At 38.1% G+C, this 140,691-nt stretch overlaps 4 protein-coding genes across 19 annotated transcripts; 3 read left to right on the top strand and 1 right to left on the bottom strand.

Moving 5' to 3' along the window:
* Positions 1-1,818: 1,818 nt before the first annotated feature.
* LOC120469265 (ankyrin repeat and SOCS box protein 15) lies at positions 1,819-14,745 on the bottom strand. Its single transcript, XM_089127481.1, has 9 exons — positions 14,582-14,745; positions 14,416-14,462; positions 13,727-13,855; positions 6,382-6,540; positions 6,039-6,284; positions 5,785-5,956; positions 3,394-3,958; positions 2,360-2,513; positions 1,819-2,141 (listed from the first exon to the last, which is right to left on the bottom strand). Exons 1-9 carry the CDS (start codon positions 14,650-14,652, stop codon positions 1,951-1,953), a joined length of 1,734 nt encoding a protein of 577 aa, XP_088983607.1. The 5' UTR covers positions 14,653-14,745; the 3' UTR covers positions 1,819-1,950.
* On the top strand, positions 3,595-25,898 carry iqub (IQ motif and ubiquitin domain containing). 3 transcript variants are annotated; one of them, XM_089127476.1, is made up of 13 exons: positions 3,595-3,696; positions 15,714-15,922; positions 18,403-18,537; positions 18,774-18,941; positions 19,022-19,191; positions 20,301-20,456; positions 20,548-20,758; positions 21,769-21,944; positions 22,210-22,380; positions 22,458-22,634; positions 23,004-23,219; positions 23,933-24,118; positions 25,031-25,898. In XM_089127476.1, exons 2-13 carry the CDS (start codon positions 15,730-15,732, stop codon positions 25,118-25,120), a joined length of 2,049 nt encoding a protein of 682 aa, XP_088983602.1. In that variant the 5' UTR covers positions 3,595-3,696; positions 15,714-15,729; the 3' UTR covers positions 25,121-25,898. The 3 variants fall into 3 exon arrangements, with proteins under 3 accessions (XP_088983602.1, XP_039514064.2, XP_039514065.2); XM_039658130.2 differs by having other exon boundaries at positions 3,627-3,696; positions 19,016-19,191; XM_039658131.2 differs by lacking the exon at positions 3,595-3,696 and adding an exon at positions 15,613-15,628 and having other exon boundaries at positions 19,016-19,191.
* Positions 25,899-28,006: 2,108 nt separating this feature from the next.
* Positions 28,007-34,521, top strand: slc13a1 (solute carrier family 13 member 1). Its single transcript, XM_039658132.2, has 15 exons — positions 28,007-28,286; positions 28,561-28,689; positions 28,803-28,939; positions 29,042-29,229; positions 29,334-29,373; positions 29,457-29,517; positions 29,602-29,759; positions 29,880-29,999; positions 30,444-30,539; positions 31,187-31,288; positions 31,420-31,514; positions 31,622-31,716; positions 32,498-32,659; positions 32,752-32,889; positions 33,001-34,521. Exons 1-15 carry the CDS (start codon positions 28,194-28,196, stop codon positions 33,133-33,135), a joined length of 1,749 nt encoding a protein of 582 aa, XP_039514066.2. The 5' UTR covers positions 28,007-28,193; the 3' UTR covers positions 33,136-34,521.
* A 2,457-nt stretch (positions 34,522-36,978) lies between these two features.
* On the top strand, positions 36,979-140,462 carry cadps2 (calcium dependent secretion activator 2). 14 transcript variants are annotated; one of them, XM_039657944.2, is made up of 30 exons: positions 36,979-37,549; positions 56,339-56,452; positions 68,373-68,702; positions 80,772-80,852; positions 81,934-82,164; positions 82,421-82,542; positions 88,144-88,255; positions 88,680-88,819; positions 93,778-93,844; positions 94,310-94,418; positions 95,532-95,738; positions 98,493-98,629; positions 104,313-104,500; positions 112,391-112,492; positions 113,789-113,852; positions 113,962-114,085; positions 114,910-115,010; positions 119,954-120,110; positions 122,777-122,918; positions 124,751-124,870; positions 126,386-126,415; positions 128,390-128,545; positions 128,624-128,771; positions 130,088-130,102; positions 131,786-131,860; positions 132,084-132,167; positions 132,285-132,332; positions 136,772-136,879; positions 139,406-139,510; positions 139,645-140,462. In XM_039657944.2, exons 1-30 carry the CDS (start codon positions 37,244-37,246, stop codon positions 139,813-139,815), a joined length of 3,894 nt encoding a protein of 1,297 aa, XP_039513878.2. In that variant the 5' UTR covers positions 36,979-37,243; the 3' UTR covers positions 139,816-140,462. The 14 variants fall into 14 exon arrangements, with proteins under 14 accessions (XP_039513878.2, XP_039513896.2, XP_039513877.2 ...); XM_039657962.2 differs by having other exon boundaries at positions 114,907-115,010; positions 132,285-132,317; XM_039657943.2 differs by having other exon boundaries at positions 114,907-115,010.
* The last annotated feature ends 229 nt before the right edge of the window (positions 140,463-140,691 follow it).

Raw genomic sequence — 140,691 nt, 5'->3', positions numbered from 1 at the left:
CTTTCCAGGCCCAAAACAGCAGCAGACATGCATCTAAATTTGGCGTTCACCTGCTCTTGTCTTTGCCGTGCACACAGTGAAAGTCAAATGACAAATAACCACATGGTCACTTGATTTTTTTTCATATATGTGCATTAAAATATTTTTTAAAACAGGTGCAAATAAGAACTGTAATTTGATTTTATGGCTGAAATGACTAATTTATGAATTACCTTTTTTTATTTTAATACACCTACTACTTGACCCATACAGAGTGCGGCTACTGATATATTGTATACAGTGCAGGTATAACTTTGCAGCTGGGGAAATCCCAGAGTCACTGCATTGTAAGCCACCATGTGTTTAATAAATAACTAGAGGAATCTTGGAAAGTCTTGTACAGTGCCTCGAAGAAACCTTGAAAAACAAAAATGCTTCAAATTGTCTTAATGTTTAATCTTTTACAGGCCTTGGGCAATGTGTTAGTTTTCGATGTACATGCTCAAAAGGAATGAATAAAGGACTTTGAGGTTGTATTATGAAAGAATAACTACGAATGTGAACATAAATATAAATGAGAGTTTACAAATTAACAGCATAAAGGTGTTTATAAACAGTGTTGTGCAAGTTACTTCCAAACTGTAATACATTAGGTATTACTTGTTACTGTTATTTAAAAGTAATTCATTACCTTACAGTATTACTGTCTCAGAATTGTAATGCGTTACATTACTCATGTATTACTTTTGAGTTACTTTCACCAAAATAACCAAGTAGAACTTAAATTTGGGGCTGTAACGATATGCAATATGAAACCGAAATCGCGATTCGCCACACGACTCAGATCCACGAACCTACAGAATCGCGACACACCTCTTCCAACTCCAGCGTTATTCTCCTTACCGTCCATATCCAATGCTGCCTTATCTTTAAATTATTTGAAGTTAACATTATAAAATACGTAGACCTACACCACAAACTAGTTGAGGATAAATTATTTAAAATTGGGAAAGTCCAGCATTATGGACATGACATTTGCAGTCAAAACTTGAAATAAAAATTCTCAGAAAATACATGTATTGAAACGTATATAGGCTACTTCCTTAAAGGACTCCAGACATTAGACAAATATCAGTCTATGTTTTATTTTTAATATTAGGGAAAAGACACACATTCATGCGTGACAAAAAAATAGGAGGCAAAATATATTTTTTGTTATTCTGTTAATTACACTGCGCAAATCGGATGAGGAAGGGTTGGCTCTCCAGTCTCCATAGACCTTAAAATATTCTTTTTATTTTAGTTTTCGTGTTCGCATTTATGAGGAAAAAACAATGTTACAGACGCCACCGCTCTGAACTAGCACTAAAAGACTGCTTTAAAACTTTCACATAGTCTGTTGCCTTTAAGAAGTAAAAGCAGACAATACACTGTAATACAACTGTAATACAAGCCTCACTGAACATGTAACGAGTAAAATATTACTGAAAATTGATTAGTAATGCCTTACACTACTGCGTTACAGCAAAAAGTAATATGTTACTGTAATGTATTACTTTTGTAATGCGTTACTCCCAACACTGTTTATAAACGCATAGCCTCATGAAATTACAAGCTTGGTGATTATGACTGTATGGTCTCTGAAAAATGGAGGGTTTAAAGAAAAATTTGAGGATAAAAATGGAAAGAGTGGGATGGTGGATAATGAGAATGGATGGAGAACAAAAATAGACTTTTGTTCTGCCTCAAAGGCCTCTGAGATTAGCTGCCAAAAAACAAAGAATAAATGACAGGCAACAGGCTTGATGATAACACACTGACACTGACGTGTGAGTGAAAATACATTTTATTTAACATCAGAGACAGTTGCGAGATCAATCACAAGATATGTAGCATGAATACAATTAACATTATAAAAAACTATTTGTGTTTTAAAGCCTCATCCAAAAATGACTCGATATGGAAAAATGGTTACTCGACTTGATATTCAACTGAATTTTCAGTTAATTTATATAACTCAGTCAGTTCATATTTCTTGTAAAGCAGATAATTTCTAATCGGAGGTGGAAAGGAATCCATTATAATGGTATTGCGGAGTCTTTTAACGGTCAATGTTTTTCTGATTTCCAGACGACAGAGGTGCTTCAGGGATCGTGGGTTGTCTGAAACAAATTCAAAAGCTATTAGTCTGCATTCCCCGAGACTGGAGAACCATTGATCTCTTTCTAGAAAAGTTATAAACCAGGTACTATCGTCTAACATGCATTTATTCATTTTGGGACTATGAGCTGTAAGTTTAAGTTTCTTCACATGACCCACAATGCGACTCCCATGTGTCAAGAAACTAATAAATGATTAAATGCGAACCCAGTGAACTCACTCAAGATGGTCCATATCTCTGCCCACTCCTTCTGTTTCTCCAGGATACACCTAAGATGTGAACAGATGTGGACGTGGTCGACGTAGTCCAGCAGGATCAGTACCACTCGTCCAGACAAATCAACCAGGCAGCACAAACTTATGAAGTCACAGAACTGTGATGTAAAGGCAACATAAACAAGTGAAGTTTTGTCTCCCATGAAGCACTGTAAATGTAATATTAACAATTTAGTATTATAAACAAAATGGTACCAATTTACAATAAGGTTCACTTAGCGAATTGGGCATCATAAACTAAAACTGAACAATTTTACAGCGTTTATTATTCTAGGTTAATGTGTATTTTTAAATATATACCATTGTTGATTTGTTAATTCATGTTTATTAGTTATGCATTAACTAATTATAATTTATACTACTTGTATTTGTTGAAATTCCATAAAACTAATGTCAACTAATGTTAACTAATGTCAACAAATCAAACCTTTTTGTTAAGTATACTTTAAAAAAAAAAGTAAAAAAAATAAATAAATCAATTAATTCATGTTCCAAAACCTAATGGTCTGCAGCCACGAGAAAAAGTAACAGTAAAGTAATGTAATGGATTACTTTCCATAAAAAGTAACCATGTAGCATAATTAGTTACTATATTTCAAGTGAAATCAAGAACGAACTAGTGAAGCATCAAGTAACTGGCGGTTAGATGCCAACTGAAAGTTGTTCATTTTCAATGAGAGGTGGTGTTTGAGGCAACTTGAGTGACAATATGACTGCTAATAGGAGAAAAGAGCTTATTTTGATGTTAGCATGTTGCTAAGATAATACCGTAATGAAAATAAGCACTAATGTAGCATTTAAGATTTCCTTCATGATGCTTTCTTAGGATTTGGGCAAATCAAAGTATCTTAGAAGGTGTCATAATTATGCTGCTATTTGGAATAAGTTGGAAGCGTCTGTGTATTCTTTAGAACTGAACGTTTTGCCAAAATTTTGTTATCGTAAGATTTTTAGTCTATAGTCAGACCCAAAACTCACAGATATTTTGTCTTCTCCATCACATATGACACAACATGCTTTATGTGTGTCCTTCCAAGGAAACTTCATTTTGAAATGGTAATCATGGTGACAATGGAAACATTTGTCTACATTATATCCATTATTTAGAAGTAATCGCATCATCTTCTCATCCTTCAGGCAGTACTGTAGAGATGTGGGAAATACTGTGTCACTGATCGCTGTGAAGTAACAGTTGACATCCGCCTGCTTAGCGAGGAGCATTGTGACGATCTCATACATCCCAGCTCTCACCGCCACTAGGAGGCAGTGCAGGGGATCCAGGTCAGGTTTGGCTCCTTCATTCAATAGCATCTCGATGCAAGTCAAATCTCCATTTGAGACGGCAAAGTAAAGGGCGGTCCTACGCATGTCGTTGTAATTGTCGGAGATGGTTCGGTCGAGTAGAGCGTTCACGTCGAAACCTCTGTTGATCAGGAGCTGTAGGCACTTCACATGACCTCCATCTGCAGCTGAGTGTAGTGGACTCTGGCCAGATTCAATGATAGCTTTCTTGCTTGTCACTGATAGCAGTATTTTTAACACACTGTAAATAGAAATGGTATGATGCAGGTAAGCAAGTTCACATCTGCAAAGTTGTTTTGATCACTTTTACTTTTTTTACAGTTCACTTTTAACACTTCACCCCCATGTCATCCAAGATGTCCATGTCTTTCTTTCTTCAGTCGAAAAAAAAAAGTTTTTTGAGGAAAACATTCCAGGATTTTTCTCCATATAATGGACTTCAATGGGAACCAAACAGTTCAAGGTCCAAAAGGCAGTTTCAGTGCAAACTGCAAACTGTTCAAAGGGCTTTAAACGATTCAAGACGATGAATAAGGGTCTTATCAAGCGAAACGATCGCTCATTTAAAAAATAAATAACAACGTTTAAGCTTTATAAGCTCAAATGCTCGCCTTGCTCTGTTCTATGATGCGCGTTCATGACTCTCCTGTTCGTTCTCGTTCATCAAAATTAACGAGTCTTTTTCCGAGGAAATTCGTTCATTTCGTTCCTTGAATGACTCGAAAAAAGATTCGTTCATTGTGATGAACGAGTTCGAACAGGAGAGTCATGAATGCACATCACAACAGAGCAAGGCAAGCAACTTAAACTTTGTTATTTATTTTTTAAATGACCGATCGTTTTGCATAATCTTCTTACTTAATCTTCTTAATCTTTCGATAAGACCCTTATTCATCGTCTGGAATCTTTTAAGGCCCTTTCAACAGTTTGCAGTTTGCACTGAAACTGTTTTTTGGACCTTGAACCATTTGGTTACAGTAAAGTCCATTATATGGAGAAAAATCCTGGAATGTTTTCATCAAAAACCTTCATTTCTTTTTGATTTAAGAAAGAAAGACATGGACATCTTGGATGACATGGGGGTGAGTAAATTATCAGCAAAAGTGTTTTTTAAAGTGAACTACTCCTTTAATGGGGGTTTCTCCAACGTCAGGAATTTTTTTCATATCCCTAGGGTTGATTTTATTTAAAAAAAAATACATTAGTTTTATGTTGTCTTTAAATGAAGCCCCCCCACCCCCCATGCAATTCAATCTAAAACTTTGAAAATCCATCATTAAAATTGATTATGATAAATCTATATAAATATTTCCAAAGACACAAATGTACTTCTTTTTTTTTCTTCTTTTCTTTTTTTTAACAAATTACACCATTCTTTTCCCTACGGAACCCCTAAAGTGACAGTGATGATACAAAGTAAAAATTCTATTTCAATTCTCTCGCAAAAGTATTGCATTTCCCCGTAAAACTCTTGCGTTCCCAGAGAAACTGTGATCGCTCAAAAACTGTATGGAAATAAAATGAAGTGGGTGGAAAAACAATATTTCAGTTAAAATATAAGTTTACCTCCCAGTTTCCCAGTTTTTCTTGCTCATTTACCAAAGCTGGAAGTGAAATGTGGGAAATGATGAGTAGAAGAAAAATAAAAAGAGAAATAAGGCGAAAAACAAGGTAAATATCACAAAGGAATAGTTTTGTGCGTTATTTCCATTCAAATTGTAATTTTGTACCTTTTCATAGAAAGTGTGAAAATATTATATAATTGTGTGTATTTATAATACATAAAATGCTAGCTGTAAAATTAGCCTCAAGACAAATATATCCAACCCTTTTTTTTTAAATGTGCTAATTAAACAGTACATAATCTGAGATCAGGTGGAAACGACACTCTGAGAATTTTCATTTATTAATAAATATGAATAAAATTTAAAAAAAAATACTTCTCAAGTGATGTTAAATAAACTAGTGTTACAAAGCTGAGTCAAAAAAAGTGTGAATAGTTGAAGAAGGACCCAACTACGTCAATGCATTTTAGTGTTTAACTAATTCAAATTATTGTAGACTTACAGGTAGTGGCCCTCGAAGGCCGCACGGTGTATAGGAAGATGCCTGGTAAAACTGACCCGGTTCGGTGACGCTCCATTTTCAAGCAGAAGGTTCACACAGTAAGGGTTTCCAGAACCAACTGCATCCATCAACACACTTTCACCCTTAAAAGACTGTGCATTCACGTCAGCTCCTTGTCAACATGGTTGGATTAAAATTGATTAACAAATACCATGGTTAATCTTGGTCTCATTTGTGAGATGAAAGGTCCTCACCTAATTCAATGAGCACTTGAAGGACTTCTAGATTGGCGCACTCTGCTGCTACACCCAATGGAGTCACTCCATTAATATCCCTCACTGACACGTGGCCACCTCGTCTCAGCAGCAACATTAAGATGTCAGTGCAGCCCACTCGTGCTGCCTCATGGATTGCCGTCCACCCCTTTGAACAAACCTGATCCACTACAGCTCCATGTGTGATGAGAGCACACACCATTTGATAAGATTGTACTCGTACCGCTAGGACAAAATAAAGAAGATTATTATAGTTGTTGTGGAAAGTACAAGCAGATACCATCAACAGGGCAACTAAATCAACAGAGAAGTTGTGCTTCACCCTGCAGAAGTGGAGACTCCTTTTTGCTGTTGAGATGATGAGGTAGTGCCCCATGTTCAAGAAGGATCCTGACGTTCTCCTCCAGTCCAGATTGAACAGCTAAATTCAAGGCGGTCTCTCCATTCCAACATTTTTCCTCTATCTCAAGCTGGCTGGAGACTGTGGATTGAATGATCATCAAAACCGAATGTAGAGTACCGATTGGAAATTTTCACACAGCAACCAAATATGGTTGTCAGTTTTGTATTTGAGCCCTTAAAGGGATACTCCACTTTTTTGGAAATAGGCTCATTTTACCACTCCCCCACAGTTAAACAGTTGAGTTTTACCGTTTTCAAATTCATTCAGCTGATTTTCTGATATTTAGAAGAATATCAGTTACCAGATAGTTTCTGGTCCCATTGACTTCCATAGTAGGAAAAAAAAAATACTTTGGAAGTCAATGAGACCAGATACTGTCTGGTTACTGATATTCTTCTAAATATCAGAAAATCGGCTGAATGGATTCGAAAACGGTAAAACTCGACTGTTTAACTCTGGGGGAGTTGCAAAATGAGCCTATTTCCAAAAAAAAGTGGAGTATCCCTTTAAAGGAATAGTTCACCCAAAAATGAAAACTAGCCAATAGTTTACTCATCCTCAAACCATCCTAGTGTATATGACATTCTTATTTGAGCCAAACACAAAGTTGTATTAAAAATAAATCCTGAGCATTATAATGAGAGTGAATAGTAACAGATTTTGAAGCCCAAAAAAGCGCATCCATCCATCATAAAAGTAATCCATAATGGCTCCAGGGGGTTTATACTCGCATATGCAGAGGATAGAGCAAAAGTAGAAGTCTAAAATGAGAGTTTTTAAGTGGAAATGTAACAGGAGCTTATGCTACACCTACGTCAATATGCCGGAACTCGACTCTTACATAAACATGTGGACGGCCATTAACAGAAGCTAGTGATTACAGTTATGGATATTCTTTTAACAAAGAAGGCCTTTTTTAACCCCCTGGAACGCTATGGATTACTTTTATAATGGATGGATCTGTTTATTGGGCTTAAAAAATGGTACAATTCACTCCCATTATAAAGCTTGGAAGCTCCAGGATATGTTTTGATATTACTTTGATTTTGTTTGGCTGAAAGAAGAAAGTCAAATACACATAGGATGGCTTGAGATCATTTGAATTTTTGGTTGAACTAACCCTTTAATAAGGTTATGTTCAAACAGAGTTATTTATGGGATTGACAAAGTTCTATAACCGAATTCAGGTCTGTAAATTTACAGAACTCACAAACACATTCTTGGAAAACCGTTTCTTGTGTGAACGGAACTACTGTAGATTCAGTCACTATTCTCCACCGGAGCTACTCCCATCAGTTTTGTGTTCTACGCGCAACTCTCCAAAGCTGTTGTCGGTCAATAAAGATTTGACAAATGAACTTTTGACTCGATTGGACTTTTCACTTTTCTGGACATCACCATCTTTGATATTACTTTGCTCATTTTCGCCATGGTAAGAGAATACAGGCTTGACTCCCGTTGCACGTTCAAACAGATAGCATTCGAGACGCCACTGTAAGTTGCTGTCTGAACGGGATATTTCGAGACTCACACCTGTAAGTAAATGCGGCTGTCAATCCCAAAAACTGAGAGTGTGGACATAGCCTGTATGTTAGACCCAGTCTCGTTCTCTTTCATCATCTCGTGTTCGAGATCCACCTATGGGAAGGGCATCCGTACCTGACCTCTGCAGAAGCATCCAATTGCACCAAGTCTGGCTAGACAGACAGAAGCGCGCGGCCAGTGCCCGATGAGGCCACACCCCTCACCCACGGGCATATAACATCTGGGCGCGCTGCTATTCCTCAGTTGACATTCGCTTCTCGCGACCTCTGTACTCTGCACTGACACAGTTCGGTTGGATTAACGTTACGCTGTCCACTTTCGAGTCTACAGGAGGACATATCGCCAGATCAGCCTCCGCCAGACGTGAGTGACAGTCGTTTTTCTTCAGCCTATCCGCTGTGTTTTTTGCATCCGGAGCCGCCGAGCTCTCGCTGTCCTTCACCTGCTCCTCCTTACATGGCTGCCCGCCACGTATTTTCCGAGTTCTTCACCGCTGGCCCACCCATGGCTATGTGACCGTCTAAACAGCCGCTTCCCCTGGGGAACAGTCCATCACGACGAGCCTGCCCGGCCGCGTGTGGTGCTCTCATCGCCGCTAAGGACCCTCTCGTTCTGCGCGGTCCGCTTGGGCTTAGCACGCTCAAGAAGCTTTGGAGAACCCGGAGAATTGCGGTCATTGTAATTGCTGCCCATGTAGCTTTTTACAAAGCCGGCTTTAGTTGCACTATCCAGCGCACTGTGCTTGGCATTTCTTACTCGGATGGGGGACACGGTGATGATGACGCGCTACCGGGGGACTCCCGGAGCGCCACAAATAAAATATTTGAGCGGTATTCAGCCCAATCCGCATTCCCTGAAGAGGACATCTTCGCGGGAAAACCTCACTCTCGTTGACGAACCGGTACGGTTCCGGCGACGAGGATGACGCGGTCTTTCTAACGTTACCCTAAGCTAGCGCTCACGCGGTTTTGCCTCAGTCGATCCTCCTGGAAGTTTGTGAGCGAGCGGCCGTTCGTCTCAACATTGTGTGGCCAGCTCCATAGAGCGCCACCGACCAGGATAGGAATATTTACGACGGGTAAACGCGGGTACCACCGCCCAGCCTGAGGAAACAACTCTTCAACGTTTTTTCCAGTGTTCGCGAAGCTCTCAAGCGCGCCTAGAGCCTCCCGCTAGACTGTTAACACTGTCTCACGGGCCTTGATGAGTAGGAAGGCGGCCCTGAACGCTAGCAGCCCGCCTGCTGTTCCACCATGAGAGCCTCCAGCCCGCGTTCACGGGCCACGAGCCCTCCGTATTCTCCCGGTCCCGGAACCCTTGTCCGAAAGACACGGGGTCTCCCTCGGACGGTCGGGTAATCCCGTCTCGTGGCTACCAAGCCACAGGGGGGCTGTTGTGAGGGAAAGTACATAAGCAGTGTTACCACACCGCACACACTTGGTTCCCTCACCCAGTTATTAAAGGCTTGCCCCAGTGTTTCCCAACACAAAACACAAACTATTATTAAACGAATCAAATGAATTCGTGCAGATTTTTATATCTGTGTCAACATAGAGAGCAAATCTCTCTGATCCCTTGCATGTCGCCCCGAGTCTACCCTCAAGATGGCGCCATTGCCTCACAAATCAACCAGCTGGGCTCGCACAGCTCAGTTGCGGCTGCAAGCCATGTGTTTCTAGTGCACTTTGTGTGTGTGGAAGGCTTGGTCATTGTGTTTCCCAACACATAACTAAATACACGTTTAAACAAACTATTCTTATATATCCTTAAAAATGGATAGTATTTTCTGCCTGCACTTGAGACTGCCCAGTTCATGTGTTCAGGAGATGTGTGTTTTTCCCCCCAATTTCAAGGGGCTCCTTGTGGGTAAAGTTTAGCACAGTGTACACCACACTATGTTTGCCCAGTTCACGCAGTGTTTGCCCAACACAAAACACACAAACACAAATAATAACGAATCTAACAAATTCGTTTCGGAGGAAAAACCTCTTTCCGCAGAGAGAGGAAACCCCTCCGAACCCCCGCATGTCGCCTCTAGTGTGCCCACGAGATGGCGCCATTGCATCACAAATAATTCTGTTGGTCTCAAGACACAGCTCTGCTCTGTCCCGAGCGGGGACACTCGCGAGTCACGAAGCGGCTTGGCGAACCGTTCGGCTCCCGAGTGGGTTATGCGTACAATAATGCAGGGTTACAGATTGCAACTCGCAGTAAAACCCTCTCATTTCAACGGCATTCTCTTTTCTCACACGGAAGAGAAAGCTTCTCACATTCTGGAAGAGGAAAATTCATCTCTCTTAAACAAGGGAGCGATTCAGGTGGACCCCCCCAATCTGATGAACCAGGGTTTTTATTCCCGGTATTTTCTGGTTCCAAAGAAAGGCGGCTCTCTCCGCCCTATCTTGGACCTTCGAGTGTTGAACAAACATTTGAGGAAATACACCTTCAGAATGCTGACACAGGGCGCTCTCGCCCGTGCCATAAAACAGAACGACTGGTTCACATCAGTCGATCTGAAAGATGCTTTCTTTCACATAAGCATTTATCCTCCGCACAGGAATTTTCTTCGTTTTGCCTACCAGGGCATATGTTGCGAATTCACAGTTCTTCTGTTTGGACTCAGTTTGAGTCCCCGGTCTTTCTGTCTGTGCGCGGAGGCGGGCTTAACGCCTCTGAGAATAACAGGTCTGAGAATCCTGACTTACATAGACGATTGGCTCATCATAGCCGAATCGAAGGAGAAGGTGTTGCAGGACACCGGCCGTGTGCTCGCGCACATCACATCGCTCGGGTTCCAAGTGAACGTGGGCAAGAGCAATCTCACGCCCAGTCAGAATGTCAATTTCCTGGGTTTGGAGTTGAACTCGGTTGCCATGCGAGCGCGTCTCTCTCTAGAGCGCGTTCGCTCTCTATGAGCTGTCTTTCACAGTTCAGAGAAGGGGCGAAAGTGCAATATCGCACATGTCTCAGGATGCAGGGTCTCATGGCTTCATCCACCCAAGTTGTGCCATTAGGACTCCTTAAGATGAGGGCGTTCATGAAATGGGTTTTGTCGCTACATTTCAGCCCGATTCGCGACCTTTGCCGCTCGGTTACAGTGACGCGCGCGCGTGCACTGCAGCCCTGCGCCATTGGAAGAACGCAGACTTTTACGCATGGGGAACCCCTCTCGGGGCGGTTACGATGCGGAAAGTGGTGACGACAGATGCATCCTTAACAGGCTGGGGTGCCACCCAGGAGGGCAAAACTGTGAACGGTCTGTGGCCAAACAGACTACGTTCAGCACATATAAATTATTTAGAGCTTTTTTACCAATTGTAAAGCTCTGAATCATTTTCTGCCTCGCCTGCAGGGACATCATGTGCTGGTACGGTTCGACAAAACCACGGCTGTGGCATATATCAACCGTCAGGACAGCTTGCGCTCGTCGAAACTTCACCTCCTAGCTCACAAGCTCTTGGTGTGGAGCAGACGGGTTTTCTTGTCGCTACGCGCGACTCACGTCCCAGGCATTCTGAACGTCGGCGCATCTGCTGTCAAGGGGAAACCCAATCTACGGGATTGGCGTCTTCATCCGCAGATAGTGGAAATGCTATGGATGAGATTTGGACGGGCGAGCGTAGATCTATTCGCCTCGCGCGGAAACTGCCATTGTCCTATGTTCTTCTCTCTAAGGGACGTGGACGCGCCCCTCGGGGTAGACGCACTGGCCCACCCATGGCCTAGAGTGCTCCTGTATGCTTTTCCTCCCCTGTGCCTGATATTCCCACATTGGCCAGGGTGAGAGAGCAGGGCCTGTCTCATTCTGATAGCACCCAGATGGCCCAAAGCACCGTGGCTGGCGGAGATAATCCCTCTGTTATACGCCGAGCCATTGTGCCTTCCCGTTCGCACGGATCTATTATCCCAAGCCAACGGTGAGATTTACCACCCCCAGCCGGACAGGTTGGCTCTCTGGGCCTGGCCCGTGAGAGGACGAACCTGAACGCACTTGGGCTTTCGCCGCGTGTGGTTACCACTATTCAGAATGCCAGGGCCGTCTCTACACGGCCCTTATATGGCTGTAAGTGGCAAGTGTTCGAGGGGTGGTGCGATGGGCGCAGTTTCACATCTTATCAGTGTTCAGTTCCTGATATTTTGTGTTTCCTTCAAGACCTCATGGATAAAGGCAGGTCCTTTTCCACCATTAAGGTCCACTTGGCTGCTATTTCAGCCTGTCATGTGGGTTTTGAGGGCTCGACCGTCGGTCAGCACCCTCGAATCCGTAGATTTATGAAGGGTGCACGCCGCTCTTTGCCAGTCGTCAGGAGAACTGTCCCGGAGTGGGACCTCTCCATGGTGCTGGAAGCTCTGTCTCAACACCCTTTTGAGCCTTTGGATAGTATATCCCTTAAGCTGCTGTCTCTCAAGACAGCTTTGCTTTTGGCCTTGGCATCTGCTAAACGTGTCAGTTAGCTACATGCACTCTCGGTTCATCCTTCGTGCTCTAGTTCTCTCTTAGTGGAGATAAGGTCTTCCTTAAGCCTAACCCGGCCTTCATGCCGAAGTGCTTCCCTGCGTTCACTTCGGAGGTGTTGGAGCTGTCCGCTTTTCACCCTCCACCTTTTTACCTCTCTAGAGGATCAGAGGCTGAACGCTCTGTGTCCAGTCCGTGCCTTACAGGCATATATGACCAGGACGAATGCTTTCCGGTAGAGCGACCAGCTCTTTGTTTCATGGGCTCCCCCTCACTTAGGGAGTCCAATTTTGAAGCAACGCCTCTCACATTGGGTTGTGGATGCTATTACCATGGCTTACAAAGCAAAGAGAGTGCAACCCCCTAGGGGCATCAGAGCTCATTCCACAAGAGGTTTAGCCACCTCTTGGGCTCTGTTTAGGGGAGTGTCACTGCAGGACATCTGCTCTGCTGCCAGTTGGGCTTCTCCTCATACCTTCGTGCGCTACTACCGGCTGGATGTCACCAGTACCTCGGTAGCACATTCGGTTCTAGGGGTCGGGTCGTCTTAGCCCCTCCCTGCTGTAACCCTGTTGGTATATATATACCATTAAGAGTGAATGGGCTGACTGGCCATGTTCATTCCTGTCACCTATCATTTCTTCCCCTTTCGGGTATAGATTATGTCTTGGTGGGTTGGGGTTACTATCTCGCATGTGTCCCATGCGTATTTCATGTCCTGCTTGTCCACATTAGTTAGGTGTGGTTTCACCATCGCAGGCTCATGATTAAGGGACGTGTCAGGCACCGCCTCCCTGAGGTGACCGTCCTTCTCTGGCTTCAGAACCTCACTGTGAGTGTATTGGGCAATCGGGGAGCTGTCCATGTCTCTCCCATAGGTGGATCTCGAACACGAGATGATGAAAGAGAACAATAGGTTACTGTCGTAACCCCGGTTCTCTGAAACATCGAGTGGAGAGATCCACCAGCTTTGCCCCGCTTGCCGCACGAGAAGCGAATATACTTACTGAGGAATAGCAGCGCGCCCAGATGTTATATGCCCGTGGGTGAGGGGTGTGGCCTCATCGGGCACTGGCCGCGCGCTTCTGTCTGTCTAGCCAGACTTGGTGCAATTGGATGCTTCTGCAGAGGTCAGGTACGGATGCCCTTCCCATAGGTGGATCTCTCCACTCGATGTTTCAGAGAACCGGGGTTACGACAGTAACCTATTGTTTTCCAGCAGCTTTTCTATGTCAGAATTGACCATCCAGGTCCAGGACTCACCCAGAACCGCCTCTAGTACTTTCCCTGATGGTTGCATGGTGGCTCTGTGGAGTGGAAGAAGTCCACTACTGTCCACTTCCCTAAAGGCTGAAGGAAATCGTCTGAGCTCATGGATGACTGCAGTATCACCTTATTGTCAGGATACATGAAGAGATTTTAGACATATCGGCGAAACTCTCTTGAGAACTTCTAGGCACCCTTTCAAAAAGGGCAGTTCTATGAGGAACTTATAAAAACTTGCAAATTCTCTGATAACTCAACAACATCTTATGGGAGAGACTTAAATACACAATAGGACGGGTGAGCATTCCTGCTCCTGGAGGACTGCTGTCCTACAGAGTTTTGCTCCAGGCCTGAACCAAGGTCATCCAGGGCTGCATCCGAATGCTTAGCTGGAGATAATCTCCGCCCAGGGGTGTGTTTCCCAAAAGCATCATTAGTCAACTATGTTTGCAAGTTCCATTTAACTCTATTGTTAATGACAGAACATGGGATCATAGTTGGCTTTGGGAAACACACCCCAGAACCAGGAAATGATACCCCTGGATTAGGATATCTGCACCTTCAGAAGGGTCCAGAGGTCCTCAAGTGGGTTCTGCAAGTGTTGCAATCTGAGGAAACTCAAGTATCTTTTCATTTTTTATGGTGATAGAACAGAAATAAAATATTTCAAGGCATTAATACATTACCTGTTTCGATTGCTGCCAGCAGTTTCAAATTCTCATGACTGGCTGAGCTTTATGAAAACAATAAGCATCTGAGAGAAAGTATTTTGCAATACTTTTTGCTATTTTAACTTTTCAGTTTCCTTCAAAGCATGTTGTACATAAAATATATAGAACATACATAGCCTACCTGTATTCATCTTCATTCATCTTGTCCAACAAAATATATCTAAAAAATGTGTCCCATGGATCAGAGGCCATAACATTAAAGCATCAGTGACTGTTGGAGCTCATCAGAGCCGAATACAACTAAAGTAATATAAAACATGAACCTTTCATTAAACTGCAGGCTTACCTTTGTGACTTTCTTGTTCCTAGTGACATGAGCTTTTATATTCAAGCATGACCTGCTTTTATTGCCAATGAAATGCCATGCTACAAATGCCATGCATTAGGTACAGTACAGTCTGTTTCTATTGTAGTCACTCTAACACATACCTGGATAAAATGTTTTCTAGGAAGTGACACATGAGATGATTACCTTTTATTTTTTCCCCAACAATACTTTTTCAATTAAATCCCCAAATATAACATAATCATAATCTAATCAGCAAGCTGAAACTGTGTTTCATGATTTTAGAGGCATATCACAGGCACGCCAGGGGGCAGGATCATGTCATGTGACATTAAGCTTGATTCATTCGGTAATTCGGTTCAATGAACTGTTTTCAAAAGCATCTTGTTTTTAATGTTTGTAGTAAAGCTGGTACTTTATCACTGTTTTATTAGGTTATATAGCCTGCATGGTGTAAAGTAAATTGTGTTAACATAATAGCTGGCCTAACAAAACAAAAGCACCGTGGTATTTCGGACATGTTAGGCCTACAATGTTTTTGTTTATTGCAACACATTCTGTGAAATATCCTGTAAATGGCATGGTACATACAACAACAAGTACACTGAATATTAATGTATGATGGTATCTGTAGACTAAGGGAAATCCACCATTCTTCCCAGTTTTTGTTAATGTTAATTGTGTGAAATTATTTATAATAATGTTAATACAGCTGTAACGATTTCGCTTCACGCTTAAACATAGTAATTCCGCTGAATTACACATGCTTTGCGAATCGGTTCAACCGACTCGGATTCTGTTCACAAAAGAATCGGTTCAATAGATTGACTCATTTGAGAATCGGACATCACCATAGCAGCGGCCAAACACTGTCCAGACTCGGTAATAAAGACGTTTCCGTCAAATTGCTCTCAAGAATATTATAGGTGAACGTGCTATTATTGAACTTTAAGGTTTGACCGTTTAGGTGTGAGAAATTTGTCATGTCAGATCAGCAGAAGAGTGAAACTGAACCCGCGGAGCAAAGAATGTCACAAGAAGTCATTCAGACAGAAACTGGTCATGAGGAAGATGATGATGCTGAAGACCAAAGACGTCAAAACGATAGAAACCAACAAGGAGGCGAAACCAACCAGATAATTTCCTCCAGTGATGTTGGAAACTCAACAGCAACGGGTGAAATATAACTGTTAATTGGGCACTTTACCACAGAATTATACACTTTCTAATTCTATGGTAGGGGAGAGTGGGGTAAAGTGAGACATTTTTTACATTTGCTCTCCTCTAAGTGAGCTAAAATGATATATTAGTAAGATTTATACATTTCCCATTAATTCAGGATGTTTTCTACCAATGGAAATTATCTGAATGTATTCAGGACGAAGGGCAGTGAAAATATGATTGTTTTTAAAAAAGTGGTCTTGTGTCTCACTTTACCCCAGCCCAGGGGTAAACTGAGACAGACCAGAGAAATCAAGGGGGTAAAGTGAACCAGCTGGGGGTAAACTGATCCACTTACTTTTTATCAGAGCCCTAGCTCCCTGGAAAGTGGACGACTGGTATCAGTCAGGAGTGAGTATGGGTGTGTTTAAAAGGAGAAAAGTGATCTTGACAAATACATCCAGCCTAGGTTGGAGGGCCCTTTACGAGGGCAGGCTCGTCTCATAGTAAAGCCTGGAGAAACGGCTACATATAAACTGTCTAGAGATGAGAGCAGTCGCTCTATCGCTGAAAGCCTTTCTCTCGGACTTGAAAGGCCACCATGTCCTGGTCCGGACAGACAGCATGGCAGTGGTGTCCTATATAAATCACCAGGGCATTCTCAGGTCAAGCAACCTGCACACCATGGCCAAAAAACGAATTTTATGGGCTCAGCACAACCTGTGCTCCCTAAGGGCGGAGCATGTGCCATGCATCCTGAACCAGGGTGCGGATATGTTATCTAGAGACAATGTTCCCCCAGGAGAATGGTCTCTTCACCCAACAGACGTTTTAGCTAATATAGAGCATCTTCGGCGAGGAAGAGGTAGACCTCTTCGCCTCAGAAGAGCAGGGGTGTGCTTGCCCATGATTGGCCGAGCCGTCCACTGAATGCATTCCTTCCAGTCACGATGTTACCACAGGTCATCGAATGGATCAGGGAGAGCAAGTGTGTAGTGCTACTAATAACCCCTCTCTAGAAGACCCAGTTATGGTTCTCCATGCTGGTACAGCTGCGGTGGTGCTGAGGAGAAACCTCCTCATGCAGGCAAACCGATTAATTTGCCATCCCCATGAGGCAAGAGCGCTATCAACTAGATGCCTCTACGCTCAGAAATGGGTGGTAATTTCTGGCTGGTGCGCTGCACGGAGCCTGGACCCCTATTTGTGCGAAGTATCGAGTATACTCGCCTTCTTACAAGGGAGTATGGACGTGGGTCGTACCCCCTCCACATTCAAAATGTATGTGGCTTTGATCAGGGGATCGCTTCAGTCGACTTAACCTGACTACCTTTGGCTGAACTGGCCAATAAAAAGGCTTAGGCCACACCCATTTTGGATGGCTCTGATATGCCAAGGCACGAAGCAGCCTGATTGGTTCTTTCGTCTGAGCCGCCTCTCCACAGGTTCATGCAAGTTGCCACAGCACATCCAATGTCCGCACTAGCCGTTCATCTGTGTCTGCTACAGCTGCTCAGCGTTTGAACGATTTTGGCTTCAATACTCCACATTTTTAAAACAGACCTCCTCTTCTCAATATCTTGTCAGGCTTGTCAATAATTCTGTCCCTTGCAGCTGCTCTTATAGACATATTTCCTTCCTTGACCTCAGCGGCTGCACTCTCCATCTCCTCAAGGGGTGTTTTGCCCCAGGTTGTCTTCCTGGTGTATTATCTTGGCATGATGGCTTTTCTACAATGTCAATGACATTAAAAAATAAAACATATGTAATGTAATATTACATTAAAATATTTTTAAGACTAAACTTAACTTGTGCCTCATGTCTCACTTTACCCCATAGTATTTGTCTCACTTTACCCCACTGCCACATTTTAGCAAAAAACGATCTCTCTTAGTAATTCAGGATACTCTTCAGCTATCATCATCACATGGATTCATATGTTAATAGTTCATCAACATGTATGATATACATTTTTCTACCTGAATCAATTTGCTTTACCACAACAGTTGATTAAGTTGACAGCAAGAAAATTTACTTTTACATGCAAAAAACATATTTTTGTGAAAAAAACATGTTTATAACAGCACCATGAGCTCCTCTCCTTTATGGCCAAGGGGAAATGGAATGGGCTTAAAAACATAATGGTCACACAACCACAAATGTGTTTTGTTGACTAGATACAGGGGGTGTCTCACATTACCCGATGTCTCACATTGCCCCGCTCTCCCCTACTAAGATTTGGGCATAACGTTACGAGTATTTTGGTAATACTGTGATTATTCTTTGACATAGCTATTGCTCCATAAAATGGATGTCAATGTTATATCATTAATTATCAAAATATTTCGTTAATTAATGCAGAAATAAAACATAGCTTATTAAGTAGTGCCTAAACATAGCTTACTTTTGTAGTACCACCACAATTTTTTAATTAATATTCAGCTCATTTCTTGTATATTCTAATGCAATTGTAACGTTATTTCTTCTACTTCCAGTTAAGATCTTGCTGATGCCAGAGAGGCACATGATAACGGTGGCCTTCACAATTGGCCTCTCAATCCTGGATCTGAAAAAACACTTCAGCTTCAAGCTGAGGGTCCCATTAGACATCATACAAATCACTGTAGACGGTAAGACACAAAAGATCGTCCTTCATTTGGAGAAATCGTGGAAATTTCTGACATTTCTGAGTATAAAAGAAAGCATTTACTCCACAACGATGTAAAGGACACATTAAAAGTATCTTGGATCTTTTTAATTTAAATGTATTTATTTATTTTTTTCTGATTTATGGCATATTTATTTATTTATTTATTTTTAAAGATAAACACAGGATCTTTTTAATTTAGTTTTACTTTTTGTCTAGAAAAAAGTGTAGATGATGACCAGACGCTGATGGATATTGGCGTACAGCCACATGGGATGGTCCAATTTGAGATGAGCTCGCTAGACCCGGAGAATTACCCTATGAGACCAGACAAACCACAGCAAGAGTACAACATGCCGGATGTCATCACTGTCAGAGTGCAAACAGGTACAGTCGAACTTATACCTGACTAAGGCATTATGAGGATAGACAAGTTTTTGTGACAAGTTTCTGGCTTTAAGATACAGAGACATATCAGGACGTGGTGGTGGAGATAGAGAGAGCCACTCGCAGGAAGGCATTTCTGGGAGGATTCCGTCATACGGTGACCAAAACCGAGTATCATAATGCTGCTGTACAGACGATGCCTAAGAAGAGGCCTGACAGGGGCATTGAGTGCTTCAGCAGGGATACACAGGTGCACACACACATACACACACCATACAATGGAGTGAAGGACTTCTTGTGCAGTAATAAAACCCATCCACTCATCTCTTTGCCTCATTTTTTTATTTATGGTAAATAAAGGAACTGATCAAAATCATATTTTATAACACATTTAATAAACAGCGTAGGCTATATGTACAAATATTTTGTATTATAATATTATTTTAAAATATAAAAATATAATATAAAACATATTTATTGAAAATTGTTTCTGTAAAAAAATTAACCTTTTTTATTGTTATATGACCTGTATATACTTTTTATATAATGATATAATTATTGATTGTTTATTGAAGACAGACAAACATAGACACACAAGGAGTTAATCTTCAGTAAAGATTTTTTAGAAATGACTTAATTGTTGAGAAAGTTGTTACCCATACATTTGAATGATTTATCACATTGAAATGTAAGACTATTGAATGTTTAGAGAATCTTATTTATATAATATTTTGGCAAAATCACAGTATTATTTACAAATTCAAATTATATATATATATATATATATATATATTTAATTATATTTAATTATTTTAATGATTCAGTCTTTTTTACAAAATAAATAGAACCAATAAAACACTTGTGGTCACGTTATATTAAAATCACGATCCCAATTAACCCCAATTAACTGTGACATTAAACACTACCATTTGTGGTCAGTACTTTTTTCTTTTTTTTGTGTGTGTAGAAATTAACGTTTTCAACCTTGAAACTAATAGGAAATATTTCTTGAGCAGCAAACCATCATATTATGATTTCTGAAGGATCATGTGACACTGAAGACTGGAGTAATGATGATGAAAATTCAGCTTTGAATCAAAAGGAATAAATTACATATACAAAACATATTAAAATACAAAACACTTCTTTTAAATGGTAATAATATTTCACAATATTACTGTTTTTACTGTATTTTTGATCAAATAAATGCAGCCCTGGTGAGTATCAGAGACTTCTTCTAAAAACATTAATGAATCTTACCGACCCCAAACTTTTGAACGGTATGTAGATTCAAATCTTAGACCAATTTGGGTTGCCGTTTGGACTGCACACCCCTAATTTTGTTTTCCATTTAACTAGACGGTGGAGTTGAAACACCAGGATCAGCAGTGCTATAGGAACGCCTCGACTCAGATGACCAAAATCGGCTGTTACGTGTCCAACATGGAGGACAAGCTCATCACCCCAGGGACTTACATCACTGCAGAAGAGTATCACAGCAAGAGATTGAGAGCTGTACGTGTGTTTGAAAGGGTTGAGAGAAAATCGCATTCATTCTGTGCATTCGCTGTTCAGGACAAATGCTTATTTGTATGTTTTTCCTTAGGTCATTACACTACAGTCACATGTCAGGCGCTGGCTAGCCAAGTGTTTCGTGGATAACTTGAGACAGGCAAAAGATCAGCACCTGGCATGGATGGAAAATGAAAAGAGAAGAAAGAAAGAGGAGAAAGAACAGCAGATCAGAGACGAATATCGCCGCAGGATGAACCCGGAGTCGAAGGGAGACTTTAATCTGCTTTATAACGCCTTGAAAAGTGAGTGAGTGTTTGTAGCCCCTCTAGAATCACCAAATGGAAGTGCAAAAATAATGACTTTATTTAGTCAAAAGTCTCTCTGAAAAAACATAATCACACATTTAGTCCACAAAACTCGCCATTGGTTGAAACAGTGTTGCTATGTAATGAATAATAGTCAGGAGGATGCTCCGACAAACACAACCATTTTCAGTGTTTTGCAGCTTTTCAAGAACATCAACCTATAAATTACTTATTTACTCAAAATAACTTTTACAAGCTACTGTGTTTTTTTGTACATTATATTACATCTGCAACTTTTTAGCCAATTGGTGGGTTCAGCAGGTTCATGCAAATTAACTGTTTGCACATTTCCCTGCAAAAAATGCATCACTGATTCACTTCACAGATGTCTTCATTTTTTTAAATACTGTTAACCATCGCTGTTTTTACACTACTGTTCATTCAAAAGATTTTTTTTATAGAAAGACATTACTATTTTTCATTATCAAGAATGCATTCAATTGATAAAAAATGACAGTAAAGATATTTATCATTTTTCGAAGATTTTTATTTCAAATTAATTAATTTACCAACGAACCTTAAAATCTTTCCACACAAAATTTTAAGTAGCACAACATTTTTCAACATTGATTATGATAATAAAAAATGTTTCTTGCGCACAGTAAGAGATTTCTTTCACAAACATAAAACAGTCTCAAACGCCACATTTTTGAGTTAGTATTCTATTGGTTGATTTTTCTTGTTTTTATCTGTTGGATTTAGCACTGTCACTATGATTCAGAGATCATTGTTTTGTGTCAGATTAATAATGCTGTGATGGCAATATCTGCTGATATTTGTTTTAAAAGATTTTAAAAATGCATTTAAATATTTAAAGCTTCATTGAAGTTGACGACATTATAGTTGGTATGATATAAGTGTGGATATGGAGGTATGTGTTGTAATGTGTGCAGTGATTTGGATATAACTCAGTGTGATGGTCCTTATTCTTCATCTCGGTATGTCAGAATGGAGGGAAGAGGAAGTGGAACGCATCAATGTCACCTTATCTGGTGCGGAGAGAAAGGCAGCGCTGTGCGCTCTACTGGAGCAAGAGACCCAGTTCATCTCCTCCATAGAACAGCACAGAATGGCTGCCGGCACGAGGAACCAGGAAAAGGCCATACAAGCCTTCCTCAACAAGGTTATCAACAACTAATCGGCTGTCTCGTCATGAACATACTGTGTTGTTTCAGAGCAAAACCTTTGTTTGGTTACAGTGCAAGAACGATTGAATAGGTCTATTTGAGTTGGAACCAAGTAGAGAACACAATAATTGTTATAATATTACTTTCAGTAAATCTGGGCGGCAGAAGATTCATTTGGTTTAGTATTTTCAACATTGTGTCCATTGACACAAAACACAAATGTCAGAATTTTAAAGACGTTTGTTTTTGACTTCTCTTCAGTCTGCAGAGCCAAAGAGATGGCGTGCATTTGATGGGAAGGTGACACAAATGGACACCCAGTTCACCATCAGAGCCAAGGAGCTGCGAGACCTGTACAGTAGCGTCACACAGGCTCAATTCACAAAGGACGAACGCATGGATGTGCTACTCACTCTCAAACACACTGTGAAGGTCAGTTCCACATCTGTAGTCCTAAATATGGACAAAATATAAACACATATATTTGCTCATCTAATTTTTGTGAACAGGAACATAAATGCAAGCTGACACAGGACATAGTGGACTTGATTGACAGGGAGATGGACCTGATGATGAGGGGTGTGAAAAAGAGCAACCTGGATGGATTGAGAAAGAGGATATCAACCCTCTTCCTCCAATACATCAAAACCCCTCCGTTTAACCCTCAAGTCTCCAAACTTCTACGGGTATGTGGCTAAAACAGTGTTGTCGTTGAGACCAACTCATTCGAGACTGTGTCAAGACCATGTCTATGACAGCATCAAGACATCAAGTGTCAGAGACCATATTTTTATGGTGTGAAGGTTCTCAAGTCCACTCATGGTCCAAATACCATATTTTCAAGGTCACCCTTTTCTAGTCTTGGTCTTAACTTGGATTCAAATAAGCTGGTTTCGACTACAACCCTCGGCTAAAGTTCACCCTGTACTTCAAAAGTTAATATGACATTAGCTGTAACATCACTTCCAGTTCTCAAAATACTGAAATACAACTTGAGTTTTGGTTGGTTTTCTCACTCTTTGAAACAACTCTAATATTTACCTTGCTCTCCACAGGTGCCTCGGGATCCTGCCGACCTGAAAAAGAACATCTATTTGTGTCGTGGCTGTAATGAGTATCAGTCATGCACTGACTTCGCTCTGAATACTAACACATCTGCAGTCGGCCTCTGTCACCGCTGTATGGAGACTCAAAGAGAAGATTTCTCTCTTTACAAGAACATTCCGAGATGCTTGCGTGACACTGAGGCCGAGTGCACTTACCTGCTGCAGGTAAAGTTTACACATGTGTTGGTGATTCATTTTGAGGGCATGGAAAGAGGCGGTTGTTTGCCGTAAAACCTGCACCAGTGAAATCAGTAGTTTTAGTAATTTCATATTTATGTTTTGCACACTGAAATTAGTCTGCGTAAACAATTAATGCAAGACTTGACTCCTACTAGTGTGGATGTGTGACGTTTTTGCTTATTAACTTGTCAAAGACACTGTTGACCACCCTTATGTATATTAAAACTAGAAATCTAACTAAAACTAAAAGCCTGTTCACACCAAGAACGATAACTGTAAAGATAACTATATTGATAATTATATTAGCCTCCACACCAGAGGATGATATTGTCCGGTTTAGTTGACTGTTATAGTTGACTACTGGATGGGTTCTGATTGGCTGTCAATGTTTTTATCATTCATCAGCTGGGTGAAATCGTTCTGAAACTGATTCAGTTTCTTTGTGCAGTTATCGTTATAGTGGTTGTGGATTCTGCTACTCTCTAATGTTGAGAACGATTTTTAGAATATCTTTATAGTTATCGTCCTTGGTGTGAACTGCCATTTAAGTGCATCTCATGTGAGTCTGCATGATTTTTAAAAAAAATCTTTTGGTGGAAAATGTGAGACAATTGCTTAGTCCACCTTTAATAGAATAGATTAAAATGAATGGAGCACCAAGTTAAAGCTGTGCTCAAGACATTTACTGTCCTCATTAGGACCAGGACCTTCGGTACCTGGTGGATGTACTTTGGGGAGCTCAGTCCGCTTTGAGCGGCTGGAAAGACCTTCATGATTTAATGCTGGTGCGCTGGGAGAAGCATTTGGACTGGAGCCCATGGAACTGCATCCTCCTCACGAAGGACGAGGCCGCTGCACATCTGAAACTGGAGAACATCGAGAAGGTACTGTGGCTACAACTGCTTTTGAATGAATTTCACACTTAGAATGTTTAAACATCAAACCGCTGCTCAGTAAATGATATATAGCGTTAGTTCACCAAAAAATGAAAAATCTGTCCTTTACTCACCCTCATGTCGTTCCAAACCCGTAAGCCTTTTGTTCATCTTCGGAACACAAATGAACACACATTTTTTTTATTAAATCGGAGAGCTTTCTGACCCTTCATAGACAGCTACACAGCTGCTAGTTTGGCGCTTCAACAAGTTCATAAAGAGATCATAAAACAAATCCATACACAGCACGTTTGAGCTTTAACAAGAACCAATGAGGTTCATTCTCGTGTTACGGCGTACGTTTGAGCTTCAGCAAGAACCATTGAGGTACATTCTTGTGTTTTACCCAGCACGTTTGAGCTTTCGTAAGAACCTATGAGGTTTGCTCTGGCGCGTCAAGCATGTTTGGTTGAGGTTCTGCTTAAGTTCGCTGATCAATGCTATTCTATGTGAATAAAAGACTACAAATCTGTTCATTATACAAAGCAATCAAGTGTTTTATGAACTTTTTGAAATGGTAGTTGCGTAGTTGTTGTGTGTCAACGGAGGGACAGAAAGCTCCCATCAAAAATATCCTAATTTGTTTGGAAAGACTTGATGGTGGGTAATTAATTAATGAATTTTCATTTTTGGGTGAACTATCCCTTCAAGAACTATTAGACTAATCTAAGTATTGAAACTAAGTGGAGTAAAACATTTTTAGAGGTGAGCAGAGTGAAAACCTAATCTGCCAAAACTCTATAATCATGACTATTCACTGTACACCAGTCACATATACAGAACACATTTGTCTCTCCCACCACTTGAATGCAAAAAACCTATATGTCCCACCATACAAATGCCCACTCTTTTCACTTGCAGGCATACGATGTGGGATTGATCCGTAATGTTAAGCAGAAACACGCACTGTCCAGGAAGTACTTCTCTCAGATACCTGCGATGGCCGAATGATTCAGCCTGATGCCCTCGGCAAACTAACTATCGCTAAGAGGCTACCCACAATCCTGTGAGGTGCTCAGGGACATATGCAGCTTCACCATTTCTCTACTTCAGACAGTTTAAGCGTTATTCCTCAAGATCATTTATCGAATTTGAATATCTTATATGATAATTAAAACCGAGAGTTACTGGGCCTCTCTCCGTTTTATTTTCCATTCTTCGGGATCATTCATTAATGTTTATTAGTTATCATTAGGCAGTAAATGAGCAATGAGTTTTATGTTTTTTGATAACTTCTTTGGTATTTTGTTGGTAAAACAAGCAGCAACACTACAATCCTGTGAAAATTGCAGGATTGGCATGTTTTCCATTGTTAAACTTGAGTACAAAAGCTGCATTTAAAAGGGAGATCAGACAGATAAAAAAATGAAAATCCCTCCATGATTACTCCATAATGCCACCGCCACGTAAGAATGAATTGAAACATTATTTCCCGGAACACTTTGAAAGCCTCAAAAAGCTACAGTTCAAGAGGTTTTAATTAGGCCTTTGCAAATGATATATAGCCTAGCTCTAATCAGGAGGTGAGCAATCTAAGATCTGTAATTATAGGAAAAGGTCAAGGATGTCCTCCTGCGTTTCCTTCTGAACAAATGTGAACGAAACCACCAGCAGCACCACAGGACTAACTGCTAAAAAGAACAACTAGCGATGAAAGGTTTGAGTTTTATTTCTGTCCATCCATGGCGTGAGTTTATTAGAAGAGCTCAATAAAACTGTATTTATTAGACATTTGGCTTATCATGTTCTTTGGCAATTGGCACAAACCCTATCTCTGTTGTTCTGTGATACTTAATCAACTTCAAAAGTAAAACTAGACAGAAGTGATGACAAAAAGCGGTCACGACACACAGGGGACGAAGATCCAATTTGCAGATGTTTATTATAAAGGGCCATCCAAAATCGTAGTCTTCCAGGCAGGGGTCAAAATCCAAATAATCAAACCAAACATGAAAACAAACCACAAACCAACTTGAAAACAGACCAAAGAAGTGGTGACATCTAACGACGAATCCGTACACATACTAACACAGAAAGGGAATAAATACACAGATCGAACAAGACTAACAATGAACAGCTGAGAACAATGATGACGGAAAACAGCTGAGTGCAATGAACTGATGAGTGACAGTGACAGAGAGAATGCTGGGAAATGAAGTCAATTTAAACACGAAGACCTCTAGTGACAAACAAGGGAACACAACCAGACACTGTGACAAAAGCCTGCTAATAGAGTAGTAGATGATAAACGCGAAAAAACAAGTTGGCAAATAGGATTAAAAGATGCATTTGTTGTTGATCTACATTATTGTAGTGATGCACTTGAAAGAGCGTTTTTTTTTTTGTTATTGAGTAAGAGGAATACCAGCATTTTGCACGTTCCTGCATCTTTAAAAACTGTCATGCTTACTGTTATCCTGCTTTAACAAAGAAATCGCTTTTGTTTTCTGAAATGAAGGTATTATGAAAAAACTGGGCAGGCTCTTAGAGCAACGTGAGGTTGTTAGGTTATTGTTTGATCTTTTCGCTTAAGTTGTCTGAGTATGAATAAAGTAAGTCAAAGGTAAGTCAAGATTTTCTACATTATTTTTCACACCAGTATTGTGCAATCTTTTGTAATCTTTGGACAGTGGAAAAGGCTTTTGATCTTTATTATGCTCATGTTATTGATAACTAATTTGTGGAGTTTTATGTAATCTCTGATGGAGCTGTTCTGTTGGTTCCTTGAGAAAGCTTGAGGATTGCGATTAATGTGTAATAGTGCAAGGGAAAAAGAGAGTGTTTTGTAAAACCACTGAGCCCAAGTTATCCAATGATGTTTCAAGGAAACACCATTTTGCATTTCAGATCCTTGGCAATCCTGACTGTAAAATGACAATGAGGTCATGAAGTCATAACTTCAACAAGCATCAACTAACCTCGACGACAGCTTCAGACAATTACAGATAGGTCCTGGTCATAGGCCAGCTCCTTGTGACTTTTTCCACTGGATTTTCAAGTTTTCCATTGGCACATTTTACATTATATGATTCACAAAGTTATGGAAACCTTTTTCCGCCTCAGTTTAAAATAAAAAGTTATTTAAATCTGTAAGAAATAAAGTTTCAATTTTGAGATGTAAAGTTGCAATTACGAGAAATAAAAAATTGTGTCTCTATAGAACTTTTGCAAAGGTAAAAGTCATGATTATACATAAATAGTCAAAACTGTAAGAAATAAAGTCGGAATTGTTTAGAAGTAAATGAGCGTGAGATTTGAAGTTGTGATTACATGTTAAATTTGTGATTATGAGAAATAATTGCAATTGTAAGAAAGTCACAATTGTGTAAAAAGTGTAAAGTCAAAATTATGAGACATATTTAAATAATATTTTTTATTTATTTAATCATTTTTACTGCAAGTCAGAAATGGGCTCATGCTTTTTCATGAGCATTACAGTAAAAGCTTGAAAAAGATAAGAGTTTACATATCTCTTTTCATTTTAATGTATTTTTCTTTTCTTTTTTTCTTTTATGTTTCCCAGAGATCAACTTCGAATTCTTTGGAAACAAACCCCATTACGGATTATCACCTGCTGTGTGATTTCTGAGAGTTTGTGTTTATGAAGTCTCCCAGGTTGTTGTTTAACAGACCCCAGTACGGAGCCAGATTAGGGCCGAATATGGGAAACGGTGATGACGTTTGCTGTTAGGAGAAAAAGTGCGAATTCCAGGTCACTGTCTGTGTAAGTGGGTTTACTGTATATAATGGTCTTGCTTTTATAATCTCATATTCAAATTTGTTGTTATCTTTGATCATAAAATGTAAATATAAATGGATCAGGTTAGGAGGGACTTACATGAGCTGGCTGGTAGGAGCCTAATCTTAAAGCTTAATCTCCATGGCCATAAGGCTTTATGACATTACCGGAATGGACCAGTAACAGGGGATGCGGATGGCACCAGGGCAAAGATTAATCAGCGGCACATTATTTAAAGGCCAGGATAAGACAAAGTCCCTAAGTTGACTCCGTTTCAGTCACAGAATGAGGCGGATATCTTGGAGCTTCGTGAAACCCCTAATCATCATCAGCACACCATTGGCATTGCTACCGCTGCCACTGGTCATCAAAACAAAGGTTAGACATGCTTGTGCAGAGACTTTCTATATGGTCAGCTCTGAATGAGAATAATGTAATGAAGTAAGAATAATGAAGCTTGTCTCTTCTTATTATATTGTATTGCATGTTTTCTGCACATCCTTTTTGCCTTTGAAATGTCTTTAAAAATTACTTTGTCTTTGTCTCTAACATCACTTTCAAGCAAAAGCTATTTTTTACAAAAAGACATTTTGATAGCCATATGTCTGTTTATCTTCTGAATGGATATAAACACTGATTTCATGTCCGCTAGGAAGCAGAATGTGCGTACGTCCTGATATTAATGGCTGTGTACTGGATGACGGAGGTCTTGCCTCTTTCTGTGACGGCACTTCTCCCCGCGCTGCTTTTCCCTCTTTTTGGGCTCATGAAGTCCTCCCAGGTATACTTTCCTGAGCCATTTGCTTTACTCTTGAAAAACAATCTCATGGAAACCTGACTGCAATGTTTATGGACTGCTAATGTGGATGTCATTGACCGGCCATTATTCTTTAGGTTGCCTCTGCATATTTCAAAGACTTCCACTTGTTGCTTCTTGGGATCATCTGTCTAGCAACAGCCATTGAGAAATGGGGTCTTCATCAGAGAATTGCCCTCAGACTGGTGACTGCGCTTGGAGTCAACCCTGGCATGTAAGACTTTTGTTTTATTTAGATATGTGGTATGTTGTGATGATTTATTGTAGGATCGACAGATGCAAACACTGCTTGTTTACTGTGAAATGTGTTTCACAGGTTGATGCTGGGGTTCATGGTTGGCTGTGCTTTCCTCTCCATGTGGTTGAGCAACACCTCAACTGTGGCGATGGTAATGCCAATTGTGGAGGCAGTGATCCAGAAGGTTTTGAATGCAAATGAAGAGGCTAGCAAAGACCACAAGGGGGCGTTAAGTGGAATCTCCAACCCTGCTCTACAGCTTGAAGGTAAGCTGGTGCAGCTTTCATTTAACTTGAGTAATGCATCATCATTTTAACCTTTAACCTTCTATTTAAAGGGGCAACATTTAACATTAAACATCTGCTTTCAGATATTGAGGCCCAGTGTGACCAGTCTGAGAAGATGAAAAGGTAAACATGTATAAAATTACCAAAAACAACAACAAAACAGAAAATGTATTATATGTATTATTATTATTTTTTTCTTCTTATAGCATTGAAGCGGGTATTACGGAGACAATTCAGACAGCTCCTGAGGAACCAGACACTGTTAAGGTCAGAAATAGTACACATTCTGACATTAAAACACACAATCTTTCTCCTTACCTTAATGTAAAATGTTTTTTCTCAATAATTTAGGCACCAACTCCACCGTATAATGGGAAGTACAGGACCCGTGAAGATCACATGATGTGCAAAGGATTGTCACTTAGCATTGCCTACGCTTCATCAATTGGAGGGCTGACCACATTATCAGGAACATCCACAAACCTTATCTTTGCTGAATACATCTATCAGTGAGTTCAGGACTTACCTTTAAACTGATGTGTGCAACTTTATTAGTATTAATATATTATTGGATTTGGTCAGTCTATCCACTAAACTCACATGCTGTGAACTTTCTTGACCTTCCTCAGGTACTACCCGGAATGCACCATCATTAATTTTGGAAACTGGTTCGTGCTTTGTCTTCCCATCTGCATAATTATGCTGATTTTGTCATGGATATTCCTGCATTGGATGTTCCTTGGTTCCAAGTGAGTGATCGTAATGTCTTCTATTTAATAATTCGTTCCCTGGCCCTCCTCTGTCCCTCATTTTTACTGTTTATCTCAAGATTTCATTTAAATTCATCATTTCAAATCACGCTGCCATTAGCATTTTTCCCACCTCACCACTTCAGCTTCATCTACGTGTCTTCATTCTTCTTCACCCTGCTCCGAGTCTCACTCGCAGCCTCCCGATCTCATCGCTCTAGGATAATCATGTTTCATTGAGCAGACATTTTCATCAACTGCCAAGATTTTCTTCTTAGAATCACTCACAGAACATTGACGCATGGTCGTCACGACAGGATTTTTTGTCATATACAAAGATTTAAGTCAATTCGTCCACTCATCAAAATTAACTGCATGTATGCATTGAAATGGCAGTGAATGAACCAAACAATAAAAGTATATCTGCGTCTCATTCATCCCTAGCTTTCGTGCCAGTCTGTGCTCCAGACAGAAATCCGAAAGGGAAAAAAACACTGCCAAACTGCTTCTGGATCAGTACAACTCACTGGGGCCCATATGGTAGGAACTCTTTTTTCATTTTTTTTAAGGCTCTTAAAACTGTAAAATGGACCTAATTTTCACAAATATATAAAACATAATGTATTGCTCAATGGCAACATAGTTAGTGTGTAATGTTGCTCAAATTTAAGGTCAAATATCCACATTAACAGAATCAAGAACAGACTGCCAGACTAGGGATAGAGGTGTTGTTGTGAGAATGTAAAATGCATGAAAAATAATGTTTTTTGAACAATCAAGCATTAAAACATAGTATACCCCAAAAACAAAATCAAGACTTATTAAAAGGGGATAATAGGACCCCTTTAAAACTGGAATACACCACACAAATTTTAATACACTGGGCATCATGGAGTTGCCACCTTTAAAAATAGTTCATAGAAAAGCTGGTCATTATTTCCTATATGAGTGTGGATTGTTGTGTCTGAACACAACAAAAGTGTGCAGAAACACGAAGCTCGTAGCTAGGAGACGGATGACAAATGAAAACAATACAATCACCTCAAACTATCAAACATTCTCAGAAAATCTGTCAAATCTGACAGACTCCTCCAGAATGCAAATCAGGGCAAATATTGTTGTTTTGGACGATGAAATGCTTGAATTGCTGACCATTTCTCTATATCACTGTTTCTCTTCTGATCCAGCTCCCAGGAGATTATCACCCTGGTCATCTTTATTCTGATGGCGATATTATGGTTTACGAGAAACCCGGGTTTCATGCCAGGCTGGTCATCACTGTTCTCTGAGTGAGTGTATTCATATTTTTCAACGGTTTTTGATTGAGTACAGAAAACTCCTGCACTTCAGAAGTCATCATCCTCTTCAATACTTGTCTTTAGACTTCTTATTTATCCTTTGTATGCTGTTATTTCCTCAGTCAACCAGGTTACGCTACGGATGCCACTGTAGCACTGTTGCTGGGTTTCATGTTCTTCATCATCCCTGCACACAAACTAAAAGTAGATCACTATGGTACGGCTTATTGATGTCCTTTGTGCATTTGTGAAAACCTTCCGAATGATTAGAGGCTCAGTGTTGGCAGTTTTGTTTCTGATTAACGTTGTCGATCCCTGTGACAGAGGCCTTGATTACGTGGAAGGACTTCCAGGCCTGTATGCCATGGGAGATCAGTCTGCTCGTGGGTGGCGGTTTTGCTTTGGCTGAAGGAACAAAGGTGGGATCATGATTTAATGGAAACTCATCTATATTTGTAAGAAAAAAAGAGAAATGAATAAAGAAGTGCAAGACAGCATTAATAGATCAATCAATTACTGGTACTTTTTACAGGCCTGGATTCAATTAAAACAGGCCCGTCTAATTCACTGGTGGCTTTGGACAGACTTGGACAGCTCAATTGCTCCCTTTACTCATCATTTTAAAACATTCATTTCTTTGTAGAAGAAATAAATGAAAAGACAGATCACATCAAAGCCTCGTAACAGCGTGCAGCCCATTAACGTCGCGAGGAGAACAACAATTTTACTGTGTCACTCTTAGTCTGCTTTGACGTTCCATTTAAGCTAATTACATGCCTCCATTATAAGACTGGCACTGAAGCGCGTCGTTTCAGCATAACGGCTTCTTCTTCATGTCAGTCGCAAAAACTGGAAACAAGAGCGTCTACTTCTTAATATTCTCCTGGTGTAGGTGGGCTGGGGTAAGGGTCTTATCATCAAGGCTCCAGCGCTGTTTTGATACAGACACCCAAATGTCACGGCAAGTCCAGTCTTTAAAATGTTCAAAGCAGAAAGGGTGACTACTGTGCTGCATTCTCCATGTCAGGCTGTCTGCATGCCATATCTTGACAAACAGTTAAATTGCAACTCCAGACTCTGTTGACAAGCATACAAAGAGATGTTGGTACATTTATCAAAGTTCACAAATATCTTGGTTGGACACTTTCCCTCACCTTCCAAAGATGATCTGACAATTTTCCTTTATTTTTCACCCGACAGATTTCTGGTTTATCGTCTTGGTTTGCTGAATTGCTGACTCCCTTGGGAAGCCTTCCTCCTTTAGCTACTGTCACCATTGCCTGTCTTATTGTTACCTCTATCACAGAGGTGGCCAGCAATGCTGCCACAACGACAATCTTTTTGCCAATACTGGCCCCCTTGGTACGTGTTATTTCAATACATGTAAAATATAATGAATGTTACTTTCATGTCACTTTTTTTGGGCTATTCTCATCACAAATTATTTTTGTCAGGCTGAGGCAATTGGAGTCAACCCTCTGTTCATGCTGGTTCCCATGGCCCTGTGCGTGTCCTTTTCGTTCCTGCTTCCGGTTTCTAATCCTCCTAATGCCATTGTCTTCACATACGGTCATCTTACAACCTTGGATATGGTGAGTCCCTAGGATTTTGTTCTTGTACTTTGCATTGTAGATTTCATAATGTATCAAAGGTAAATACTTGTATACAGTAACTAACCTTTGAATGGTTCCTTGTCACTATAGGTAAAGGCAGGGCTGGGTTTAAATGTTATAGGCATTCTTACAGTCCTATTAGCCCTTACAACGTGGGCAACACCTCTGCTTCATCTGGACACCTACCCAGACTGGGCACCAGTGGTAAACAACACTGGAGTATGACCATCAATGTGAAAATCATAGAATTGTGGACAGTTTAGTAATAAAGTTACACGGGATCCCTCACAGTTGGCTGATTTGTTGACTGGGCAACTTTCACAATCCAAACGTTTTACTTGTTTGGATCACTTGGGCAACCAGCATGCCTTTAGAAATACAACAGACTGAATGCTCAACATGGCATCATGTCTTTGCGTAAACATACACGGCACTTTCAAGTCAAGTGGCGTGTTATCTATACGCATTTTGAGCTATCCGTGTGTATGTCCACGCCAAAACAAACCGCCATCTTTTGCGTGTATGTCTACGCCGTTAAATGTCCGAGCGAAAAGAAGCAAAATGTAGATCTACATCTGGGGAGCTCTATTTTTTTCCCTAGGATGGTAGGGGAAGACTCATAATGGTATTGACCACAGTGACGGGTACTCTAGGTATAGGGACGGGGTTGGGGTAGGTCATATATTTACTTATATATACAGTAATATAACGTTATGTTAACGGCATTGATAAACACGCTGAAAAGCTATAATCCGTGTTGATAGCACGCCAAGAATGGAAATACGAATTGGCGTGTCATACATACGTAATTTCATGAGATCAGTCTGGAAATACAACAGACTGAATGGTTTGGGTTCTAGGAGATGTTCGGTTTGAACATCATTGTTTATATATTTTTGTATTATAAGCAGTTTTATTAATCTTTGTGATAATTGTGTCAAATTTGTAATTCCTTTTTGCCATTTATTCTTTTGAGGTGTTCAAAGAGACTTGTAAACGCTGTTAAAAACTGGATGCTTCGGTGAACAATGTATGTGCACAATTAAACAGTACAATGTTTATACAAAGTGTATTATATATTTAAAAAAATTCTTAAATTCTAAGAAGAATTTGTGTGACAGGTTTAGGCCCGTCGGTAAACATAGCACTTAATGTTATATATGATTGTATATTTTTGTTATACTCCACATTTTATAAGTATAATTGAGTTGTATAGAAAGTTGAAATTACACTGTGAACAAAGGAAAGAGTAAAGGAGTAAATAACAGACAACATCTCATGTTCAACTTCAGACACCTACTTATTAAAGACTTGCACATAATAGTGGCTAGCAAATAATTAAATAAGTTACTATATGTGCCCATTTTTAGTTTTTTCTCCTGTTGAGTTTTAAGGGCATTAGTGAGAGTATTCAATATTTTTTTTTTTTTTTTTTAGGTCAGATAACATTGTTAAATTTGGAATGTGTTTTTGTTTGTTTCAGTACTATTTTAAAATTCACCTCATAGAATAAATACTGCACTTTGAATGTAAACTCAGAGTTAACATCTATTGTTCATATGTGCTCCTTGTGAGATGTTTCTTGTTACGACTAAAACTGTGAGAAAGTTACTTTTGTCCGTGTGTTCTTTGAAAATTATTTGTCAATATGAGTCCATGTGGACACAACGTAAAGTCAAGTCAGTCTGGAGTGGACATGTGCTTCACTGTTTTTGCAAGATGAACAACAACATTTAAATAAAATACTGGTACAACCATTCATAGTCATCCTGTTCTAGTGGGATTTCATCATAGACATATACACTAGACCTCACCTTGGGGTTCTAAGCATGCGTCAAAACCGCCGCCATCTTGGAACAGGAGTCTTGTCATAGGAAGTAGCTAGGTAAGGCTGCTATCTCTGCCTTTACTTTGAATTCATTGATGGTGGCGAAATTTTGTGCAGCGTATGATGTTCACGGATCTTTCTGGAATCAATGATAACATGTCTGACCGTTGGAACAAACCAAAAAAACAAGAAAAATCGCATTCATGATGATTTATGGTGATTTTATTTCCGTTAGACCTGTGTCTACTACATTGACACTGATGCATTAAAGTGGAGGGGCTCCCCTGTTTCAAGATGGCGGCTCTATTGACGCATTCGTTCCATTGAACTGCCGTAGCCAAGGTGAGGTCTAGTGTATATGTCTATGGGATTTCATACTGATTTAAAAAAAACAATGCTTTGAAAAACTGTTAACTGAACGATTGTCTCGTCTCTAATTACTGAATCCCAAAATTAAATGTTTTGACAAATCTAGTCAGGGTGGCAGCATTATCAAAGAGATTCAAGAGGCAGATTAGCTTTGATGAAATGAGGTTACAGAGAAAAACTGTCATCCGTTTATGTCTGCAGTGGAGGTTGTTTGAACATAATGCAATACACAGAAAACAGCTCTGAAAGTATCGATCTCAATAAAATAATGTCTTCCCATTTTCATTAGGAGGGAAAACTACTACAATAATAAAAACATATAAGACTTCAGAACTAATGTAAAACAAAAGAGGAGGCACTAATGTGCCATCTAAATGGGCTTGGGCTACTATTTGTTCTCAAAGTGAGGCAGTGATGAGAACTAATTCTGTAATCCACCGACATTATCAAAATTTATGCTGGGATCCTCCAGCCATTGTAATTCAAGGTCACTGTTCAGTAATGTCTGATTTAATGACATTCTGTATGAAGGGTCTAATCTGATTATGTAATAATACTTATTTCTTATACTTAATTATGGAGCAAGGACTATTAAGTTGAACCTTTAGGAATAGCTTTTCTCCAAGCACTGAGTCATCATCATCATATCATTTCTCCCTGGGCACACAGGTCAGCAAGCTGAATATGAACTGTGGTTTGCTTTAATTGTTCAGATATTTGTCACATGAAATTTCCATGATTAAATTAGCTTTCCCTTGACACTGGGTGAGGTGCCTTTTCACTGTCTGTGACCAATTTATTCCTGAATCTACCTTTTCACCCTCTCTATTAGAAATGAATGACTTGTGGTTCAGTCTCTGGAAAGCAGTGAAAAGGTTGCTTTAATCAAGGCAGAAGGTGAGTGACCGTTAACCACTGTTTAGGATATTTTGTGCTTGTAATTAATGCGTGCCGCACTTACCTCAAATTATCTGTGACTGAAAGTGGCTGTGAGGGTACATTTTGTAATGATTGTAATATTTTTCACTTTGCTGTCAATTCATGTTGATGGAATATTTCAGAAAATCCCTTCCTCTTGCAGCCACATCTATTTTCGGATGAAGTGTTTACTGGCAAGGGTGAGACAACCTGTCACTCACGAGATCGGAGCAATAGCAAGCGACAACGATTCAGTGATGGACAAAATCAAGTTCTGTCGAACACATTTTTTCTTGTTTGAGAAGCTGTTTAAAAAGGTTAAAAAAAGTTTGTCAAAAGTCCCCAGATTATCTACTATTTCCGGTAGATTTTTTGAAGTGTGGATCCATGCACACTCTAAAGGCTACTATTGCCCACAAAAACAGTAGGCTATGTGACAAAAAGTATGTCTGAATATACAGTAGTCATAATAGACTAGGTAAAAAGTACCTGGATGACCTACAGTACTTCTTCTGGCAGGAGTCTGAGGTGTGTATGATGGACACTTTACTAACCCATGAGGCCACGGAGAGGATTTGTGATGACCCTGAAGCTGGTAGGTCACATGACATGATAATGACAACACATGGCGAATATAGTATAGTAAATCCACTTTCATACTACACATATTCATAGAGCATACTTTTTAGCAGCTTTGAACTAATTACTAAAAAATAAGTTACTAGCAATTTTGGGTGTAGACACACATTGGCATTAAATTTCATAATTTTTTCCTTTTGCACAGCCATGACTTTTTGTGAATTTTACACTTATATGTGCAAATGTGCAAACCAATATATTGTGGTGTAAAATGAAACATGAAAAAGCATAAAGTTGTGTCGGAATCTACAGACTGTACCTTTAAGAAGGGAACCTCCCACGTGTTGCATGTTGTCCATGCCACAGGTTGCCTACCTGTCTCGCTGCATAACTCTGCACTCCACACACTCGCGCTTTTTTCTCAAGAGAGAGAAAAAAAGAATGTGGCTCAATCCCATCGTCATCGAACCGTTCTCGAACTGACTCCGCCCTCAAAAGTCTCGCGACTGACACATTTTGTCATTCTCCCAGAAAAAAAAGAAAAGAACTCAGCTTTTTTGGTCGAGGTTGTCAGAAACCTCTCGGGTTTCGTAGCTTTTCCCACAGCTGTGAGGAGTTGTCGTCTCTTGACTGTCGATAATGCTGGACCCGTCCTCCAGCGATGAATCTGAGGGAGAACTACCACCTGAGGACGAACCGCCCGTTAAACCTGGGAAACCTGTTAAAAAGAGTACCAAACCCGAAAAGACGTCGGACGCCCCGCGTATCCAACCCAAGGAACATGTCCCTTCTCCAGCTGAGGTGGACAAAACCGAGCAGGAGAGAATTAAGAAAGAGGAGACGGAGAGGAAAATTAAACTACAGATTTATGTCTTTGTGTTGAGATGTATCGCATATCCATTTAACGCGAAACAGCCAACAGATATGGCTCGTCGTCAGCAGAAGGTGAGTGACCGTTAAACATTGTTTATGTTTACAATATTTCGCGCTTGAAATAAATGCGCGAGAGCTGCACTTAACCAAGTCAATCTAACGTTACTGATATTGGCGCTTCCAAACTTCTGTCTTTTTACAAAAGGTTTTTTTTTTTTTTTTTACAGCTTTTAGAAAAGATTTGTAAGTCTGACAACTGCAAATTCTTGTGCACCACACTCACATGGGTGACTGAAATATGTTTATTTACTGCCCTTTTACCTGTGTCAGTTAAGAACTATTTAGAGGATCAAGCTAAATCAATTAAGCATTAATAAAATAAAATATAGCTCTGATTAAGATGAAATTGAGCTCTCTAGCTAATTCTGGGACAGTTTTTTTTACTGTCTATTGTCCCTTTTAAATAAAAATATATTAAAAATAAAATAAAATAGGTTAGTATCAGGCTTTAACCCTCTCATTCTAAGTTAGAACATATTTGATAGCTTTTTTTGTGTGCAAAAGCCAGGACTTCCTTTAACAAATCCTGTTTAGGTATGTTGCTTATGTGACAATGCAATGAAATCAATCATGCTTTTATTTATTAAAAAATGTGTAGTGAAATTGAGGGATGTTAAATAATGTTAAACAAGTTTCTTATATTAAAGATTAGTGTGATTTTACACTAACTGCAACATGACAATCTTTATAAAATGTACTATGTTAAACCTTTTACCAGAATTCACCTGAAATGTAAATTCTAAAAAGTTTGTTATAATAATTAAATAATGCATGTATATAAAAAAAACATGACCCCTGATATATGCACAATATTCCTCATTGCATAAATAACATGGCATACCAATGTGTGACTTATTTATGATGTGAGAAAAAAAAGAGTAAAATTGCTTTTCTGAAGACAGTTCTCCAGAGCAAAACTGAGCAACTCTGTGCTCCATGCCAGAAAAGGATCTTAAAATGACCACCAGGATGTACTGTGACCAAGAACAACTTTTTATTGCTTCATGACATCTCTTCATATTTCTGTTGTCAGATTATATGCAGCATTGTGCTTAAAATGTGTACAAATGGATTTGTTACTCTGAGGTAACAGCGTGCAATATCACTGTAAATACAAAAACATAATTTTGATCATTTCAGGGGTTACTCTTGGTCACACTGCGTCATGGTAATAATTTTGATAAAATTTTTGGCATAGTATATTGTGCGGAGACTTAAAATTCCGTCATTCCAAACCAATGCTTTCTTTCATCTTCGGAACACAAATGAGAGAATAATCAAAACATCTTTTTGATCATCATCCACTGAAAGTCAACTAGTTAATCAGCATTTTCAGGCTTAGGTACATCATGAGTCGGAGTGAATGATGACAGAATTTTCATTTTTTGGGTGAAATATCTCCTTAAAGGAGACACATTATGCCGCTTTTTATAAGATCCAATGTAATTGGCTATAATTCTAAGTGTCCCCATATGTCTGTGAAGTTTCATTAACAGAATATTTAGATTGTTGATTATGTAGCTGAGGCACTTTTGTGTTTCCAATAGCGGCTCTAGCAAGGAGATAAACATGACGGACTGTAAAGGGCTTACTCAAGGCAGTATCCAATCTAATATTGGGTTAGATTGGACTCGAGATTCTGTCACCAGTCGTGGTCGGGGCCTGTTCCATTGTGACGTCAAAATGTATTGGAACGCAAACTCATTTTGAGAAACTTTTTATGATTTATGGGAATTATATACAAAAATGAGTGGGTGGATTTTTTTTTAATCATAATGGTGTGGTTGTGTACACATGTCCAACTCACAATTTTGTTCTAACACCGTGTAAAAGGGAATTTTGATTAATAGATAGATCCACTAACTAAATATTTGAACGAGCTTTACTGTATATCATTGAACAGCAGCTTTGTTTTGAAATTGTTTCTCTCCTTTTGGTGTGATGTGGAATCACTTATGAGAGCAAACACAGATGCTATTTTTACCAGCACACACCCACTATCTCTAACATATACAGCTTTTGGACTCATCCTATTGGTGTTTTTAGATTCTGTATAATCCATTCACTTCAAGAAATATAAGCAACTGTTATAAAAAGGACTGATAATAGCCGGTCATCAGCTCTGCACCTGTGGGACCTGTAAGTTACATTTCCTGGTGCTAATCTTAACCTTTCAGAAATATGTCTGAATCTTAATTTTATGCATAAACTACCTTCCCACAAACAACAAGTGGCACATGACTGATGGCACCATAAGTGACTATCCTGAACTAGGACAAGGGCAGCAGACAGGTAAAAATATAAGGAACAATATAATGAAATATTTGCATCAGATATAAATCCAGTTAAAATGGCCATTAATGGAGATTACTTTTTGTTTGTGAAGTCAGACAGTGTAGTTGGTGCATTAATGGGGTCATGCTAGTAAAAACCAACCAAACCATGACACCTTATTGACTATTTAGAAAGGCACTTGCCATGGATCCTGGTATAGTGGCCTACATTAATATAATATTTTTTTTTCTTTTCATTTTTAATTCATAAACCACACTACAACTACACATAAATACCTCCTTGCCAGGAGCTGACCAAAGTGCGCACGTGCTCGGACGTACACAGATCGTCGCATGTTTTCCCGCAACTTCATGAATGAACTCTGTGACCAGTATCAGAATAATTAAAAACTGCGTGTAAATGGTAATGAAGAGGTTTGCTTGTGTCATGTAAACATCTCAATTAACTCCTTACTTTGATTATTGGAAATAATCGCATTGGTGCACATGTAAACATAGTCAGTGTTGTTCACAAATATGAGTCTATGATAAAACGGAAGAAAGCTGAATTATGCATGCCCAATAAAACCCCATGACCTCCAGTAAACTTAGAATTTGATTGTTCAATCAAAATGCTTAAGGGCACAACTCCATAATAGTCAGACGACATAAGGATTGCCCTTATTTATACGTAAATCGAGAAGAAATAACTCTTCCTTTAGTCTGTGTTGAATAAATATTCTCAGTTGGAGGAGATCTTGAGAGAAGCTAGGGGCATATTATTGATTTTTCTGTCATGGCGCATAGAAATAGCTTTGCTGCCTAAATGGGAAGGGAACCTTCCTGGCTTTGCAGATCTGATCAGGTGCTGCTCAAGTGTTCCTTGATTCCTTTATTTTCCTCATGGATATGGTGCAGGTTGGGATTAGGACTCCTTTACTGTGCTGCATGTGATCAGCCATCTTTCACTTTTGATATTCCAATCCACACGAAAGAAAAAAGTCAGTGTAAGTATGCTGCTGGTTCCCCCTTTATAGTCACTTGGGATACATATACACATCTTTTGTCTTTTGAGCAGTCCAGAGTGTCTAGATGACTTTGTTCAAGATCTTGCATATGTTGAATGCATTATTATACATAATATTACTGCGCTTCTTTAATCTCAGTTACACTGTCAAGGTAACACTGCCTTTCAGAATCTGTAAACCTGTTATCGAAGGTATCCTTCAATCTGAATGATGGCCGTTTATTTTTGTTATGACTTCTCTTACAGTGTTTTTCTTTCTTATACACGGAGCACATGCTGATAGACTGAAATTCAGTACAACAATGGATTTGCCCGTTTCAGGGCACGTGTTTGGGATTCTGGCACATTTTTGCCTATGACTGACACCAGGCATAATTCCTTGGATGCTTACTAAAAGTGGCTTCAGCCTGTTCCCTTCATTTGTATGTAATCCAGATCGCACTCGTTATTTGAATGTCATTGTCTTATGTTATTGCCACTGGCTAGTTCTGTAACCTGAAATATGGAAGGTGTAATAAAGGTGCCAAGAGGTGCTTCACCTGTAAATAAAACCGACATCCCCGTAGGGATTATCGCACATTACTGTCTCATGGCAATAATACACCGTCATTAAATCTCAGTTAAAGGTAAATAAAATTCAAATTCAATGAAGAGTGGAAGGTAAACTATTGCTAATCAGATTTTGTGTACCTCGTTCTTAATGGATTACTCACACGATTGAGAGAAAGCTCGTCATGGACCTGTTCAGGGCCTTGTTAGCACATTTCAGGGATCTCCCAAATGCCAGTGTTGGGAATGTTTCATATAAGACAGTTGTGTAATACTTGCCCGAGATGATGAACTGAATTATATTATGTCAGAATTGTAATGCTAGCAAGATGTTCGATTGTAACACCACTTTTTCATGAAGAATACGAAACATCCTTTTTACAGTTTTCCTCATTGTCAATAAATGTTGACAGTTCGAGGTGAATAGGGTGACCAGGTGAATAATACTATAATACGAGAGATCCACTATATGTTGGAGCTTAGTTACAAACTGCAGTCAAATATGTGATATAGGGGTTTCGTACCTATACTACCCAGTTTAAGCTGCACGCATTTCTATGAGGAAAATCTGTGATTTCCCATTCTGTAACACTCCATTTCTTTCATTCATCCATTCCTTTATGGATTTGATTTGTTTTTTTTGTTTTTTGTTTTTAGCCATTATATTTTTGCAAAGTCCATAGAGTTCAGCTTCAGCTTGAAATGCCCTCACTTTCTCCTTCAGTAATGTGAAATTCATGGTTGAATCTTTGATGAAATGCTGACAAAAATAAAATAACATTGAAAAAATGACATTACTGTATGAAATAATCCAACTGCATTGCAGTTGCGCTCACTAGTAAACCAGGGTGTTAGTTAATAATTGGTTGACCATGGTGATGGTTGTTTTTCTTAAAGTTATAGGTATAATGGCTGCCTCATGTTCCACGTGTTTAGTTCAAATGGACCTTATGGATGCTCGTGTTCAATGTTCTTCTAGGCATTGAATATCTTAGGGAGGCTTTAATTGACCCAGAATGTAATTTGATGCCTTTGGAGGTTAGGCAACAATGTTTGGCAAAATTTGAACCTGAAATTAAAGATTTTTGGTGCCAGTCAAAACCAAAGTTCAGACTGGTAGCTAGAGCTCTGCTAGAAAAACTGAATGGCCTCAAAGGAAGGATCTAACCCCGGATGCAATACTATCCCACCTGGTAGCTGAGCTAATGCTGTGCAGGGCGTTCAGACAGTGAGTGAGTAGCAGAAGGAAACAACTTCGCCAACAGAGTACAGGTGACTACAGGCCTAACCCCTTGTTGTCCAGATTCGATCCAGCAGCTAAATGTTCTAGGGAGGAACTGGACACATGGTCTCTAGCAGCCTCAGATTCATTAGTCACTGATGAACAGGACCGTTATACACCCTTGGAGGAGACGACTTCTGGGCATGCTCAGTCTCAGCATCTCATAGTGATGAGGGTTCAAACCTTCAAGGTGCTGGTTCTTCGGTGGCATATTTCTAGCATTGTGATTGCTGCACCTTGTACAATATTTTCTCTGCTAGCGTGTAATATTTCCACACGAACTAACTTTTGGGAAATGACTGCAGTCCAGTTTCTGTGTTTCGGTTCCACGTGATGGCTAGTCGACTGGCCTCCAATTTTATTAAGCATTTTATACCCATTTTTATTCAATATGTATAAATAAGGAATGGCTATACTCGTACAGTATGTTTGCACACTGCTAATATGAGTAGGAGTGTCTGCTGAATAACTAAATCTAAATGTGAATATCTGCCCACTGGGAGACTAATCTCTGTTTATGAGCCAGTGCCAAGATTCCCTGCAGATGAGAGCTTGCTTCTGTCCTCACAAATTGTTTCCTTTCCTTTTGCTTTACACTCTGACTGTCAAGTGGGCTGAGATTTTTTTCTCTCTCTCTTTCTCCATGCATTTATTTCATACCTTTTTCTCTCTGCATCCCTCCTTTCATTTTTCAGCTTTATTTTCTCATCTGTTCATTGTTTCCCATTTTTTTCTGAAGAGAAGCCCCATATGTTTGCGCTCATGTACTTGCTATTATGATAGCTTATCCATTTCTTGATGGCAAACAGCAGCCTGGAAATCACACTGATGGATGTCCCACTCATCCCTCCACATATGCCTAATCCCTTAGCACAGTTTTGTGCATAGTTTTTAGGTCTGTTTTCCTCTTCTGAATAGCTGTATGATTTAGTTTATGCAAGCAGACTTGCCTCTGTTTCTCTACGGGAGATGAGTTCTTGACTCTGGTGGGGGAGATTGGCAGGCGGATGCCTCGCTGGAGGCAACGTCCTGTCTTCTTTGTCACATTTCCCTTCTCTTGTCAGTTTTGCTCTCCATGAGATGCATATCTCCACAGTGTTATGTAAGGCCATCTCCTTGCAGTGCGGCGATAGGAAGTCACGGCAAGGTTCAGTGGGTGCTCACCCTGCTTTGCACTCTGTTCTATAGGGCACATTTGGGGCAAGTTTACTGTATAAAGGAAGTTTCCGAACACTGACAGTCTGTGAGGAACTCACTGTTTGTGAGAAGTCTGCAGGTAGGTTCTGACTAGGGCTGTGTATGGAGTTCGATACTTTTTAGGTACCGACCGAATTGCCTCGATACTACCGAGTATCGAAACAAGTCTTGTTTTTCGGCACTGTTTTTTGGTCAACCAATTATTAACTAACACCCTGGTTTACAAGAACTGGAGCGCGTCACAAATGAAGCGAAACTTGGCGTATAGGATACTTGCCTCACAGACATTACAAATAGGCCTATAGACGGTCAAAATATGTCTACTTTTAAACGAAAAAATTAGAAATAAATAGTTTGATTATGTATACCATGTAGAGGAATGATGCAGAAATGATGAGTCAGCGTCGCCATAGTCATCTTTGCAGTCAACACACTCAGTAGAATCGTGTTTATTAATAAACAATTAAAATATCTCCTTGCTATTTTTTCCTGACACATTTTTTCTTTTGCCAGTGCTTTGCGGCAAGGAATTTATCCCACCCTCCAATCTCCTATATTTAATTCAATTCACATTTATTTGTATAGCATTTGGTGTACATAATCGTTTCAATCTGTTATCAGAGGCAGACGCATTTTAATTAATTTCATTCTGTTTCATTGTTAAACAATGCATTATGTTAAAGAAGAATCAATGCACTCATTGAATTAAAGAATAGGCTACATGTTGTTAAATGATTAGGAAACATATAAAACTTTAACATTGTTGCTTAAAAAAGTCTACAAAACTGAAAAAAAAAAAAGCGGATTTCATAAAATTGGTATCGAAAGAAGTATTGTTCAGGAATCGGTATCGATATATCAGTATAGAAAATTTTGTTATCGAAAACCTTGCAAAAGAATCGACTTTGTGATAATCTGTAGGGAACAGCAGGTGCATTTATGAGGCGTTGTGGAGTGGCGACAACTCTGAAATACAATTGTGCTCACTGAAATCTCCTGCACAGGGTAATTACCCACCTACCCATGTAATCTCTGTCTCCTCCTGAATAAGGTTTAGGCTCTACCAGAAGCCAAGCAGGAACTTTGCAGTGTAGTGAATGTGCCATGGTGCATTATGCAGGGCAAAGACAATCTATCAGCTTTGCTGTCTTATCTGTACTGAGCTTCATGGTCGAAATTAATGATTTGTTTGTCCAGTTTACAATGCTATCCAGATATCTGTATGTCGCCCTCCATCCCCATTAAACCGTGGTCTATTTTTTGAATGGTTTTACACAGTCAGAATCTCTCTATCTAATGATGCCCATAGGGTTTGTAACATGCTAACCAAGTGCTAGGGTGTTGTTTCTTATTTAGTCACAGCCAATGGCAGCTTAATATTTGACAAACTTTGTACTGTGTCAGTGTTAGTGTTTTATTTGGATTTGCACAAATGTGGTTGATCTGAATATCTGTTCAAGCATCACATCTTTTTTATTGAAAAAAAAAAAAATATTACATAGATTAAATAGTGAATAAATCATGGCTAAACACCTGCTGTAAAGAAGCAAATGCTTATTTAATTTGACAAACTGCTCCCAGAACTGCTTGTCTCAAAACTGAAGCTTTTCTACTGGTGGCTCCATGATATGCTGTACAGTACTCTGCAGTCTTGTTGTTTTTGTGCATAGAACAGAACTCAATATGAATGCTGATCCGGAAGTAAGTAATTCTGTATATGGCAATACAGGAACATTAACCTGCTTACCTGGCATGTCCTTTATGTGTGTGTGTGTGTGTGTGTGTGTGTGTTTCCACTACGGATCGAATGAAACGTGCTGGGTTCGGTTGATCCTTTTGTGTGAAATTGGGAATGACACTTTATATAAGCAATCATTCTGACTTTCATGCTTTATCCGTCAGCTTGCACTATTCTCTGATTCAATTGTGTGTTTCTGTTATAGTACTTTTTAAACTGTTCCTTTATGAATGGTTGTGCACATAGGTAGAAGCCAATTCACTTGGTTGAGGGTTAATGTAAATGTATTGTTCTCTTTACTTACTTATTTGACCCAATATTTATCTTAAATGAGGTTATCAGTAATTTTTTCTTTCAACATAAAAGTAGTCCAGATGACGTTGTGTCTAACCCTCCTTATAGCTTTCAAATCTAATTTGTCCTTGCACAAATTCAAAACCTTATCTCAAAATGGTCAAATTTTAGTTGATTTATTTATTTGTCTATCAGCTTTTTCATTTGTTCACTCTGAAATATTACTCTCGGGCTCCTTTTTCTCGCTATTTGTGAAACAATCAAAATATATGGCAATTCCTTCCTAAAAACATTTGCTTTTCTTGTTTTTCTTTTACACCTAATACAGATCTCATTGGTGATTGTAGTGATGTGAAGTGGGGAGCCTTGAGTCTGTTGAGCTCAGATTTAGAGCTGGAAAATCAAGACTTCAGAGAGGGGTTGTTATGTTAGAAAAGAGTGCAGATCAGGAGATCGAGGGGTTGACTCGGTCACTTTAAAGAGTGACCGAGGGTGGAGATCGCAAGGAGGAAGAAGAGCTTGTCAAAGGTCAAAAACATAATTGCAAGCTCCTTATCTGGGTAACGGTTCTCACACTTGCCAGCATAATGCCAGAGGATGCCGGAAGCTCCCTTATGCCTCACGGTTTGTGTGACTCAGTGCAGAATGGGGGCTGAAAAAGGAAAGAGAGGAGGAGTGGAGAGATTGAGGAAGCGGATGCTGTTGAATGAGAGGTGGTGAATGCGAGCAATCGCCTATAGAGGACATCTGGTGCAGATAAATGTGCTTCAGTCACCCACCTACCCTTGAGAGAAAGCATGTCAATATATCTTTTCAAACGAGGGACATCCTCTGGTGCTGAGATGCTGCAAAGTAGTAATAAGCATAGATTTGAATGAAAAATGAGTAGTGTGCCCAGCTTCAATAATTACACAAGGTCAACTGGATTACCTATACAAAAAAAAGCCCTTAGTCAGAGTAGATGGCATATTTAATTTGACGGCAATGAAAACAAGAAAGTTGGGGTATATGCTTGGTCACTTCTGATTTTCACAACCCTTGATTTGTTGTCTACTGGAAAATTCAGCAGAACTATTGACATCCAGGTACACGGTACAACATGTAGAACAGACTGTACCTTTATTTCTCATTGCATCTTTTTCACTCATGTCATATTGCACCTTCAGAATCAAAAATCAAGGAAAAAGGCCACAGACTGAATCAACGAGTTTTCTTTCTCAACCCACAAGTGTGAAAGGTGCCAGAATAACAAAAAAGGAAACATATGCCAGGCTTTCTGATGGGTTGTATCTGAGACTTTAGTCTACATGGCTTAATCGCATCAGTCCAACTGACAAGCTCAGAACCTTCAGAACACCTTGTTCGCTTCCCTCAACAAGTTATGACACATTCTCAAAGCATTGGGAGGGTTCGGAAATAAAAAGGAACAGCTGAAAACATGGTGTGGGTGTGTAAACATACACTCTCACACAGCATGCAGGTCTTTATCAGTGGTGAGCAGAGAGGAGCTTCAGGGCAACAGGAGTCGTGACAGACCTGTAGGACAGCGAGATGCTCCGTGGTACCTCTCCCCTACTGCTACCCACAGCTCCCGCGTTTTCCCGTGGGAAAGGACCAGCGAGATCCAAACTTGACATGACAAATTAGTGTTTTGGCCTCAGCAGATGGTGGAAGGCAATTGAAAGGGACAAACATTTCACAGGACCTAAAAAAAGTAACCTTTGGTTTCAGATAGGCAAAATTGGTTTGACTTCATGGTAGACGTATTGACAGCGTTTGGATTTCCGGAGGAGTTTCCAAATAAGCTCCAGTGCCAGCGTGTCAACACATCATCTCCTGTCCTCATCCATGTGTCAGACCACTGACAGTACTGTCAGACTGTTTGTCAGGATAATTTCATATGGCATGACAAATCATCGTAGGTGCATGTCCACTGTGAGAGACATCATAAAAAGTAAAATAAAAATCACAATGTGTCATTTTTGTTAAAATATGTATTTGTATGGTACAGCTGCACATAAGTATTTGAACACCTGAGAAAATCATTGTTAATATTTGGTACAGTAGCCTTTGTTTGCAATTACAGAGGTCAAACGTTTCCCGGTCATCCTCTCCTTAATACGTACAGTGCAGTCGCCCTGTCCCATGTGCAGAAAAACACCCCCAAAGCATGATGCTACCACCCCCATGTTCCACAGACAGTAGGGATGGTGTTCTTGGGATGGTACTCATTCTTCTTCCTCCAAATACGGTTAGTGGAATTATGACCAGAAAGTTCTATTTTGGTCTCATCTGACCCATTTCCCATGACTCCTCTGGGTCATCCAAATGGTCATTGGCAAACTTAAGACGGGCCTTGACATGTGCTGGTTTAAGCAGGGGAACCTTCCGTGCCATTCATGATTTCAAACCATGACGTCTTAGTGTATTACCAACAGTAACCTTGGAAACGGTGGTCGCAGCTCTTTTCAGGTCATTGACCAGCTCCTCCCGTGTAGTTCTGGGCTGATTTCTCACCTTTCTTAGGATCATTGAGTCCCCACAAGGTGAGATCTTGCATGGAGCCCCAGTCCGAGGGAGATTGACAGTCATGTTCAGCTTTTTCCATTTTCTAATGATTGCTCCAACAGTAGACCTTTTTTCACCAAGCTGCTTGGCAATATTGTAACCCCCCGGCCTTTCCATCCTTGTGGAGGTGTACAATTTTGTCTCTAGTGTCTTTGGACACCTCTTTGGTCTTGGCCATGTTAGTAGTTGGATTCTTACTGATTGTAGGGGGTGGACAGATGTCTTTATGCAGCTAACAACCTCAAAAAGGTGCTAATCTAATTTAGGATAATAAATGGAGTGGAGGTGGACATTTTAAAGGCAGACTAACAGGTCTTTGAGGGTCAGAATTATAGCTGATAGACAGGTGTTCAAATACTTATTTGCAGCTGTATCATACAAATAAAGAGTTAAAAAATCATACATTGGGATTTCTGGATTTTTTTTGTGAAGTGGGAGAACTTGCAAAATAGCAGGATGTTCAAATACTTATTTTCCTCACTGTATATACCAGTTTAATACCTACTCGTGGTGCTGCTTGTGAAAGGATTTTGTGTGGGCTCCTACCGTATCATTCGACTCTGGTTCTTATTGCTGGTCTGGGGTGCTATTCTGTTTCATGTTTTGTCTCTATCAACTGCAACCTAATTGTGCCACTACTTAGATATCCTCTCATCTTTGAAATAATAGCTATAGGGAGATGTTTTCCTTTTTTCTATTATTTTCCATCTCCAATATCATTCAGCCCATCACTTGTCTTGTCTGAATGTCTGATCTTTGTTCCCCGCTCTCTATTTTTGTCTGTAAATGTCTTTAACTTTCTTTTTGCAAGTCACTCCCACCTATTCTTCTGAGTTCTGTCCTACTTGATTTTTGTGAAGTCAATAGGGAATTACTTTTCTTGGTCTTATTGTGCTCACCTGAGCATGCTATTTCACAGGAAAACATCTTTGTAATCTTTTTTCAAAGTACTCCACTTCTAAAAACTACTTTTGCTTTGTGGCTGTGGCACATTGGCTATTGGTTAATATTAACTAATGTAGTTGATTTAGCCTTACAAGCTTTAAAATACTGTGTTAATGATTAACTAGATTTCAGTAAGTTTTAATGTACAGTATGTACAAATAATGTACAGTTAGTAAGGTGTTAGCATTGAGATGCTCTCAAGGGTGAACTTGAACTTTCATTCTCCACTTCCTGGTCAGAAATTCTTTTCAAATGTGGCTCCCGGTGGCATTTCAGGAGGGGGAGTAGTAGTTCTCAACAATTGACTGTATACTCTGTAGAAGGTCAGGAAGCTCTGTTTTTATGGTCCAATCAATAAAATGTTTCTCCCAAAATGTATTTTTTCTTGTTGAACATCGTTTCGCTTTGAAATATGTCACATTACAAAAGTTAAATGCAGTTTTATAGGCTTCAATCACAGACAAGCCCCAAATGAAGATCCCCCTTTTATACAATGACAGGAATTGGCTGAATAAACCGAGAATTTCCTTCCTGACCAGTGACCTTAGGTCTCTAATGAAAAAGGGTGGTGACTTTCACTTGGAGAACAAATGTGCAGACCTTTCAGAAAGTTGGGTTGTTGCCCTCAAATATTGATGTTTACAACCCTACGCACCGGTATGTGAGGCGCACTTTGGTTTGAGTGGCTATTTGGTGCTATTTTGCAATGCGTTTCCACTAATGGGCTTGAACAAAGGCTTGTGGCAGAGACAGGAGCAGCCATCAGGGTTGTTAGCTCTGCATGTTGTTCTGAGATAAATGTCTGCAGTGTTTCTTCTCCATTAGCTTCCAATGGTGCCGGTGGGAATCTCTGTCATATACACACACACACACACACATGTTCTTTTCACACTCTTATTGCTCTCTTTGTTTCTGTCTCTCTCTTCCTTTTTGCCTGTTGATCCATGTAGGAGTTGGTAGACGTGGATGTTTGTTTAGAAAACCTCCATCACATGTGGCCATGTGTGTCTTTCTCTTTTGCAAGGTCAGATTTAACCCTCTTGTGAGTCTTTAGTAATCGATCAGATGGCAGTGTTGTAAGTTTAGATCCTAGGCTGTGTTCTTAATATCATACTACACTGTATGTTACTTTTACTATTTTTGAAGTAGACAGTATACTGCACATACAGTAGTATGCATTTATGTATATACTGTAACAGCGCTGGATGTGCTGGATACTGTAATATCAGCTGCATTAGATTGTTGAAAATTGTTGAATTGTTTTTATGAATGCAAAATTAAAAAAAAATAATAAATAACTACATATATATATTTCCAAGATGGAGGCAATTCACTGAATTAAACTTGCATATTAGTTGACGTCAAGTGATAACAGTGTAGCACAGTGTTTGAAGTATTTGTCGTTTTATAACACACATTTTTACATAAAAAATAGTTGGCAGGATGCTGTGCATACAGTATGTTTTAAATTCTATGCTAGTTTACTATTTTTAACAAGTCTGAACACTGTAACAATATCTCTTAGCTCTAATATTACCCTTTAATTTGATGATTGAATGTAAATTGTTGTTAAGTACCGGTAAGTGTTAGCCTATCTAATATTACATACTGTTGTTTCAGTGAAGAGGTGCATGCATTATTGCATGTTTGTTGAAGGAGAGGTGAATGTGTGTTTGATTAGTAGGATGGGTGTATGTTTTTTCAAGGCTTGGGAGGGAGAGTGCTGGGTGACACCAGTTCCCTTACGGCGTTGTGGACTTACTTGCTTCAGCCTCGTATTGGAATGAAGGAAAAGATTTTAATCAGTGATCACTGTAAACCATTCTAGTTTTTATGATCAAGTCATCAATTTAGTTCCTTGAAGGTATTAAAAGAACGATTCAAAGAACACTGTATATTTTAGTTTGAGAAAAGAGCAGTAAACATTGGTCAGTTTCCACTTTTGTGTTCTGTGTAAGAAAGGAAGTCATACAGATTTTGAAACAATGGGTGAATTAATGATGACAAAATTGTTAGAACGTCTAGATTCATTCAGTGCCTGCATAACAATTTTATGATTAATACCCCCTTAATAGCTTCTAAATCTGTTAAATTTATCTGTTGTAGAATTTTGACTTCTTACCTTGAAACACTTGAGACATATTTCTAGTTCAAAAGTTGATTTGCATTTCTTTTACTCCTCAATGAGTGGTGGCAGCCAGTAGTCATTTAATGATATGGGTCTTACCCTTTGTCTCTGATATATATATAAGAAAGCATCTTGCTGTAGCTGGATTGCTGCACAGCCAGGCTGGTCCTTGGAAGCTGACTCTTGCCATGCAGTGGAAGATGTTGCCATGACGATGTGAAGAGGTTGTCATGCTCAGGGAGTGGCAAAAGCAAAACGCCTTCAATGTGAGAAAGAAGAACAAAAGAAAAATAAATTAAGAATGAGAAAATGGAGACAATCTGAGCAACAGGCGTTTGATATAATAGCAAAAGAATCTAGAAAGAAATTCTTAATATTGTACTAAGTGAGCAGCTGTGTACATACTGTAAGCGAGGTGGTCTCACCGCCCCTTAGACTTCCTTTGGGAGCATTAATGATGTGTATAAAGTACTCATGTTGTGTTGTGTGAACTAGAGTGTGAACTAGAACTTGATTTTGCCCACTACAGTAACCATTTGAGCCGTTTTGTCACTATTAAAGCCACAAACCAATAAACTTTTCATTTCTTTCCTTGTCATTTGCATGACCTCTCTGTCAATCAGGTAGTTTGAGGCTTTCTAGATTTGGTTTTGAAAAATTGGTTACAAACTCTCTCCGCCTATCTACACTTGTATTTTGAGTATGATTCATTAGCTACTAAAGAGAGTAAATGCAATAAACACAGTTAAAAAATGAATTATTAGAATGAATATCATTGACGTGAAAATGATAACTGCGTCGGGCTGAAACTAGCAAAAAAGCACTTCCGTCGTGGCACATTGTGCCGGATGTATGATAAGGCCCCTAAACTTTGTGAAGTCTTTTGCCAAAATAATCATGTAGTTAAAAAATCTTTGCCCACTACATTTTCCCTACCGCTGACCCTTGGAAAATCACCTCCACAACAAACAATATCAGCTCTGACAGCAACCAGACTTATGTCCACCACCAAAAACCTTTTCACACAGTCAGCATCTTGCAGTAACTAGGAGTCATTTTCAGTGAGAGTTGGTGATTTTGAGTGACACGAGCGAACCCTGGCGATCATCGCATGTCTAGTGAATTTAGTATCACAAGTTTCAAGATCTCACGCATGTCAGAAATTGTTGGAATTTATCTGAGTTTGGTTCATAAAATGATCTGATGGTTATCTGATTCACTGTCGGTCATATACCAGGTTCAGACTGCACAATATGGTAACGCTTTAGTTAAAGGTCCAATTCTCACTATTTAGTAGTTTGATATTAGCATGCATATTACTAGGATATTGGCTGTTTATTAGTACAAATTGGGATTGAAGTGTGACTAAATGAAAGTATAAAGTGTGACCCAATATTTTTGTTTGTTACGATAGTCTCTGTCTGATTATGCGAATTTGACTCCTATATTCTTGTCAAGAGGTGGACAAGAAGCATGTCAGTCTAAACGCTGATTCCCCACCAATCATCACTTGCCGTCTTTAACAGCGTGCGTAATGTCATCGATAAGGCGTAACTAGCGACTAGAGAAAACACACTCTACAAGATTAAACGATTCCTGACGTTTCTGGTTCCTTCCTACGAATCACCACCCTGTGTTAAAAGACATTTTTGAAAAAAATAAATAAAATGAAATATTCATTTTTAATTTAATTTTGTTTTGTCTGTTGACCAACGAATCACATTCAAAATATAACAGTAGGGAGGTGGAGAGAGAGTTTGTAACCATAACTTTCGAAAGCATACAAGAACTTGCTGTTTTTCAGCACTTCCTGCTGACTAGGTTGACTAACACTTTATGAATTTCTGAAAAACTCCCACACTGAAGAACACATTTTTTTCATGGATCGGTAGAGTTTCTTGCTTTCGTCACACTTTTTTCTCGCCGTCTGACTTTTTGTTTGTGTGGCAGTAGTAGCTACACATTGGCTGCCTCTGAAATAGCATACTTCCCTACTATATAATAAATACTGTATATGACAAAAATAAACATGTCCGAATTCGCAGTAGTAGGTAAAAGTTACCCTGATGACCTATTACTTCTGGTGAGATTTGTTATCAGTGATACTTAAACTGTCTTATACTTTATCACTTTTTTCATTGCCTCTCACTGCATGCCGGTGTGAGGGATATAAGAGCGAGGCTGTCGACACCCTTGAGCATTGCCTTACAAACAAGAGAGACTGAATGATTGTCTCACGAAGAGACAAGGCCGAATCAATCACAACAGAAAGTGAATAAGCCATTGAAAGCGAGACGACGGCGAATGCTACATGGAAGAGATGCTGTTGCTGTGCTGATGTCAAACAAGTGCATTTATTAATGACCGCCTCTGGGTAAATTGCTAATATCACCACAACCAGAAACATATTCACAACACGGTAAACTTGCATGGGATCTGTTTGTATTTAGAAACGGATACTAGAATGCTAATTCAAAGCTTTCACGAGACATAACTTTAGATGTCTAACAGATTCATGCCATCAAAATCAAGGATATCCTGTAGGTTGCTTCAGCTTGGTGGGAATAATTGAATTTTCAGTGGCTTTAAAACCTTTGACAGTCGTAGCACATTTCATCTGTTACATTTGCCTGAGGGCTCAGGGAAGGGAAATAAACAGAGCAGTTTGCTAAAAAACTGAAGCTTTTCAGGATCATGTTGTGTTTGGTTACATTGTATCTAAAAAATGGTAATATAATAGAGCTTTACATCTGAAATGACTATTTATGTCTTAAGAATTAATGTCCTTCAAGAGAGTGATTTGTGTCATAGCTTTGTGCTTGAACTTCTTAGCGTCAATGCATTATTTACATGCTTTATTTGCAAACAAATCTCTGACTTCATTGTTTACACTTCATACAATGTATCAGCTGAGGGTGTGACGATACACAATGTTGGGTTCACAAGATGAGACTTTATTTTAACACTATTTTTAAGAAATCTTTTATGACTAGAAAAGTAGTCTTTTATTCGATTGAAAGTCACAAAATGCAAAACGAGGTGCATTTTAAAATGTATGAATGAATTCTGGATGAATTGAGAATCAAATAATTTCATTTACGAGAGGTTTTGACAAAATGTTGATTGTTGCAGTCTGTTTAAAATGGTTAATTTATCTGAATTCAAAAAACTGTGAATTAATTATTTAATGACTCATTCATAAATACTTCAGTTGTTTTATTACTTGATTAATTAGCATTTTTGAATGAATATATTGAATGAATGATTCAATGACACAGTCACTTGTCACCATTGGTGGTGTAACGATTTAATTAATACACTTGTTATTTGAAGTGCTAACCATATTTTTGATCGATTCCGTACTATAAACTTATTTGTGGTTGAAAAGATTTGTAAAGCTGTTTCATCATGATTTGACTTTCTCTGGGTCAGCATCGGTTGCAGCACAGATCTGAATGTCATGGTGTGATTTTGTCAAAGGTTTAAGTGAGTCATTGTCATTTAGGAATGAGATTGGGTGTGTGTGTGGGAGATCAATATCTTTTAACTATTAATCGTGCAGCTCTAGTTTAAACTAATCATCTTGTAATGAATGTCACATGAGTTTTACTTTCTGAATATGAATAATCATCTCGCAGTAAAACACAAAACGATATAAATGCAATTTGACACCTTTGCTGATCAAGAATATAGCTGATATTCACCTCGACAAGAAATATTGTCATGTTTTATTCAAGATTTAATCACGAGATTCCGTGGCACGCCTAGTATCAGCATTTTGTACCTAAAATATGTAGGTTATAATCCTGTTAAACCAAAAAGTACATACTCTACTGTTCACAGTAAGATGTTTTAATGGTTTTGAAAAATGTCTTATGCTTACCAAAACTGCATTTATTTGATCAAACTTACTCCAGTCCTCTGTGTCACATGATACTGCAATGTTGAAAACAATTTTGATACTTGATAATTTGATTCTTTGATGAATAGAAAGTTAAAAAAACAGCATTTATTTGAAATGGTAATCATTATACATTTTATTTAATCCTTGCAGAATAAAAGTATTAATTTCTTTTTAAAAAAATTTAACAGATTGTTTGAACTCAGTTTTGTGGTGGGATATGAACTGCCGTCTCATGTATTTATTTTGTTACTTGATGGCTCCTTCTATTTAGGACTTTCCAACCATAGGCAAGGTCTATGGCCAACCTGGAAGTCAGTTTATGAGTCATAACTATGATTATGACCGTTAATAGTCCTGATTTCTGAAGCTACCTAGTCTTATGCTCCCTGTGGGTACATTTGATTGGATATAATCCCCTCCAAACAACATCAAAGAGTATGACTAATATTTGTTTGTTTTTCAACCAAAAAGCTTTTTTTTACATAGCTATTTTTGAATAAAGATGTTTTTCCTCTAAAACATTACCGATGCATTTGTTCCACAGTTACTGCTGATTTTGCGTCAGCTTTGGAAACGCATTAAAGGATGGTGAAAAAATGGTTTTCCCCTCATTATTCATAACCAAAACATCACTAATAATGCAAACTAGTAAAACTATGATATTTGTGTTTATGGAAAGCCATTTCCAAGTGCTTTAATAGTGAGTTGCAAATACAAAAAAATAACATTTTAGCAGAAAATGGCCGTAACACATTCTTAGTTTTACCAGAAGAGGTGCTATAAAAAGCATCAGGCTATATATCTCTTATTCACTGAAGAAATGAGAAGTGATGCCACTGATTTACCACTGATCACATCTTTAGTAAACTTGTTTTTTTTCTCTTTTCTTTTCTCAGCTAAACAAGCAGCAGTTACAGGTGGTAAAGGAGCGTTTCCAGGCCTTCCTGAAAGGAGAGACACAGATTGTCGCAGATGAGGCTTTCTGCAATGCCGTGCGCAGCTACTACGAGGCAAGAATTCATTTCCATATCAAATATATACTACTTTCAAATGTGCGGTCTATAGTGACATTTTTCATATTATCCTTTTGAGTTTATAGAATTATTGTGTTGTGTTTTTTAGAATTATTTTTGACCGTAAATTTTTTTTCTATAGAGTACTACATCCACCATGTTGTTGTAGTCATGTGACTTATAGCATCAGTTGGGGTCATTACACTACCATTTCTTTTTGTAATATTATGTCTACTAGGAATCCTTCTCTTTGGTGGTTGGTTGAAGCATAAATCAAGTTTCAAAGGAGCAATTTGTTTTTTAGAGCTGTTGGACTGACCTACAAAAATCCCAGATCCAAGAAGTGTTTCTTTTTTTGCACCTGCAGAAGAAGCCTAGGACTTTGTGCTTTGGTCAGCTGATAAATTATTGAAAATTGATTTGGCTGAATTATTTGTGTGGACTGCTGCACGAGTGGGCTTTTTTAAATTGCTTTACCTACCTCGGTGCCGTTTTCCTTTCCTTTCACACACTCACTTTTTATCTCTATTCAAGTCTTTCATGTTCGTTTAATGGTACGAAGAGCCATGTAACGCTTACAGCAAATAACAAACAGGCAGAAATGTACAGTCTCAGACAAGCTGGTCGAATTGGTGTTTTTACCTTTTTACGTCTTTCATTGTCAATCACCCTCTTTCTTGCTTTCATCACTTTCTCTCTTAATTTCGTTTTCGTTCAGAACAGGATATGCCTCTCACGTCCTAACAGGATCATCGTGTCATATCAGTTGACTCTCCGCTCTTTTAATTGCACTGGATGGGAAGCAGCTCTTTGAAGTTTGGTCTGATAGTCGCTCAAGCACATGTGGAGGACTCTGGGTTGGCTGATCAAAGTTCCATATTGTCATTCAATGGCCGTCATGCAGAAATCAAAGCATCTTTTCGACTTTTGTGGGTGTTTTGTGGCTTACGCCAGAGTGTTTCACCAGAGACTTGTGGACACTGGGAGTCTTGATTTGTGCTGTCATTCATTATGAAGAAGATGAAGAGTCGAAAGAAATGTCTGATGGGGGTTGCACTGAGTAGTCAATTATTGGTTAGTTTATCACTAGTTTTGTCACTCATCACTTGTAGTGCGGACAGTAAAAAAGGGTATTCATGCATCCTGTATGGAGTGCAACAGTGACTGCCCACTTCTTCAGCGGACTTGGTTGCGTTTAGTGCTTTTTTAACTCAAATCTTTGAAACCCCTTTTGTTGACTTTACCGAAGCAGAATGCTACACTTACTGTAGAATCGCAGTCAATTAGTATAAGCCAAGCCAAGCAGGACTGAGATCAATTCTGAAGATCTCATAAATCACAAACACACATTTTTTATGACGACGAGCCAGGTTACCTAGTAACCTGTTGTATCTGCAAATAATCCAATTTCAATTCAAGAGTGATTCCCCTAAATAATCTTAGTTATTGTGTGGAAAATAGATCCATGCTTTGGTTTTTTGATACAAAGTTGAGAATTTGCGGATCATAAAGGGTCACATACTTAGTGAGGCAATCAGGAAAGTAAAACCTTCAAAAAAAGGTTCTACATTCTCTCTTTTTTTAAGATTGCCATTTCTGACACAAAAAATAGCTCTCATGTTCTCGGTGTAAACATAACTCTCATTAGCGTGTCAGTCAAGCAGGAGCTTCCTGCCACTGCTTTCATTGATTATGACAGAATGTGATGTGAATTAAAGATGTTGGATTAGTCCCTGCAGATCTCTTCCTCTCCGCTGAGATATTTTTAGTGGGTTTGCAGGACGTGGGAGCATCCCACTGATGCTGAAAGTGCCAAAACCAAAAGGAACTACTGGAGTGAGATGGTTCATTGCCTTTGGTTTGGCTATTGGATTGCCCAGAGCTCGGTGGTTGTAAAAGAGGTTAACATCTTTTCAAATCACCATGAAATCTTATTTTTTTTATGGAATGTTAGTGTTTATTATGAAGAATATTTCGCGGTATGATCATTATCGTTTTATAAATTCATGTGCCCTCATAATCTTTAATCAAAATAACTTCCCCTCCCTCTTGCAGCGTCATCTCTTCTCTTCTCTGATGACGTGTTTAATGGCACGACAACCTGTCAATCACATGAGATCCACCAATAGCAAACCACAACCATCCAACTTGTCCCACCCTTCTCCTTCAAGAAGCAGTTTTATTCAGATATACTGTATGTTACAATATAAAAGAAAAACTATAGAAACATAAACGATAAAAAATAATATATTTTTTTCAGTTTTAAGCATTTCAAAAATGTATTCATTTATTTACCTATTTTACAGTGTTTTCTAATGGAATTCAGGCCTTAGTCTGAGAATCCTTTTTTTTAACCCTCCAGCCACCTAACATATTTCCTCTAGCCTGTTTATTATTTCTCACAAGCTTCAATCTCGCATTTGCAGATCCTGTAGTTGTTTGTTCTTGATAAAGGACTGATAAGGAGATGTTTAGTTCTTGCTTTATGCAAGTTAAGCTGCATACAGGCTCTAAGCTAAAAAAGGCAGTGATTTAGAATGCACTTCCTTTTATTACACTGAGGACCTGTCAAATCATCTTCAATTATAATATAGCTATTATGTGTGAACAGAAGAGACGCCATTTTTATCCTCTGTCCTCAGCCTTTGCTATTTATTGATAATGGCAACTTTTTGTTGTGTGCAGCATCAATATGTTGCCATAGACTCATTTTGATCAATAAAAACATCAACCTTCCCATTACGGCCTAATAGAATGCAAAATTCATCATTAGGGCCCCATATGGGTGGTATTAGCCTGAAGGTTAAAGTTCAGGTATGCATATAAAGATTATATAGATTTCACGTAACAGTGACCATGGAGTTGGAAAGCTAAACCATTTTATCCCCTTGGTGAGGCATTTTACACGGTTGCCCCAAAGGCAGGCATACCTATTACTATTGATTTAACTTGTTTTAGAAATTCAAATAAACCCTCAAACCTGAGCCAACCTTGCATTTAGTGCATCTCATCCCTTCTTCATTGGTACTTAGTACATGAGTGATCATATGGCTTGTTGGAGAAAGGTGTGCTATTACTTTTCTCTAGAATATATAAAACTCTAGTTTTACTGTCTGGCTGATAAATGCCAAGAAATAAAGTTATATTGACTTGGATGCTTATTTGAAATGATTAAATGGCTGGAGGAAAGTTGTTAGAAAATAGGTGGTTCAGTTTTTGTATCATTCATGTCACTGATTTCAGTAATGTTATCTTCTCAGTCTCAGACATTATTTGGGCAATAAGAGCCCTTGTGGCTTTATAGAATCAGTTTCACATAACGAAAGATAATGTTGAAGTAATCTTCAATTCGAAAATACAGTTTCAGTCCAAATGGATTTAGAGATTGAAACGGGGCTCTCAGCTCTGAGATAGGCTCTAAACCCTGATTAATCTGGCTATATCTTGTCTGAACCGCTCGCACTAGCTGACTAAAAGTCTAAAGGTGTGGTCAAATTTTTGTGTAGAAAATGATCCATTGTTAATTTACAGAAATGTAATGATGAATGAAGTACAGCTCTTCAAAAGATCAGACTTTTGACCATGTGTTTTTTTTTTCCAGCCACCACAGTGGCTCAGAACTGATATGAAAAAAATCATATCTTATGCAGATTTTTGTGTTTCAAGCATGTGCAAAAAATTCTGATCTGTAGCTGGTGTTATTAAAAAAAAATCAGATTTTTTTTGTGCCAGAATTGACTGGATTTTGCCTGTAAAATCTACTCACCTTATGAGCCAGACCTATTTTGGCCTTTGTTTTTTTTTAAATGCCTTATTAAATTGGACAGTGTACATGGGGTACAGGATGGAGCCGGCACTTGAACTCGGGTCGCCTGAGCTACATAGACTAAAATGAATCAATGGTCCACATTGCAGCTTATTCTGGCCAAGAGCCACCTACTGTGCTTAAACATATGCCGCCTGACTGACATGTATGGTCAGTCATGGTTTGTTTTGATCTTACGTGCTGTTTAGTAGTGGTTCACTAGATGCCTCAGAACTTTAAACAATATATCAACCTATTACCTTGTAATCAGCCAATCAGGTAAGGCCTTTCCAGTTTTCTATAGCAGGTCAGTGGATGGACTGTACTAGTTGTCTCGTGACTACATAGTGGACATCTACACAGTGGAGGTAATGAAGAATACACACACCAAAAGCATTTCACTGCATCCTCTGCAACTTTGTGCGATGAGAAACTATTGTGGAATTAGAAAGAATATTCAAAAGGTCAGGAGAACTGAGGGAGAAACTGGCAGCCAGATATGGATAAAGGGTTGAGAAACTTGAGAATCAAATCGATCCTGGGGTGCATACTCACCATTTGACATTTTACTTCCATGTTACAGAGAGTTTTGCATAAGTTAAGACTCACATATTCTTCTGGCACCCCAGCAGTGTTTAATTGGCATTCCTAAATAGTTTGGTTAATTGCGTTTTCTCTAATTTGCCTCCTGAAGCTGTGATTTAAATTTAAATTGGACATGGTAATCGCATCAATTAAAAACGTGGGAACGCCATGGTCTAAAAGAAATTATATCAAGTAAATTTGAACATTTTTTTTCAAAGAATAAAGGGTCCGTCCAGGCTAAAATGTCCACTTCAGAGCCCATCACCAACGGAAATAAAATGCCTCCACAAGATCAACCTTCAACCTCTCTCTATTGTTATGGAAAAAATAGCCAATCATGCCGATTCAGGTCCCCGCAGGTTAGAGCACTTATTTTCTCAATGCTGTTTATGAAAATGATTTCAGCCGTGCTCGACGAGGGCAGACGGCAGGAAATTAGTGTTGAGAGGCTGTAGGATTTGCTGTATTGTAGCGATTAGGTAATGAAGTCAGCCCTCTCTCCCTATAGACTGGCTGTCTGCGTCGTCTGTAGGCCATAACCAGTAGTTATAAGTTATGATAAAATAAGCCTCACTTTATGGATGGCTGATTGTGTAATGTGGCACAGTGGGCTGTAATTTTCCATGATTGTGTCGTGCAAAAATCCTGTACCCCTTGGACTCCAACATATAATCCAGCACAAAAAAGTGTATTTAATATTAAACTCTAAAGGGTTAGTTCACCCAAGAATGTTCATTCAAAAAAGTGTTCTTGTCGCTTCATAACATTTAAGGTTGAACCACTGTAGTCACATGGACTATTTTAACAATGTTTTTACTAGCTTTCTGGACCTGGAAAGGGATAATTGTGCTGTCTATGAAGGGGAAAACTCTTGGATTTCATCAAAAATATCTTTAAGTAACATACAAAAACTACCAAAGAACAGTTTTCGCATTTTTTTAAATTGATCTGGATTAATATTGATTTAAAAATGAAATCGCTACTACTAATGTTAAAGAGTTAGTACACCCCAAAATGAAAATTCTGTCAGTATTTACTCACCCTCATGTTGTTCTAACCCTGTAAGACCTTTCGTTCATCTTCGGAACACAAATTAAGATATTTCTGAGTAAATCTGAGAGCTGGATCACTCCTCCATAGGCTTCTTAAGGGATCTAAACTGGCCGGCCCAGAAAAGTTAAAGACATCATTAAAATAGTCCAAGTGACTACAGTGACTCAATCTTAAGTTTATCAAAGGACAAGAATATGTTTTGTGCGCAAACAAACAAACAAAAATAATGACTTTATTCAACTATTAATTTCCTTCTCTGTTGGCCTCGAGATTTCATGTAGTAAAACTGTGTAAAGCTTCTAGGTTGTACGTCAGATGAAACATGGGTTGTGAAAACCATTTTATGTTGACTCTGAAATTTTTGGATTTCTTGCAAGGCAGCGAATAGAATTCCCCTTCAGCTAATTATATCATTTTGGGGTACAGGATCGAAAGGATTTTGTGCAACCTCACCAAAAATACCATATCTTTGGTTGATTTATCATGCTGTTTGAGTTTTGCACATTACATTTTGACCAGTCCCTCTGCTTCTGACTTTTTCATCATTGTCTTACAGAGTATCCTGAGGAATCAACAAGGCTTTGCCCTTAGTCATGTTCCTAACACAAACACGCGAGACAAAAGACAGAGTCCCAATGTGTTTGTTTTGTTACAAGTTGTTTGCCCTTTAGCCAGGACAGAATCATTTTTGTACACATTCAGCCCGAGGTTGTCATGATCTGATTTTTTTTTTTGCCACCTCCACATTCTTTCTCTACCTCACATTTGTTTTTCACTCTTCTCATGTGTTTACCACCCAGAGGTTCTCAATTGGATTACCGTGCGACAGCATTGCAAACAGAATAGCTGCAGGCGCCGACTTTGAAGGCTGTCAGAGCCATAAGTTAAAGATTTTTTGCCCTCTTTCTTTGTCTAAATCCCATTCTACATTTCTTTCTAACGTTCATTCGTACAGTTACGTCGTTTTTTTTTACTTTGCTTAACTTTAAAACTTATGAAAACCTTCCTATACCTCCTACTTTTCTCTCTTTCTATTTTTGGCTAGTCTCATACATTACTTCATCAGTTCATAGATTACTTCAATGTACAATACAGGGCTGGGCGATGCGGCCTAAAAAAAAATCCCAGTAATTTTTTACACACAAAATCCGATTTACGATTTAACTTACTTAACCTACTTAGAATCAATCTGCAGATGACAAGTTTTAACAAGTTTTATCAAGTTTTAATTTTATTTTGTTTTGATTTTTCCTTCTGGGATTTGATCTGGATTTCCCTCTTGGGGTTAAAGTGCTATCAGAAACAATAAGCCAAAAAGACAAGGTGGCTTTTTGTAATCAGTGAAAATGTAACATAACATAACATAAAACAATAAAAAAAAAAAAACTTGCTTCACAGCAATTGCAAAGTGCATTGTGATTGTCAAAACATTTGGTAACTAAACATAATTCTATTAAGTTTAGTAACAATGCAATGTTTGCATGGTACAATGACTGGTAAACTACTGTTTTTATTATTGCTTGACATACATTTCTCAATTTCAATTCAATTCTTCAATTCAATCCTTTGTATAAATTTTAAATTTTTTTTTTTATAATAAATGTTTTAATATTTTAATGATATAGGTAAAAAAATATAATAAATATGTAATATAGTTATAATATTTAGCAAAATACTCCCCTCTATAGCAATGTTCATTTGTGTATCTCTATGGAAAACACGAGCCCGTTCTGAACTATGGAGCCCGTCAGCGGATGTTGAAGAGAAAAACAATTTTCATTCAAACAAATCAGTGTAAACTACACATTCGAGTTAGTATTAGATTTATTGCCCACCCCTAGTACAGTAGGTCTGAGTAGTATTATGGGTTTTACTAGAGAAGAGCCAATTAAAGAGTTGATTTGACTGGTGGTGTGTCCAGGCATGGTCCTCATTACTTCCAGTCGCTCTCATTTGGTCTCTTGTTTTTCTTCTTTTACTCCTAGAAACTTTCCATAGTGATATTGTGTCTTGCCCAAGCAGTTTATCAGTAGGTCCCTTTTTGTTGCCAGTAGAAACTTGCATCATACTTCTTCGAAATGGCATCAACAGTTTACAAAACATCACATCGTCAGGTTTGAGAAGATTCCCCATCATATTTTTTTTCCTTGGGGTATGATTGAGGCTGGAAAAGCAGCACAGATTTCTATTCAGATGTGAGTAATCTGACTGCCAGGAGCGAGTCCGAAGGCAGAGCTTGAGTTCACATGAAACTCGATAAGACGAAATCCTTGAGTGAGTTTGTGAAAAGGGACAAACACAATAGAGATATAAATGGAGCAGGGTTTGTTGTTTTTTTTGCCAGTGGGAGATCTGACTCAACATTCATATTCATGTAAATACACATGTAAGAGAATTGCTCATTGTTCTAGAAATCAAACAAAAGGGTTTGAATCAGTGCGTGTCATGATGAGCGACTCTAAAGGCGTCTTCAGTTTCGCAGTCGTTTTCTCAGGCTCTCGAGCAATGAGCCGTCCTATAGTTGTTCATCGAGTCACTCTCGCTCATCTAGGGGGTGAGAGAGCGAGAGAGATTGAAATGTTTTTAATGTGCGAACAGCAGGTATGTTTTATTCATGGGGAAGCATATACGGTCTGCCACACACAGTCTTTCCCAGACATTATAGGAGATTTATAAACAATCTTTAACTTTTGACTGTTGAAAACTTTAAATTCCAGCATTGAATTGCAATTGACCTATGGCTAAGCCACGCCCCCTCCACTCACTTGGTCAACATTCGGGGACAGGCGCTATGGCAGCTGTCACAGCAAGAGACATTTCACAGGAGGCAATTGGTGATTTTTGGAGGCATAAAGATTATATATGATCTCGAAGTCACCTAAAGGGCCTTAACTATGCATTGGGGGGTTAGATTAATAATTTTATTGTTGAGAAGGTCGATGAAAAGCCTCAGCTCCAGGCAAAAAAGTACAGGTCACAGTGTAAACGTGATAAACCGCATATCCTTGCCATCACCGTTTGGTGCTACAGTATTTACATGCATCATTCAGCACAAGATTGTTAACATTTGTTATCTCGGTTATTTACAGATTAGTTAATGAAGCTAAGTGACATGATAGAAGCTAACGTTAACGTTTTGTAACGTTAGGCTAATGTTAGCTTAACGTTACGTTAGAGATTTTAAAGATAACGTTCAAATACGTTGTTGACTTAACTTAGAACAGATGTAGACTATAATTTGTTAAAATGTAAAAAATAAAACTAATACGCAAATTAAGAGCATTGAATGATAATTTGAGCACTGCTCTCAAAATATCATCTAGGCATGTTCCGCCAAACAATGAAAGCCATTCAGGTGTGGAATGAGTATGTGAGAACACTTTAAAGTTATCGATAAGGTTACTGCCTTACTTTTAGGACAATACTCATGATGTGGTCTATAGGTTTGAAACGTAACTACATTTAAGTGTTAATAATGCCTGTTGCATCACCTCTCAAAAATGAAAATATTTGTCATCGCTAAACCTTTTCTGTTGATGAATCACCCTCCTCGCTCTCACACGCTAGTAATCTCTCCCCTCCTCACGTTTATGGCAGACACGCCGCTCCCCATGAAGTCAAATACGCCATATATAATCTCCAAGTCTTCCTTCATAACCTGCTCCCTACTGTTATAGCAAGGCAGCTCGGCCACGATTCTTGCTCTAATCTACGATCTTTCTTATGACTTTTTCCTTCGTTCTTCTTCCAGGATTAATTCCTCATATTAGCTTTAATTACACAAATGGCTCTGTATCTTATGAATCTCTTCATTGCAGACGGAGCTCAGCTTTGCACACCATTGGTTATAAATAATTGAATGAGATTTTAAACCACCAATTAAGTCAAGCAGCAGGGAGAGAGGAAATCCCTTGGTGGGCGAGCCATTAGTAATAATGTTTGACATTTTCACCACCACAAAATGGCAGCATTGGGCTCCATTGTGTAATTGCAACTGTCTGCAGAGGTGTATATTATATAGTAATGTGGTACAGTTTGGACAGATGCGTATGAGTAATGTAAGCAAATACAACTTTTTGAAACCGTTTGTTGTTTAAAGATATGAGGAAAACTCCAAACGTTTAAGGACACCAATTTTCTTTGTGAATGAATAATGTATCGTAAATAAATGTTCTTCCTTAAAATACAGGGTGCATAAGTCAGGACACCCCATGTTAAATTCCCATAGAGGCAGGCAGATTTTTATTGTCAAAGGCCAGTGATTTTATGGATCCAGGATACTATGCATCCTGATAAAGTTCCCTTGGCTTTTGGAATTAAAATATCCCCACATCATCACATACCCTTCACTATACCTAGAGATTGGCATGGTTTTATTTCAGTTAGCCTTATAGCTGGTTTGATTTGCATTGAGAGATGATCTTAGAATAGAATAGAATAGATTAGATCACGATATATTATTCATTCACAAAGGAAATTGGTGTCCTTAAAGGTAGAAGTTTTCCTCATTTTTTTTAATAAAAGCATTAAGGTCAATGTCGAAAAGATGATTTTTTATTCCTCTTTTTAGTCACCTTTAGCATGGGTTTGTTCACTTATTCTAGGCACCGTACATAATAAGAATATTACACTTAACGTTATAAAAATAACTGACACATTGTAAGGAAATTCATGATGTCTATTCAAGATTTTTTTAAATCACTTTCCATATAGGCAGACAAATATAAAATGGAAAGTGTGATCGATTTTCCCATACTACACACTCACTTTATAACATAAGGCCTAGAGAGGTTAGTTAAAAAAATAATAAAAAAAAACAGAATTGTCTATTTGCATCAGAATGATTTTGCTAAATTCAGTTTCTAAATGGCACAGAGGAAATGAGCAGGCCCTTGTCCTCCCAGCATGCCTGCCTGTCTGTCAATTGACCTGCGTGTCCCTTTTGAGGCAGGAGGAAACTATTAATTTTCTCTACAGGAAAGTAAGCCACTTATTCGCTGACTCATTCAGGTACTAAGAAGCACTGCAAGATATCCAATATCAGTGTTTTTTTGCCACCGTTTGAATGGGCTTTTTAATGGAACCAATGTACTATTCATGGGCGAACAAGTTGGTACGTTTTAAATTTCCAGGAAGGAAATTTCAAGCCTTTTTTCCCCCTCTCATGTCAATTTATTGTACCAAGTTGAGCTGTATATTTTTTGTATTGCATGTATCTCTTTCGATTCAAGGTAAGTACTTCCAGACGCAAATTTCAAATGGACCTAAATGAACATTTTCCTCAAATCTTAAAAAAACAAAAAAAACAAAAACAAAAACAGTATAATCTCTACAGGTATCCAAGAAAAGCATTTTTATTTGGAATTTTCCTCTATGATGTCGCCTCCTGTTGCGCACCAATATCTGTCATCTTACCAGATCATAGCAGTTTCGACACAGATATATTCCCCCGCCTCCTTGAGACGAGGCAGCTGAAGTGTCTTTGTTCTGCTCCATTACTCGCGGTTAGGAGCTGCGATTCGTCTCCATCTGCTGCCTCTGTCGCGCCTCACCAACTTCGGTTTCCCCCAGACACGGTCACCGAATATAAAAAAATGAAATTACTGAAAAGTGGCGAAGTGTTTTCATGGTCTCATGTGCAGATTTGCCAGTCTCTCAGCGGGGCCTTTTCTCTCTCTAATGAATCATTGTGTTTTCTGAATTTAATTGAATTTTGGCTTGTTACTTCAGTTCGTTCCTTGTGTATCTTTTGTCTGTAATATGCGTATATGGACAAGTTTATGGAAACAAGTATGTAATGTGCTGTAATCTTTCAGGAGCCTCCACCAAATTTGAACAGGAATTTACAAAACTGTTGAAGCAATTATAATAATGATTAAAAAATACTAAACACATGCCAAATTCTTAGAAACTTACTTTTTGTATTGCCGTTTGTTATCTACAGAGTTCGAGGTGTAAGAGGTGTGTTTAATGCACACATTTAGAGAATTATTCGTTTACAAACTATATTACATTTTGGGGGAGTTGCACCACATGACGTAACTATTTTAATCAACGGCATAAAAAAGTAAAAATTTACTAAAATTTGAAGACTTGTTGACCCTGACATATTTACTAATCATTTTACTGATAAATAATAATAATAATGCCAAATTACTCAATATTTAAAATATTTTCTTGAAAAAATATTTTAATTAAAATATATATTTCTTGTTGTATCACAACAATGTATTTTAATTCAGAAATTCAAACATTTTCTTCAAGTGGTAAATTGAAATTAATTAATTTTATTTATGATCTGAATTTATAATGCACTTTTAATGTATTTTTGAATGAATGGGTGTCATGCCATTGATGTAATAATCTCAGTACCTCAGTATCTTAAAGTATGTCTTTGCAATACTTGATATGAAAAGCTTTCTAATGTTCATCTTAATGATTAGATGGATTTACCCTGTCTGTTTCTTCCGACAGGGCTTTCTGAAGAGCGAGCGAGTGGCCCGCATGGTCCAGGGCGGAGGCTGTTCTGCCAGTGACTTCCGTGAGGTCTTCAAGAAGAACATCGAGCGTCGTGTACGCAGCCTGCCCGAGATCGACGGCTTGAGCAAAGAGACTGTCCTCAGCTCCTGGATCACCAAATACGATGCCATCTATAAAGGAGAAGAGGACCGGCGGCCTCAGGGACGCATGCCCTTCAGCGCTGTGTCCGAGCTCATCCTCAGCAAGGAGCAGCTTTATGAGATGTTTCAGCAGATCCTGGGAGTCAAGAAGTTTGAACATCAGCTGCTCTACAATGCCCTGCAGGTCAGTAGTAGCTGAGTTTTAAGGGTCTGAAATGTTTTTTTTAGTACTGGATGGTATTATATAGGGCGGTATAATAAAGAGTTTGGGTTGTATATTAACGTGCATTTGGGAAGACATGCGCCAACCAACTTTCCAAACATGTAATGTTTGTCAACAGAAGAGAAGCTATATGGGCTTCCTGCAGTTTTCTGTCAAAACAAAAGTTTGATGGTTTAACGTTTGAAAATGAAGAAAATAATGGTGTGTTCCATTTGTGCCCAGAAGTGGGAAATTCCCTTTTATCTGGAACGCACACTCAAGTCAGAGTTGCTATTGGGAACGCAACAATCCTGACTTAAGAATCTGATATTGCTGCTCAGCACATAAACCATAGTGTAACCGTTGTAATATATTGTTTATTAGCAGTTCTTTTTGTCTGTCTCACAAAAAAACTCAGTGGTGCACTCATTACTATCCATCCTCTTCTTCATACAGATTACTCTTATCTGTATGAATAAAAATGATGGAGTATTTAAGGAAAAAATGCAAGTGATACTTTAGCTTCCACACTCTTCCGACCAACACTTGAACATGCGGCTAATAATAGCGCACGTTTATCTAGGCTAACGTTAGTGTGAGCAGCCAAATAAAGATGCTACTTACTGTACGTTTCAAGTGATAAACCATATTTGAGGTTGATGGATGAAAAACGAACTTTTGGATTTCCTGTCCGTTGAGATTTCAAAAGTCTGGGAGTTTGACCGTAACAGCTTAATTTCTGTGACTTTTAAAAAAAATGGCTGATGCCACAATTCAGAATAACAAGAAGTCATAATTATCAGTTGTGTTGGTTTTTTTTCACAATCCTTCTTTCAAATAAATATCTCAGGAAAAAAATCTGAGTTTTCAACGCAGAGTAATATTGATTTTTCATTGTTCTCTGACATTGTGTCATGTTCTGTACATAGTGTTAGAAAAAGTGCCCAATTTCCCTGTATGTCCTCAAAGGGGATTTTACAAAGGACAGAAATAAATTGTTGGGTCACAGATTCCTTTTAGAAGATTTTTCGGACAAAGGATTTTGGTCCCAGTGTTCGCCTTGCAATCAGAAAAGGTCCGCTGGTACCAAAACGTTTAAGTCTTTTTGTGCTTTTGGTTTTTTTTTCCCAAAACGAAAGTGAATTGCATGTCATACATTATTATTATTCTTCCCTCAACTCGGATCAGTTTCCCTGTCCCCTTTGCAGAAAAACAGCCCCGAAGCATTATGTTTCCTCCCCCATGCTTCACAGTAGGTGTGGTGTTCTTGGGATGCAACTCTGGATTCATCTTCCTCCAAACAGGAGTTGAGTTTTTACCAAAAAGTTCTATTTTGGTTTCATCTGACCACATGATATTCTCCCAATCCTTTTCTGGATCATCCATATGCACTCTGGCAAACTTCAGATGGGCCTGGACATGTACTGGTTTAAGCAGGGGGACACGCCTGGCACTGCAGGATTTGGGTCCCTCTCGGTGTAGTGTGTTACTTATGGTAGCCTTTAGGGGTGCACGATTCAGAAAATGTCACGATTCGATTCGATACCGATTTTTTGTCTCAAGATTCGATTCAAAATCGATTTTCGATTCAAAAATGATTCTCGATTCAAAAAATGATTCCCAGGTCTATATAAATGTAGTTTACTTTTTCCTATGTGATTGATTGCAGTAGACATCATTTAAAAGAAAAGTTTGATATTACTTTATATGTCTTCATACAAAAATAAAAACTTTTGCAACTAAAAAGTGCGAAGTGCCAAGCTTTGGCCAGCTTTTAAATACATTTAATTCAAGTTTAAAATAAAACTTAAATAAAAAGCTTTTACATTTAGCTTTAAAGTGCTGTAGTCAGATCAAACAAACAATTATGCTAAATGTGGTTTAAGGAGTAGGCCTACTTCAGCTACCAGGTTGACTGTTGAAATGTGAACTCGACTGGGCACATTGAACTTCCTAAAAATATATACTAATTTCATAGAACCCTTGCGAAAATATTTTAAATAGATTTAAAAAAGCCACCGCTACTGGTAACATCTATGGTTAGATTGATTTGTTTAGATCCAGTGAAGTCGTTCATAGGCGCGTAATTTGCGGGTATCTCCAGTTAACTAGCAGAGCAATCATTTAGTTCGCTATTAAATAAGAGACCTGTTGTTTTTGAAATCAAGCTGAACGCTCGTGTCCGCTGCGATCAGTGTCATGGATACAGTGTTCTCTTTTACTGTCTATGGTTCTCTGTGGCTCGCGCAGTCTTCTCTCGGACGCGCGCTTCAATCTATCGCCCTTGTGGAGACTCCGGTGAAATCACAAAATAAAATGCACACAAACGTGATGAACATATTCGGTTTTGATGAGAGAGAGAAAAAACTATACGAGTGCGGTTTAGAACCCGTAACCTCTGACACGCTTGGCAAAAGATCTACAGAACTCAAACATAAGATCTGCGGATCGATGCATTTATTTACGGGTTGAGCAGAGTGGCTGCACAGTTTGACCAGCGGGCGGCAAGAACTTGCAATAACTATTTATCAGACCGGCCCTCGCAGCCTCGAAACCATAGAAACACTACCGGACCACCGGTAAAAGTCCCGACTCACCCGATTGCCACTCCGCCCCTGCACGCCATTAAAAAATATAGCCTATATATATATGAATCGATTTTTGAAATTCTATGAATCGATTCTGAATCGGTAAAGATTGAATCGCGATTCAAATGTGAATCGATTTTTTTGCACACCCCTAGTAGCCTTTGTTACTTTAGTCCCAGCTCTCTGCAGGTCATTCATCAGGTCCCTCCGTGTAGTTCTGGGATTTTTGCTCACCGCTCTCATGATCATTCTCAGATCTTGCGTGGAGCCCCAGATCGACGGACGGCTTTCACACTGGCAGTTTAGTTCGGAACGGGGCACGGTTCACATGAAAAATTGCTAATGTGAATGCTGTCATGGGACCCGGGTGCGCACTGGGGTACCGAACCCGATACTACCTGGAGCTCTTCGACCTCTCCGACAGCTCTTTGGTCTTGGCCATGGTTGATTTGGGAGTGTGACTGTTTGAGGCTGTGGACAGGTGTATTTTATAGGCAAGGCAAGTTTATTTTTATAGCACATTTCATACACAGTGGCAATTCAAAGTGCTTTACATGGAAGAAATTAAAATAATCAAAAGAAATCAGAATAATTAAAACATATTATTATACAATAATTATTATACAGATAACAGGTTCAAACAGGTGCCAATAATACAGGTAACGAGTAGAGGACAGAAGAACTTCTTAAAGAAGTTGTTACAGATCTGTGAGAGCCAGACATCTTACTGGTTTGTGTGTGACCAAATACTTATTTTCCACCATAATTTACAAATAAATTCTTTAAAAATCCTACAATGTGATTTCCTGGTATTTCTCATTTTGTCTCTCTAGTTGAAGAGTGTCTATAATAAAAATTACAGACCTCTCTCATTATTCTAAGTAGGAGAACTTGCACAATCAGTGGCTGACTAAATACTTTTTGGCCCCACTGTATCTCAAATTAAAGGCTTACGAATGACAAACATCCCAGGACAAAAAGCTTTTCTTTGGGAATTGGATGATTTTTGACAATTACATGTTGTGTTGATTTTTTCAGATAATCGCAGTTAGCAGTTTGGTGCCTTTAATCCTTTGCCCTTTACCTTAATCACCCGAGCACAGGTGGCTTTATCCCATCATCAGCCTCTTTGAAAACACCTCAGAAAGGTCAGGGGTTGATAGGAAATGGTCCAACTGGCTTGCCCTCCTGTTATCTTTCACTAGCCTTTCCCCAGGGGACAGGAGGAGTAAAAGAGATGTGGTGGGTGGTCTTCACTGACGTCTCTTTTCATCGCAATTGCAGTTAGCAGATCAGTGCAATTAGGCTGGTTGAGCCCAACATTAATTGGCACGTTTGGCATCTAACTTAGATCTTATGTTTGGGTAAAAGCAGGGGACTTCACATTATGCTTAATATATCCTTTTTAAATTATCTTCGATAATTATTTCATTTTTAAATAACTATCTTATTTTTATTTTTTAGCTATTACCAGCTATTCTTCATCTTAAAATACTATTCTGGGTTCAATACAAGTGATGAAGCTAATAATTTCATCCCTACATTTGTAAAAAAAAACAAGCAAACGTCATTTTTACGGTAACACTTACAATGGAAGTCTATTTGGCAAGTGTACTGAAAGGTTTAAAAGCTGAAATATGCAGTGCATGGATAACATACTGTATATTAATTGTAACCTGCAAAAATGTTTTATTTGAGCTGTGAAACTGTCTTGGTGGTTCTTATGCGGTTATAATTGGACAGACAAGCTTAGTAAGCAATTTTGTCATGCTAGCCTCATTTTAACACGTAATGTTGAAGTATTGTGGCAATAATATCAACACAATGTGTTTTAACATGAATTCAAGTGCAGTGTCTTGCTGGATAGACTTCCATTGTAAATGCATGATTGTAAGCACAATTTGCTTTTGACAACAAATGCTTTTGACACAACTTGTTTTGAACCTGGAACATTTCTTTGAATTAAAATGACCTAACATTTATGTTTAAAAAAAAAAAAAGTGGGTTTTTTTTTTCTTTCGGTTTAAATGCTGTGCCTCTTGTGTTCGTTTGTTTCGTGCTGGGATCTGTTGTCATTAAGCACAGCATTGCTTTTAAACTGCACATCTACGATCCAGAAGGCAGCATGTAGTTTTCTGAAAGCTTGCACACAGATGTCATGTACATTTTCTGAATCCTCTCTTCATATTTTAAATTGACTAATAAGGTGAAATTGCAGCCTGGTGTTAATCTCTCTCAGCGCTTATTAAGAATTTAAGCACCTCTGTGCGTTTTATGGATCCGTGTCAGCTGACATTTTAAAGTTTGTTTGCTTGCATGATGTTAGATTCGGCATTAATTGGTGGCTCAGCATTCGATAAATCACTCATGCGCATGTGTTTAAAGGGTAGAGATGTATACATTTATGAGTGGTGTTGTAATAAATACAAGGAATAATGTAGAGCAAAGCAAACAGAGTGGAAGATAATGACTGGGGCCGATTTAGAGATATGCAGAACAGCATATTTTCAGATTTAATTAGTCAGTCTCTTAAAGGAGCTCTGTCATCCTCAAAATGCAATGCAGTGTAATGTATTGTACAGACCATTCCAGGAAAAACCCCATTATAAAAACCCATAGGAAAAATCAAGGGAATTGGTATTCTGGGTTTTAAATCCCGGCACCACTCCATTGTTACCTAATCTGTTTTGATGTGCTTCTAAGGGAAGCCCCTCTCAAAGTAATACATTACCTTAAAGCACAGCTGCATAAAAAAGAAATAAAAATCTAGATTAACTCAGTAGTCAATTTCACTAATTGACTTGTCGACCATCCTGACCCATCTGGATTTTAAAACTAGAGGAGTCTTGAAATGAGATGATGATGATTGGGTGTTAAATATAAAAAAGGAAGGAGAAATGAGAGGATATGGGGAAAAAAGGGGGAGGGGAGTCAGTGAGAGCTATTCTTGGACCTTAACGTCCTCTGCCATTTCCGTCATTGATTATTATCTTACACTCCTGCACATTAACTCAACAGCTTTCTGTTATTTTTGTACCTTTACACTCACTTGCATGCGTGTCCATTTTCAGCCTCTTTCATAAGGCTGAAAATGGGCAATTTATGCATAACATGCCCATTAAAAACATGGAAATTTTGTGTGTAATATATATATATATATATATATATATATATATATTATACCATTTTTTTATAGGTCATATTTTTTAGTCATCTTTTTTGTCTTCACAAGATAATTTCAAATTGTCCGGTGGTGTAAGAAAAGTCTCAATTAAAATGCCGTTTTTATTCATATATTTAAAATTTTTATAGAAAAATGGCAACATATTGTATTAGATGAAATATAGCAATTTAACCCATGTGACAAGTCAACTTTTCATATCCATATATCAGTGTTTTATGTTGTCAATCACGATGATGTACCTGCACTTAAAGCTACATTCCCTGGATAAATCATATATATCATTTTCACTGCCAAACACTTCTTTAACAACTGGTACATTGTTCGTTTTGATTTTCCTGCTCGATCTGTCTTGCTTTAAACGTTTAAGTGTTTTTCTTTGATAGCTGCTCCACCCTTGTGTCAGATTATTTTACGGAGTGAATGGCGAGGGAAGAGAAAGAAGGAAACCGAAAGAGACTGGAAGCATGACAATTGAAATGTCAGTTAATGGAGGGTGTCACACAAAGGAAAAGGAAGATATGTAACAGGACTAGGAGACAGCGGCAGTTGAGTGCAGAGAAGTGACAGACTGAGGGGAAAGAGTGATGTGTTTGAGTTGAGGTAAAGGTGGATGAAACAAAGATCAATAACACAAAGTAGACAGATAAAGGGAGATTGATTGGATACTGTAGATACAGACTGAGACTAATGGAAGGTAATGAGAAGTAGAGAACAAAGGTAAAAAAAAGAATATTTTTGGATAAAAAAAAACCAAACATGTCTGGTACAAGTAAAGTAACTAGTAACGACTAAATCTTACTTTTTCAAACTAGTAACACAACACATTACAGCTTAAATAAGAAACATTCTTATTTACTTTCCCTTCATTAAAGTTATTTATCCAGAATATCCAGAGCTTTCGTGCATTTTATTTGGCACGAAATTAAATGAAAATCTGTTTTTAAATGTATACGTTTAGTTTTAACAGTTTTTGTTATCCAAATCTTCCAATAAAAACGACGTATTTTCTCTGGTGACGAATGACAAACCTTTCCAATAATTTTCTTAAAACTGACTCCAAGCTCACATTTATTTTTGCAAGGTCCACATATCAAAATCCAATCAACATCTGACCCTACGTGTCACAAATCAGAAGAAAAGAACTACTGTTTGCTTTCATCGCGACTTTAATTTATTCTGCTAGGGGCGAATTTTAACTTGTAATATTCTGTAACTAATCTGAATGGAAGACAGAAATGGACAGGAAATCATGGGAAACTAATCTGATAAATCACATCATCTCATGGTCAACCACAGATGACCACATTAAATCAGTCAGCTGATCAATAAATCAAGCACCTTGTGAAGTGTGGAACATCTGGTTGGGCCGTGTCTCAGGTGGACACATTGAGAAATCCAGCTGTACCCTTCTGATCAGAGAAGCCAGTCGCAGTAGCCTAGCCCCCCCCCCCCCCCCCCCGCTCTGTTCTCAGCACCTGTCATCATCTTTCTAATGAACACATTCAGCCTGGCCTTGTCACCTCTCGTTAGCTCGCCGTAACGGGGCCGGAGGACGCGCCCCGCAGCTGAGACACCGGGAAGAGTAATGAATTACCACAGCGATACTCATATCTGTCTGACAGGGTGAGGGCGGACCATCAAAAACAGAGGTGGCGGGTCCCAGTGACATCCCACTGCAGACACTTTCTGACTTAAACAGGAATAGTTGACTTAAAAATGTTAATTCTATCAGCATTTACTCAAACATGTATGAATTTCTTTCTTCTGCTGAACACAAAGGAAGATATTTTGAAGAATGTAATCAGGCAGTTAATGGAAGTCAATGGGGTCCGTCAACTTTACCATCATTCTTCGAAATATCTTCAAAATTTTCATTTTTAAGTGAACTATTCCTTTAAGGCTAAAAATTTAGTTATAAAGGTTTTTTTTTTATTTGAATTAATTTTACTTTTTCATTTATATATTTAGAGTATAGTTACATTTAATGAAGAAAAAAAGATAAATGAAGATGAAGGAAGGTTTGAAGTGAAATAACCTTTTAACATACTTGTATTTGAAGTAAAGAGTTTTGAATCGATTCATTGAAATAAATGGTTTAACAGAACTTGATTGTTGTTAATCAGTCCTTTTAGCTACTGAAGCTTAAATAAGAGATGCTATTAAAACAGAAACCTGTAAAGCTAGTATTAACAACCAAGTAAAAAGCACAATTCTTTGATATTTGATCCAGCACAGTCATTAGAAATGTATTGTGAATATTTATTAAAGTGGCCAGAAAGCACAGAAAGACGACCCATACTTTTTTCCAGTTTCTTCTTCTATTTCTTGAATAAATCTGTGTGACTGGAGACGGTTGCCTTTTAATTGGTTTGCTAATTTAGATGAGGGGGGTAAAGAAAGCTCGGGGAAGATTAGAGCGTGACAGCGGCATGTTCCTCTCCACGCTGGTGATGTCTTTCATTAGGGCACTCTTAAGGCTTGTTGTTATAGAAATTGTTGCCAAACTAACCAAAATAGAGCAGCTAAAGAAAAGTGAACCAGTTGGTAACACGGCAACAGAAAAGCATGTGTGTGTGGCTCTGGGGAGGTAATACGTTCTCCTCAAACGAAGCCATTTTAATGCATTATGAACACAAACCTGCTGTACTGTGCCGCTGATATATTTCAGCGGGATATCCGTGCCGCTGTCCGTGTTGTGGCAGTTTTATTATTCTTTCTTTAGCCACTGTTTGCGTCATTGTGCTGGGAAATGGCTGATGTGGTCATTCTGACTGTCAAAACCAGTAATTCATGACAGAATGAACTCCTCAGCTGGGGACATTTCAAACTTTCAAGCTGCCAATCATAATAGATTTGCAAAGCTTACTGTATTAAGGCAAGAAAAACATCAATTGTCTGCACTCAGACATGGCCATTATAAATAAAATTACTAATATTATCTTTAAAAAAAAGTAATTACAAAAATGAAAAATTATAAAAGTACAATTATTGTTTGTTGTGACTACTACTATACATGCTACAATAATTATAAATAGTATAATTCCATCTATCCATCCATTCTTTATGCTCTGGTTTAAGGAATTTGATCATATTACATCTAAAAATTAAATTGATTAAAATTATGTAAATGACATCAATTTGCAAAAATGAAATTACAGTAATGTTTGTTAATAATATTAACAATAAAAATGTGTATTATATATGTTGTATTATACTTTTACATTTAATGCATCATTTTATATATATTTTTACTTTTACATTTTTTTTCTTCAAATTTTACAAATTTGCATTAATATTTCTGATAGTTCATAGTAGCTCAGTTTGATATTCCTTCACATCAATTAAGAGCAAATCATTAGGAATATTAATTACATAAGCAAATCTACGAGATTGTTAGGATATTAAATGAATCTTGTGGTATTCTGCGGAAGTAACAGATGGGTCATTTCATTGGAACTTTGTGTAATTGACCACGTGAAGCAGAATCTGATTGGCCCTGATCCTCGGGTCCCACCTGATCTTGATTAAATGTCACGTTTTTTGCAGTGTGCATTCAGACATACACAGTACAGTAGCTTACAGTCTAAATAGTGTGCTGAGAGCAAACACCAGAGTTATTAGTCACTAATTAGTCATAAATAAGCTATGGATGTTGGTGGTTATGTGATTTTACACAGGCTTTAATTACCTGTCTGAAATAGATGGCAACGTTCATTTTTAATTAGTGGCCAGTATCCACTAATTCCCTTAGAATGTTCTTTTAATTATGCGCTTCTGCATATATTGCTCGCTAAATAAATAATATTCTTGAAACCTGACCATGAAAACCTCTGTGGTAAAATCAAACCCACGGGGAAGTGTGCATTTATTGTATTTGCGCTGTAGCCATCAAAGTGAAAATGTTGTTCACAATTCCCAGAAAACTGCAGCCATTATCACATGATTATTTGATCCCACCCTGACCTTGACCTCCTGTTGTTGGTGGGGTCATTAGGTATATTATTAGTGGATTTTAACTGTGGTTTTCTTTCCTGTGATGCTCTCATTACTTGCTGTACGTTTCACAGGTGCACTTTCTATAACATGCATTGGCCTTTTACCATCTGCGTAGATGTGGCTAACTACATCATTAAGGCCTCCCACATGTGACCAGACCAGCGCCGGACTGACGGAGCCTTCATCTGGTCTGCTTTCTCCCACACGCTCCTTGTGTGAGATTTTGAGGCGTTTGTTGATTTGCATATGTTAATAGAATGAGTCGATAATGAACGTTGATGTGATGGGAGCAGTAGATCGGCTCAGCAAAGCATGGCCGACATCACCCGGCCTCATTACAGAGAGTGTCACACTGCTTCACTCAAACAATGTCCTGATAAAACCAGATCTGTGCATGTTTTTCTGCTGTTTCGAAAATTCCTCCATAATAATGTGAGAGACAGACAATTATTACTTCAAGTTATCTCTGCTAAAGGTTGTTCTACAAGCTATTAAATCATGAGGTGGCTTTTATATTTTGTCCCGGTTTTTGTTAAATAATGTGTTGTTCCTCTGCGGTTATTTACCTAATATTTAAGACGTGCTAAAGACTGGAAGATTATTTTCTGGAAGGTTATATTTCTTATTACGTATGTCCTGATATGTAAAACCATTGAATTCAAAAGGGTGTACTTTCTTTTTCACGTGACTTTAGGTTGTCGCTAGGGCTTTCTGAGTGGTTTATAGACCTCTTTTGCGCCACCGTCACAAATACGTCACAGCGTTAGCTGGGGGCAAAACAAACGGACAACTGGTGGCGGCTAATACAAACCAGCACAGATTCGGGTACAGAATTATTAATATTATTAAATGTCATCTTGTTGTGTTGTTGGGTGCAGGAATCAATGAAAAATTAATATGGCGTATCTGGAATTTTTATTTCTAGAAAATATATTTACATCATTAAAATTGCACCGTACATTAATGTAAAAATCAGATTGTCTCCAGCCATTGTTAAAAAACAAAACTTGCAAACTAACTTTAGCGAAGTGGCCATAGGGATTGTTCTGCCTCCACCTAAGCTCCGCCCACAAAATAACATCACCATGTTTACTAACTGAAGAGGGGTCTATAGAGTGTTGGTGTTTAATATATATATATATATATATGGTGTTCTTGTGGTTACTAGATGGTTAATAGGGTGTTTTGTGTGGTCTTATAGACTGTGGGTGGTTACTCTAGGGTGTTTGGAGGGTTACTAGGTGGTTAATAGGGTGTTGTGGGTGGTTTATAGAGTGTGGGTGGTTACTATGGTGTTTTGGGGGTAACTAGGTCATTGCTAGGGTGTTCTGGGTGGTTTATAGAGTATGGGTGGTTGTGTTCAGGGGGTTACTAGGAGGGTACTAGGTTGTTCCAGGGCTTACTAGGTGTTAACTATGGTGTTCTGGGGGTTAGTAAGGGGTTTCTAGGGAGTTCTGGGGGCTACTAGGTGGTTACTATGGTGTTCTGGGGGTTACTAAGTGGTTTCTAGGGTGTTTGGGGGTGGGTTATAGAGTATGGATGGTTACTAGGGTGTTCTTGGTGGTTCTAGCGTGTTGGAGGTGCTTTTATACAGGTAGTGTGATCATTCATACTGCATCTGCAGTGAAAACTGCACTAGTTTAGTTACCTAATACTTTGTTCAAATCACCAAGTATGAGCCCTTGCAAGTGCCACCTAATTAAAAAAAAAGCTTTGAGCAAACTAGTAGGGTGCAGTAATAGTGCAGCATGAAATGGGAGCGGAGTCCACCCTACTGCCGCCGCAGGGAGAAGAGCTTATCAAGTGGAAACAGTGCTATGGTGGGGGTGGTGTGTGTGTGTGTGTGCGTGATACAGAGAGATTTCCCACTCATGGAGAGGAAACCCTGCCTTGACAACATGCCAGCAGTGCTGTGTGGGTGTATTTGTGTGCCACTTTGTGTGTGTGTGTGTGTGTGTGTGTGTGTGTGTGTGTGTGTGTGTGTGTGTGTGTGTTTTACACTCCAAAAACGTTTCATTTGAGGGCATGCCATAGCCGCTCAGTGAACAGATAAAGACATTAAACGTTTTTTATGATCTCATATTTCCTCAGTGCGGCCTGTCCAAGTATCACCGCAGCTTCATGAGGCTCAAAAGAGATTACATGACTAATCATGGTTGTTATTAAGCTCATCTTTTCTGTCTTTTCACCACAATCAGCTTTGATCTATCCAGATCTACCTGTGGGTTATGGGTTTAGTAAACCATGAAAAATAGATAAGCTTTGTCTTCTGTTCCCGGGCAGCTTGACAATGTGGACGAGCAGGCGGCACAGATTCGCAGAGAGCTGGACGGGCGACTGCAGCTCGCCGAGAAAATAGCCAGAGTAAGAAACCTTTACCTGCTTCTATCTTTATAGTGAAAACACCTACGGATTGCTATAAAAGAAAAAATCATAATTGTTTGTTAACATCGTTAGCGTTTTATATACTGTAGATATCATCTTGTGAGGTGGCGTTAGTTTATTATGGAGTGCACATCAGTGTTTCCTTAACTAGGAAACACTGGAATGTTATAAATAGGAATAAAAAAATAAATGGATAAAAAAAAAATATTATTTTTTTATTTATTATTAGTTATGCTATTTTGGGGGACTAAATGAGTTAATCATTCAGAGCAATAAGGAGAAAGTAAGTAAATTAATAAAAAAAATAATACAATTAAATGTAATAAAAAGGATTTGCAAAAAAATATGAATAGTTGTGCTATTATTTAGCATATTGTGGAGTAAGTCAGAATTAAATAACATAATATAAAATAGCAATAAAAATGAACAAATAATACATTTTTGTTTTTAAACACTTACACTATTTTTTTTTATTTTTTGGACTAAGATAGTCATATTTGGACTCAGTAAGTGTGTTATTCAGAGCCATTATGGAGTAAATGATAAGCATTACATTTCAAAGATGCTATTTGATAGCATAACCAGTATTAGTGCGTCCTAAATCAATGTATGTTTTTAACACTTTTTATCCGTGTTTGTAGTTTCAATTCCTCGTCTAACTCGCAATGGGTTGCGGACAATATTAGTCATCAGAGTGTGCAAGGACCGGAAAAAGTAGACCATCCGGGTATCTTTAGAATACTCATTTCAACATAATCTGATTTGGGATGCATTAATTCTAATTTCAAATGCTATTTAGGATGAATATGTGAATTGGAACACCAAAAAGACCAGAAATATATGGGTCAGGTAAGGGAGACATCCAAAATATGTAGTGTTGACGTGCCTCCAGGAACAGGGTTGGGAAACACTGGGTTAGGCTGTTCTTTTGATTATTGTGGACTAATCAGTTATATTTTGACATAAGTGAATGGATGAATAAATAAACAGTTAGTTAGCATATGGTGCACTTTACTGTATGTGTAACAATGTTCATTGTGTTTTGTTCTGCGTCTAATAGGAGAGGAAGTTCCCGAAGTTTATTTCCAAAGACATGGAGATGATGTACGTGGAGGAGCTCAGGTCATCCGTTAACCTGCTGATGGCTAACCTGGAGAGCCAGCCTGTGGCTAAAGACTTCAAGCCCAAAATCAAGCCCAAACTCACACCCATGAACAGCTTCCTGGACATCGGCGACGAGAATGACTTGCCCCTCTCCAAATCCGACGTGGTGCTGTCATTTAGTCTGGAGGTAGAGATTGATAAAGATTTCATCAATCATTGCTTACTTTGCAGATCACCATGTTAGTGATGGTTTTTATTTACAGTAGCAATACTTGCATGTATCACATTATACAGCTACAAAACGTTAAGGATTTTCAAAATGATTTTTTCAGAATAGATCAATCAGTGGTTTAAATAAACTGCTAGTTGCCAAAAAGTGGTCTGAATCTAAATAAAGTTGAATTGTCGCTCAGTCTGACCGTGTGGTCTTGTGACTTGCTCAGATTGTGATCATAGAGGTGCAGGGGCTGAAATCCGTTGCTCCAAACCGAATTGTGTACTGCACCATGGAGGTGGAGGGAGGAGAGAAGCTCCAGACCGATCAAGCCGAAGCCTCCAGACCACAGTGAGTATGGTGTTCGCAACACCTCTACAAGATACAGTTTCTGTTCACCAAAGAATCCTGAAATAGGTTTCCACAAAGATATTAAGCACCACAACTGTTTTCAATATGATCATAATAATGTTTTTTTGTGAGGAGCAATTAAGCATATTAGATTTCTGAAGGATAATGTGACACTGAAGACTGGAGTAATGGTGCTGAAAATTTTGCTTTGCATCACAGGATTTGATTACATTTTACAATATATTCAAATACTGTAGAAAAAACTGCTATTTTTAAATTGTAATTGTTTCCACTATTGACATGTTTACTGTACTTTTAGACTGTACTTGAAAGTAAGGTTGGCAAATCCAAAGGTCAATCCTCAAACGGGGTCATGCAAGGTCGATATAGGGCAGACTTAAACAAATATATTTCATGGATATCCATGTAATTAGATTTCACAAACGTAATTCCGATCAACCGGCTCACTTGTCACGGCGTTCGTGGTTTGACTGGTCCAGACTATTTTCCAAAGATGGCTCCTGCCTGTGTATGTGAATCTGTCTTTACACATCAGTACATGTCTTTGCAAACATTTTTTTTGTGTTGCAAGTGGAAATGCAAATGAAGCGTTATCTAATTAAATATGTACTAATTTGCATATATTTCTAGAACAAAAATCTAAACATTGGATGAAGCCAGGTTCAAAATTCTTATTTCTTTTTTTTTTTTTTTGGATATCTCTTTTCATCACTTCATAAATCTGAAAACACTGCCAAGAGCAAAAAATAAATACATTTCAAGTTAAGTTTGGTGTATGTAAGTGCTAGTGGAGATTTCTGGCTTAATGTTTTTGCCTGTAGTGTCTCGCCTTAAGCAAAACAGATTAAAAAAAGTAGTTCCTATATACATTTTGCAACATTTTTTCCTTCAATGCAGAGAAAACTAGAGGGAAAAAAAAGAGTTGGGCTTTTTCTTTATACATCTACAGTTGCACTCGCATTGACAAGACACTTAAGACATTTCAATGTCCTAGAGATTGCAGACTCCCTAGCCAGTGCACTAACTAGTAGCTGAATGAGACGCACCATATTTAGAAATTGGATTGAATGTGAATTTCAATTACAATGTTTACTTAGGAGCTTGGACGTTTTTTCCAATCAATACAGAGTCAGTTAACACTCCTCCCCCTCATTTTTGGATTTCATCTTATTGGTTTTATTAGGTTTCATATTTGTTTTTTGTTGAGTAGTTGTGGAGTTATTGTGTATTTATGGATACGGTTACTTTAAAGGGTTAGTTCACCCAAAAATGAAAATTAGGTCATTAATTACTCACCCCCATGCTGTACCAACCCCGTAAGACCTTCGTTCGTCTTCAGAACACAAATAAAGATATTTTGTATTAAATTTGAGAGGTGGATCACTGCTACATAGGCTGCCTAAGGGATTGAAACTTGACGGCCCAGAAAGTCAATGAAGGAAAATGTTTAAATATTCCATGTGACTACAGTGGCTCAAGTATAAGTTTATCAAGTGACGAGAAACGCTTGATAAACTTATAGTATTTATAGGAATATTTAAACATTTTCTTCATTGACTTTCTGGGCCGTCAATTTCATTCCCTTAGGCAGCCTATGTAGCAGTGATACAGATCTCAAATTTAATCAAAAATATCTTCATTTGTGTTCCGAAGATGAATGAAGGTCTTATGGGGTTGGTACAGCATGGGGGTGAGTAATTAATTACTTAATTTTCATTTTTGGGTGAACTAACCCTTTAATTTAGTAAGTAAATGGTGTTCTCAGTATTTTAAGGGGACTTTGATTGCTGACTTGAACTGATTGCTACTTTGACCAGGTAAATCCTGGAGTCTTTTTCTCAGAGAGCTCTTGAATCAATCTCACCTCCGGGAGTTCCACTATAGGCGCGACATGACGAGGAGGAGGAACTCATCAAGCCTAGATGAGCTTTTCTCGCTCTCTGTGAAAGGCAGGTGGCCTTTAAGGATGTAGCGTTACTTGGAAATATGACTCAGATCCAGTGTTGGGAGTAACGCATTACAAAAGTAATACATTACAGTAACATATTACTTTTTGATGTAACGCAGTAGTGTAAGGCATTACTAATCAATTTTCAGTAATATCTTACTCGTTACATGTTCAGTGAGGCTTGTATTACAGTTGTATTACAGTGTATTGTCTGCTTTTACTTCTTAAAGGCAACAGACTATGTGAAAGTTTTAAAGCAGTCTTTTAGTGCCAGTTCAGAGCGGTCGCGTCTGTAACATTGTTTTTTCCTCATAAATGCGAACACGAAAACTAAAATAAAATGAATATTTTAAGTTCTATGGAGACTGGAGAGCCAACCCTTCCTCATCCGATTTGCGCAGTGTAATTAACAGAATTACAAAAAATCGATTTTGCCTCCTATTTTTTTGTCACGCACGAATGTGTGTCTTTTCCCTAATATTAAAAATAAAACATAGACTGATATTTGTCTAATGTCTGGAGTCCTTTAAGGAAGTAGCCTATATACGTTTCAATACATGTATTTTCTGAGAATTTTTATTTCAAGTTTTGACTGCAAATGTCATCATGTCCATAATGCTGGACTTCCCCAATTTTAAATAATTTATCCTCAACTAATTTTGTGGTGTAGGTCTACGTATTTTATAATGTTAACTTCAAATACTAATAGCCTAATTTAAAGATAAGGCAGCATTGGATATGGACGGTAAGGAGAATAACGCTGGAGTTGGAAGAGGTGTGTCGCGATTCTGTAGGTTCGTGGATCTGAGTCGTGTGGCGAATCGCAATTTCGGTTTCATATTGCATATCGTTACAGCCCAAAAGTTAAGTTCTACTTCTGTATAGTTATTTTGGTGAAAGTAACTCAAAAGTAATACATGAGTAATGTAACGCATTACAATTCTGGGACAGTAATATTGTAAGGTAATGAATTACTTTTAAATAACAGTAACAAGTAATACCTAATGTATTACAGTTTGGAAGTAACTTGCACAACACTGCTCAGATCACACTCATTTGGCCGGTTATTCAGCAAGATATTCTAAATGGATGCAAAGAACACAAAGTCTGGAAGAAATGGCCCATTGATGAACAGCTTGAGAATTGATGTTGCTTTTAATTTTGTTTAAAGGAATGTGGGTCATTTTTTATGGGCAGAGGAGCTGATCATGGAGGAATACACTTATGGGGTCCCTTTTCTTTTCTAATCATTTTTCCTCGTAGAACTGAAAGATTAAACTCTCCACTGCAGATCTCTTGAGTTTTAAAGATGATTATTCTCAGTGGCTAGTTTTGTCGACTTGAGCGTGTTGCACACAAATGCGACTAAATTAAGAAAGTCATTTTAATGCGAATTATGTATTGCATCATTAAACTGCTTTTTTATGAGATGCAAAGAACTGTTGTTTTGTTGCCTTGGCAACAGTTTGCTTATTAAACGGTCCTCTTTTCTTGTTGTGGGGCTTCATACAGCCTGTAATTTTCGACCAGTAACACAAACAGACCTCCCAAAATATCCTTCCACTGAATGAGCTTCCCAAGGCGGTTTTGGGCTCTAGATAATGTCAACAAGAGTGAAGACAAAAGGATCTCCTCTGTCATTGTCATTGCCAAATGCTGAATCCCATTGAGATGGATGGGAAGGCTAATAGATAGCATTGTCCAGATATTGCACACATTCTTGGTAACATCATAAGGCCTATAGACACCCAGCCGAGGTTTACACAGAGGCTCAGATACCAAGACCGTCTAACCAGACGGTGATTCAGCTCAATGTTTGCTATAGACACACAGTCTAGACTAGCTGTGAAAAGTGTGCAAGTGTGCTGAATCATGATTCTAATTTGATTTAAGAGATTCATGCGTTTAGCTCAAGTGTATAGTTTCTTCATCAATATCTTCAGATCTCAAATGCTATTAGCTCAAGCTCAACCAAGTGGACATACAGTACAGTTTATCTGCATTACAGGCCTCGTTTGAGTTCTTATACTATAGAGAAAACATGCTTGGCTTGCCATATGACGTTCAGAATGCTGTCTGTGGGCTTGATTGCTTTAGAAAGCAGAATAACTGAATTAGATGTGGGAGCCAACTCCTACAGTCAGTTTGCCACAAGCAACTGTTGGTCCGCTTGAGAGAGAGATTCAGTTGAATTATATTGTTGTGTGTTTACTCAACTATAGATATACAGTATGTCTGTATTTTAATACAGACATACTGTATTATGCACACTCATAAGCTGATATGCAAACGCTGTTTTTATTTTTTGCCCTTGGAGTCAAGTCATGTTTTAGAGTCAAATTCATGTTTTAAAGTCTTAAAGTCATGCTTTTAGAGTCAAGGCTTGTTTTTTGGAGTCAGTTTTGGTTGTTAATTTGCCTTTGAAGTCTCGTCATTTTTGAGTCATAATTCGTTTTTTGAGTCTAGTTTTGGTGTCAAGTGTTGTTAGATTTAGAAATTAGTTTTTTAGTCTCACTTTAAGGGTCAAGTCATGTTTTTTGGACAAAATTGTTTTTATGTTTTGGCTTTGTAGTCAAGTTATGTTTTAAACTTTATTTTTAAAGTTCATTTTAAAATGTATTTCAATAGATTTTTGTGAAGTCGTGTATTTTGAGCCAAAAGTCTTGTCTTTGAGTCAGTTAAAATTGAGTTTTTAATTTTTAAAATCCGACTTGCCTTAGCTCGATTAACGACGGAAAGCTTGTAATAATGTTTTTAATTCCAGTGGTACATTCTAGCGTGTCTTTGCGTCAGCGCATATAAAGAAGGAGTCTCGGCTATTAGGCTATATTGCGTGTGAGGATGTTGGAGGTGGAGATTTATAGCCTTTTCTCACAGCACTTGATATAATTAAACGTATCAATTTGATGGCAGATCCAGAAAGATTCAAACGACAATCATCAGTGACAACAGATTCACCCGGTGTAAAATGCAAAAGACTTCGTTCAGACTTCGGAGTGGCTACAGAAAAAAAAAGAGACTGCAACCGGACATGCGAAAACAAGGATAAATATCGGAATGGCTTTAAAGGGATACTCCACTTTTTTTGGAAATAGGCTCATTTTACAGTTAAACAGTCGAGTTTTATCGTTTTCGAATCCATTCAGCTGATTTTCTGATATTTAGAAAAATTTCAGTAACCAGACAGTTTCTGGTCTCATTGACTTCCATAGTAGGAAAAAAATACACTATGGAAGTCAATGAGACCAGAAACTGCCTGGTTACTGAAATTTTTCTAAATATCAGAAAATCGGCTGAATGGATTCGAAAACGATAAAACTCGACTGTTTAACTCTGGGGGAGTTGTAAAATGAGCCTATTTCCAAAAAAGTGGAGTATCCCTTTAAATGTAATTGAATAATATATTGAAATTTTAATTTGAATCTTATTATGAATATCATACTTGTTTAACATTGAATAAACAGTATAAACACTGGGGGAAATGCATAACAAAAACAAATAGATACTTTACCATTCCACATACAACTTGAATCAAATAAAGACAGGAAATATTCCATTGGGGGTCTGGAGAAGTGGTGAATGCAAAATGAAGTCTCCTATTGTGACGGCTGATTTGTTTTCTTCTGCTACAGGTGGGGCACACAAGGAGATTTCACCACCACACACCCCCTGCCCGCGGTCAAAGTCAAACTCTTCACTGAAAGCACTGGAGTCCTGGCGCTGGAGGACAAAGAGCTGGGCAGGGTAAGACAAGTGTGTGTCTGACTGTCTCTCCGTCCGCCTTTGAGGTTTACAGCAAATTTCCTCTGTGTTCCATCTCCACAATGTGCTCAATAATTAGCTGATGTTGCGGGAACAGATGTTCTGCACACAGTGTGTGTGAACCGTGATGTGTGTGCACATGTGTCCGTATGTGTGCGAGGGGAAATCTCCAGTCATTAGGGCTCACGCTCCCACAGTAACAGATGGAGACTCCCCATTAGAGACTCGCACCAAACACACTGCACCTCCTCCATCCGTCGTCTCTCTCCGATAGTAACCCCTTTTTTTTTCTCTCTCGTCTGGCGTCATCCCCTTCACACCTATTTCTCCAGCTGCCCATCCAGGTGTGTATCAGTCCTAATCATTTCTCTTTTTTTTCTCTCTTTTACGGTGTTGTTCTGTCTAGGTGGTCCTTCACCCCACCACAAACGGGCCCAAAACAGCAGAGTTTCACAAGATGGTAGTGCCTAAGAACAGCCAAGATGTGGATCTGAAAATCAAACTGGCGGTCCGCATGGACAAGCCCCCCAACATGAAGCATAGCGGGTACGTCAATAATGAGTTCTTGCTTGTTTATATTATATAAGACAACAATGCACGCATTAGAACTATAAAGAAATTCCATGGATAAATTACATTTATTTCATAATATAAGGGTCTATTCTCACATGTGGGGAATAATCTGTATTATTATATAAATATAGAATTAATAAGTCCTTAGCTAACTGTACTGTATATAATTTGTTTAGCATTTGTTTGAATGTTGTTGTTTTTTTTTTCTTAGTAAGAACCCATTCAGCTCAAAGCAAGTTTACATGAATGAAGTGCATTGGGAAAAGTGTGATTATAGTGCCATCTTGTGTCTGGTGATTGTATATTTTATTTATTGTTCTTGTGAAGTTTACTTGGACTTCCAGGAGTCTCTCAGGAAATGGTATCTTGTCTTGCGGACTGACCACCCCCAAGATTTTTCATAAAATTCTCAAAACTAGCTCTGTCTATCCCCTTTCACACGGAGATTCGGGAAAATACATATTTGTCCTGGGATGGTTTGATTTTGGTTCATTCACAATCACACTGCCAGTGATTTTCTTGAATCTGTACATGCGTTCACACACATCCCGTAAAGATCCTTGACATCGATATGACATCAAAATTAGATAATGAAAATGAAAATAAATAGCTAAATAAAATAAAAAATGTGGCAACATTTTAAACGCAAGTAAAAAAGCTTTGCTGGTCAAGAAGTCAGATTTGATATTTTCAAAATCATTGAAAATACTAAAAAGGAACAATATATAACAAATTAAATAAATGGCAACATTTAGAAAAACATTAGGAAATTGGCAAAAAGATATAAAATTATTTATTTATTTATTTGTAAATTACTTTCCCCCACTTTTTTTCCCTAACCTAAACAGCAATGTTTTTAATTGAATGAATTGTAAATGTTAGTTAATTTTATGTCAAAAAATCGGATAGCTTTGTTAGCTTTCACTCATAGTTTCCAAAAGTGAGTATAGCAGCAGAGAAGATGTGCGGGACCAGCTGCTGGGGTCCTTCCCTGAGCGGGACGGGGTCAGGGGTCATATCAGTGCCATCAGCCTGCTAATTACACAGAGGCCCTGCGTGATTCCTCTATAGAGCGGCTCCCTGAGAGCCCTGTCCTAATTGGCAGATGCCTCTTCAACCTGGAATTACCTCTTTAGCAGATCACACAAGACATTGCAGAGGACGAGGACCATTTACATTCTCACACAGACTTGTTGATATTCAAACTTATATGATTGTGACATTTTATACAATATTTAATGGCTTACTTTACCCTCTTCTTATTTAGTGTAATATTTTGAATGGGTAATGACTTGAATTTCAGCCTGTTCCTCGCAAATGTGGCTTCGGAAAACTTGGAATATGCCACACAAAAGAGAACATTTTTCTGCCTTATGATACTCATTAAACATACAATTTTTAAATTAAACATATTATAAAATGAATTTCTTTATAATTAGCGTGTCGAGAATTTAGAGTAGGTATTTAGAGTTACAAGGGAGGAAAAACTGATTATAAATGAAATAATGCACATTCAGATAGCATCATTTAATAACATTTAAATAAACATTTGGCATCAGTAAACCCGAAATTTTAAAGAAAATTCTAGTTAACACTAGAACGGCCACAACGGTCATTTTGACCGTTTTGAATTTTATATCTACAATAACTTTGTTGAAAAAAATAATAAAATCCTGTTGGTACCTGACTTTTCCTAAAATTGTCTGTATTTTCATTTAAAATGCTTTTCATATAAATTAAGTTACGTAAACGTAAGGCAAAACAAAAAAAAATTAACATATTTACCTATTTCGGCCATAGACGGTCATATTGACCGCACTGAATTTTGCGGTATTTTTTTGTTAAGTATCCCGCGGTTGATCGTGGTCTCTCTCAACTGCCAACAGAAAGGTCCGTCTGGTCACCTCAGTGTTTGCTATATAATAATTTCTACATTAGTTGTTGATCAGAAATAAGCAAATAAAACCGGACTACAGTTATCTATAATACTTACGTTACCTATAGGCTATATAGCCTATATATATATATTGCAAGGCTAAAATGTCTAAAATAAATGAGCGAATGAGGAGGAACATGACTCGAACCATGGCCCTGGAGATGCTTCAGAACTTGATGAGTGATGATTCGGATGCAGGGGAACAATCGGAGGTGGAAAGTGACAGCGACGTTGCCTGGGTGCAAGTTTTCCTCCTCATTAGAGAGTGATTCAGAGTCAGAGTCCAAATCAAGGAAAAAGAGACGGCTGCTATCATCAGACACGGCGGATCCAGATGTTTCATTCATGTCGGATGATCCTGGTGAGCTCTGCTGCCCTGTCCTGCGCAGTTTGTTTTGCTTTATGGGCTGTTCACTAGTTCTGCTAGTCCTATTATTATTATTATTAGCCTATTGACCGCTTCGCAAATCGTCACTATCTAACATTTTCGTCATAGTTTTTGTCATTCAAACCTAGTTTTTATTTAGTTATCATCTCGTTTTCGTCTTTGAAAAAATGTGGTTGACGAAAATAATTACGAAAATTATTCGTCAACACGGTTTTGAATCTAACGGTCAAAATGACCGTCTGTGGCCGTTCTAGTAGTTTTGGAATTCTGGCACTTCTAGTGTTAAAAAAATTCCGATTTGGTATTTATAAAAGCAGCTGGATTACAATGGAGGAAAACAATAGATTTCAAATGAAAACTTATAAGTAATGAACATTCAAATAAATAGCTACATTAAAATGTGTCTAAATTAAATATAAGCAAAAAATGTATATAAAATATTGGTATAAAATGATTAACTTTTAATATATATATATTTTAAATTATATATTTTTTTTATATTTTTATAATATTAAAATATAAAATGAATATTTTTTTTCCTACCAAATCAGCAAAGTTTAAATTAAGTGAATTGCACATAATAGTTGAATTTTCCAGGTAGACAAATATCTGATTTGTTCAACAGGTCTCTTGAGATTCGCAAGACCAAAATCATACCATTTCAGTCTTAGGTTTTGTCCAATTGCTCATATACCCACCTGATGACTGTCCCAGAGCTTGGGAAGAGAGGGAGCGGGAATTTCAGGTTGAGTACACCCCATTAAAAGAAGCCATCTGTTTATCAGCAGAGCGACTGAAGAATTGGGAGGCATTCAGTTTTGTGGAGTGACCCAGCGTGGCCCTGAGAGAGAGAGCTGCCAGCTCTAGTCTGATCAGTCTGTCTCTGTCTCACTTGCGCTAACTCCTACTTTCTTTCTCCCCCATGCTCCTTTTTTTTTGTACTTCTCTTTGTACCCCTATAAAACCATCTTTGCCCTCATTCGTTTGAGGGCCACAGCTCACATTAAAGCTCTTTTTACACAATCACATTTTTCTCTCATAAAATCTTCTTTAACCTTTCCTTTCGTTACAACTGCACATTGCATTTGTGACTCATTGATTAGTGTTATTGCTTGACATGTTTTATACTACCTATTGCTAAGACAGAACGTTTAATAAGATGCTGTTGTTTTCATTTTATTTACATTCTATAAGAATGTTTATTTAGATTTTAAAATAAAACTTTTGTATTTTAAGTTTTTATTTTAATTTCAGTTTTAGGACATTTCTATTATTATTATTATTATTATTATTATTATTATTATTATTATTAGTTTTAGTAACAGTTTTAGTTTTAGTAATTTAAATTAATTTGCCAAATGCAACATTTCAATTTTAAAAATGTAGTTTTTCATCTAATTGTTGTATTTTATTTGATTTCTGCTTGTAAAATGTTTTTCATTTTTATGCAAATTATTTGCATATAAGTTTTTTTATGTATATAATGCCATTAAATTGAATGACAGGTTATTTTTACACCACAGAGAAATTCATTCTGCTTGTGTTTCACAAATAAGGCCCAAATGATTTTATCTGCAATATTGCTGTTCAACCACATGGGGGCACTGCTACCGTTGTAATAACATCTAAGGAAGCTGTAGTACTGTTTAATCTAGCTTTTTACAGTCATATTGGCATAAATTGTCAGCTTAACAGTTGTATTATCACTTAACGTGCATTGTGCAATTTATAAGGGACAAACCTATTGACTTTTCCTGGATGTTAGTAGACCATGAGAACAGGCCGGGGCGATTTAAATAGTTTTTATAGCCTACCAACAGGTTGAGCACTTTCTACTGAGTAGGTTTGAAGAAATTATACATCATATCTGTTGCAGAGGAGTCTGATTCAACATAGTGGTTCACTGTAAAAAGTGATCAGTTGACTTAAAAAAAAAAAAGTGAGGAAAACCTGTTGCCTTAACAATAAACTTTATTATTGCAGCTCCACACCACTGATAGATAGTGTTGATAACATGAACTTTTTCATTATAATCAAACAAATGTGTTTTTTTCTATTATTATTATATATCTGATGCAAAGTCGGCTGGAAAGTGCCTGCGTTCACCCGTAGGTCGTCCTGCCCACCGTTTGCCGGCCATTGTTGCCATCTAAATGGGATCATGTGTATCAGAAAGGTGTCGGAGAGTGAGCTGAAAATCACTTTCACAAGTGGATGATTACCTCTGCCACATGTTAACCCGGATTGGCCCGCTTCCTTGCACTCATTGCTCCCTCAACCTTGACTGGAGATTTGTTTTTTTCCCTCATGTGTCCATTTATGAAGATTTGATTTCACCTCACCCATGTTTCTGTACACATCCTTCTTTTTTTCCTATCTTTTCAAGAATGTGTGTTAATCAATAGCCTACGATTCATTCTCCGTCATTCAGTGAACATGATAGAATTCAGGCTTTTGTGAATTAATGAATGGAAGCAACCAAACTCCATAGACTTCCTATATGGGTTTTATACCTTGGCTTGATAATTATGGTCTTTTTAACGTGATTATGTTTTCCTCATGTCAATTCGATTTATCCATGACACTCATAATGTGTTTTTCTCATAGGTATCTTTACGCTTTAGGTCAGCGAGTGTGGAAGCGATGGAAGAGGAGATATTTTGTGCTTGTTCAGGTGGGTTGACATCCTAATTACATCTTTATATTTAAATCGAATTCATTTGTTGCAGGGGAAAAGCACTTATTTAAGCGTTTTCATGTTTACGTATGGATAATTTGTTTTTCCAAAAGAAAACTCATTTTTTAGTATTTATTTTAGTTTTGTAATTCCATTGGTTTAATACAAAAATAAGCCAAATCACTATCATACATAACCACCATCTTCCAGAGGTGATGGCAGACATTTCTGTTTACAATATTTTACAAGAGAACAACGGAACTGGTATCATTTGAATCATCAGGTTGGCTTGTTTAATTTGATGTGTAACACACACACACACACACACAGAGCGAGAAATATGGATTTCTGTTGGCGTAATAATTTTGATTAGAGTACAATTCCACAAAATGCAAAAAAAGAAATCTTTTTTTCTTTTCTATTTTTTCTTAAAATCTCTTCTCTTTGTCTTCTGTTGATCAGGTGAGTCAGTACACATTTGCCATGTGCAGTTTCCGGGAGAAGAAGTCTGAGCCGCATGAGCTGATGCAGTTGGACGGGTATACGGTAGATTACTCCGATCCGCAGCCAGGTACACACACACACACACACACACACACACACACACACTTCAACACTAACCAGTTATTTAGAAACTGTCAAATGATTCTGTGCGCAATTACAAAATTGGATGAATAATCATAATTACAATACATATCCGTGAGCCCTGTTTTAAATTTGAATTTTACATTTGAAAATTTTACATTTGGGGATGAAGTATTGAAGAAAACCAGAATCTGTTTAATTACAGAGAACAAAATAAGGGGGAAACAGCATTTATAGATTCAGAATATCCTGTTTTTAAAATAATAATGTGCAAATTAATTCAACATGCCTTACACTGTAAAAAAAAAAAAATATTGTTGGTTTAACTTAAAAAAAAATAACCTGGTTGCCTTAAAATTTTAAGTTGGTTGAACTGGAAAAAGTGAGTTCTAATCATCAGAAACTCAAAATAATAAGTTATCTCAACTAAATAAATTATTTAAGTTGAATTGACAAAAGAAAAAATGTTGTGATAACAAATCTTGAAAATATAATTTTTTTTTACAGTGTAAGGGAGTATCGTAAAACTGATTTTATCATTTTATAATTTATATGTCAAAATAAAAGATATATTATAATTTTTTCCAGTGTAATGTGTTGTATATTATAAATACATATTCATAATACATATTTATAATCTCATATTTATAAAGGGAGTATCGTAAAACTGATTTTATCATTTTATGATTTATATGTCAAAATAAAAGATATATTATAAATATTTACAGTGTAATGTGTTGCAGATTATAAACACATATTTATAATCAAATTATAAATATTTATAATCTCATGGTAATTAATCCATACATTTATAAATGTTTATGAGTTATATTATATGCATATTTTATGATATTAAAATAATATATTTTAGATTTCTCATCTTGTTAATTAGAAAAAATCTCTACAGCATTCTTATGTGAGACAATTCTGGCCTAATAATTGCGTTGTTTTTCATGGTATACAGTATAAAATGTAAAACGCATTCATTTATTTGTTACATATATATTTTTTACAGACATTATGTGTGTAGTAGATGCATAAATTGAGTGTTCTTGAACTGACTGATACGGATCAATTTGCAACAACAACATCTCTGCAGGTCTTCAGGGGGGTAGAGTGTTCTTCAGTGCTGTCCGAGAGGGTGATCAGGTGGTATTCGCCAGCAATGATGATCAGGACCGCGCTCTTTGGGTCCAGGCCATGTACCGCGCCACAGGCCAATCCTATAAACCACTAGCGCCCGCCCAGAACCAGCAGAACTGCAGAGGAGGAAACGCCCAAAAAGATGCCCCTGTGTCCTTACTCAGTACGTCATCTTTTATTCATCTCTCAGATGCTAATCTGATCTTATTTACTAAGCATCAACGACATTTTGTTTTTTTAATGCTCAAATTTAAAACCTCCCGAGGTTTCTAAACGAATGTGTGAAAATGAAGAGAAAGCGGGCTTTTTTTCTGCCACCTTCAGCTGTCCCCTCTTGAATGGACTTTGAAATTGGAGGTTGTGGTGACCAGCCATCGATCCATTGGGCCGCTGCACAGACACAGTCTAAACAAATGTCAGCGGGGGGCTTGAATAACCCAAACACTGCTGCTGAGTGAAAGGAGGAACCTTTACACGACTCAAATGCTACAGTTTGCTCACTTTCAACAAACAGGGAGTGAGTTGAATGAGGTTTATATCATTATCTCTCCCGAAGAACCGCTCTGAGAACTACAGGGCATTCATTTGGTGCTAAGGCACATGCCTCAAAACTAGAAATCACTGTAAAGCATAGTATTTATGATCGCTGATGGTAATTTTATACTTAAAAAATGGCTTCTGAGTTATGAATAAAGTGTCTTCCTGAAGCCTGCACCAGCACTCGACTTCACAAAGTGGCTCTACCTTTGCAAGCGCAGCCATTGAGTTTCATAAAACATTTTTCAAGGTCTCTCACACAGCAATATCTCCGAAATTGGATGCAAAAGGCACCTCGAATAATGGCGAATCGTATGACAAAGCATGGAGCAGTTCCTCGGTGCCTGTCAGATCACGGACACAGCGCGATTGTCTGTTCTCACCGTGCGAAAATACCATTGAAGCCGCTGATAACTTTGGTATTCGGCAAATGAAAAGGTCACGCATTCTTTCAGAAATACTTGAATTTTATGGTGTGTTGAAAAATGGCATCCAACGAATTCAGCTAAAACTCAAAAATCCGGACCCATTCGATGCCTGTTAACAAAATCCAGCGTGTAAGTTATTAACTCGCCCTGACATTGGACTTCCTGATTGGCACAGATCTCAGCATTGAGCTGTCTCACTGCCTCATACTCAACAGTCCTCTCATAGACAGATCTGTGTTTCACGTCAAAGGCTCGGGTTTCATATCCAAGCGTGTGAGCACCGATGTCCTGTCCTGCTTCATTAGTCTTCCCAACCCTGGCTGGTTTCACTTGAAGCGACCCGCCAGGCCATACCTGCGATATCGCAGTTGATACCTGTCATAAAGCTCCCTGTCCTCCTTGTCGGGAGATGTCAGATGGATGTGACTGCTGACGTGACTTCAGCTGGGATTAAATGCGACGACGCACCCCCTCCGCTCTGACTCCGTGGACAAAAGCGGTAACTTCGGATCAATGTGCTGCTCCTGTCAAACCCGATCCGTCAGCCTCGCAACGTGGATCAATACCACGTCTCGCTCCTCTTTATCTCCTTTTGTCTCTTTTCTGTCCCTTTCTCGATGTTATGAATGTAAAATGACCTACATGGAATTAAAAGGGGCGGACAATGGGGCCGACTCTTGTCGATTGGAGATCGTACTCCTGCTCTGCCAACAAGTGATGTTTTTTTGGGGGGGGGGGGGACCAACAAATGCCCACACTGCTTCCAGGCACGTACGGGGCTTTTTTCCCCATCAATATGAAGTCGTTGGCATGCCAGAAATGGCAGCGTTAATAAAAGCAATCGCTAATGCTCGTCTCAAGAAGGTGCCGCCGGCCACGGAGGCGTCAGGAGATGTGTCTCAAAAGCCTTGGTCTTTTGTGGTCCTTGAGAAGCGAAGGCCCTCGCTCTGCACATGTGGGCTCTCAACACGCCGCCAGCGAGTGTTAGGCTTTTCACAGACCTCCCATTAGCCCGTTTTGAGGACGCTTGTGAAAGGACTGGAAATGAACTTGGGCACACTTTTAGTGCTTTCTCCTGCTTTTTCTGCCTCGCGTCTTTCTTTCCTCTCCCTCTTTCTCTGACTTGCCCTGACCCCTCGGCCTCTTCGCATCATGCCCAACGCGTCGGCTTTTTTTCTCTCTCTCTCTTCAATCTCCTCGTGTCAGGAAGTCTGAATGCAAAACGGGACTTGCCGTCAGCGAACGTGCGCTTGCGTTCCTCCTAATTACAGCGCCTCTCACAAAGGTGCGCTCCTTTTACTCAAGGTCGAGACTCAATCAGCGAGTGACATCACTTTCATGCAACTCACCTGTCTTCACCAGCCACCGAAAATATTGCTTTAAGTGCTCGGGAGTCACACGTTATTGTTTAAATGCTGTTTCCACAGCACGTTTAATGCGCTAAAGATCAGGGCATTCAGCCCGTCGGAGCTTAGCAAACATCTGCCCTTTATTTTAAAAGCCGGTTTGAATGCAAGGGGTGTTCGATTGATAAATTAGAGCACTTTGGGGCCGATATTTATGTGGGCATGTGGACAAAGTGCTAATATTTTACAGCCACGCTTCCCTAGTGCCTGCCAGTTTTTTGCTGCTGAAATGTGGAAAACTGAGTTTCACAGCATAGCTTTGGCCAAAAGAGGTGAAATGCAAACACTCGGGATGTGTACGCAGACGGAGACTGTGTAAGCAAACACAGATTGTGGTCTTTCACTGCGATGTTTCAAGGTGTGAACCGTCGCAGTGAAAAGTAATACGTGTACAATTCTTTGAAATATACATTTTCCCAATGAATGTCTTCATGTATTAACAGCACCAACGGGCATTAACTGGCCATCTCTTATGGTGGAGATAAGATTCCCAGCACAAAATGCTAGCGCGTGCCAGACTTCTGACTGTGTGTGTTTCTGGCACAGGTCTGGAGAAGACTCAGAGACAGGGAGTGGAGGAGCTCATCTCTGCCATGCCCTGCAACTTCGACCACACCAGCCTGTTCTTCGTCCTGCAGAAACACACTCTCGCACATCGCATGAACGACTCTTTTTCCTGCCTGGTGAGCTGAGAGAGCACAAATCTGTGTGTTTTTATTTGAACAATCACACATATTATGTGATGTTTTTTTTTTTTTATTAGCGTGTCCTCTGAACTATTCTGGTTACTTTATGGCTCCTAATATATGTTTAGGAATTGAGAAAGAAATATTTTGGGGAAGAATCGGCAAGTGATGATATAATTTGCAGCGTTAATGTACAAATTTAAGCTGTATGTGTTTGAATCTTTAGGAATCATTTGTTTGGGAATTGATTGGGCACTGTATGTTTTTGATTAATTGAAAATAACCAGTTCATATAAGTCATTAATTTGGATGCTGGACTACTATGGTTGTGTTGGGTGTTTTGGATTCATTGGAAGAACTGACTCAAGAACCATTCATTTAGTAAACAGTTGGACTACTCTAGTAGCGCTGAATCGCTGAAGAATAATTCATCCAGGAACTGTTTGGAATATATTGGTTGGGCTGTGTGGTTTTGAATTGGTTATGAAAATAACTTATTGGTAAGAATCATTCATATTGGATTCCATTGGGTAGCGTATGTTTTGATTCACTAGATTCACAAGAATCATTTATTCAGGAATTGCTTGGAATTCACTGGTAGTGATGAATAGTTTTGATTCACTAAAAAGAATCGGCTCATCATTTGTTCAGAAGTCGGACTACACTGGTTGTGTTGAGTGGTTTTGATTCACTAAAATGAACTGGCATATAATTATCATTCGTTCAGGAATTGATTAGACTACACTGGTTGTGCTGTACGCCTTTGATTTACTAAAAATAAAACCGTTTCATAAGAATAGATTGGGTTCTGTCTGTTTTAAAATGAGAACGTTTTAAATGCATTTGCAAAATTAGCATAAAGTCTGTTGATTCCATTTGTGCCTGCTCGTGGGTGAGTGTGTGATGTGTTGGTGAAAGTATAATAGAGGAGGGGTTTCTACTGTATGACTGAAGGGGAGGGATGTAGCCCTCCGGCTGAGTGAGGGCTCACGGTTAAGACAGGGATAAACACTTTCAATCAATACAACCCAAATAGGAAAACCATCCACTTGCATCCCGTCTCCTCCATTTACTGCCTTGAATAAAAGATTCCTGCTGGGACTGAGTTAGTATGTTTATGCCTGTGTGCGTGTGATGAAATTGGAACAGGCGTTAGGAACATATGTGGGTAAATAGTCCACAATGGACTACAAGTTGGGTGGAGGTACATAGCCAATGGTGCAAATTAACTATATATATGTGTATATATATATATATATATTGGTTTTTTTTTACCATTTGCTGTTAACACCCTCACTTGTCCAGCCCCACTCCCCCATCTCTCTTTTCGTCCCCATTGTCGCTTCATACCTGCTCTGAGTGAGCACCTTCTGTTATCCATTCAGCTTCTGAATGACTCTGTCTGCGTTTGGCTCTTTGTAAAGACTCCCCAGCCTTTGTTCAAACTTCTGTGTTCAGCTAAAAGGGAGCCACAAAAGCCACCTGAATGTGCTGCTTTTCCCATGCCTTCTGGGATGTGACATCTGTGGGGGAGTGGGCCTGTTTTCAGGGGATCGAACGGTGGGGGAAACGGATTTTTCACATCCATACTATGTGATTGACTACAAAATGTCTCTTATATAGATATATTAGAGAGTTCGGTCATCTCTATCTTTAGATTCAGATGAGGTTTGGTTTTTTTTTCGCAATCTTTAGGATGCGTTTGTTCAGACAGTTTCGGCAATAAATGTTTACCTGCATCAGTTGCTTTTGTAATGTAAGCACATGTACATTTTGTCAAATTTGTCAAAAAAAAACCTGCTTGAAATCCAGTCGTAACAAAAAATCAGGTTTTAATCTGATTTCACAACACATTTGGGATCATCGAAAACATCTAAAAAAATTGTGTGTGTATATGTATACTGTGTGTATATATAAATACAAAACATTTTTGATGTGTTCGATTCAGTATGATCCCAAATGTAGTGTGAAATCATATTTATATACATATTCATATTTAGATAGATAGATAGATAGATAATTGTAGTATATTGCATATACAGTATATATATATATATATATATATATATATATATATATATATATTTGCCTTTAAGTCTCAGATTTTCAAGCTTAATCCAAAAAAAAGCTCAGAATCAATAAAAGTGGCCTGAAGGAAAATCAATAAGTGATGCTGTTGTAAGGCTCAACTTTTTTCTTTTTTTTTTTGCGTCAGCTGCCGTTTGATACAAGGATTAGGTTCAGTGAGCTGTTGGTGATTCAAAGACCAATATTTGGATTTTCTTTCCTCGTAACTACAGGGAATATGAACACTGGATTCATTGGACTGTGTGTGCATCCTCAGAAGTGACTCCAAAAAAAAAAAAAAAGTGTATATTTGCAATCAAAAAGTTCAGGCTGTGAATGTGTCCTCAAATTAGGGACCGTGATGAGCAGTCATGCTCCAACCTTAATATAATTACTCACATCCCTTTCACCCTCCATCCCATAATCACGCAGTCTCCCTGTGACACACTCCTCCATGCTTGCCCTTATTAACAAGCCATAATGGCCTATAGATGGTCCATAAAAAGCTTTCTATTACTGTCAGTTACTGGAGGAAATAAAGTTATTCAAGCCTTGACCGTATAAGAGAATCCAGCAGGAGAGGCTGTGGACTTATAAGTTGGTTTGTCAATTATATTAAAATAAATGTTTGGTTTTTTTGAAGGTCTGAAGTGCAAATTTTCAAATGTTTTGTGTGTGTGTGTAATAATTTCTGTATACATTTATTTACTCTGTGGCAACAATAAATTCATATAGTATAAATATATATTCAAATCATAATTTAGAAATACTGATTTTGAAAATCCAGTTTATACCATACAGAACTTAATTTCTTAGTGAACTTTTCTTGTATAATATATATTAAGCCAAAAAAATAAATTGGTTTTGTCGTCCACAAGCAAGGTTTTGTCGTCAGTCTCCTTCTGTGTGTGTGTGTGTGTGTGTGTGTTTGAGAGCCAGACTGGGCCGTGTTGGTTAGGATGATGCTGCTGCCGTCTCAGTCGGTCGTTAGCGGTTAATTGAGCGGTAGGAGCCAAGACACGAGCAGGCCATCTGTTTGCCAGAGTGGAACATCTTGTGGCACTCGGCTCGGCGCTGGGCCACCGTGCCTCAGCCCTGAATGGTGCAATATTAATAGATCTGACCAAGACGGGAAGAGACGGACTGTGACAAAGAAGAAAGTTGATGGGGGGAAAAAGTGGAAAGATGGGCGGTTGCTCAGGCCTTGTGTTGTGTTTTTTTTTTTTTTTTTTTTTTTTGCTGGCCCAGTTTGTAAAGAAGTTAATATTTTCCATACAATTATTTGTATCTGTCATTTTTCGAATTATTATAATTATTTAATTAAGTACGTAAGTTATTGTTGCTATTCAAATTTAAGGGTCCAAATTTTAATAGTAACATTTATTTTTATTGTGCTTATTTTGCGTTTTATTGCATGTTAAGTGACAGCGCACAGGTCATTGTGTCACTTGCATCATCATATATGAGATTTTTTTTTTCTCATATTTTATTTTTAGATGTTTATTGTAGTATGTTTTATAAGTAAAAGTCAACTTCAGTCTTAAACATTTAATTCAACATTTTAAGTGGCAGTTCTTTGTAATTAATTATGAAATATACAAGCAGTATCTGAGCGACGATTGTTTCTACAACAATATATGTATTTTTTTAAATACTTCACCAGATGAGGTTCTGGAAGAAAAAAGCCTTCGTTAGATAAACTTCTGATGACAAATTTTCCCCATAGGTCAAAATTGTCAAAAAGCTTGACAGATGTTTCCTTTAGTGGATGGTTTGTATGTCTATAAAGTTACCGGCCAACTGGTGAGTAACTCAAGTTTATTTAGCTCACCAAAGCCAATTTTGACTCAAAATTAAGAGTTTATGCATATGACTGTGGGAAAACACACTTTTGAGATTGCAAGATTGGCTGCTTCTTATGCACACACTGTATTCATATAGTATCTGTAAATATTGAAAGGTTTGAAAGGCGTGTGGCTGTCATATAAGCACTTAGCCGACATTTAGAGTAATGCAAATAGCAATAGAGCGGGTTTGCATAGGTCAGACAGACCGTTTGACAAAGAGACGGAGCTATCGAGTGCACGTGTCTCAAAATACACCGTGCACCAGCTTTGTTGGAACCGTGCGTCACTGGACTTTAATGAAGCTCGCTGTCTTTGCTCCTGACGAGAGGTCGGAGGGTCTCGGTATCTCGCGTGCAACGGTCCCTCGTGACTGCCGGTCTCCTGTGAACGTCTCAGACGTCGCAGTTCTCCTTGATTCGCGGCCCTCCGCACCGTCGTGGGCGAGCGGCCCCCTCAAAGTGTTAATTTGCTAACGTTCCTTCAGAGAAGGCGTCTTAATTAAGTTTGTAAGATTCATGCCTAATTTAGTTATTATGTGAGGGATGAATGAGCTAATGAATGCAACAGGAGCCTCGCGGCGATCTCCACCCGCCTGCATTACGTGTGACTTTTCTGCCTATGAATTAATTGTTTGCACTTAACCTTGCACTCGTTTGTTTAAATGTTTTTTTTTTTTTTTTGGGAGAGCTCATCTCGCACGCTGCGGTTTGGATTTTTTGTGTGTGTGTGTGTCTTGGCGTGAAATGAGAGGCGTGCTGAAATTAGACGCTTCGAGATCAATTAGCGTAGCAGTGTTGTCGAGGAGAAACTAGGTACGGGTGTGACTTCACGGAGGTCCTGCTGGGGTCAGCGGCGTTTTTTTCCTAAACTTTTTCTTCGTTGTTGACTGTGGTGCTTGTTGCTTTTGGCCCTCAGATGCAGAATATGTGTATGTTGTATGCCGTTACTGATCTAAAGTCCAAAATAAACACTCACCAAATGCAAATGCTAATTGAGTCTCTTAATAATACGCGCTTTTTTTTTTGCTGTGAGAATGATGCTGATGTATGTGATGTGAGTGAATCAAATGAAAGACATGTGATGGTAACACTTTACAATAAGGTTCATTATTTAACATTAGTTAATGTATTAACTAACATGAACTAACCATGAGCAATACATTTGTTACAGTATTTGTTAATCTTCGTTGATGATAATAAAGCTGTTCATTGTTCATTCACAGCGCATTAACTAATGTTAACAAGATTTTAATAAAGTATTAGTTAATATTGAAATTAACGTTTACAAAGATTAATAAATGCTGTATAAGTGCTGTTCATTATTAGTTCATGCTAACTAATGGAGTTAACTAATGTTAACTAATGAACCTTATTGTAAAGTGTTACCCATGTGATATGAATGTTTATGAAAGAAAATTGTTGTGACTCCCATTTTGTTATATTACATACAGCTGGATATTTAGGAGTCTTAAAGAAAAAAATGGCATATTTAATGTAGTATTATCGAAATATACATACATTGACATTTATACATGCATACATACACGTGTATGTATCCTTCAGGTGTAATACGGGTTTTGTAATCAATTATTATTGCTGGGTTTTTTTTAGGATTCTTTAATGAAAGATTAAAAGATAACATGATTTCTGATAGATTTCTGTCAAATAAATGCTTATGTTATGTTTCGTTATTTGGCTGAATAAGATGGCTGAGATCAGGTAATTTCATGCTCTTAGTAAATGTGTTTTATTGTCATCATGTTGCAGGGTTGGTTCAGCCCGGGTCAGGTGTTTGTTCTGGATGAGTACTGCTCTCGATACGGGGTGAGGGGCTGTCATCGTCACCTCTGCTACCTGAAAGACCTGATGGATTTCTCGGATAACAACGCTCTGGTGGACCCCACCCTCCTGCACTACAGCTATGCCTTCTGTGCCTCACATGTCCACGGAAACAGGTATTAGAAGACGTTTTTGTGCACATTTTCATTTACATATATGCATTTGGAAGATACTTTTATCCAAATTGACTACTTGACTTGACCTAATTGAATTAAATGACTTACCATTTTTGGCTTTTCCTGGGAATTGAACTCATTACCTTGACTCATTACCAGTGCCATGCTGTACTGTTTGAGCTTACAGAATGGCTGAAGTCTATCTGAATCGTAATCAAATTAATTATTTAATTGTATTTGTATAAATATATACAGTATACATAAAATAAATTTAAATATTATTTTTGAAAATTATATTATATATATATATATGTGTGTGTGTGTGTGTGTGTATGCATATGTATGTATGTGTGTGTATGTATATATATATATATATATATATATTACAAAAAGTAGCTTTAGAAAAACATTTTTATTTGATTCAACATAGAATTTGTTACACATAAACTTTTAGATTACAACAGCCTTTTTTTCAGAAGCTGCATCTGAATTTGCTATTTAGATATATTTACAGACCAATTATTTGCAGCTCAGAGGTGGCATGTATGCATTTACACTATAATTACAATTGCATCAATTATTTAATGAGATTAATGGGTTTTTAATGGGTATTAAAGGGAAAATTCATCCAAAAATGAAAATTCTGTCATCATTTATTCTCCATGTTCAAATCTGTATCTTTTGTGGAACATAAAAAAAGTTCATTTGAAAAATGTCTCATTAATATACTGTACATATATATATTACAGACAATTACTTACTTATTTCAGATGGGATAGTAGATTTTTTTTTTCTATATATATATATATATATATATATATATATATATATATATATATATAAAACTGTAAAATAATTTTTAGTACTGTATACATTTACACATTTTATTGATGCCGAGATTTTATTTTTGTTCATTGTCATCGGGAAACTACTTTATATATATATATATATATATATATATATAAAACTGAGAACGTGAAAAATGGTGAAAAATGGTCTCTTATCATTTATATCAACAAACACTTTAGCAATGCCCTATAGCCCTTTCAAACAGCAAGGAACATTTGGTTTCCCAGGAGGTTGTGCATTTTGAATTCTCACGTATTAAGTGTTTGAAATCAAGGATTTCATTTGTGTTGGACAAATGAGAAGTCCCACATGTTTGATAGATCACAAAAAGGAAGAAAAAAAAAACACACACTCAGAATGGCTTTTGTCCGCACATAATGGGTGGGCATACAAAAGGAACGAGAAGACCGAAGAAATACTTTAATCACTCGGGAGGCGCTCAGCGTGGCAGCCATGTTCAGCATCACTCAGAGAGACTGAGAGCGTCTGCTTGGCAAATTAATTAATGTTTCTCTATTATCTCAAAACGCAAAGCAATTAAACCGTAATTACAGAGTCCATTTGTGCTCCTGCTACATTTGAATAATTTCTCTTTGTAAGGCCTCTGAGGATCAGAATTTTATACACGCTTGTTTTCTATAATTGATTATGCGAATTATTGATGGTTTGACATTACTTGCAGACTAAAATAGGCTCGTGTTAGCGGTAAGAGCACTGACTGCAGCTCGTAGTATGAGCAATGTCCCTTGTCCACTTGTTGGCGAAGTCCTTTGTGTTCTCGTTTACTGAAAGCTGTTGGTTTTCCACTTACCTCGAATCACCCGTCAATTGACTGATTAGATGTTAAATACACACGGATGTGCTCCTTCTCTTTGATGGCTAATTTAGTCAATTAGGAACAGTAATGATTAGCCTCTCAAGATAATCATCAGTTACAAATGAGGAAAATTGGCATGAGTAGCTTTTTGTTGGAAGGGGGGTGTTGTTCGAATAATGACAGTTCAGCCCTGCAGTCGTGTGTAGAAGAGTGTTCATGGGAATATATCGAATTGTTGTGCTGTTTCTGCTTTGGTACTTCACTACTACCCTTGGCCATAATTCAATTTGACTTCTTTATGCAGTCCTGGTCAGAATTATTGGCACCCTTGGTAAATATGAACAAAGAATCCTGTGATTTTTTTTTTTTAAATAAAAAACACATCTCTAATGTGTTTCTCTAATATACATTGGCCACAATTAATGACACAATTTTGTTCCATACCTACTTTTGCCAAGATAACAGCTCTGAGTTTTCTCCCATAATGCCTGATGAGTTTGGAGAACACCTGACACCTGAAGATCATCTCTCCAAGATCATGTTGGTGGTGCTTTTCTTCAATTTAGCCCACTCGTTTTCTGAAGGGTTCAGGTCAGGGGACTGGGACGGTCATGGCAGAAGCTTTATTTTGTGCTCAGTGACACATTTTTGTGTTGATTTTGTTTGTTGTACTGATGGAAGATCCAACCACGGACCATTTTAAGATTTCTAGCAGAGGTTTTGATGTTTTTATCCGTTTGGTAGAATCCAAGAGACCATGTATCTGAACAAGATGTCCAGGACCTCCAGCAAAAAAATCCAGCAGTATATTTAACAGTGGGCATGGGGTACTTTTAATCCCTGTTTGCACCAAACCCTATTTTTACTTTTATCTGACCATAGAACCAACTGAATATGCTGGAGTTTGTTTTTGGAGGAAAGCAGAAATGTTTTTTTCTTGAAATCCTCCCAAACAACTTTGTTTGACTAGACTAGTCTTTGGCCAGTCAAACTCTCCCCCTCTCCATGCATTTGGACAATATAGAGACGCGTCCTCTTCCAGACAGATTTGTAACATCTTTAGTTCATTGGAACTTCTTAATTATTGCCTTGACGATGGATGTGGACATTTCAATGCTTTAGCTATTGTCTTACATTCACTTTCTATTTTGTGAAGCTCAACAATATTTTGCTGCACATCAGAACTATATTCTCTGGTTTTACTCATTGTGATTGATGATTGAGAGAATTTGGCCTTTGTGTTTATATATTTATGTAACAATTTCATGCTCCTAGTCACCCTGGTGTGCTAAAAGAACAAATTAAATATCAATGGGAATATGCTTGAGATCTAAATATGAGATATTTTACTCATAAGAATTTCTAGGGGTGCCAATAATTGTGGCCAATGTGTTTTGGAGAAAAACATTTATTTTCACTTTCAATTGTTTTACTTCAATGAAAGAAAAAGGATAAACAATGCAGATTTATTTTCCAAGCTTTCTTTGATCATATTTATCAAGGTTACCAATTATTATGACCAGAACTGAACATGAATTCAGTGTTGGATGTATTAAAGGAAATTCAATAGAGTACCAGTTAAGCATTGTTGTTCAGAAGAATAAAAGAAGATCTTTTCTTTTGAAATTCCTTTCAAAAGTACAGGACAACACAGTACAAGTAATGTGTAACTAATAAAGCATTTCTTATATATTTACAACAAAATATTTCAATTACCTTTTGCAACTAATTCAAGTTATTTTGTTATACCATTTATTGACTGACACCTCCTCTGTCCCCACGTTAAGAGAAATCATGAGTAAGTGCAAAGGCGTTGTGTGAACATGTTATTGTACTTCTAGACTAAATGTAAGCCGATTAGCCGATTTCTTTTCTGCTGACCATCGATGATTCAATTCAACCATACCAGTAAAGCAAAAATTACTTTAGATGAGCATTTTATTTTAATCTAATGTGAAGATTAGAAAAAACAATAGCCTTAACCCTGGTCCAGAGAACCTCTCATCTTCAGCTCAGATGAAAATGCATCCGCTCAAATGATCTAATGCATCAGTCAATAACTCAAGGAACGGTTTTGACAGTAAGCCTTTCTGACGGTGAGTGTGCAGCTTAAAACCTGTGAAGATTGTCGCCATCTTTATCATCACTACTGATCTTGTGCCCACCGACTCCAATAGCACTACAGAGACCACACACTTTTTCTGCAGTCTTGGGTCTGGGAATTCATTTGCCCTGTAGGGATTTTTTTTTAAATGGATCAATAAAGAGTTGTAATCCGTGTGTTAGTGATGCGCAGATCACAGTTATAACAGTAATATCAGACTAGCCTGACTTCGTCATACTCTGGTACTCTGAGTCTGAAACTGGTCCGTAGGGCTTTGATTATGAGGCGTGTCTTAACCGAACCACGAAAAAAAAAACCTCTGCACTCAATTGAATAGTTGGTAGACCTACAACCAATCAAAGCAACGCAGTAAGTCAACTACTTTGCAAAGCGCAGTTTTCAACTATAGAACTTAATTATTTTAGAAGCAAAATAACGAGTGTTGCTTCTTTTACTTACTCCTCCATGATGAGTGCGACCAAAGGAGAGACCACAGGCTTTTCATTATGTCCCATCTCCTTAGCGAGCTGATAAGTTACACTTTTGCCGAATCATGTAGGAAGGACGGCAAAAATATCTTTCCGATCGACAAATGCCTTGATTTCAGTTTTCTGTTTGTCTATTAAAATGAATGCGCTGTAAATTGATTTTACAACATCTATACATCTCAATTCTCCAACTTTTACTCAATTAAGACTTGTCCTTTATTGTGATGTGAAATGAAACCATTGAGTCATTGAGTAAATTCTTAGATTTTAGGTAACGGTGTGTTAACCGAGACTCCTTTCAGACATGTTTGTCAGTGCAAACATCCTTGTGGCACATTTCAGTCTGTGTCGCCTGTGTTTGACTGACAGATGCACCCTGGGCTCGACGAGGGTTGGGACTTAGAAGCAAGTACGCGAGAGCAAACGGACAGGTGTGTGAGATGAACTGGCGAGGGCGTGCTGACAGCGACGAGAGTGACAGTAATCACAAGCTAACCTCTTTCTCACCTGTCAGTCTTTCTCTCCTCTCTCGCCTGTCCATCATGCTTGGCTGCCCCATGTGACAAGAGTTACCAGTCGGCACAATCAGTTACTCACTGTAAACATGACACGCATCCAGGTCCTCACCCTTTGGATTGTCACTTCTGTCTTGTCCATTGGGTCTTGATTTGATCAGGATATACACCAGCCAACCCATCTGTCATTGAGGATGGAGTCCATTTGTATACTCTTGTAAAAACTGTAGGGTTCTTGACTCAATATGAGATACTGAAGTACATGTGTAAAAATCGCGCTTCAATCTGAAACCAGTATCTCATATATTTGCTTAAATTGCCATTTTCATTATTTTACAATACCACTTAGCCATCTCGGGATATCAATTATATATATATATATATATATATATATATATATATATATATATATATATATATTGCGTAGCCCTAGTAGCCAAGACAGAACTCTTGCAAACGCACAGCTTTGAAACTAACAACCAACTTCTTGGTCTTGGCACGGACAGACTTTCCCAAGACTCCTGCCGCTGTTTAACTCTCTTTGACTGGCCCCGGACAGGTCAGCGTTTCTCTCGTCTTAAACACCCTCGCTTCATCAGGCGCAAACAATAAGTCGGCCCCCTAACAGGGCAGCACACTGCACCCGCTCCAACTAGGACTGCCAAACATGAGGCAACGCTGCGTGAGGTGGAGGGTAACAACACTTTCACTGTGGTTTCTGCACACTTGAGTTCCTTCACTTTGAAATGAAGCATCTTGGAGCTTGTTGTGATTGTGCACTTATTGTATATCTTACATTTATGGTTTTTCAGACATTCATACCAAGCAGCTTAGAATAATATGTGCAACTACATTTTTTTTGTCATTCAAAATTTTATATTTATGTAAATTATAAATATTTAAATATATAATTTTTTTAATAGAACATTTTAATTTGCACATTTATTATTTTGTTTAATTTATTATTTTAATTTATTTGTATTCATAGATCACATTTTTGTCACTCAAAATGTTATATATACATACATACTAAATTATAAATATTTTTTTTATATATAATTTTAATTTGGACTTTTTATTTTGTTTAATTATTATTTTTATTATTTATTTTTATACATAAATGTATTTACTTTTATTAAATGGTAGTTTATATTACAAAGAATATGCATTATATTATATTGTATTTCCAGTATAATAAAAGTAATAATATTCTATAATTTATAAATCAAATATTTAAAAAATCTAAATGCGCACACACACACACAAACTAATATTATTATATTAATAATAGCAAATATTACAGTAGTTTAAAAACTTTGCACAAAACATGCATAAAGTTTTGCAATAATAGCTGAAAATTGTGTAGGTATTATAATTATGCAGAAGACTCCAAACATACAGTATATAAATTCATAAACACTTTTACTGGAAAATTATACCAAGACTATAAGATGTCATTCATGCAGTTTCAACATGCAGTTTCATTTGACAAGCTGAAGTTGGCAATCAGAATTTACAACCAAATATCACAGAAAATTCACTGTTTACATTTTTCAAGGTATAAAACTTACACGCACATGATCAACACGACATACAGCGACGGTTCCATCAACTGGCCCCCGACCAGTGGGACATTCTTAAAACAGAGCCACGAATAATGATAGCAAAAGTGATGCCTTCCTCAGCAAACACCACTAATAATGTTGTGTTATGTAAGGTGGAATTGGATGTGTTTCAAGGTTTGAAGGATTCGTTTAGCATTAGTCAAGTCAATGGGAGGATGTGTGAATTGTGAGAGACTTAATTACTGACTGAAGTCGCAAGGCTTTGGTACTCGTAGGTTTTGGTGATGTACTGGGAGCTACAAACAAGCAAAGACTTAAAACTAAAGCGATTCTCCCTCATGCTAACAGTTCAATTCCCAGGCCTCTTGTTAGAAGCAGTTAAACTAAGAGGCCTTCCTTAAGAACTAATGAGCCTACACAGTATGACAGACAAAGACACTGAGATTAAAGGGTCGATGTTGAGTTTATACACTCCTTAGCCTTTACCATAATGCAAAAGGGGGATTTTTTTTGTAGGCACTGATCTCTCCACACCCCCCCCCCACCCCCCCCCATGCTCGCGCATACACATCTTCTGCCGCTCTTCACACTCCCTCTTTGTGTTCTCTCGGGATTAGCTGGCTCTTGTCAAAGAGAAAAGGCGGATTTCATTTAATGGAGAGAGATTTGCAGAACAGACAGGTTTACAAGTTGCCTTTACCTCTGCGTGTAAGGAAAGCGCTTTCTCTACAGCGCTAAGCTGTGCCATTCAGAAAGTGTGGAGGGTTTGGATAGCGTGGCACAATGGCTTCTAACTAAACTGCCCATTGTTGAATGTTAAAAACTGAAGTTTGGAATGATTACTTTAGCGATTAAAGTGTAATTGTGCAATGCTGAACATATGCTGGCTATATTTGATTATTGCAGTTACTAGGTATAAACAAGGTTTAAATCTGTGACTTAATTGAAATAAATGATAGATGATTAAAACATTGATTTCTTCCTAAATAAAATAAATATAAAATAATGTTTAGGACGTAATACAAATTTCATTAAAAATTTCAAGAATGTCTGATTTGAAATCAATTTTATTTGATTCATTTTTAATCATTTGTAGTCTTGTTTTTATTTTATTTTATTGTGAATAAACATCTTATTTATTAGTCTCATATCTTCGATTATTGTGAACATTATTCAAACAAATATTAAATGAATAAGATATAACATTAAAAAGGAGACTGCAAATTATTAAAAGAATAGTTTTATATACAAAATCCACGAGATTTGAATAATGTGTGATCTTTTAAGATCTTTCCAGTCGCTTCTCTTCTTGCATTACCTTGATATGATTCACCAAGGATACATTTATTTTGAAATTCTTTTATTTAAGAGTTTTGGATTGCAAAACCCTGCTGAAGCATTGTTCGGTTCAGCTGGAATAATTGTGAAACTTACAACTCTCTTTGAAAAATCTGAAGTACAGAAGTACAGGATCCAAGGTCATTTGAAATGAAAGAACAGGTGTTGTAAAGAATAAAACAGAAAATTGAATGTTTCTTCCTTGTTTTGGCAGGCCGGATGGCATGGGCACTGTTACAGAACAAGAGAAGGAGGAGTTTGAGGAGATCAGGAGCAGACTGTTGACTTTATTGGAGAAGCAGATCACACATTTCAGGTAAGATGAGCTACCACATCCACTTCATCTTAATAATGTACATCAATTTATTATCTAATATATAGACACCTTCAACATTTCTCACATTATCACAGTTTATTTGCTATAGTTTAGAAAATGGTAATAAAATATGACTAGAACTTAGAGTTATCAACTCAGTTGATATTTCACTGGTTTTGGCCATCCTTCTGTTAGACTGTCTCACAGATGAATTAGGTTGAATAGCTGTCAGTTGTTGCAATTAGATAATGGCAATTTAGGTCAAGCAATGCTTAATTTTTTGGAGTCTGTGGTGTAAAAATGTCGCATTAGCAATTAAAGAAAAACACTCAAGTTCAAAGTATCTGGATAATTTTTGGTCCCAAATTTTTATACGTTTTACTGGTAGTTCACTCTATCAAGAATTTTTGGGTCTAATGTCACAGTTTACTTTATTTTGCTATCCTCACTTACAGAAATGAAATATGTCCTGTACTTACGTAAAAAAAATATATCTGGTGTCTGATTAATTTTTGGGTCGACTGTATATTAAAAATCTATTTTTTTGATATTGTCAGCAAATTTCAAGTCTATTTTGATAAGGTTCCAAACATCAGGGGGAAAAAATGATAAATTAACTATAATCATGTAATTACATTGTAACAACAGTGTATTAACATTGTAATAACTGGTCCCTGAAGCAAAACCAGTTGAATTTCAGCTCACAGTTTACTCGTTTACCAGACCCCCTCTTGATTGGTCCTCGTTTTCAACCGACCTCCCGCTGGCCCCCTCAGTAGAGTGCTGGAAACACTAGTAAAGCTTTTGCAGCAGAACCTAATAAAACCACTCCAACAAAAGCTACAAACAGCATCTCAGATTATGCAAATGGGACGGCAGACAGAGGCCAGGCCGGTGCGGGGCGTGCCGGGGATTAAGCGCGGGTCCCAGCCCAAGCTGATTAGACCTTGTTGAGTCACTTGGTAAGTGTGCCTCTTGCCCCAAATGCACGAAAAAAAACACACGCCGAGGGCTGTTCGGGTGGACTTTCACACCTGTGGTGTGAGGCCTTTATGAGAAGCACTTCTCTTTGGCCTTCATTCATCCCATTTAGCATTGTCCCGTACGTACGCTGACACCTGTCCCTCCTCAACAGGCTTTGGAAAACATCTCTATTTAAAAGACGTAATTATTGTCCCATGATAGCTGAGAAACAGCGGTTTGTGACTGACTCCTTCAGCTTGTGCTCAGTCTTCTTTCTTCGATGCCTTTCGTTAATTACCACTCGAGTTTTACCCCTTGTCTTCTTTCCCGTAGGTACTGTTTCCCCTTCGGGCGACCGGAGGGGGCTCTTAAAGCCACACTCTCTCTTCTAGAAAGGGTGAGTGTCCTCCAATTAACTGTGAATGCTTTGCACCTTATATGCATGTCTTGGGTGTACTAGCATGTGCTTAAAGTGAAATAAATGAGTGAAAAGTGTCATTCTTCAGGCTCTGATGAAAGACATCACCACACCTGTCCCAACTGAAGAGATGCGCAAGATAGTTCAGAAGTGCCTGGAAAAAGCTGCGCTCATCAATTACTCCCAGCTGACCGACTACGCCCAGATCGAAGGTTCACACAGAATACTTTTCAGGGCTCAACAGTAAGGATTTTTTTTTTTTTTTTGAGAAGAGAATTTTGGCTGAACACCTGCCAATGTTGTCACATGGAATATTTAAACATATTCTTCATTGACTTTCTGGGCCGTCAAGTTTCGATCCCTTAGGCAGCCTATGTAGCAGTGATCCACCTCTCAAATTTAATACAAAATATCTTCATTTGTGTTCCAAAGACGAACGAAGGTCTTATGGGGTTGGTACAGCATGGGGGTGAGTAATTAATGACTTAATTTTCATTTTTGGGTGAACTATCCTTTTAAATCTCCACTTAAAACAGGGAATTCGGCCCGCTCATGGTTACATTTTGGTTACCCTTCCATGGTTACCCTCAACCTAAAATGAGTTTGACACCCCTGTACTATAAAAAAAAAAAATTCAATGTAATTAAGTGTACATGGTGTCTTAAAATTAAATTTAGAGTCAACTTGAAATGTGAAGTTGTCACTGTAAAAAAATCTTTTCATGATTAGTAATCACAGCATTGTTTTCTTTTGTCAAATCAACTTAAATTATTTATTTTGTTCAGATAACATATAATTTTGAGTTTCTGATGATTAAATCATTCTCCTTCATTGAATTAACTCACTTTTTCCAGTTCAATGAACTTAAAATTTAAAGTTAAACCAACAATATATTTTTTACAGTGTACTCAGTTAATACTGTCAGCTTTTTTGATGGTGTAGCTGGCCAAATCCTTATTGTTGAGCCCTTTAGATCTATTAAGTCTAGTTTGTGTGAAGTTTTGATGTGACTGTTTGGACGTCTGTGTGTCAGCAGATAGCAGCCAGGCGTCTCCAGAGAAAAGACTGGAGGACATGATCCGACTAGGAGAGCTGTGTATTGAGGTGTTACAGCAGAACGATGAGCATCACTCTGAGGTAAGACCTGCAGTATCTCTTGATAAAGCCCTGACTATTTCCTGCTATGAAAGCCTTCATTTATTTTCATCATGTCCCTGTTATCAATGCTTATTTCTCGTATTAAACTCAACACCAGCACCTTTTTGTCTATAATGAATCCGCCATCGATCCTTTCATACATCTTCCAGTCCTTTACAACACAGGTTAAAAACCCGCAGTAACATACACAGAGAATCAATCTTTGTTTATCATCGGGTCTTTTGGTTTTGCATGTTTCTCCAGAAGGTATTGCATGATCATTTCAGAGCGGTCTTGTGATCATTTACCGTCTCGCTGTCCATTTACTTCGCCACGTTGCCGTAACAGCTGTTAGCGAGTGACAGCTTACTCGTCCAGTGCCAGCTCATAGTAGCGGCACAGGAAAACAACGCCCACGGCCCATCTGCACAAGGCCAGCGCCCGCTATGGCTCTCACGTCAACTTAAAAAAAAAAAGAAAAGATCAAATGAAATTCATCAATACTAGGTGTTAAGGCTTCGTAGAAAGCAACAGAAAGCATTTTCCTTACTAATAATGTGGATGTAGACATCTGCTGGCAAGGTACCGGGTTATTTTTAGGCCTCAAGCTTTCAACAGGTGTCACAGATGACAGAGATAATGATGCCAGAACGCAGGCTGCGCTAACAAGACAAATGTCCCACATGCTGTCACTAAGGAAACATCAAGGTGTGTGTGTGATGTGCTCAGATCTACGTTTGGTCACACAGTAAAACATTGTCTAATCAAATGTGTTTTACATGGAAAGTGTATCTATGTTCACGATGCTTAAGAATGTGTATGTCTGTTTGATATTTCTCTCTTTCTTTACCTCTCCTATGTTTGTAATGCATTAGGGAAGAGAGGTAAGGTTCATCTTATATTTCACTCTCACGTTGTGTTGTGTCATTTAGCATTTGCACCTCATTTATTTTTATTTATCATTCATGCTTTTACATACAAAACAGACTGGGTGTCATTTAGCACAAAAGCATTTTCACACAGAAGTCAAAAAGTTGCCCTCTTTTTTACACTTTCTAAATGGATCTCCATTAACCACTGACTCTTTGAACTTCCTAAGTCTAATATGTACTGTATAAAAATATTAAATATACTGTAGGTCAGATGTTTTTGGGATCAGTAAAGCCCTATTCACACATTCTCGTTTTCATAAAGTTTACATTTCCCGACTTTTGTCGCTTGTCTCGTCGTTTGCACGCCCTCATTCTGTCGCCAACGGTCACTGTTGCTCGTGTCGTGTCGATTTGTTTTCTTTTTTTAAAAGAGAGAAAAATGTATAATTTAATTCTGCTAGGATGCATTCAATTGTTCACAAGTGACTTTTATAATGTTACAAAAGACTTCTATTTCAAATGCCGTTTTTTTTAACTTATTATTCTTCAAATAATCCTAAAATATGTATTACAACTTTTAACTTTTCAACTGCTAATAATAAGAAATGTTTCTTGAGCAGCACATCAACAAATTAGAATGATTTCTGAAGAATCATGTGACACTGACGACTGGGGTAATGATGTTGAAATAATAAAGACATTTTAAAATTAATAGGTCTATTAAAATAGACCTATGTTAAACTCTGTACAATTCAATTTAATGTTGTACACAATATTACTGTTTTACTTTTTTATGTTATTCGTATTGTACAATAAGATGATAAAAGTCTCGAATAGTTTCGTTAATATTTACATATATTATATTTTTCCAGAATATAATTTCTGCATCAAAAAAACATGCAGTCAAGGCTGAGATTGTGGGGTAAGACCTTATATGGAGATGGTTTGGGTGTGTACTATGCTAATTACTGAAGGATCACGTGACACTGAGAATGGAGTAGTGATACTGACAATTCAGCGTTGCATCACAGGAATAAATTACATTTTAAAATATATTCAAATAGAAAACAGTTATCATAAATTGTAATAATATTTCACATTGTTATTGTTTTTACTGTATTTTTTAACACATAAATGCAGCCTTGGTGAGCAGAAGAGATTTTACCGACCCTACATTTTTGAATAGTAGTGCAGCTCACAACAGGTTAGTAACAGGATCGACTAGCTAACCATCTTGGTCTATTAGTCTATTATTAAACTATTCTTTTTTACTTTATTGGTGATGGATTTTCTGAGTATGTTTTAGACTAAAATGGATATAGCAGAGATTGACTCACTTGTCAGCTCAATGCTGTTCAAAACCTGCTTCTAAAAGCCCTGAAGACAAACTCCCTCAAGGCCAGCGACTGTAAAACATCTAGTCAGACAAGAGTGACGTTCACCCCCTCCCCACACACACACACACACACGCGCGCGCGCTCAGATATCCATACACAATAGCACCCTTCAAAAAGTCTGCATTCTCCTCTCCACCACATATTCTTCACTATGACTGATTGCACTTTTATCCCTATAATCGCTTGATGCCGACCGCTTTGGATGAAAAGTTCTTGGCCGCAAAGAATACAAGACAACATGAACTGGCTTTCTTTGATACTCTCGATTTAGTTGGCCGCTGACGTCCCCAGGAATGGCCGAGCGGAAGAATGCAAAGAGAGAAATGCATTGATGGACTTGGATCTTTTCAGAAGGGCCTTCGACGGTAGACAATAGGCTCAGCACTATGTCGAAAGACGGCACTGAATTTTTCCCTTTTCTCAGGGGAATTCAGGAGGATGTATGAGCTCAGGTCCACTGCAGTCGACCACAAAAGACACGTGGATGGCTAATTGTCCTTTTTTGATCTTTAGCCTTTTTGATGGCAGTATTCTGCTACTTTCTAGTTCCCATTTCCAAACGTAAAAACGTATTTATATGTGCATCTATTTGTTACTTTTAAAATTTAAATCAAATTCAAATGTTATTTCCCATTATTTCTGTAGTATAGAAAACATTTCATGATCATGAATTTTTTGAGTGGTCTCCATGGCATTGCTAAAGTGTTCTGTGCGGTTGCAAGGGTATCGGTCTACATCAAAGCAGCCCAATCACAAAAATCTACTATTCCGGTCCCTAAATATGCAAAATCGAGTCATTTCAATGGGAATTCGTAACGATCAGGAATTTCGCCTAGGGGTTAAACATTTCCCCATACAGATTTCACATTAAATTAAAAATGGTCACTTGAATTTGCGATGTTGACCAACTGGAAGCCGCTTGGTTTGAAAGTGTTCGTCACGACAATAGATGGAGCTTTTTTTGCCAATGAAATTTTGTTGAAACTTCACTAATGTGACCGCAACTTAATTCTATTGTATTTCTGTGCATCTACACTGTAAAAAAAAAATTATGAAAATTTAAATTAATTAAATTAAATCAAAATTTTTCATTTTTTGATGTAAATGGTAAAATAGTTCTTAACAAATACAAGAAAATACTATTTCAGCCTTTTTACTTGGTAATGTCACACGTTAAATTCAACTTGTTACTTGCCGTTGTAATGATCAGCGTTTTCAGTATACCAAGTGAAAAATCATTAGTCTAAATTGTTCAAATATATACTGATAAAATGTAGATGTAAAGCTGTACAAAACCATGCATGCAGGTTTTGTAAAGCCATTTTCCATCTCGATCTTTGTGTGGTTCTTTTCAAGGTCCCATCATTTTATTGATTGTCTTCTACTTGCTTTAATTCCATGTTTGTATTGTCTTTTGTTGCGTGTTTCCAAGTACACAAAGCTTAGCCCTCAGTATTGCACCCTGTTCCTCTCTACACTATGCCTTTTGGCATTATTGTCTGTGATTGTTTGCACTGGTATAGAAGACGTAGCATATTTTCAGCATGTTGAATGAATGATTTATATAGCGCTTTCATATGAATGTATTTCTACTGTACACCCAAAGCGCTTTACAATCATATCAGGGAATCTCTCCTCAAGCACCACCAGTGTGCAGCATCCACTTGGTTACATGCTGGTTACATATATGGGTGATTCTTTTCCAATTAGGTGAACTTTTATGTCCATTGGGATGATTTTAAAGGAGCTGTATGCAAGACATGTATTTCAATTAATCAAATTTTCCCTGTTATGTCACTAGACATTAAGAAATCATGTTCTTTTCATATACTTACATCACTGACAATGGTAGTACACCGCTCTACAGTAATTTGAAAGTGATGCAGTACCAGTTTTGGCCAATCTTGCATACGGCTCCTTTAAGAATACATTTGTTTAAAAAAAAAAATCTTGTTTTAATAAGCTTTATTACTTATTCTATGTAGATAATATATAAAGAATGCATATTAATTCTGTTTAATAATTGTTCCTGATTTTAAAGTGTTAAAAGTTTACAACTTGCCAAAGTTTCCCAATTTTTATTTCTCTTTTATACAATTATAAAAAGTATTAAAATCAGGGAAATTTCTACTTTGCATTTTTAATATGAAAAATGAGAGCTTAAAATCACTGTGAAATCAAAATGGGCAATTCTTATATATTGTATGTAATATTTCACGATTATGTCATTACCATCATCACACATACATTTTGATAGTTGTTCAAGTCCATGATCAGATCTTTGTTCCAGGGTTATTATTGTTGGATTAAAAGTAAAGCCATAAAAATAAAATAAATGTTAACTAAAATGAAATATTATTTAAAAATGTTCAATTATATATAGTTTTTTAACAAGTTGCTCTGGCAACATTTCTCATTTTTGTGTATTTAACTTGAAGTGCTAAAATTAAATCAACTCAAATTATTAAATTAAATAAATATTTTCTAAACTGCTAAAAAAAAATGACAAAACGCAACAAATTAAGCGAAATCTAATTCAAAATAGTATTTTTAAAAAATGATCAATTATCCTAAAATAACTAGTACCAGGACATGATAAATGTTTACATTGAAAAAAGTCAGAAGTGTCCCTAATTGAAGAATATAGTTGTTTATGCATGTGTGTATTTTGCAGGCCTTCTCCTGGTGGCCAGAGGCGATGGGTGAGCACGCCGAGACCTTCCTGTCGCTCTACACGGTGGACATGGACTCAGCACTGGGCGTCCAGCCACAGGACTCCTGGGACAGTTTCCCCCTCTTTCAGCTGCTCAACAACTTCCTCCGAACTGACCGTGTGTAGTTTCTTTATCTTTATCTTAAAATTCAACATTAGAATAAGAAATAATGTGTTGTTTCAACTTTATTTTAAAAAAGTATGTGCTCTTGATTGACTTAAAATATTAAGTTTAGTTAACTTAAAAGTTGTTGAGATAACTTAAAGGAGTAGTTCACTTTTGCTGATAATTTACTCACCCCCATGTCATCCAAGATGTCCATCAGTCGAAAAGAAATTAAGGTTTTTGATGAAAATATTCCAGGATTTTTCTCCATATAAAGGACTTCACTGGGTACTTCACAGGGTACCAAACAGTCTTTTGGACCTTGAACCATTTGGTTCCCATTGAAGTCCATTATATGGAGAAAATCCTGGAATGTTTTCATCAAAAACCTTCATTTCTTTTCAACTGAAGAAAGAAAGACATGGACATCTTGGATGACATGGGGGTGAGTAAATTATCAGCAAAAGTTTTTTTTAAAAGTGAACTACTCCTTTAAATATCCAACGAAACTAAAGTTGTAACTAATTGCAGCAGAGTTGTTTCAAAGCAGCTTTACAGTGATAAATAGGAAAATAATGATCAATGATGCAAACAAAATTCAATTTTGCTATAAAGCAGCTCTAAAAAAAGACAATAGTGTAATTATTCAGCTAGATTTAGTTCAATAACTGTGTAAAGTTATCAGTAATGAAATGAGTTCAGCTACAAGCACTAAGTTTTGTTTTTCTTTCTCCTTGCTCTTGCATTGTTTCTCCCCTCTTCCGCTTGTCCAATGTTCTGATAGCATGTTCTCACTGCTAAGTGTGCTAATTAACACCAGTGTTGCTTTGGAGAACAATACTTGTTAGGAGAACAGGTTAACATGCTGCCCTGTTATAGTCAACACACTCATTAGATATACAGTGTGATCTGTTAATGGCTCTGGAGGGTCAATTATTCAGGTCAAACATCTGAATCCTGCCAAAGGATTTTATCTATTATTGATGGAACAACAACTACAGCCGGTTAAATATTGTTTTGCGTGTCAAACAGAAGTTTATTTGGAATATATATGGTTGGTTATCTAGGGAGAATGACAATGGAAATGGCAGCCGGTAATAACACAGACAGTTGGCAGAAAGATATAGGGAACTCCCACGCTCTTTCATATACAGTATGAACTTTCTTGAAGAAGATCACTTTGCTTTTCCTCTGCCCTGTTCTCATTACATTAATCTCATGGAAATTAATTCTAATGAGGGAAGCCTGATGGAAACATGTTGGAATGTTTGGGGAAACTATTTTAAATTTGGTAGTTTTAATGGAAGAATTCACCCCAAAAGTATTGATGTTGTTTCAGACTTTTTATTGTGAAACTCCAAAGTTTGGCGGAATATTCACACTGCCCTTTTTCCATTTTTTTCAATATGAAGATCGGAAGTGCTAGCACTCAAACATGACAAAAAAAAAGTCCAAATTTTTGTCAAAAAAAAAAAAGTTGACCTTGAATTACCTTGAACTTTTCTCACCAGAGTCGTCTACTTAAGTAGTCACTGAATACATCACATGTTATTTCAGATGCCCCTAAGTAGCAGATAACACTTTGTAGGATATTACGAATTTTGGACAGGGATTCGTTTTAGTTGCGACTTGAGTGCTTTTATAGTTTTTAGTGTGTGCACATAACAAAACATTTTGGTGACATTGACACTAAATGCTCAAATGACTTCCATCATTATTAAATGGTTGGGAATGAGCTCACACACCCATGAGAGTAAAAATGCTAGTGTTAATGATGAGGAACAGAGAGATGGGAATTACACTTAATGATGCCTGAGGAGACATGTCTCTCTCTCTCTCTCTCTCTCTCTCGCTCTCTCTCTCGCTCTCTCAGACCTCCATTTCCTTCAAAGTGGTTTAATTACATTGAGTGCATTTATATGTACGGGAGATTGGGGTAAGCTGTGCCACTTTTTTCATACACAGTATGTTGTCTGCTAGGTGACTAATTGTATTTGAGGGTGTCTGCAATCAGTAAAAGTAAAAAAACAATTAAACATAATTTTTTTTTATTCATATATATTTTGTTATGGACTGTTTTCACAGACTGTTATGATTTTCTACAATTATTGACATTGTAAATCTAGTTTTTATTAACTAAAATTATACTTGCACAGTGGACTAAAAGAGTCCGTTGTACAAACCTTTTCCAAAGTTTATTTTTGTTTAGCATTTTCAAAAACCAGCTAAGAAAAGGTTTAGCCTGTTGCGTCTCTGTCTTTCATTATCACTCACGCCGTCCTCGTGCCGCTCTCACGTCCCTCGTCCTGCTCGCCACAGCCAACTTACTAGAAATTTTGTGTGAAATTAATTTCAAACTCTGGTGGCAGCTAACGTTAGCCTTGTTGACGAAATAATGATTTTTCTGATGTGCGTGCAGTTCTGGATTAGTGGGTGTGGCTTGCGGAGCTGTGCAGTGTGTTGCATTGTGGGAGTTGTTGTCTTACATACAAATGCGTCTTTTCTCGGTCAAGAGGGCACCAAATTCAAAAATTATTTTACATTTGGACTACATATATGATCCACTTTCAATAAAGATTAATGTTGAAATGGGTGAAATGCTCCTTTTAAGAGGTCTAGCAATATTTTGCCTTGTAATAGTGGTTGCACATCAGCCATTGTTCCTTCATGTTCTCCAGCTCACCTGTACAATGGAACGTTCCACAAGCACCTCCAGGACCTGTACATCCCTCTAGTGGTCCGCTACATTGACCTGATGGAGTCGTCTATAGCTCAGTCCATTCACCGCGGCTTTGAACAGGAGACGTGGCAGTCTGTGAAGTAAGACCCCGTTTAACCTCACACTTACATGATTTTGCTCTATGTGTTGGGTTTTTTTTTTCATCGATTGATTGGAGAATACAGTGCCGTGTTTGTTTAAACATGTCAGGTTATTAATAGCAAAGCATTTAACTTGTTCGTGTTTCAGATAATGAAAAGATGATTGGAGAGAGGGAAAAGATTGGCGTCCTCCTTTCCCATTAATGCTTTGTATTTTTCTGATTTACTTCAGTTTCCTGTTTATTGCTGATGTGAATGAAAACAAGGCTGTAGATGTGATCTCAACTCTGTATGTTGAGTCATGATCATTCAGTTGACAAAACAATTTCTAGTGGATTCAGAACTTCAGAAAACACTGGTTGTGAAAATTAGACCTCATATGACCTTAAATCTCATGTACTGGTGAGAATGACTTCACTGTTTTTATGTGTGGAATCACAATATCCTCAATGATTTAAATGTTAAAAATAGTAATAATCATTTAAAATAATCATTTCCTCTGACCTAATTAAAATGCTATAGGTTGTTTTGTTTTTGTTCGTTTTTTTAGCCGAGACTCCTCCTTTATGTGTACGGATGTGACGCAAAGACATGCTCGAATCTCCCGTGGAAATCTACCAGTACCACTGAAATTAAAAACAGTATTACAATCTTACCACTTTGAATCAAGCTACAGCAAGCAGAGAGTTTTGAACACTGGCTGGTTATGTTTTTTTTTTTTTTTTTTTTTTTTTTTTTTTCAAAAATGTATTTTGGATCATTTTTAACCCCAAAAAAATCTACGGACTGCAGTTTTAGATTCCTCCAACCTAATAAATAATAATCAAATAATAATACATATTCTTTAGGTAGTTCATCTGACCCAATTTTCTTATGAAAACACTATAGGGTTTATTATTATTATTATTATTTATACATAATAATATATAGTAATAAAAATATTGTTTATTATTAAAATATTATTTAAAAAATTGGGGCTGTGAAACAATTAATCGTGATTAATCACATTCCAAAATAAAAGTTTGTGTTTACATAATACATGTATTGTTATTTTGTATATATAAATAAACACACACGTATATTTGCTTATATTGTGTGTGTATATATATATATATATATATATATATATATATATATATATAATTTGTACTGTACATAAATATTTTATATATAAATAACACATTTTTCTTAAATATATACATGTATATGTGTGTGTATTTAAATATACAAAATAATTATACACAGTTCACACATATATTATGTAAACACAAACTTTTATTTTGGATGTGATTAATCGCGAAAAAAAAAATATATTTTTATAATAGTTATATAATTATTATTTATCATATATATATATATATATATATATATATATATATATATATATATATATATATATATATATATATATGAGCTTCAATAATAATATATAACTAACTTTTACAACAAAGTAGTAGTTATGAACCTTTCAGAAATGTGACTAACATTTTTACTCTTAAGGGGTAAAAATGTACCAAAATTAAAACAAAGATATATCTAATGTACAGTAAATATAACTATTAGACTCCAAACTGAACAGGACTATTAATACAGTACGGCATTGAACAGATTGTATGTCCGTGTCTCACAACCGCATTTTCACAAATGAAATATGCCGTCTTCTCCAACTAAGGCGAATCTCTTCCCGAGTCTGTCAATAAGAGCTTCCTTTCTTTCTGATGCCACAGAATGATCAGTCAACTGCTGTTTATTCTGCTCTTCATCTGATGAACTGTCTTATTGTTCGCCTCCTCTCAGTGCTTTCTGCTCTTTTACTCTCTGATCTCTGGCAGGACCATCACCAACAATCTGCCAAGCGTTCCACTGCCCAGGGTTCCCAACCTGCCTCTTAACCTCCCCCAGATGCCCAGCTTCTCAGCCCCTTCCTGGATGGGGCCGCTGTGTGACAGCACGTGTGTATGGGCCAGCTGGGCGCCATCGCTGCTTACTGTTCTTGACATATGCTTATTATAGCTGCAAAGAGGTCACATGACTAGTTCGACCCAGTCTACAGCCCTTAAAAACACTCAAATATATTTATTGTGGCATAAATGCAGCCTAGTGGATGCTTCCAATTGTTGGTTTTAGTTATTGATAAAACAAGCTTCTTACACTTTAGCTTAATGAATTTAGGATTTTTAAAGGGATACTCCACTTTTTTTGGAAATAGGCTAATTTTTACAAATCCCCTAGAGTTAAACAGTTGAGTTTTACCGTTTTCGAATGCATGCAGCCGATTTTCTGATATTTAGAAGAATATCAGTAACCAGACAGTTTCTGGTCTCATTGACTTCCATAGTAGGAAAAAAATATATTATGGAAGTCAATGAGACCAGAAACTGCCTAGTTACTGATATTCTTCTAAAAATCAGAAAATCGGCTGAATGCATTCGAAAACGGTAAAACTCGACTGTTTAACTCTGGGGGATTTGTCAAATTAGCCTATTTCCAAAAAAAAGTGGAGTATCCCTTTAAGTACCCATAAAGTGCATCCTTAATTGCATGACTTTGTGAGTGTTAGTTTATGTAGATTTCCTTTGTTTCGTGTCTGCCAACTTGAGTTGGGAATCAAGAAGTTGTTTCATAAAGGTTCCATAATTCTCCCAAAAATTCATCTTGTCACGAATATCTGCGTTCTCTGGCACCGTTGTACAGGAACTGCTGAATGTACAACACCACAACAAACAAAAGCGTTTTGAGAGCTATTTCGCACACAAAAAAATAGCGCAACTTGGATAATATGTGATTGTTCTTTTTAATTAGTTGGCAAAAATCTTGTTTAGTCTAAACGAATCAGTCTGCTGACTCACTTTACATCTCGACTTATTGAATCACTTGCAGCTGAGACTGTACCACTACCTTTTTTATTGTATTAAGTCCTTTACAATGTTACTTTAATAGAAAAATAATTTGTTGTGAAATTTCTTATGGGTCAGTTCTTTTTAATGAATCTGTTTGGTTAAACAGTGATTTTTTTTTTGATCCATCTACTTATTGAATCACTTTCAGTTGTTGACTGGTAGTCACTTTCAGTTGTTGACTGATAGTCACAGAATTACTATTTTCTATTGTATTAAGTCCTTAAAAATGGTAATTGAATGAAAAACAACTCATTTGTTCTGACAAATAGCACTGATTTTGTTTAGTTATATAGTTAAGGCCAATGATATGAGGTTAGGCTTCTTCAAAAGTACAAAAGAATCAACTGTAATCTGAATCAGAACCAAGTGATTAAATTGCTTCCGATTCCCATTCCTGTCTCCATCAGTGTGATGATCCCGTTGGGGATGTGATTGCTTGAAAACGTTCTGTGTGATGGTGTTCATTTCAGTGTTTTTGTGCCTACTGTCATTTTTATGTGGTGATGTGTGGCTTTTTTGGTGCGATTCATCGGTTAGATTTAACACATTTATGCCTTTGATTTACAGCGGACAAGGAATTAATTTGCCAGATATTTTGTGAGTACCATGAGATGGCTATCAAGTTCTTGTGTTTGGTGTGTGTTGTGCCTATATCCTGTTTTTTTTAGTCTGAAAGACAACAAATTCACAGAAACCTGTTTAAAAGATAACATGGAGTCTCCATAACATTCATTTTTCTTCCTAAAGTGAAGCGCCCAGGTATCATCGGTTCAATCTGCGGAGCCCGAGAACGTTTAATCCCGCTGTGAGCATGTGATGATAAACGGCAGCACTATTTCCTCTCTGCCGTCGGGGGTTATCTGAGTAACACTATAGTATAAAGTGACCTCATACACCAAAATCCAGGTTTATCCCAGAACAATTGGCTTCACTCAAAACACGATGTAAACAGTGTAGCTCGACAAAAGAACTTCTGACAGTTACGAGAGGCTAAATAACGTCGGAAAGTTAAATCGCATCCGTCTTAATTAGCCTGAAGAGTGTGAACTGCAAAAGCACACCAGCTTTCAGGCCTGAAACAGTGTCTGTAGTGGGTGTAAGTCAGAGGGGACTCTGTGGTTAGCTGGTTGTTAGATTCGACGAGAACTTTGTGTTCTCCCTCAGGGAGTCTCTTCAACAGACGAGAAACCGGTCCATTTGTTCATCCTGTGACGGAGGCGGAGGCGCGCACCCCCGGGGGGGCCTTACAGACCGTACCGCCGCTAATTAACCGAGTGGGAGCTTGCGCTCGCCCCTTTTAATTGCACAGCGGACTTTGCCAAACGGTTTTATTTTCCCGGACCGCCACTTGTGAAGGTAACAGTCTTTTAACAGCAAGTGGACCGAGTGGCCTTTTTTCGTCGCGCCGCGTCACGCACTCGAGCCCAGACTGAGTTGTTGTGTCGACTGCGGTTGACACGGTGATGTCGCTCCATCTGTCTCGCTTGGCGGAGATCTCTTGAGCCCCTTCGAGCCCAACGGAGTCGACACACGACAACATCAGTGGAAACTGCTCTCGATCCCGACTCCCCTTCAGCTCGTGGAACAGCCACCCTTAACTGAGAGTCCGCTGACTTACTGAGTCTCTCTCGCACGATTAGTCGTTTGACTGTGCTTTTTTTTTTGTAATTTGGGGACGACTTAACTATTCATTGATAATGTAGGGTGTGTTCACATTTGAGTTCTCAGTCTCTGAACCCATTCGTTAATTTACCAGTCATTTGGAAATGAGAAATAGGACTCATCTTAGAGGTTACGATTGAGGCCCAAACATGAAGAGAGTTAAGTTTTTATTTCGCATTTACACTGTCTTTGGCCATTAAATTGGACTGTGACTACCCATATTAGATATTGTATATAATATTATATTAATTATAATATAATTATTATTTTTATTAATAATTAAAATAGTATTAATCATTTAATTTATTTTAATTTATAATGTGTCAAATTATATATTATCGTTATTGTATGAGAATTGTATGATGTTAAAATGAAATGAATGTTAACATATTATAATATAGAATATTTGCTGTTGATATATTAATTATAATATTAACATTAAATGTGATTATAAATGTTTTTATAAAAATACAAAATCTATTTTATGAATTATTTAATTGTATCACTTTTAATAGTTTTATTTTTTATATTTTTATATAACTTTCTAATAAATCTAAAGATCAGACCCCTGAAAAAAAAGCAAATGTGAAAACACCTTAAGATTTATGTTCCAGACCATCATGTAATATTTTTTGTAACACTTTGTTAAATAATGCGGTAAATCGTTGCCACAAAACTGTGAAATTATAATATAGTTAAATGGGCATCAAGTTCTGATCTGTTTCGCATGAATCTGTTAACAAACTCATTTTATTATTATAAAGTGTGTTTTGTGTGCTTTGACCTTGGCATTCATGCTTTCTCCAGTTAATATTTGTAATGTATTTGCAGTGAAAAAATGATGTATATTCGAAATACAGACAAAAGATCAAGCGTGTGCTGACATGTCACGGTTTCTGTCTCCCTCAGTAACGGCTCGGCCACATCAGAAGATCTATTCTGGAAGCTGGATGCTCTTCAGATGTTCGTGATGGACCTGCACTGGCCAGAGCTGGAGTTCGCCAAACATCTGGAGCAGAGGCTCAAACTGATGGCTAGTGATATGATGGAGGCCTGTGTCAAAAGGTCAGCTGTTTAAGAACTAATAAATGGCTGTGCTTTCACAGCCAGGAGCTTCATGTAACTGATTTCTCTGATATCTAGGACCAAAGCTGCCTTTGACTCGAAAATGCAGAAGTCTAGCAAGTCCACCGATTTCCGCGTTCCCTTGTCTGTGTGCACAATGTTCAATGTTCTCATGGACGCCAAGAAGCAGTGCTCCAAGCTCTGTGTTCTCGACCAAGGTCAAGAGGTATGTCACCAACTTCAGCAGACACGTCTATGTTTATCTTACTGTAGATCTTTTGTGAACACCAGAAGTCTCGCAAAAAGCATTTGGTCTTTGTTCAACTGACAGCACGGAGGTAAAAACAAGATTAAGAACATTACGTTACACTAATCAGCCATTTGAATAGCTATCAAGATCAAACTCAAACTTGATTTTGAGTTGAATTAGCACAGGTGTTGTTGGTTGGTTGGTTTGAAGTGTTTTGTCCTTCTTTCTGTGGGCGATATTATCCTCCTTTTCTTCTGCCTAGAGATAAGTCTCAACCACAAGGTCCTAATGCTCTGGAGGCCTTGAACAAAATCACATCCAAACTTCCACAGACCCTTCGGTACAGAGGACTGCCATTTTGAATTCAAACAAGCCAATCCATTATACTGGCTTCTCAGTTGCATGGATATTACTATGATACTTTCGATAGCTATTTAATTTAGTTTCTTAAAAAAACAACAACTTTATCCTAACTTGATGTGCAGAAACTACTATAAGTAAGCTATTCAGATACTACCTAAAGTGAATTGACTCCAGTAAACATGTACCTCTATCAAAACATTGTTCTGACTGGAGAGCGAAAGATGTTCAGATTGTCTTTGAAAGCTCTCATTTGGATAATTATGATCCAGAGTAGAGTTTGGATTCCCTTAGGATGTGCTCACTCACTCTAGAGACGAATCCGAATTGGATTTTAAATCCAAATTGAATGTTACAGTTCACTTTAAGGAAAGGAGTGGTAAAAATGAGTGTACTCCGAGACAATTATAAATGCTATTTCAATTTTTTTTTATTTGACGTTACATGCACCACGTAGAAAACTAATCAAAATCTGATTTGATTCACACTTAGACAGATTGATTTTAATCTGATTTCAAACTTCATCTTCAATTTGTGAACGTGGTGTGTATTGTGTTTGTTGTGTGTGCTGTTCAGGCTAAAACTAATGGCAAATTTGCTATAAATGTATGTTTTTGTGCCTTTGTGGTTTACATTTAAGTTGAATAATAGGTTTAGGCTTCCAAAATTAGTGATTCAGACATTAAAGTGTCAGTTTTTTTCTTCACTTTAATAAATAAATGTAAATCTCATTTCAAGTTGTTGTGTTTGTTTATTACCTAGTTGAATTTCACCTAATTAATGATCAAGACCATACTTAAGATGAGTTTTATTTATCTGATGGCTGTCTGTTAACCTGCTCTAGTTTTCATTCAAGGATGTTTTATCTTTTTGCTCATTGTCTTTTTTTGACTCATCCCCGCATGTCCTGCACGTTATTGCATGAACCCAAGGTTGACCAACAGTGGGTAAGTATACACTCTACCCTTCTGTTGTGCTTGCGAGTAGAGATAAAATAGACTTTGTGCAGTTAGCATTTAATGAAAAAAAAAAAAACAGAAATTCTGTGATAATTTACTCACCTTCATGACATTCCAAACCTGAATGACTTTCTTTCTTTTCTAGAGCACAAAAAAAAAGATATTTTTGAAGAACGTTGGAAATCAAATAACATTGACTTTGGACAAAAAACAACAACATCAACAAAAACAGACATTTTCAAAATATCACAAATTAGTGGAATCACTAACACACCAGTGTTGTTTTCATTTAACCAAATCAGTTGCTCCTTCAAATAATTTAGATTTTTTTGTTAAAAAAGCACGTTTAGATGTACAATATCTTCTGAAGTAGAAGTCAACTATTTATTTACGTAGGCTAGTCGAGATCCTGCTCTCTCTCTTCTGAATTGTCATCGTAGTCGATGCTACTCTTTTCCAGTCCTAACAAAATAAAAAATAAATAAAACAGGTGCTAACTTTACAGGGGAAAAAAAAGTGTTTTCTCCTCCATTGACACCTAAAGTATGCGGCCTTGTGCGGCGAGATAGTCGAGAAACGGCCACTTTTATTTCCACTTACTACTTAGTATTGGGTTAAAAGGTATTTCTCAACTCTCAACTGATTTTCCTTCACACAGAATTGAATTTAATGGCCAACAGTGTCGGCGTGTTTGTGAAAGACGTTATTCAGAAACAAAGAAAAGATGATTTTACCCGAGTTTGTCTGCCGCTTTATTTCAAAATACAAGGTTATGCTTTATAAGCCGTCATCTCGCTGAAGTGACTCTGAAGTGGATGGCTACCAGATAAATGTTTTCAAAAGAAATTATTGTTCTTTTGGTTTTTCGCACACACGGCGAAGACCTCCCTATTTAATCGGCGATAATGCGAAAAAAGAGCCCTCGCCGTTTAGCCGTATAAAAAGCAAACATGGAAGTGTTAATTGAGGTAAAAAGTCCTCGAGATTCTCCTATAATGCCATTTATGAAAAAAGCTGCCATTTTGCGTGCAGGAAAAAAAAGGGGGTGAAAAGAAAATTAGAGCTGCTGACAGTGACCTCTTAGCACCCTCAATTTGTCACCGATCTGCACGCATTGTTGATTGAAATTTTTAATTTGGGTGTCCTTTAGATTCGCCGTGAATGGCCATTGTTGGCGGAGATGAACTCCTGCTTGCCTTGCATGCAGCAAAGGCATCTATTCAGGAACCAAATGGATGCGCTCTCTCTCTCTCTCTCTTTCTCTCTCACACCCTCTGAGCCCTCGCTTTCTCCTTCCTCCTCTCTTTTTTTTCCCGCAAAATAGGTGCATAAGACTTATCAGACATGAAATGGCGGATTAATTGAATGTAGTGTGAGCCTTTGGTCGCCGCAGCTGGACGGGTTCTTTAGAAAAACACAAGGCTGCTCTAATTGTGGCCCACACAAAAAGTATCCTTCAAATTCCTTTGCCCTAAACGAGAGCAGGAATGCCATTCATTGGCATAATGGTCCTAATAGCTGCTTAACTCAGCCCTATTGCACGGGGAGGATTTTTTCCTCTTTCCCGAAATGTCTTTGTGAGCGTGTTGTTCTTTTAGGATGCCTTGCGATCTGTTCGGCGTCGTGTTTGTTGATGTTTCTCCTCCTTGTTCCCCATCTCCTGTCCTACAGCAGCAGTACCACTCGAAAATCGATGTCCTGATCGATGAGGCCTTCAAGGAAATGATCTCCTCCTTGGTCTCAAAGGTACACCCATCAGGCTTTGTCCACATTTCGTAACACTGGGATTTGGCTTTTGCCTATTCTTTTCAGCTGTGACTCAACACATACTGTAGCTCTCCAATGAATGCGTGTTTCAGGAAACGTTATATGGTGTTTTCTGCTACGTTCAGTGAATGTTACTTTGTCCTAAATTGTTAATTGTTGCTCGTGCTAAAGGTGTCACGCAAACATTAACTTGCTTTCGCAGTTTGCAGCTGTTTTGGATGGGGTGTTGTCCAAAATCTCACGATATGACGAGGGAACATTCTTCTCCTCCATTCTGTCTTTCACGGTGAGCGTTGTCACGTTTATCACACCCCCTTTCCGGGATCTCATTTCACACCTGACACCAAATAAGCCAAAGATATCAAGCAGGTACTTTTTTTTTATTATTATTATTATTTTTAAGGTAAAAGCAGCAGCCAAATATGTGGACGTCCCAGTAAGTGTACAAATGGTAACTGTGCGCATGATGCCGGCATGCCCTGTGTGGATATTTTTGTGCATGCTGCTCTGCATTTGTGTATGTGTGTTTTATTATTTACTTAGGGAAACAGATTCTCTATTCAGCTTTGCCAAGCATTTCCATCTTGCTTTGTTTTTAATATTTAAAAAAGGCTTAATGCGTATTATTTCATCATTACTTAACACAATTACATATTTTTTTTTTATCATTTGCGACTCATGGCCAACTGAAAGCGGGATTGGAGCGTCTTTCAGAGCTGGCTGAGCAAGACTAATTAGCAACCCCATTGGCTTAAAATCAGTCTCACGATCTGCCACAGTGTTGACAATGGGCCGTCACAAGCTGAGAAAGATGCTAATGAATCACCAGGAACCAAGACTGTTCAGAGCACAGACCGTGAGCAAGCAGAAAGAAACTAACACGGGTTGAGGGAAAGACTGAGTAATCACATGACCTCCTGAACCGGGACGACAGTATTAGTGAAGGGCTTTCTGAATAAAAACATGAACAAACTTCTCATTCTGAATTTTCAGCATTGTTACTCCAGTAATGATCCTTCAGAAATCATTCTAGTATGCAGTGGCCCTAAAAAGTACGTAAAAAACTGTTTAAATGTCATTTAATTTGATGATAAAAATATATATTTTTTGCCTCTTTTAGGAAGATCTAGACTTAAAATATCCATACATTTTCCTTCACTTTTTCTGTTCTGATTTTAGACAGGTAGTGTCATTTACAGGTAAATGAGATTTAAGTGTTGTAAAATGTTCAGTAGTGTTGACAGCACGACAATTTTATTGACAGATGAAAACATTATCAAATTAACCAAAATATGTCATATGCAAACACAAAAGGGCTAGGAATGTTTGGATTTCATTTACAGATTTTCTGCTGAGTTCTGTGAATGCATGTATGAATGAAGTCAGATCCCCTCAAGTTCACAGGTGTCCCATAAGACCACAGGTATTTATTCATATAGCACATTAATTATCAACATGAGCCTCTAAATGTGACCAAAAAGTTTCCAATAATTTTTTTACTTCATTTTGATTAGTTTACCTAGTTTTGTCATTTGTCATTTGTCAATATATATATATTTTTTTGTATTTTACTTCAGAAGTGTGCTTGTGATAATTATACAATTATTTGATATTTTATCCAAAGCATTTATAGATATGTATTCATAGAAATTTTAGTGTATAAACACGTTTTTCCAGTTGGTCACCATTGTTTTTACTAAATTATTTTTTTAAATTTTACTTCAAAAGAGTGGTTATACTATATTTCTTTTTTTTAAAAACTACATTTGATTTGATATTTAATCTTTAGCAAAATTTATGTTAATCTATGTTTTTTATCATTTGCAACTTAAAAAAAAACGTTTTTAATGTTTTTGTTTAAATTATGCTTATGAATATATAGTCTTAAAATCTTTGTGTTATCAAACTTTTTTTTTTTTTTACAAAAAGTGGTTATAAAGGTTTAATGCATTGTAAATGCATTCTATCTTTTTGTAAATGCATTCTATCTTTTCATAAATAATTGTAACCAAAGGTAAAATGCATTATAATATTTGAAAATACCTTGTTGCATCTAAAATTGGTTGTTTGTCGTGTATTTTTTTGCAATTATGCTAACTTTGTTTCATACTTGAAGTACTTGATGATGACATTCATAAATGTTTTTAGGCGTGACTTGAGTGTCCAAATAACAATTCGGGGCCAATGTGCAAAGCAAACTGATGAGATTAAGAACAGAAAGTCATTCAAACCTCATCTCTCCATCTGAGCTCTTGGGTCTGGCTCCCCGAGGTGTGCGACGGGCGAACACCCCATCTCCCCCTCAAATTATAACGTAACCTCCACCTTGCGCTTTTGTGCAGAAGGAGCGCTGCTCCATGTAAAGCCCTTTTCACAGCTCCCGCTGAAGCTGGAGAGGGGGGGAAGAACCTGGCTGTGGTCTGGCCTTTGGCACTGAACATTTCTGGGCTCTTGTCACGAAAGGTTAAGCTCCTCTGCTCCTTTGTGAAGGCTGCCATTCAAGCGCCGGGGCTTTCTGGCGAGACGCCCTCCCTATAGCGCTCTGTTAACACACTCGTTCGCACATTCACACCCACGCTACGAATCTGCGTTCGCATTAGCGTTACCACAACAGGGTATTTACTCAAAACTTGCACAAACGCACTTCACACGCTCTCTATCGTGCACACACACTCACCCACACCTGCACCTGGACAGTGAATGAAGCAGTGGCAGGAAGCCAGGCTAGCAGTTGTGTGTAATTACTGCGCATTTCGTCTCCCCTTCCCTTTCTCTCCTGTTTCCCCATCCACGCCATTTATCCGCTAAGCTTAACCAGTCATTAACCTGGCCTTAATCGCACCATCCCACACCTCTCCATTTATTCTTTCACACATGGCCCACACCCAATCGTCGTGGCATTGTCTGGCCTGACGGATCGGACCTGTCCCTCCGTCCTCCGGTTGGATTTCGTGTGAGAAGATCGTGTTTGTGTACTTACCGGCCCATCACGGGCTTTGTTATCCTGTCAGAAAGATGGAAGGAAGAGCATTGGGTTAAAAATACCCCGTTTTTGCTTCCACCCAAGTGCCTTTTGTGGAGCCCCAGGTGACTACCATGATACGTCAGCGATTATACGGTTGGTTCTACACAGGAAGTGGCGGTTTTCTTCCCTCCACTACAATATAAATGTCCTCTCACTCAACATGATATGAAGCCCTCTTGAGATCCCAGTCGTTTTTGATCAACTGTTGTTTGGCCAATTCATATCTCTGATGCGGTCAGGAGGTTATACTGTCCTGTGTGTGTTGCTGTCTGGTGTTGGGGAGTACCTAACTACAATAAATGTCAATAGTGTGACTTTCAAAATAAGGCAGCTTTTCCGAAGTTATACGTGCAACTCCACAGGACTTTTTTCAGGATTCTTTGGAAAAACTATTTTTCAAATACTGTAGGTACTAACTATTTCATCATTGGACTCTCATTCGGTCATATAACCAACACACAAACTCACAGGAAGCGAGGCCTGACCAGACCAGAACAGGAGGTTGATGTTCAGGTGTCTCTTTGCGCTCTAATGAAAAGGGGGCTTTCCAGCGTTCAAGCCCTCAAGCTACATCAGCCATCATGGGAGGGAAATGTGTCACAGCAATTATAGCACTATTAGGACATTTTTGTCCTGTTATAACAGCCTTAGTGTGAAAAGAAAAAATGTTCTTCAGGTTAAAGGATTGCTTTTAACGGGACAAGTGTCGTAGATGCTTTTTCCCACTTTTTTTAATACGTTTGCAAGTGAGTTTTTTTTTGTTTTTGGCTTGACTTTAAATATCCTTCAGCAGGCAAAGATGGTGGTGGGTGTCAATGTATTGGTATTGTTTTTGATCTTGGTGTTTGATTTGCTCATCCTGTCATACAAAGAAAATAATGGCTGAAGTAAAGGTGTACTAAGTCGGGGGGTTTTCTCGCTGCATGACTGTCTTAGACATCTTCATACTAACACAACTGCTGTGAATGCAGCGTCATATAAAAAACAAAGAATTTACTTATCAATGCCATAGTAGAAAAAAACAGCTTGTATTTATTGTTAATAAAGGTAATCATCCTCTGATTAATATTTGTAATAAATCTCCTTTCTTAGAGCGTCTTCACAAGAAAAGAATAAACAGTAATGGCCAATTCACACCAATAAGGATAACTATAAGAATCTAACCATCTGTTTATTGATTCAGAAGTGCGCCCAGTTTTGTCATCTGTCGCTTTAAATGCTTGAGCTCTTTAAAATCGGGTGGATTCTGATTGGCTGTTGATGTTTTTAGTTTTCGTCAACTGGAAAACAACGCTCTGAATGTGATTCCAATAATATTGTTCCTGTGTCATTATCATTATAGTTGTGGTGTGGTCTATTCTCATAGAATTATAATGATTTTTAAAACTTCATAGTTAATAACTTAATTGCTAGTTATAGTTATCGTTCTTTGTGTGAACAGGCCTTAAATCATAAAACTTAGAGTAAAAAAGGTGCTGACACAAATAAGCAAAATACACATACAAAAACAGGGTGCAATAAGAAATAAGGTATTTGTCAAAGGTAAAAGAATAACCTGGTCATGTGATCTCAAAAAGGCCGCCACCATGAGGGGGAGCTGACCTTATGTGGGATAACACAGCTTTTTCTTGGCCACTGTTCTAGGTGATGTTTTAAACATTTGTCAAAAATATTATAGATTTCTTTGTGTAAAACATTTCACTTAGTGCACCTTTATGAAAGTAAAAGTTTGAATGACTCAAAACCAATCATCAGCATGTTTTCAGGTCAAATTCGCTTTGCAATGCATCAACAAAAATCAAATAAATAGCCAGAATGAATTGATCTGATGAGCATATTGACTTTGAATGTGTCACTCTCAATAGAAACCAGGTATGGATCTAGCAGACACCTACATCACCTTCGTACGGCAGAACCAGGACATTCTGCGAGACCGTGTGAATGACGAGATGTACACCGAGAAAATCTTTGACGTAAGTTTCATGCCAAACCCGCTCCATTATGCTCAGTTATGCTAAATTCAGCTGTAAACAGAGTCATATGTAAATTGTGTGAGCTTATTTTGTCCACTCTAAAAAAGGCTGGGTTGCTTTGGGTCAAATATGGACAAACCCAAATGTTGGGTAAAAAAAAATATTTAAACATTTAACCCAATGGCTGGGTTTGTCCATTTGATGGGTTAAAAACAACCCAACATTTTTTAGAGTGGATCGTAAGATCTGAAAATTAAAACATACATTTAACCTCCCCTCCAAGAAATCAGGACAGAAGTGGTTGACAAAGTGAACAAAAGAGACGGATTAAAACATAAGGTGTAAACTGGAATGCCTTCCTCGTCTACCTGTGATCCAATTGACCAAAACGCATCCTAATACCAGGTGTAAACAAAGTCTTAGACGCACTAGCTGCAGAAATGTTTCCTAATAAGTTTAAAGAGCAACGCAAAAATTACTTCAAGGTCGTTGTTTTTCAGGTGTGCCGTTACAAGTGAATGAACGTTCCAACATCTATTCCTTTTTAAAATCCGTCCCAGTTGGTTTCCAGCCGCGTTCCTGCCACATCTCCTCAGCTCTGGGGTATTGTAAAGCCGAGGCAGAGGGAGGTGAGAAGGGGTGGGGAAAGTTTTTGTTGCAAGAGGCAATGAGGCCTCACCAAGAGCACTCATCAGCCCATTGTGACCACTTCCAGTGCCTGAGCACTCACCCAGGGCTCCTGTTGACCCGTTTACTCTCAAACAACATCGAGAGAGAGAGAGAGAGAGATGGAAGGCGCAAACGCGTACCTCTCGCTCCTTAATTTTGTTTAGACAACACTGCTCATCCTAAGAAGCGGCAGATCTATAGACGGACACAAACACTCTCGAGAACGTACACACAGCACTCCCGAAAACGTTCTATTCCGAGTCAGATTGGAGAGATGCGGTGTTTAATGTCTTCTCTCGATTTATTAGACCTTTGTCGAGGCCGCCGATGGAGACAGGCGGGTGGGATGGAGGTACCATGAACACCAGCAGCCTCTAATGTGTGTCATACGCGCACAGTCATGCACCAGGAGTGAGCCAAGAGAAGGGTCGCCGTGTGTCACCACAGAAACTTCCTCATCAGGCAGCCTGTGTGTGTGTGTGTGTGTGTGGTGCATCTCCAAACATCAATCCGTCAGTCCGTTACAAAGCATTTAATCTAATTCGAATCTCTTGACGGCTAAAAGTTCAGCCGCGAATATGTTTCAGTGCTTCTTTCTCGAAGACGAGCCGTCGTACATCAGGCCACTGATTGTTGTGTTGCGGAGATGCCGGAGGAAATAGGAAAATCAGTCGCCGCATGCCCTTGCAGTCTGCGATCTGTTTGTCCGGGGCGTTAAATCGCTGTGATTAGCCGAGCGGTGAAGTTTGCACGGCCCTCAGCCTGGCCACAGGTGTGAAGGCCACCCTCCTCTGCCTCCCTAATGAACCAGACAAGTGGACACTTAAGCATGTGATTACTGGCACACGGAATCGTCTGATATGAAGAAATGCGTCGCCATTCGTTCACCTCCGACAATTAGGGCACAGTCAATTGTTTCCCAACCAGCGTAAGTGCTTCAATTAAGTGGCTTGTCGTCTTTCCATTTTGCCCATTTTCTGTTAACGGCAGGAGTGGACTTTGCTGGTTACGTTGGCGCTGTTTGGATTAATGTACGCTCCCGTCACAAATTTGACCGCGTTAAAGCCAAGCCTGACGGTAAATTACATGGGAAGCTCAACCAAAACAGGCCTTATGATGCGTTTCACAAACAAACAGATGATGATTTGGTCTTGCATGTGCATGTATTCAAACGAATGCGTGTGATGAGCTCCTAAACAAGCGAATCTCTTCGACGTGCACATTTCGTCGATCCGAGCTAATGATTTTCGAAATGAAATCAGTGGGCAGAATGATTTCCTCACACAAAACCGGTTCACCGCCGAAACGCCGTTGATTAAAGAACCGGCTCCTTTCATAGAGAAGTCTGGCCTTCTGAACCGCTAATTGTATAAGGTGTCCTCACCTTAAGTAAAATGTGTATTTAAAAGGTGTTTTGAGTGCAAGGTGGCCCTTCACACACTGATTCAAGTGTTAGCCCTGTAATTAGTTGGTTTGGTATCTTTAGGTTTGTTATTAAGTGCGAACGTGACCTCACGATACTTGGGGCACTAGAAGATACTTGCAGGAAGTTCAGTAATGAGCGATGAAGTAATCTCTTAACGATTATTAAATACTTTATTAGACTGAATAGGTAATTGGTGGTTTCTTGCACGTCCTTTGCTAAAAAGATTTGAGAACTGCAAAATTTGTCCGTAGATGTGAAATTTTCAAGGCTCAATCACACATAAAGGAACTTTTGACATCAACCAAAAGCAGCTTTTTTTCTTTTACGCCCCACATAGGTCACGGCTTTTTATTTGCTTAAAGGGCCGAGGGTTTTTTCCATTGCATTTACGTCCCCTTCAAGGTTTATCTCTGTCTTTCTTACACGAACAGCAATGGTACAACTCTTTCATGAAGGCGATGTGCGTGTGGCTGACGGACAGACTGGACCAGCAGCTGCATGTTTACCAACTCAAAACTCTCATCAAGATTGTCAAGGTAAAAAAAAAAGAATGTAGTAACACGAGTGCCGTTTCAGGCGAATCCTAATAGACGAGAAGTCAAAAAAGTGAAATAAACGTGTCCTTAAACTATTGAACCGCTCTCCTTGCTCTTTATTTTTTGTGGTTCAGAAGTCGTACCGTGACTTCAGGCTGCAGGGCGTACTGGACGGCACTTTGAACAACAAGAGCTACGAGACTGTTTACAACCGGCTCACTATCGAGGAAGCCACGGCGGCCGTGTCGGCCGCGGACGGCCTGCAGGGCATCACCATGAGGGACAGCGATGAAGAGGAGGGTTAACGTCCCACCTATGTGGATGGCCACGTTCTCAATACGAAGAGGTCGGATTCCAGCTCTCCTGATTGGAGCTCACGCTTCATGCTCCCTAGCCAGTGCTACACTGCCCTCTTGTCTAAGCCGATGTCACCATGCTTGTGTAAAAACTCTCGTTGGCCACTTACAGACAGCTAAAGTGTCTCTGTCGTTTCGTATTTGATGTGCAGTGATGCAGCGGCTCGTCGCACGGCAAGCTCGAATAGCACAAAGATCCTGCTGACGATTAGTATAGAGACCGCGTACCCAAGTGAAAGCTAGAAATGCAGAGCGTAAGGGAAGTAGTGTCTGCTTATGTGCTTTTTTTCTTTTTGCATCAGCTTGGGATCCTCAGGCCAAAGCTCCAAATACGGTGGATGAAACGCTAGTTGTGCACTGTTTTTTTTTTCCAATGAAGTCTCTGTTCAACTCAATCGCTATGAGTTCACATTCAGATTTTTCTGTAGATGTAACTGTGTCGAGTGTGTCATGTATAGTGTGCTGTCAATGTCCAATGTTTCAGATGAAAGAAAATGTCACTGGATTTTAACAAGAGCTGTATATTTCTATTGTCTGTGTGCACCTGAGATTGCCCAGGTGTTTTGAGTGTTACAATTAAAGTGTTTTTAATGTCACTTTTCTGGTCTTTTTTTTTATGATTATGATATTTCTGGTCTTTTAGTAGCCAATAAATAATGGTTAAATACAACTTAAGGGATACATAAAAAATAACATTATATTTATATGACATTTTAAATGAGAAAAATTAGTATGCTTTTTATATTTCCATTTTATACACATTTAAATGTGTATCATATTCTAGATTAGATTGCAATTCTTAACATTTTAGGAAAAGTGGAAACT

Source organism: Pimephales promelas, chromosome 25, assembly GCF_988280905.1.
Source record: "Pimephales promelas chromosome 25, fPimPro1.hap1.1, whole genome shotgun sequence".
In the NCBI taxonomy this organism is placed as follows: Eukaryota; Metazoa; Chordata; class Actinopteri; order Cypriniformes; family Leuciscidae; genus Pimephales; species Pimephales promelas.
This window is presented reverse-complemented; position numbering and strand designations above follow the sequence as displayed.

Bases quoted from the DNA above. Each gene is read 5' to 3' on its own strand.
- LOC120469265 (XM_089127481.1), bottom strand. From the start codon at position 14,652: ATGGCCTCTGATCCATGGGACACATTTTTTAGATATATTTTGTTGGAC. The intron at 13,856-14,415 runs GTAATGTATTAA...CCTGACAATAAG, and splicing joins GCTGGCAGCAATCGAAACAG to GTGATACTGCAGTCATCCAT. The intron at 6,285-6,381 runs GTGAAGCACAAC...ATTTTGTCCTAG, and splicing joins GGAGTCTCCACTTCTGCAGG to CGGTACGAGTACAATCTTAT.
- iqub (XM_039658130.2), top strand. From the start codon at position 15,730: ATGTCAGATCAGCAGAAGAGTGAAACTGAACCCGCGGAGCAAAGAATG. The intron at 22,381-22,457 runs GTCAGTTCCACA...TTTTGTGAACAG, and splicing joins CTCTCAAACACACTGTGAAG to GAACATAAATGCAAGCTGAC. The intron at 24,119-25,030 runs GTACTGTGGCTA...TTTCACTTGCAG, and splicing joins AACTGGAGAACATCGAGAAG to GCATACGATGTGGGATTGAT.
- slc13a1 (XM_039658132.2), top strand. From the start codon at position 28,194: ATGAGGCGGATATCTTGGAGCTTCGTGAAACCCCTAATCATCATCAGC. The intron at 28,690-28,802 runs GTATACTTTCCT...ATTATTCTTTAG, and splicing joins GGCTCATGAAGTCCTCCCAG to GTTGCCTCTGCATATTTCAA. The intron at 29,518-29,601 runs GTCAGAAATAGT...TCAATAATTTAG, and splicing joins AGGAACCAGACACTGTTAAG to GCACCAACTCCACCGTATAA.
- cadps2 (XM_039657943.2), top strand. From the start codon at position 37,244: ATGCTGGACCCGTCCTCCAGCGATGAATCTGAGGGAGAACTACCACCT. The intron at 114,086-114,906 runs GTTCACACAGAA...TCTGTGTGTCAG, and splicing joins CGACTACGCCCAGATCGAAG to CAGATAGCAGCCAGGCGTCT. The intron at 132,168-132,284 runs GTGAGCGTTGTC...ATTATTTTTAAG, and splicing joins CCTCCATTCTGTCTTTCACG to GTAAAAGCAGCAGCCAAATA.